This window comes from Trifolium pratense, linkage group LG6 (genome assembly GCF_020283565.1).
Source record: "Trifolium pratense cultivar HEN17-A07 linkage group LG6, ARS_RC_1.1, whole genome shotgun sequence".
In the NCBI taxonomy this organism is placed as follows: Eukaryota; Viridiplantae; Streptophyta; class Magnoliopsida; order Fabales; family Fabaceae; genus Trifolium; species Trifolium pratense.
In genome coordinates this window covers 5304866-5423698 of record NC_060064.1, presented here as the reverse complement: position 1 = coordinate 5423698, position 118833 = coordinate 5304866, and the positions used below count along the sequence as shown (strand labels likewise).

General features: G+C 32.3%; 11 protein-coding genes and 3 long non-coding RNA genes across 26 annotated transcripts; 10 read left to right on the top strand and 4 right to left on the bottom strand.

Annotated features, from left to right (window-relative positions):
- The first annotated feature begins 1526 nt into the window (after positions 1–1526).
- Positions 1527–3028, top strand: LOC123890314 (E3 ubiquitin-protein ligase PUB22). The gene has a single exon (XM_045939896.1). The coding sequence runs from the start codon at positions 1716–1718 to the stop codon at positions 2967–2969; it is 1254 nt and encodes a 417-aa protein (XP_045795852.1). The 5' UTR covers positions 1527–1715; the 3' UTR covers positions 2970–3028.
- A 6946-nt stretch (positions 3029–9974) lies between these two features.
- Positions 9975–29737, top strand: LOC123890313 (trafficking protein particle complex subunit 8). Of its 2 annotated transcripts, XR_006802817.1 has the most exons (28): positions 10015–10499; positions 10575–10669; positions 10809–10908; positions 11657–11761; positions 11936–12098; positions 13557–13677; positions 13867–13929; positions 14028–14108; positions 14198–14292; positions 14401–14551; positions 15543–15629; positions 15745–15864; positions 15947–16075; positions 16161–16258; positions 16360–16483; positions 17207–17314; positions 18655–18796; positions 22463–22573; positions 22690–22814; positions 24690–24875; positions 25173–25283; positions 26047–26211; positions 26297–26455; positions 26691–26924; positions 27097–27264; positions 28199–28317; positions 28420–29453; positions 29524–29737. XR_006802817.1 is itself a non-coding variant. In XM_045939895.1 (27 exons), exons 1-27 carry the CDS (start codon positions 10340–10342, stop codon positions 28964–28966), a joined length of 3867 nt encoding a protein of 1288 aa, XP_045795851.1. In that variant the 5' UTR covers positions 9975–10339; the 3' UTR covers positions 28967–29737. The 2 variants fall into 2 exon arrangements, 1 of the variants encoding a protein (XP_045795851.1); XM_045939895.1 differs by having other exon boundaries at positions 9975–10499; positions 28420–29737.
- Positions 29738–32676: 2939 nt separating this feature from the next.
- On the top strand, positions 32677–35066 carry LOC123890312 (syntaxin-121-like). Its single transcript, XM_045939894.1, has 2 exons — positions 32677–33272; positions 34482–35066. Exons 1-2 carry the CDS (start codon positions 32747–32749, stop codon positions 34838–34840), a joined length of 885 nt encoding a protein of 294 aa, XP_045795850.1. The 5' UTR covers positions 32677–32746; the 3' UTR covers positions 34841–35066.
- A 4126-nt stretch (positions 35067–39192) lies between these two features.
- On the top strand, positions 39193–45305 carry LOC123890311 (putative deoxyribonuclease TATDN1). Of its 5 annotated transcripts, XM_045939893.1 has the most exons (13): positions 39193–39274; positions 39400–39420; positions 39490–39590; positions 39693–39750; positions 40063–40106; positions 40197–40277; positions 40510–40580; positions 40683–40793; positions 41236–41318; positions 41715–41931; positions 42119–42202; positions 42286–42340; positions 42439–43295. In XM_045939893.1, exons 1-12 carry the CDS (start codon positions 39253–39255, stop codon positions 42293–42295), a joined length of 903 nt encoding a protein of 300 aa, XP_045795849.1. In that variant the 5' UTR covers positions 39193–39252; the 3' UTR covers positions 42296–42340; positions 42439–43295. The 5 variants fall into 5 exon arrangements, 3 of the variants coding, with proteins under 3 accessions (XP_045795849.1, XP_045795847.1, XP_045795848.1); XR_006802815.1 differs by lacking the exons at positions 42286–42340; positions 42439–43295 and adding an exon at positions 44852–45305 and having other exon boundaries at positions 41715–41926; XR_006802816.1 differs by having other exon boundaries at positions 41715–41926; positions 42286–43299.
- LOC123890310 (33 kDa ribonucleoprotein, chloroplastic-like) lies at positions 45282–47501 on the bottom strand. The gene is given in 5 exon segments (XM_045939890.1): positions 45282–45617; positions 45619–45678; positions 45782–46090; positions 46768–46869; positions 46966–47501. Coding segments are annotated over 5 exon segments (972 nt in total). The 5' UTR covers positions 47392–47501; the 3' UTR covers positions 45282–45542.
- A 1517-nt stretch (positions 47502–49018) lies between these two features.
- LOC123890309 (nuclear transcription factor Y subunit A-10-like) lies at positions 49019–53021 on the bottom strand. 2 transcript variants are annotated; one of them, XM_045939888.1, is made up of 7 exons: positions 52805–53021; positions 52379–52429; positions 51976–52262; positions 50525–50634; positions 50372–50440; positions 50088–50228; positions 49019–49573 (listed from the first exon to the last, which is right to left on the bottom strand). In XM_045939888.1, the coding sequence occupies exons 3-7, from the start codon at positions 52235–52237 to the stop codon at positions 49166–49168; spliced, it is 990 nt and encodes a 329-aa protein (XP_045795844.1). In that variant the 5' UTR covers positions 52238–52262; positions 52379–52429; positions 52805–53021; the 3' UTR covers positions 49019–49165. The 2 variants fall into 2 exon arrangements, with proteins under 2 accessions (XP_045795844.1, XP_045795845.1); XM_045939889.1 differs by having other exon boundaries at positions 52809–53021.
- A 14078-nt stretch (positions 53022–67099) lies between these two features.
- LOC123890308 lies at positions 67100–68327 on the top strand. Its single transcript, XR_006802814.1, has 3 exons — positions 67100–67348; positions 67642–67994; positions 68095–68327. It is a non-coding gene; the product is annotated as an uncharacterized LOC123890308 (long non-coding RNA).
- A 2483-nt stretch (positions 68328–70810) lies between these two features.
- On the top strand, positions 70811–72433 carry LOC123890307 (uncharacterized protein At3g28850-like). The gene has a single exon (XM_045939885.1). The coding sequence runs from the start codon at positions 70981–70983 to the stop codon at positions 71815–71817; it is 837 nt and encodes a 278-aa protein (XP_045795841.1). The 5' UTR covers positions 70811–70980; the 3' UTR covers positions 71818–72433.
- A 6120-nt stretch (positions 72434–78553) lies between these two features.
- LOC123890306 lies at positions 78554–81649 on the bottom strand. 6 transcript variants are annotated; one of them, XR_006802810.1, is made up of 6 exons: positions 81331–81649; positions 81060–81234; positions 80395–80500; positions 79590–79661; positions 79273–79464; positions 78554–78859 (listed from the first exon to the last, which is right to left on the bottom strand). It is a non-coding gene; the product is annotated as an uncharacterized LOC123890306 (long non-coding RNA). The 6 variants fall into 6 exon arrangements; XR_006802811.1 differs by having other exon boundaries at positions 79273–79448; XR_006802812.1 differs by having other exon boundaries at positions 79544–80500.
- Positions 81650–83111: 1462 nt separating this feature from the next.
- Positions 83112–86384, bottom strand: LOC123889176 (the record flags this gene model as incomplete). The annotated part of the gene is made up of 5 exons (XM_045938398.1): positions 83112–83483; positions 83601–84347; positions 84483–85223; positions 85319–85474; positions 86037–86384. Coding segments are annotated over 5 exons (2307 nt in total), but the record flags the coding sequence as incomplete, so codon positions are not given.
- A 2883-nt stretch (positions 86385–89267) lies between these two features.
- Positions 89268–91186, top strand: LOC123890304. Its single transcript, XR_006802807.1, has 5 exons — positions 89268–89475; positions 89563–89620; positions 89744–89777; positions 90418–90543; positions 90950–91186. It is a non-coding gene; the product is annotated as an uncharacterized LOC123890304 (long non-coding RNA).
- Positions 91187–98395: 7209 nt separating this feature from the next.
- LOC123890303 (ubiquitin carboxyl-terminal hydrolase 8-like) lies at positions 98396–107062 on the top strand. Its single transcript, XM_045939884.1, has 13 exons — positions 98396–98740; positions 98945–99148; positions 101038–101179; positions 101507–101566; positions 101648–101743; positions 102007–102354; positions 102439–102579; positions 102731–102901; positions 103357–103614; positions 103771–103919; positions 105001–105576; positions 105819–106092; positions 106582–107062. Exons 1-13 carry the CDS (start codon positions 98451–98453, stop codon positions 106687–106689), a joined length of 2817 nt encoding a protein of 938 aa, XP_045795840.1. The 5' UTR covers positions 98396–98450; the 3' UTR covers positions 106690–107062.
- Positions 107063–108936: 1874 nt separating this feature from the next.
- LOC123890302 (dihydroneopterin aldolase 1-like) lies at positions 108937–111344 on the top strand. Its single transcript, XM_045939883.1, has 3 exons — positions 108937–109026; positions 109341–109533; positions 110995–111344. The coding sequence occupies exons 2-3, from the start codon at positions 109352–109354 to the stop codon at positions 111194–111196; spliced, it is 384 nt and encodes a 127-aa protein (XP_045795839.1). The 5' UTR covers positions 108937–109026; positions 109341–109351; the 3' UTR covers positions 111197–111344.
- A 2065-nt stretch (positions 111345–113409) lies between these two features.
- On the top strand, positions 113410–118258 carry LOC123890300. Of its 2 annotated transcripts, none has more exons than XM_045939881.1 (12): positions 113410–114093; positions 114341–114447; positions 114565–114719; positions 114818–114933; positions 115128–115236; positions 115344–115383; positions 115481–115570; positions 115670–115769; positions 115884–116023; positions 116288–116390; positions 116608–117485; positions 117698–118258. In XM_045939881.1, the coding sequence occupies exons 3-12, from the start codon at positions 114575–114577 to the stop codon at positions 117945–117947; spliced, it is 1971 nt and encodes a 656-aa protein (XP_045795837.1). In that variant the 5' UTR covers positions 113410–114093; positions 114341–114447; positions 114565–114574; the 3' UTR covers positions 117948–118258. The 2 variants fall into 2 exon arrangements, with proteins under 2 accessions (XP_045795837.1, XP_045795836.1); XM_045939880.1 differs by having other exon boundaries at positions 113857–114093; positions 114409–114447.
- Positions 118259–118833: the final 575 nt, after the last annotated feature.

Below are 118833 nucleotides of genomic sequence, written 5' to 3'. Positions count from 1 at the left end.
ACATAAAATGTTATACTTCAAATTATCATTTTTCTTAATAAGTGTAAAAATATTTTTTTGCTTATAATATGGGACAGAGGGAGTATATATTAAATATGTAATATTCCCAATATTATGTCATTTTTTTTTACAAACCTAATATTATGTCATCAAAATCTTGATTTTTAATTCTCATGTAAAAGTAGTTTAGTTGATAGCTACTAGACACGTTATATGAGGTTTATATGAGGTGTCGAAGTGTTGTCCAAACTTTTAACACTCCATATTTATACTACTAGTATACTAGAAGTTTTTCTTTTAAAAAAATGTAAACTCTTTTTTTGAACAAGTTAAAACCTTTATACTTAAAGACTAGTTAATGAACGTTGAGAATAAGTGCCGGTCCACTTGATTCATACGGATTAATAGAGATGGAATGTGACTTTTTTTTACAATAGATGGAATGTGACTTTTAAACAACCAGTTGTTTGATTTTTATGTAGAGAATTTTGGTAAATTACGAAGTTTCAATTCTTTAAAGTAATATGGTTCAAAAAAAAATTCTTTAAAGTAATATTTTTACTTTTTTATATTGATATTTTTACTTTTGAATATAATATTGAAATGAGAAGGGATCAAGTTACGATAATTCTAAGTAAATTTACTTTTATTGTCAAACAAAAAAAAGTACGTAAAACTACACTTTTTAATAATTCACTATATATAAACATTCAATATTTTCAATCTAACTGTTGAATATTCTCATGTTATATTAAATATCAAACATACAAGTCTCATAAGTACAATTTAATTAATAGTTATATGAATGCTAATTTGTAGGTGTCTAAATTCAAATTAAGATTTTTTATTATTTCTCCACACTTAATTAAAATGCATGCATGTGATTAGTCACTAGGGTATTGACATAACAGACAAAACAAGAAGCAAAATTTTATATAAATTAGATTTTATTTTTTTTTACTTTTACCACTATTTATTCTGATTTAAGGGTAGTTCTAACATCAAGTGGTTCTACCTTCCTCCCATCGCAATTGTGGGAATATATGAATCTTAGTATGTCATAATAATATTGTTGGTATCTAATTTCTTCTGCTCGACTCAATTCTTAAGGACACATGTTAACAAGACCCTTACAAAAATACACAAACAAAACACTTGCATGTATATTTTGTCAAAAAAAAAAAACACTTGCATGTATACATGAATTAAGTTACTAAGCTATTATCGACATAGAAGCTGTCAAACAACATATCCCCCATGTGCCTATTATAATATTAATACTCTATGTTTGTATATTTTTCATTTTTGTCTAGTTGGCGTTGACGACTAAGTAAATTAAAGTTGTTACTAGTTGAGCCATTCCATTCCACATAAATGTAGAATAGTCATAGCACACACTCTCTCTCTCTCTCTCTTGAATGGAGGCTCTATTACTTTTTTCCGTGTTTTGACTAATCCCAAATTCTCAACATATTCCACATTTAACACACGCTTCTTTGTATAAATAAGACCAACCCCTCTCTCATTTCTTCATTGCAAAACTCACAAACCCATCACAAACAATCTCCAAAATCATATCATCAATATACCATCTTACTACTTCATATTCATATTTCACCTCCAAATATTTCACTTGCTTGCAACTGCAAAGACTAATCAGATCAGTAACCACTTGAGTCAAGTACTTAATTAGTTTCATTCATTTACAAGAAAAAATGGATCATGACGAGATCGAGATCGATGTTCCTTCATTCTTTGTTTGTCCTATATCATTAGAAATCATGAAGGATCCGGTAACCGTTTCAACCGGTATAACTTACGACAGAGAAAGTATCGAAAAATGGTTGATTTCAAAGAAAAACAAAACATGTCCTGTTACAAAACAAGAGTTATCAGATTACACTGATCTTACACCAAATCATACACTTAGAAGATTGATCCAAGCATGGTGCACATTAAATGCTTCACAAGGAGTTGAAAGAATTCCAACACCAAAACCACCAACCAACAAAACCCAAATCACAAAACTAATCAAAGAAGCTTCTCATTCATCTCTCACCATTCAGATTAATTGTCTTAAAAGACTTAAATCCATTGCTTCTGGAAGTGAAACAAATAAACGTATCATGGAAGATGCAGGTGTTGTTGAGTTTTTAGCTTCTGTTGTAATAAACAATGATCCTGCATCATTATTGTCTGAGATTAATGTTAATCCTGTTGATGAAGCATTAAGTATACTTCATAATCTTCATGTTTCCGAGACTGGATTGAAGAATCTTCTGGCTTTTAGAAACGGCGAATTTATTGAGTCATTAACAAAAGTTATGCAGAAAGGTTTCTTTGAATCAAGAGCTTATGCAGTTTTTTTGTTAAAATCTATGTCACAAGTAGCAGAAGCAGTGCAGTTACTACATCAAAAAACCGAACTGTTTGTTGAACTGGTTCAAGTTTTGAAGGATCAAATATCTCAAAAGGTATCAAAAGCAGCACTTCAGACATTGATTGAACTTTGTCCATGGGGAAGAAACAGAATCAGAGGTGTTGAAGCAGGAACAGTTCCTGTTTTGATAGAACTTTTATTAGAAAATTTCAAAGACAGAAAACCAAATGAAATGATGTTGGTTTTGTTGGAGAATCTTTGTCAATGTGCTGAAGGAAGAGCTGAACTTTTGAAACATGCAGCTGGTCTAGCTGTTGTTTCTAAGAAGATTCTAAGGGTTTCGACGCTCGCGAATGATAGAGCTGTGAGGATTCTGTTGTCTGTTTCTAAATTCTCTGCAACTCCTAATGTTGTTCAAGAAATGCTTAAACTTGGTGTTGTTGCTAAACTTTGTTTGGTTCTTCAAGTTGATTGTGGAAGTAAGACAAAAGAGAAAGCTAGGGAGATACTTAAGATGCATGCTAGGGCTTGGAGGAATTCTCCATGCATACCTAGTAATTTACTTTCTTCATACCCCAATTATGTATGAAATTAGTTTAGTATAATTAATTTTCCTCTAGACCAGATGAATTAAATTTTGATTTTAAATTTTTTGAAACCATGTATAGAATTAGTTGGAAAAGAGAATTAGGAATGACTGATATAGAGGAATCAATTATATTGTTCATAAAAGGTATAACTAGTTTATTTGGATAACAATTTGATTTAACTTTGATGTATGGTTCTTGACAATGACAATTGAGTACACTGTGCAACAAATTATTGACACAGGTTTTGCTTTAATGATTAATTGAATAATTCACACTTTATGCTCATTTTATATCTTTAACTCTAAATCTATGATTAAGTGGTTTAAAGTTCGATCTATGCTCCCCTCACTTTCTAATTAAAAAGTGGAATTTAAGCATATGGTAGGTGCGCCTATGCATTATCCACGCTTCAAGCCCAAGTGGGCTCTTGCGTGAGGGGACGTGTTAGAAATAATATAAAACCATTGATGTAGCTCTATCCTAATAGCTTAAGCTTTTGGGATAATCGGTTATTTGACTATGTTACCACATTGGGTTTCTCTCACACTTCTCTGATCACTCTTTATTCATATATCATAACGATAATGATACTGCTTATATCCTTCTATATGTGGATGCATGGCACCATCTTAGAATTGAGTTTTGAGTCTAACTCATCCTTACAAAACCGACTTGTAAAGTGAGGATTGTCTCTAGTTTATAAACACTAGTCAGGTCATATCGCAACCGATGTGAGACTTCTTAACGATCTTTGGTTATTCATGTACTTTCTATGAATGGGTTGTGCGATATGTTGTGCATTTGAAATAATAGAGAGTTGTGGGATTGACGGGATGGATCGTTTCGTTTTTAGTTGGTTTGGTGGTCTAATACTAGAGCCGGGTATACGAACCAAGGTCCGCGGACTGATCCATTTAACCCGCAGCCCGCACGGACTTAAGACCAACTTTTTTTGGCCCGCTTACATTTTTGCCCGTGTGGGTTGGACCGTTAAAACCGCGGGTTATGCGGGTTAAATCCGCGGGTTCGCGGGTTAGCCCGTGGCCCGCCTTCTTTTTTTTTATATAATTAATTACAAAATTTAGCAGATATAAATAACTTGGTCCATGTCCAAATTCAACTTTTTTAACCACAAAAAAAAAAAAAAAACTTAGTCTAAACCCTAATTATAAAAAGCAACAACACACTCCAATTTTAATCAAGTAGACCACAACACAAAACATCAGGATTCAGACATGTTCTTCTACTTATAATCTTTTGTTCTTTTTCACTATCTTTTACTTTGTCTTAGCTGTATATACATTTGTTAGTATTTAAAAGATACATGTCCAAATGAGTAGTTATTTTTTTCGGGGGTATTTTCCGCTATTATGTTTTGAATAATTTGGTTACCTTGATGTGATTTAGTTAAGTTTAATCTGTTAATCTTTTTATGCTTTTTTGGGTACACGTAGAAAGTTTTTCTCACTAAAATGGACGGTACAAAAATGACGATAAGAATCAGTTGAATTTGATTTTAGTTGCATTATTTACAAAGATAAGATAGATAAACTCAATGATATCACAAACTTTATTTATTTTTATTTGTTGGTTACAATTTATATGTTATAAGATAAAATTATTAATAATATATTCTTTTAAGCTTTCATTATATTAATATTTTACTAATTTAATTTATTTTTTGAAAAAACTGATTTTTTATTTTTTTTGGTAATAGTTCGCGGGTTAACCGTTTAACCCGCGGGCTTATGCGGACCGGACTCGGGCTTAATATTATAACTCGTTTATATTTGCCGACGGGTTTGTTCGCCCCGTTTAATATGCGGGTTTATGCGAGCGGGTTAAACGGGGCGTGCTAACCCACATACCCAGCTCTATCTAATACCATGTAGCTCCCTTCTCGATTGATAATAGTTTGAATTATTTTTTTGTTGACAATAGTTTGAATTTCGTGTGGTGCTTATTTTCTTCTGCATAAATAAATACTCCAAGTTGATTGTGGAAGTAAGACAAAAGAGAAAGCTAGAGAGATATACTTAAGTTGATTGTGGTGCTTATTTTTTGTTGATGTAGTAATGATTTCAACGTTATTGGTACTCAGAAGATCTAGCGGCATTCTTATTTTGACGTAAAAGGGATAGTCTTAGGTTAGCTAGGAATGATTAAGTTTTTTTTTTTTTTGACAATAGCTAGGAATGATTAAGTTGTTATACGCATAGGCGACTCCAAGATTGTTAGGGAGTCTGGGCAAATTTTTGGAGGGAATTTTATCAACCCAAATTTTGAATATAGAAATATTTAAACTCTGTTTTTTAATATTTAATTTTGGAAGAAATTTTTAAACAAGAAATAACATGCAAGAGTATAGTCATGTTTCCAATATAATTAAGGCTCAACTAAATAAGAGACTACAATGAAAACTGAATCCACATCGACATATATAATTATATTAAACTACTTATTTATACAATCAAAAGAGTTTAACAAATTTTAAAATTCAAAACACCATCATCAAACAAAGATTATAGATTGAGAAGGTTTTAGGTTGTTAAAAATTAGAATTAATTGCATATTTGATCTGTTATGTTTATTTTAGGTTTCAATTTGGTCCCTTATTTTTTAAAAGTTTCAAGTTGGTCATTTTCCTCAAATTTAGTTTAAATCGTCGACTTTTCTAATAAATTTGCGTACGTAGACCACTTAGGAGAGTACTATGTGAATGTTTTAGAAAAATTAACTCTAATAATAATAATAATAATAATAATAATAATAATAATAATAATAATAATAATAATAATATAATAATAATAATAATAATAATAATACGATATTTAACCAGAAAGTTCTTCATGCAAAAATATTGACCAAAATAAAATAAAATAAATAAATAAATAGATAAATGAATCAATCAGGCGTCTGAAAAATACTACCAATGGCGTTGAAGCTTGAAAGCAATAATGAGCCCAATAATGAGCCCATGATGAAAGAATCAAATTAAATCACTAGTAGATTATTATTAGTATTAAAAATCAAGTCATTGGACGCAAGTGGTTAATGAGCTTCACCAAAAAGGTCGGATTTCGAGAGAATCCGGGTTTGATTCCTGGGTGGAACAATTTTTTTGCCAAACTTTACTTACCTCGCGGCCGAACTCTAGACTACTATGACTCATTTCCCCTGAGAACCAGAGAGTTATAAAAAAAAGTATTATAAATGTGCACATGAACATGCCAATTTGCCACCCCTCAACGACTCAATCCATTAAAACTTCACCGTCTACAACAACCATTTTACATAATGAATAACAATCTCCTCTAAAAATAAGATACTAATTGAGTTAAAATGTTGGTCTTGATTATAAATGCGTTGAATATTAGACATGTATAAGAGACATGATTCATATATTCGGTATCTCATATTAATTATGAATGTATTGAATATTAAACATGTATAAGAGACGTGATTCATATATTCGATATCTCAAAGTTTTGATCAGGTTTGGTGGTTACAAATATATGACTAATTTGCTGTTGCTTCTCAAGTTTACTGGACCCTTTATCAAAACTATGGTTGGACTTAGTGGAAGAGCTAGACTCGACCATGATGTAGAATTCTTGTATCGAAAGGTATCTACGTGTGTTTTCATTGATTATAATGGTAGTGCGTAAAAGATGTAGAAGACTTGCACTTGAGAAGAGAAATTGTTGGATTCAAGTGTATAATGCGATTAGTCATGTATCAACAATAATTAAGTTAAATATAATATTAAACAAAAAAAATAAAATTTTGTCTTAAAATCTAAACTATCTTTTTAAAAACAAATGATTCCGCGGTGCTGATTACACGTGACCTGTCTACACTACACCCACATTTGACCGCGCGTAAATGGAAGGATTTGAAGAGTTTATGTTTCTGCATAATACACAAGTCCTCTAATTTTGGAGGATTTAGATAGATTTTTCAAATTTGTTTCTTGGTGTTATACTCAATTATAAGTACTCTATATTATTATTTTCTACAAAATGACTTTCTCAAATAAAAGGTGGATGATTTCTATCTTTTACTCTCTCTGTTTCTGAACTTTCCAACCATACTAGCTTTTGTTTTGTAGCTCCGTATTTTCCCGCCTTTATTCATCTTGTGCAGAGAGCGGTTATTATTAATAATATATTTGTTGTTAAATAAAAAACTAGTTTAGATAGCAGGAATAATGAGATGTTAGATTTGTTTCTTTGTTATATAGGATTAATTTTTTCAATTTTATATAAATAAATGAATTTTTTCAAAAAATAAATAAATGAATTAATTAATTAAATTAAAATACACGTTTACTCTAAGATCATGTGTTGCACAAATATTTTGTCGGTAATACTCTTTTCAAATAATTTCAGTTTGTCAAAACTTTCAAACTTTGAATACACCTCCCACTTCACCCCCGCCCCCACTCAAAATAAAATACAGTAAGTAATTGTGGGGGTAGCTAAAAGCTCTAATCTATAAAACGTGTGGTTGTGAGTAATATTAAATCCCATTTTGGCAGCTATTACTATTCCGTTCATTGAAGGTCAAAATGTGTTTTCTGTGGACATAAAAAAACACATTTGAATATAATTTTCTGACCAAGATTAAGAGATGAGACCTTTCTGAGTATATAGAGTTGGACATTGATCACTGACCTGATGCAACTTGGGGTTAGGTCCAACTATCTACTTCTGGATTTTAAAGGATGGTGTTGAGGACCATCAAACATTTAATTAATAATTTTTAAAAAAATGTTTGTATGTATCCTTCTGCTGACCACTTGTATAAGTCTCATCTCAATAACATAAACTAATTATCTGTTTAATAAGTCTTATAAAGATTTTTTTTTGATGGGGTAAGACTCATAAAGATGGGTAGTAAACAAAAACTCTTAAAAAATGTTGACGCCATACAAAACTGTGGGGTGCTTATAAATTACTAGTATAGAGTAATGTGGAATTTTAAGGCTTCAAATGTAGACATTTGAAGTTAATTCCGTATATATAGTATATTTAATTCGGTATATACAGTATATTTAATAGAGTCAAGTTAACATATGTCCTAATGGCACATGTTAATGATACTTTAAATAGTATTTATGTCTTCAAATCAATTGTTGACTTTTAACATATATTCTTGGAATACATGTTAGCATGACTCTTTTAAAATTTTCATATGTTTTAAATCAAAATGAGGGAAGTGAAAACTATTCACACAAAAAACTTTTAACGGGTGTACTATGAGTTTTTAGAATAAATTTTGGATAATAGTAATTTAGTTTAATCTGGTATATTAAAGAGTGATGGATCTAGAACCTTAAGTTAGGGGTGCAGACGTTTATCGTATTTAATAATTTATATATGAGATATCAAGTTTAGTGTAGTATCTTTTCCTTTTTATTATATTCATAATTTTCGATTTATATATTTTGGAGAATCCTCCTAACGATCTTCAAATACTATTTTTTTCATTTCTTCCCCCTTTTGGGGCTTTGCCCCCTTTTTGTAAAAAAAAATACTTAATATATTTGGTATCACAATAAATTTGTCACAATCACGACATACTTATTATGATATGTACGAACCATGCAATTATAATTTTCTTCATTTTCCATGACATTTTTGACAATAAAAATTACTATTTGAAAGTTAAAATTTAGAAAAAAATTAAATATCAAACGGTTAGTGATCATAGTTATAATCTCTTAAAGATGGAAAAAAATGACAAAAATTAATAAAGAAAACAGATAATAATAGTGTTAGAAAAAATATGAATTATTTTATAATATATATTAATTTTGCAATAATATTACTATATTAGTAGTAACTTTTACTTTGTCCTAGTGGTGGGTAAATTCAAGAAGCTCACCAGTCTTTCCATTTTATATACCAACACCATTACCACAATCATACTCGTATCATAATTTCATGCATATGTTCCATACCGATCGGTGGAACCAATACCCAATGTGAAATGTCTTCACTTACAATGTTACCAGTTTTTACGTTAGGTCACCAACCGACGTGAAAAGTCATTTTTACCCGAAGTTAAAATCCATTTTTGTACTAGTGCGAGCATTTTCACAATTTTGATTGAAAATTTGTTTAACTTTTATAAAAGTCTTGATTCAATATTTGTTCATGTATATAATTATACCATGTTTCATATTCGAAGGAATGAGCTCGGTTGCTTATCCTCTACACTTCTTTTTTTTTTCTTTCTCCGTGCCCCTTTCGCATGCCCTTCACGACCTCAATTGCTCAAACGTGAGAGCGGTCCTCCGCTTTTTCGGATTTTAGGGCCGACATGTTTCATTGTCATGACGAGGTCTCTGGAGTGTGCTTCTATCGTCCGAGCAAGAGAAGGCTTGCAGATGAGCTATCAAGCCGAGCATTTCTCCCGAAAGTCAATAAAAAATTACCGCTCTTTCATCTCCTTCTTTTAATCTTATTTGTTTAATTAATTAGGTACTCCCAACCCATCAACCACTACACACCCTAGCATAACCTTTCCCACGGACAATCTTGAACATATAACTACTACAAAACATTGCATACATCAAGTTATGTACACATCACCAACACATAGACAACCATGTAGAAAACACAAACTCCTAATCAAAACACTACATGCTGAAGTTAGAAAGTGCTCTTCCCTTGCAACGTCTCCCTGGCCAATTCATGTTCCAACTCACACCACCTATCACTTCTAATACTTTAAATCATGATTAAAAGATTAATCAAAATGAAATACTTGTTATTTTTATAGACGAAATTGTAAAGTCATTGAAAACTCACACACATAAAGTGGAGTGATCGAGGTTCGAACCTCAATTCTAACGTCTTACATTAACAATTTCGACATTTATGTCGGTTGAGCTAGGATTTGTGGACAAAATCATTAATAATTTGAACATACAGATAGTAGGAGGAATTGAGAAACAATTTAAAAAAATTAAATATGATCCTAGAGTTGTTTTAGATATTTTGTTAAATGGTGTTAGGGGGGCGTAAATAGGATGATGAGGGGATGTACTTAGCACTTTTCATTTCTTCTTCTTCTTCTTCTCATCTTTGTGTGAGAAAGACTCGAAAAAAAAAAAAAATTGACGCAAAAAAAAAAAAATTAATAGGACAAGCATCAGAATTTTCAATCTGTTTCATGAATTAATCTCTGGAACTCAAAGACGACGTCGTCGTAGAAGGCAAAGTGAACCGGTTCCATCTTTCTGGCAACTGGTTCCCAAATCTCACTCAACCCTCCTTCTTACGACAGAGATCCGATCTCAGATCATTCTCCCACACCACACAATCGCTTTAGCTACGAACAACAACAACCACCACCGACGATGGATCCGGCGAGGACGCCACTCGGACAAATGCTACTTGAAGAAATCACGCCGGTTGTTATGGTCCTTTCTACTCCTTCCGTCGAAGAAACTTGCTTAAAAAACGGATTCTCCTTTCTTCAGATGCTTACTCCGTTTTGCTCTTTCAACAACATCGACGGTAATTCTCTACTCGTTTTCGTCAATTAAGGTTTATGAATCGCGATTTATGACTTGCATTGTTCATTTCTTGCAGTTCCAGTGAGAACCGCTAGTGATCAGCCTTATCGGATTCATAAGTTCAAATTGCGTCTCTTCTATGGTTCTAATGTTAGGAAGCCTGATTTGAAGGTAAATTAAACTCAATATTTGAGCTGTTTATTGCAAATAATTCGATTATCGTTTGAGCTTATATTGTATAAATGTGGTTATCTTTTAGGATTAATTGTAGTAATGTGGTTCTATTTTTGTATCTATACGTTTTTACTAGGTAGCTGAAGAGCAATTGATGCAAGTTATCACAGAATCGGGGGAGAAAGTTTTTTCGGAGTTGTGCTCTGATGCACCAAAAATTAATCAGGAACATGCGAGTAAGTCGAGTTCATTGTTTAGAATCTGTTTTCGGTTATGCTTTATTTCAGTCTATGAAGCATGGATACATATGCATACACATTCCCAAAGAACAGTTACGGCACTAACACATAAAGACCAATAATAATTTTAGAATTTATATTTTAGAAGTGATTATGTAATATATAATTACAAGTATCAGTGTGGTGTTGGTGTCAAGCAGTAGACACACGTTTAATCTGAAGCGTCGGTTCTACATAGGTTTCAGTTGAATAAAAATTGATGTTTGTGGTTTATATGTATTTATATTTGTGTATTGTGTATGATTTAAGCTGCAACCACAGATGAAGACATGCATATTATAAATTTGTGAGTAACTTAGGGTTGTAAATTTGTAATATATATTTTAGAAATTTTTCATGTACATGCTTTTACATTGCTAAATAACTTCTTTAGTTTTATTATTACATGCATACAAGTATAAGTATGCATATTATATAAATAAATAAGATTTCTTAAATTGCTTGGGCTTGGAATTGATATGAACATGAGCACATATCTTTAGTTTGATTATACCTGGGGTGTGATAATATATTTTAACTTTTAAGAACTTAAATGAACAAGCTTGAGCACATGCTAGTGCTCTGTTAGGTTTCACTTGCTTTTGGTCCTTGAATCAGCTCTGAACTTGTGTTAGTGTGATGAAAAGGCAGTTGATGTTCTGTCATTGTTTGATGTTTGGTTTGATTGACGGAAATACCTTTGTAGGCTCTGAAGACAGAAATACACCATCCTGGTTTCAGTTTTTCAATAAAGAGCTTGTCCGCATGGCTTCCTTTTCAGACCACGAAGCTTTTGACCATCCCGTGGCTTGTAAGATTTTCGGATTAGTTATAGTTCGTTTTCTTTGTTATTCCTTAAAATTTTCTCGTACAACTCTTTTAGTGTTTGTATTTCTGATACTTTTGATTTTGGCATTTTCATCTATTTTCCTTCAGAATGCATCTTTTAAGATATAATTGTCTTTCTCCTGAAAATAACTTCCAGGTCTTTTAGCTGTTTCTTCAAAAGATGAACATCCAGTTAGCAGATTTATTGACCTTTTTAATACCAACAAGCTTCCTTCCCTTCTAAAAGATGGTGCGATGGATCCAAAGATTTTAAAGCATTACTTGTTAGTGCATGACAATCAAGATGGCTCCGCAGACAGGTATGAATGTTCTGCCATTCTTGTTTAGAGAAACTATCTATCCCAAGAAAGATATTACCATTTTGAACTTAATTACTTCATGCCTTTCCGTGAGATATATCTCATGCATGTTTGGACGGGACTCATGGGAGATCTATGTTTTGGTGGTTAGTGAAGATTACTTAGGTTAGGCATGGCAGGCTTTTAGGAAAAGACCTTTTGTTTGAAATGAATAGGTATATTTCATGAGGTGGACTAGGGAGCACTTTTTCCCGTTGATGTATAAATTTATATGAAGTTTCAACAACTTAAGATAATTATGGAAAGGTTTGTTGTTAGTCTTTCTTCCATATTCTTATGCATTCTCCTAAGCATGAGAGATTCCTTTTAGATAAACTGATGTAGAAATAAAAATCTACCTCTGAAGTTTTTTGTATGGACGTTGTTATTAATAGGATACAAATGACTTGTTGCAAGTTCACATGCTTCATATTGCTATCTTTTCATATGTGTGTTCTCGACTATGTGCTACTCTTGCTGTGCAAGGCAGCCAACTTTTTTTGGAACAATTTGTTTGGTGTTCTCCGAGAACAATGGATGTGTCCTAGTCATGAAATAAACTACTTTTACGGGAAAAAGTAACTATATTGACATGGAAAACTAAAACTTGGAATGCATTTAGTTTGATAGTTTACTTTTTTCATTTTTAACTAGGGGGTGTTTGTTTCAAGTCTAGAAATAATATTCCTGGGAATATATGTGTAGAAATAGATATACCCATGGTTGGTACAAAGTTGACATGAAATTAGTCCTGGGTATGAAGGTTCCTTGGAATAAAATAACTTCCAATAACTTCTCTTATTCCCAATGAAATGGGTGCGAAAGAAAAGTTCTCATGAAAATGAGAATACATTTTAAATAATTGTTTGTAACTTCTCTTTTTCCCATGTTTATCAATAATTCCTAGGAATGCAGTTAACATAAACCAAACATAATTTTTTTAAAATACCTGGGAATTTTATTCCCATTATTATTTCCTGGGAATATTATTCCTGGGAATAAAATTAACAACCTTGAAACAAACGCCCCCTAGAAGTTATCCGTGCTTGAGAAGGCACTGGTCTTAACACTCTTGCTTGTCTATTTTTTCCTTACTACACCAATATTCCGTCTATTTTGTAAATCTACACAAGTTTCAATTGAAGGGAAGGTCATGATGTGCACATTGTATGGGAATTAACTTTAAAACAGGTCTTCAATCTTAGCACTGTTTGTCAAAATAATTTCAAACTTGAAAACCAGTCTCATTCTCTGAGAATGAAGACTGAAAATGAATTTTTTTTCTGAAAAAATGATTTAGAGAATGGAAACATGGCAGTTGTTTCCTAGAACCCAATGCAACCTTGGGCATTATTTTTTTTTTTTACATGGAGATTATTAGTTTTCTGTAGTGTTAAGTTCCCCCTCCTTCTTTGGCAGAGCAAGTAAAATATTGACAGAAATGAGGAATACATTTGGTGCAAGTGACTGTGTCCTGCTTTCTATAAATTCTTCCCCAGATGCTCCAATCAAGCATCAAGATAATCCTTGGGCTTCACAAGTAAGTTTGTTTGGAGTTCTTGTAATTTGTTATTTTCTATTTCCTTTTTAAATGGAAAATCAATTATTTGCTTCATCTTTGGGGTCCCATGCTTATTTTGGTTACCTTTTGGAACCTGTATTCATGGAAATAATTTGTTTCATTTGTATGAAAATATGCAATTTATGCTACTCCTGAAATTTGTGACAGATATGTGATGCCTCACCTGATCAAGATCTTGGTTGCTTTCTTAACATCGATGATATCAATGAGGTATTTTGTCAACAACGGTTAGATACTTAGATTCAATATATAGAATTTATGCTTAAATTATAGATGTATTTTTTCTACTCATTTTTCTTGCACTGCAGATCAAAGATTTAATGCAAGATTTATCATCTAAACACATCATTCCTAACATGGAGCAAAAAATCCGTGTGCTCAATCAACAGGTTATTTTTGTTAGTCTGAATTTGTTGTGTGTGTGTGTGTGTGTGTATTCTGATTTCCTTTTGCATTGTTTCTTTAATGTTGTGTTTAGGTTTCTGCAACACGTAAAGGTTTTAAAAACCAAATAAAGAATTTATGGTGGAGAAAAGGGAAAGAAGATGGTGTAGATTCTCTCAATGGTCCTATGTATGTCACCCATAAATTCCTACTTATGATGGAAAGTACATGTATGCTATGTATGTATCATTCAGATATCTTGATTTTTCTAATATCTTTTTGGTTTCATTGTTGAAGGTATAACTTTAACTCAATTGAATCCCAGATTCGAGTTTTGGGTGACTATGCTTTCATGTTACGAGACTATGAACTTGCCTTGTCAAACTATCGCCTAATTTCGACAGATTACAAGATTGATAAAGCCTGGAAGCGTTATGCTGGTGTGCAGGTAATTTTTACCTTCCATTTCCATGTGGAGAGAGGCTCTTCATATTTATTCATGGTTGTTGCATTGGTTTTAGTTAGATTAGGATTTTCTGTAAAGTAGTGGAATGATGTTAAATCGGATAATTTATTTCCACGAGATAAGAAATAACTTGCTTTTTTGTACCAAAAAAAGGAAAAAAAGAAATAACTTGCCTCTATGGAGCTATTTGGGAAAACTGGTTTTGTTAGAAGATATATTAAAACATCTTAAGAACATTTTTCATATTATCCTAAAATTTCTTATATTATCAATTTCATAGGATTATTTCCTGGGAGGAGGGGGGGGGGGGGGGTAGAGTTTGGGTGTTGGTTAGTTAGAGGGTATATCCTGCACAATAGTTGAAATAAGGTGGCAATCCCTATGATGAAGAACTTAGAACCGCAAGAAATGGATTTGTGAAGCAAAAAGCATGATGGGTTAAGGAACGACTAAACAAATGCAAGTTATGAGAGGGAAAAAGGTAGAATCTTGGGAGTGAGTAAGAGGACAGGGGAAAATGAAGCTTTGTAGATCACGAATCATCAATTGATGGTAAAGAGTGGCCAAGCACGTCCAGATTTAAAAGGGTAACATAGGGAAACGACCTGTGAAGGGTGTACAAAAACTTCACGCACCCCACGCTCTCCATTAGAACCGTTGACTGTGCATATATGCCAGCTGATGTTTCACTGATGATGAAGATTTGCTGTTAACATGGGTTGTCAAACATGCTCTTCAGCATTGCAGTTTTATTCCATTACTTCCTAATTGACACTTACCATATCATCCCCTACTGAAGAGAAAAGAAAAGTAATTTTAAGAAGAAAACCTTTGTTCGAGTAACTTCTGTTTTCCTAGCAGTGCAGTGCATTGCTTTATTTTTGTTTTTATTTTCGAAAGCCAAATTTATACACTTTCTGATAATGAAATACTGTGAATATGCATCACTACTGGGCTCCCTTATTTTTTTCAGGAAATGATGGGACTTACGTACTTCATGTTGGATCAATCAAGAAAAGAAGCTGAGTATTGCATGGAAAATGCTTTTAACACATATTTAGTACGTATGGTTTATTTTGGATCACGAGAAAGATGTGTTTTTCTAGAAGATGCTCTGTTATTGCTACATTCCTTTGTCATTTGTTTTAACTAATAAATAAACTTGATGTGTCCAGAAACTTGGATTTGTGGGTCAGCAAAATGCTACACGATGTGGTCTGTGGTGGATAGAAATGTTGAAAGCACGAGATCTTTTTAAGGAGGCAGCTACAGTTTACTTTCGTATTTGTGGTGAGGTATTGCTTTTTTTAAACAGTAAAATAAAATAATACCAATTTGGATTATTATGTTCTGTTTTTGACTAATTCCTTATCGTAGGATATCCTACATTCTGCTGTGATGCTTGAACAAGCATCGTACTGTTATTTGTTGTCTAAACCCTCCATGTCACGCAAATATGGATTTCATCTAGTTCTTTCTGGGGAGCAGTATAAAAAGTGTGACCAGGTATTGGCTGTCAATATTTTCCCCCTACTTATTAATGTCTTGCCTTTTCTTATTAATTTTATGACCTTGATGTTGTTTTGTTCAGATCAAGCATGCAATTCGAACATACAGAAGCGCTCTTTCAGTTTTTAGAGGAACTACTTGGAGTTATATTAATGATCATGTTCATTTCCATATAGGACAGTAAGTTAGTCTTGGTTCAACAATAATATATTGTGATTTTTATATCAAAAAGCATGACATTTACATTCTTTGAAGCTTGCTAATTAAGGTGATTTTTTTAGGTGGTATGCTTCTCTTGGGATGTATGATGTAGCTGTCAAACATATGACAGAAATTTTGGCCTGTAGTCACCAGTCCAAGACGACACAAGAATTATTCCTAGGCGACTTCCTTCAAGTTGTGGAGGTGACCCTCTACTTGATTTTCAAATTTCTTATGTTTAGAACCTGATTGTTTGTGTCAAATGTTTCTCTTAGAAATGAGTATTGGGTCTAACTCAACCTTACAAAACCGGCTTTTAAGGTGAGGATTGCCTCTAGTTTATATAAACGCTACACAGGCCATATCTCTTAGCAATGTGGGACTAAATCCACCCCTTCACACCCAACACAATGAAGGTGTTGGAGGCTGCAATGAAGGCAACTCATCTGCCGCAATTAGGCAGATGGGGGCGGACCGCAATGAAGGCGGAATATCCAACACACCCCCTCACGCTCAGGCCCAATGGGCCTGAAGCGTGGACGATGCGGGAAGCCCAACAATAGATCTAGGATAAGCTCTGATACCATCTTAGAAATGAGTATTGGGTCTAACTCAACCTTACAAAACCGGCTTTTAAGGTGAGGATTGCCTCTAGTTTATATAAACGCTACACAGGCCATATCTCTTAGCAATGTGGGACTAAATCCACCCCTTCACACCCAACACAATGAAGGTGTTGGAGGCTGCAATGAAGGCAACTCATCTGCCGCAATTAGGCAGATGGGGGCGGACCGCAATGAAGGCGGAATATCCAACAGTTTCTGAACTAGCATTAACTTGATTTGTTTTAATTCTTGAAATAGTCTTACGTGTTATCTATGTTGATGCTGAGTTGGACAGTATATAATTATTGACACCTGTCTACAGAAAACAGGGCACACATTTGAGGTAACAAAACTTCAATTGCCCGTGATCAACATCTCTTCACTCAAGGTCATCTTTGAAGATCATCGAACTTTTGGATCACCTTCAGCTGTAAGTTTTTCTCAATTCAATGTTTCTCCAATTTTATTGGTATTTTGGATTTAATCATCAAAATGTTTTCCTCTTCCTATTTCGTTAACCTCTGATGATGTTTAGCAGACTGGTTATTTGCTAGGTAGGGACAGGGGGAAGCTTATGCTTTTATGGTAAATCTGTATAGGTTTTGTTGGCACTTAATATTATAGGATATTAGAGAAGGTTTTTCTTAATTTGCTTGAACGAAACACACACTCAGAAGACTGATGTCTGCACTTTGGTTACATCAGGATTATAAATATAATAGATTCTGAATAATTAGCTAATTCTATTACCTAAGATACGATGGATTTATTCTACATTTATACGATGAACTTTTGTTTTTCGACGGAATTATAGGATGAACTTGTATACTTGGAAAGTTGAATAATTACTAAGAGATGTTATTTCCTACATTGGCATATTAATACATCATCTGATATGAATTTTCTTCCTCTTCCCAATCACTTCAAGCCCGTTACTCTCTTTTTGAGAGGTCTGTCACCCTGGCTGTAAATATCTTATGAGCTATATATGATACATGTAAGCACCTTGAATTCATGTTGGTATTTGAGGATCACCCTTCCAGTGTAATGGGAAACTGGCAAAATATAATATTGGATGTAATTGAATGGATCATGACTCTGATACCATACTACTATAGAAGAGAATTGAGAGAAAGGTAATCTAACAGCAAGAAAGAAGATGAAATTATAATCAGTAATACTCATATTTTGAGAAAGGTTCTGTCATTCTATGTTTTCTTTTACAATGATTAATACTCATTTTAAGTAGTACAATTGCAGTTATCATTCGATTTTCAAACCCAAGCTACTGCATAGTAATTTTATTCTTCCGAACTATACTATTCTATGCCATGTGGTTTGTAGAAAACCCTTTTGTGGCACACATCAATTCATTCACAGGAGATGATGGTAGGTCTCACATATTAGAGAAAGAGATAACAAACATTTCTCAACTGTTTTTGTATATTGATACCACTAACAAACTGAGATAGATGGCACTAACGCTGACTAACTGATACAATGAGTTTAACCAACAGTTGAAATAACCATTACACATATCATGTAACAGTATATAAATCCCCAGTAAGGTGATTACTGGCATATAATAGAAATTGCGCTTTTCTTTTTGTGGTTTGCAACAGAAATTCGGGGGTTTCTTCTTATTTTATTATTTGTGTTAGAACTTTCAAATGTCCATTAGAAGCATTTTTCCAATGGATTTGTTGCATAGAAGTTTAAAATTAGTTAATGCCTGTAGTTTGATTATGATAGCTTGTAGTGTCACTTCAGGTTAACACTAAAGAAGGCTTGTGGCATTCTTTGGAGGAAGACATGATACCATCATTTACTGCTGCCAAGACTAATTGGTTGGAGTTGCAATCAAAGCTTATCTCAAAAAAGAACACTCAATCAAATGTTTGTGTTGCAGGAGGTATGTCATAGAATTTCGTATAAGTTCATTATATATGATTTTGTTTCACTTTAATATCTGGCCAATACTATATTTGATAATAATAATGTTGACTTTTTCGTGACTTTTTACATTGTAGTAACAGTGTTTTTGTTTCCTTAAAGGGATAATGGCATTGGTTTGATTCAAAGTTCTAGTAATTTGTAAATGCTTGCCCATAGATGTTATTCAGTTATTACTATAAAAATGCTATTGGTTTTTTTATAATGAAAGACGTATTAGCATTTTGTGATTTTAATTGATTTGAGTTATCATCTCATAATGCAATTTGAACGAGTGATCTTTGTCTGTTTTGAAGTTAGTGTTTAATATTTCATTTTATGTTTAGCTGAGCTATATATTCTCTTTGCACCTGTGACAGACTTATGACTTGGTATCCAGTGAGTTCCACTAACAAGTCTTGCATATCTCAATTATATTATGAAGACACATGGTTGATTGTAGTATGACTCAAATTTTGGGTGGTAAAAGTCTAACAAGTAAACATAGTGTGCATAAATGAGAATGTATTTTTTAGAATTTTGGGTTGGGCCTAACTCATCCTTACAAAACCGGCTTGTAAGGTGAAGATTGCCCTCACTTATAAACATTTCTTGATGTAGGAGGATTTCTTCTGTATATTATTATTTTAGTTAGATTTAGTTTTATTATATTTTAGGTTGATTTCTTATTTTTATATTTCACCTAGGTTAGTTATTTTTTTATATTTTAGGTAGATTTGTAATTTTTATTTAGCTAGGTTTGTTGTTTTTATTTTTACAATCTTTTAGGAGATTTGTTAATTTTATTTTTCACTCCTATTTAAACTAAATTATTGTAGCCTTGAAGGCAGCCTTTTGATTTAATAAAATTCAGAGATTTTTCTCAAATTTGTTGGATTCCAAATTACTCTTTCGGTGGACTCCGAAACCCTATTTTGACAAGTTTGTGTTTGCGGCTTGTCTTTATCCATTAGGTTTAGCGTTTTGCTAACCTAGCGCTTCCGTACTGCGTCAGTTGGTATCAGAGCAGGTTTCTCCTGTTCTTTTCCTAACGTGATCAGATGGGAGATCAACCGGTGACGAAAGCAGAGTTTTATGGTGCCATGACGGCTTTAACCGCGGCCATCACCGCTCTGACAACACAGGTGACAACGTTATCTAACAACAACCGAAACTACAATAACAATAGAAACAATAACAACAGAAACGGCGACAACAACCGCAACAACCCATCTACTGACGACTCTAGTTCTGAGGATGAGGAAGTTGTGTCCGAAGAGGGAGGTGAAGAGACTCCAAATAGGATAAAAAAAATTGTCTTGTGCAAGTCTGGCGATCCACAACTTGATGTCGACCTACCTATGGCGGCTCTGTCTAAGCCAGATTAATTGTGCGAAATCCGACAACAACCTCACTGCCACTAGAACCTCGAGACACTAGGATGCAGGCGACGACTTCCATCTCAGCAAAACCGCCGCATCACAGCCGTCACATTGAACTCAAAGGTTTGCTTGTAGATCGGGTTCAATTCGGGTTTTACCTTAAATCTTATGGTTTAGGCACTAGCTCAAGCATGTTAACTGAGTTGAGTCAAATACCCTTTTGTGATAAATTTCCAATTCGGTGTCTTGTGCAAGTCTGGCGATCCACAACTTGATGTCGACCTACTTATGGCGGCTCTGTCTAAGCCAGATTAATTGTGCGAAATCCGACAACAACCTCACTGCCACTAGAACCTCGAGACACTAGGATGCAGGCGACGACTTCCATCTCAGCAAAACCGCCGCATCACAGCCGTCACATTGAACTCAAAGGTTTGCTTGTAGATCGGGTTCAATTCGGGTTTTACCTTAAATCTTATGGTTTAGGCACTAGCTCAAGCATGTTAACTGAGTTGAGTCAAATACCCTTTTGTGATAAATTTCCAATTCGGTGTGCCATCTTTGAGCAATGGAACCCCGGTGGTCTTTTGGATGTGTTGACACGAGACAGGTCCTCTCACTTCATTCAATGGGATCCAGGAGGGTGGTCTCTTGTTCATTGGAGGAGTCAACCTGCAAAGGAAGCTCTTTATCAAAACGAGAACTCGGGGTCGAGTTCTTTTGAGGTAGAGGAGACTGATGTAGGAGGATTTCTTCTGTATATTATTATTTTAGTTAGATTTAGTTTTATTATATTTTAGGTTGATTTCTTATTTTTATATTTCACCTAGGTTAGTTATTTTTTTATATTTTAGGTAGATTTGTAATTTTTATTTAGCTAGGTTTGTTGTTTTTATTTTTACAATCTTTTAGGAGATTTGTTAATTTTATTTTTCACTCCTATTTAAACTAAATTATTGTAGCCTTGAAGGCAACCTTTTGATTTAATAAAATTCAGAGATTTTTCTCAAATTTGGTGGATTCCAAATTACTCTTTCGGTGGACTCCGAAACCCTATTTTGACAAGTTTGTGTTTGCGGCTTGTCTTTATCCATTAGGTTTAGCGTTTTGCTAACCTAGCGCTTCCGTACTGCGTCATTTCTTCAGGCCATCTCACTCAGATCCAATGTGGAACTCTTAACACACCCCCTCACGCCGAACACTATTGGGCTTGGTGCATGGATATAAACGGTGGGTGGCCCAATAGCAGAAAACTGATAGCAGGTGACCCAAAGGATCGTGGAGGAGACTCTGATACCATTTTAGAATTTTGGGTTGGGCCTAACTCATCCTTACAAAGCCGGTTTTGTAAAGTTGAGTTAAGCCCAACCCAAATTTCTAAGAGTATTCATGGATGAGTGGTTGCACAACAAGACAAAGATATAATAAAAAATACAATAAGATAGAAAAATGGGGTAGCATGCATCTTGGAGATGGTACGGTCTCTCCTTCTAGGTGGTTTAGACACATGTGTAGAGAAGAAACTATAAAACATTAGTAAGGAGGGTCGGCCATATAGTGGATACTGGATAGTCCAATAGTTAGAGAGAGATCATGGAGAATTATAAGCTAAACTATACTGAGAGACATTTAGAGGTAAAAGATCATCTTTGGACTTAATACTTTATAGGATGGTATGTCATCATTAGTCCATGCAATCAACTCCACCTAGTGTGAAAAGAATTGTAGTTGTATGACTAAGACACATGATAGTTTTTTTTGCAACTTTAGGATCTGCATTAGATCATCAGGAGTGTATTTATGGAGTGGAAATGATACTCATACTATAAAATTTTTGGCATGCACTTATGGTAATTATATATTAAAAACTTAAATAATTCACATTTAATATTCTATTACTCAACTTCTGTATGGTAGAAGAGGGATGGACTGGAGCAGAATCATCAATGCAATTCATTTAGGAAATTAAATTGCATGTGTCAGTTTATGTTTCAACCTATTTTCACTCTAAAATATTTAGGAACTCTAATCTCTATTGGACTTTCTTGTGCAAGTTTTGTTGGTATTTGTGTAAAGTGAGAATATGAAACTGAATTGGGCAAATAGAATTTTGACCTGACCAGGAATACATTCATTATAGTATCATTACAGTTTACTTTACAAACTAGTTTGGTTTAATGAATAAATACAAATAAACTTACTTTTTTTTCCTTCTTCCTGTTATGCATTACTCGTGGATTGTCTATCCGTTGCACCATATGCAGAAGCTGTGAAGGTTAATATTGAATTCATAAACCCTCTGCAAATTACAATTCCCGTATCTGGTGTTACACTTGTATGCAAATATTCTACTAGTACTGATGAACTTACATCAAGTAAGCTACAAGTTTCTGCTTATGCCTTTTACCCTTTTTTATTGCTTTCTTCATTTTTTTTATTAATTAATATTAGTGGCCTTCTGGTTGGTAATAGTTTGTCATGGATACTACAGATGCAAATGAATTGAGTGTGAAAACTGATAATGAAGTTGACCACTTCCGGGATACGAGCTCACACAATTCCTCCTTTTTAGTATCCGAGGTTGATTTCTCACTAGGAGGTGGTGAAACTACCATGGTGAGTTTGTTCTATAGCTGAATTTCAGTACAAGAGGTCTTGTATTGACTAAAAGTATACAAATTGAGTTGCATAACTTGCATTGTATTTCTCTGTGAAATTCTGTTACTATATTTCTTGATTGAAAAGATTACAAGGTGTGTGTGTGTGTGTGTGTGTGTGTGTGTGTCTATATATATATATTCATTGTTAACCTACACCCCTTGTAAGAAACTCTGAGCTGTGAAAACAGTCTCAATCACTTGCTGCTATCTGGCAGTGAATATTCAAGAATAGTAAAAATAGAAAATATCTTACTAAAAGGCAAAACAGTTAAAACTAAACTTTACTACTCTAATAGTGGGTAATGAAGAACATCTATCCCAACATTCTTAACTTGCTCTGTGTTAGTTCACAAAATATCACATTTCTATCAATTTTATGCATGTCTTCAATTATATTGAAACTTGAGTAGAATGACGCTGGGCTTTGAGTCCTGAAAGTGTCAAAAAATCACATTTCTATCAAATTGAAAATGGAGCTCCTGAATATGATTTCTCTTTCGTTCAAATCTTCTCCCTTATGGATAAGGCAGGCTAAGATGTAAATTTGGGGGGAAAAAAATTGTTGATTTTTGTGTCTGGTAAAAATTGGGTTAGACATTTGTTTTAGTTATTATTATTATTTGTGTTAGACTTAGCTCATCCTCAAACACTAGCTGAGGAGGTGAGGATTCCTCTTGCTTTAGGAGGACTACTTTGGTCATATCTTTAGTCGATGTGGAACCTCAACACATCCATCTCTCTTATGCCTAGGATTGAATATAAAGTGTAAACTTTGCATGACTGGATCTATGCGGGTAGCTCAAAGATAGATTTAGATTAGACTTAAATACCATATTAGTATTTGAGCCAAGCCATATTTAATCCCAGAAGCTAGCTCAAGGAAAGGAAGGGGGTTTACCCATATTGTATAAGAATTACTTTGACGTATCTTGAACGTGTTTAAGAGGAGAGGGAATTTTTGAAAGAGGGAAAATTCTCTCGAAAATTTTCTATATCATGTAATTTCTGAAGTCTCAAGTTTTGAGCCTTCTATTTATGCAATCATGAATCAATTCACTGAACTGGGAGAGCTGCCTTACGAAGTGAAGCTTGTTCAATACATATGAAAGCTGTCGTAACCAACTACCAAACCGTGGCTACTGAAGCTTATACAATACATACAAAGAGGGAGTGTTTGCACTCCTCTATAATAATTTTCCCACAAAACCAGGGAGGGGAACGAATCTGGGAAGGAGTAAGGAAGTATCCTGTGTTTGTCCCTGAAAGTGCAGAAGTTAAGTTTGAACAATGGTTTGGCGAGGAAAGTATTCTGGATATTATTAAATGATTCTAATTACAATCTCTAATCTGAATATATAGTCTCATCCTATTAAATGTTAGTCAAGAAATACAAGATATGATTCTCCTAAAAATTACGTATTTACAACATAAATATTCTTATACAATTTTTTCAAATATACGTTTTGCTTGCACACAAACAAAAACTCACACTTGTTCATTACTTTTTGTTCTATTGTGATTGACACTTGGAAAGACAAGATATGTCTAGGATTGTAATGAGTGCAATAAAGAAAAACTTGGTGTTGGTCCTATTATGTAAAAGATGATAGAATCTAATCTTGGGTGGTGTGAGCATGAGCATGTGAGATAATAATAACAGTAGAAGCTCGAGTGACAAGATTAGATTGAGGGTAGTCTAATGTATAGATTTACAACAAGACATTATATTTTCTTTTAATCCATGTTTTTTAACACTCCTTGTGAGAAAAGGCTTTTGTTGTCGACTTGTCGTAATTTTAATTTGTTGTTTTTGCAAAATTGATTTTGCCAGGTTCAACTATCAGTGACTCCCAAGGAAGTAGGTACTCTTGAAATTCTTGGTGTTCGATGGAAACTATCAGGTGCGATAGTTGGCTTTCACAACTTTGAGTTGAGCCACCCGAAGAAGAATATTGTAAAAGGAAGAAGAAAAGCAAAGCAGTCGCCCAATGAGAAATTTAAATTTATGGTGATCAAGGTGTGTTCTACTTTGCTCTTCTTTTTCATTTTTCCATCTCTCCTTACTCTTATGTTCTTGGAAAAATATTTTGAAGTATTATTCAATTGTGTAAAGAGTACAACTGTACAGGCACTTATCTGTGAGTATATATACTTACATACCTCTAACTGTACAACTGGTTTTGATCAACGAGCCTAATACATAAATTCCCCATAATTGTCTACTTTAAGCATAATAAGTTTCTACAACAATAATTACATATTTACAACATATTCTCTTTTGTCTATACTGAAGCAACTTTTTTTTAAATCCCAGAGTATACCCAAGATTCAGGGTACTATCCAATCTTTACCTGGAAAGGCATATGCTGGAGATTTACGGCAACTTATGCTGGAGTTGAGGAATCCATCAGAGTTTCCTGTTAAGGTATGGTATCTGGAGTTAAGTTGCGTTTTTTTCTTCTATGTGGTGCATGCTTGCACGTCGTTTGCATTTCAACTTGTGTATAGATGCCAGGTAGTCAAAATAGTTTTTACCAACAAAAAAGTCTACAAACATAAGCTAGGGGAAGAAGATGGATACTCCTGGCAGATTTTGGGAAACCAGTAACATGAACATTATCAGTCAGTAAACCACTTTCAACCTTGAGGATGATGTTGCAATTGAAGGGGATAATATGTTGTTGGGGGTAAAAGGACAGAATGAAATGTTGGTTATGTATTCTTGGCCCCTCAAATCTGATTTTAGTGGAAAGTTTTTTTTTTTTTTTCCATTTGCAGTGAAAATTATCTGAAACAAACACACGCTAAAGTTGTTAGGGTTAGTTAGGTAGTCAGTTAAAGGGGGTATGAATTAGATAAATAGGAGAAATTGGGATAGATTCATTCTGTGAATTGGATGGATTATGAAAAAAGAAATCATTTGTGAAGGGGGGATGTGTGGATAATTCTCCCTTTTTTATCAATCATTTCTGTAAAATTATTAATTTTTTCTGTCATTTGTTCCTATCAAAACACCATTTCTCCTCTCGGGGATAACAGTTGTCGTGGGGTTAGTTTTATACAGCAGGTGCATTGTGTGATTGAAAGATAGATGCAGTCTGCTATCCAACATCCTTGTATTGGGTTGAACTTGCTTTCTTCCTGCTCTTTCTTTCATGCTAACACTTGTTTGTTTGCTGTTTTGGCAGAATCTGAAGATGAAGATAAGTCACCCTAGATTCCTGATTGTTGGGAATCAAGAAAATGTGAAATTAGAGTTTCCTGGTTGCTTAACAAAAAAGTCAGATTCAGTGCAAAGTGGTGCACATGCTAATCCTAATATGATGTCTGAAACAGTCTTTTCGTTTCCGGCGGTCAGTTTTGAATCTTTCTGAGGAAGTTGTATATTACTATTCTGGCATCTGCTGACATGTTCACATGAATTACACTTTGTTTCAGGACACTTCAGTTCAAGGTGAAACACCCTTATCATGGCCTCTTTGGTTTAGGGCTGCTGTTCCTGGTGACATTTCTCTTTATATGAGCATTTATTATGAGATTGAAGATATATCTAGTGTCATTAGATATCGCACTCTTCGCTTGCATTACAATGTGCAGGTTAGTATAACATGTACTGAAAGTGAAACTTTTTGGGCTTCACTGGCGTTATTTCCCCTCTTTATACTGTTATTTTTAACTATATGGTACTATAAAAAAATTGAATCATTTTGTTTATCGATTTTTTGTCACATTATGAATATAAAAAATGTCTGTTAAATTAAATGACTTATTTTGATCTTTACTGGGGTCATAGACCTTGTTAATTCTCAAGTGCCAAATCTGATGGTTGCAGGTATTACCATCATTAGATGTCTCATTTCAAATCAGTCCTTCTCGATTAAGAATACAAGATTTTCTTGTTAGATTGGATATTGTTAACAAGACAAGCTCAGAAAGTTTCCAAGTTTATCAGTTGTCATCTATTGGGCATCACTGGGAAATATCATTACTTCAACCTCCTGAGGCTATTTTCCCTTCGCAAACGCTGATGGCTGGTCAAGCCATATCATGTTTCTTCACATTGAAGGTTGATGCTATAGTTTATTTTGTGAAAAGTCTTTATTTGATCCATGTAGCCTGGTCTTTATTTGTATTTTTTTCATGATGTGCTGGTACCTAAAATTTGGTATCAAGTTTGTGTGTCTGCTTTGCATTCATATGATAATTTGGTGGGCTAAATTAATGTATTGTTTACTCAGAATTCAAGGAGATTATCGACGTTGGAACACAACATATCTACCTTGCCTCTCGGAAGTGATGTGTTATTGGTTCCTCAATGCAGTGAGGATTTAGTTTACAATACAAACAATGTACCTTTGGTCAATTTCCACTATTTTGAAAGATTGCAGCAGAAAGTGTTACACGAGGTAGACATTTGTTTTGTTTTGATAATGTCCACATCTGTTTCTTCTGAATTTTATATCATCATTTATAGTATGTATGGTTGAGTAGGTGAAAATAGAACTGGTTGAAATTTGTAAACGAATTTTACCGAGACCAGAATGTGAATGAAATTTTATTTTTCACCTCATACTGTTTTATCATTTTCTTATTGTATCTCTTCTTTTTGGTATTTTCACACCATCAAAAGAAAACCATTCTTTTGAAATCAGTAATTTATGAATTTTATACTTTATGAGTATATAAATGTTTGAATATGATACTGAATCTCATCCTATAAGCTATAACTAATGATGAATTGTGTGATTTGTTTTAGGATTCTAAAACTACTTGGAAATGAAATATACGATTTAACTTTAGCATATTGCTCATTATCAATTTCTCTGTTGAACTTTAGCATCATATGAACTTGATCCTTAAAGATTTCAATGCTTTCGTTACTATATTTCCTTTTAGTAAGCTTTCGTTTGTCTTTAATTCTTATTTTGCATACTAGTATACTACGTTTCTTTTAGAAAATTTCTTACTAATTATAATGAGCAAGAACATATATAACCAAAATTGAAGTTTCCATTGGACCAAAATTGTATCGAAGTTCTGATTTACAGTATGTATTTTGTATCTAAATTGATTTATTATTGCATTATTACTTGTTTCCATTTTTGTCGGTTAGCTAACTAGTCAGCTATATTATGAGAAGATTTAATTTTTGAATGTTTAAAGGATATGACACAATTTATTAAATTTCCACAACACCAACTGGCATAATTTTTAAGTTTAAGGAATTTCAAAGTTTGAAAGACAAATTTGTTTTCCTGTGTCATGGTAGAACATATGGTATTCGCTAAAATACTTTATTGATTTTCTTTTCTATTACTGACATGCATTTAATGTTTGTAGGATCTAGGTGACTTAAATACCGTTGATTTGGTGTTGATCTCTCGGCCTCTCAACAGTAGCATCAGCCCTGGTTTATCCGATCCTCCTCATGTTATGTCTCACCATACATGTCACTTAAGGCATGGTTCATGTTCTTATTTTGATAGATTTTATATATTTGTGTTTGTTATCACATGACTTTATGTGGGGTTTATGTTGATCTTTTTCTTTCTTTTTTATAGTACTGCTAGCACGGGCCCCATTTCATGGCTAGTGGATGGACCTCAAACCTTGCATCATGACTTCTCTGCATCCTTCTGCGAAATAAATCTAAAGATGCATCTTTACAATTCATCTGATGCCACTGCTTTTGTGCGCATTGACACCACAGATTTTGATGGTAGTGGTGGACATATGAACAGTGTGAACGCGATTCAATCAGCAACTCCTGATAACCAAGCAGGATGGCATGATGTCACACCAGTGACTGAAATCAAGGTAACTCCCAATGCTCTCGAAGCCCAACCAGGAAAGGTAGTATTATTGGAAAGTGTTTCCCCATACATTTGGTCTGGATCAAGCTCGACCAATATCCACCTTGAGCCCATGTCCTCAGCAGAAATTCCTCTTCAGATCTGTGTCTTCTCTCCAGGGACATATGACCTGTCAAATTATGTTTTGAGTTGGAAACTTCCATCCCAAGTTCTGGGAGACAGTGATGAAACCAAGCAGCATTCGGGCAAGTGCCAGGGCTATAAATACTATTTGACTGTGCTTCAGTCCACTTGAGAAGTTGGTAAATGTTTTCATGCTATAATTTTCATTTTGATTGTAACTGTGGGCTGTATATATATACGTTCCATGAATTATTAAATGCCAACAGGAACATGGAATTATGTAAAAGTTTGATAGAAAAAGTTGTAGAGCACAGGTTTTTTGTCCAAACAATAATGACAGTGAAAATACACAATTCATTGAACTGGCCAGCGGTTTTGGACTGGCCAAGTTTGAGAGAGAGGAAGTTATGAGCAAGTTACTTCTGTATGGGCTCAACCAAGGATGGAATTTGAAAGCTGAGCACTGGTGATTGAATCATTTTTTTAACTCATAAGTGGAATACGCGATTGTGCAGTGTAGGAATTGGTTACATGGGCCGAATTCAAAATTGCCATCGGTTTTATCTGATTTTTCATACATGGTGGATAGCAGTTCAGAGTGTTATAGACTTTTACAGACTGTTGCAGCGTTGAAAGACAGGAAGGGATACAGTGTAAAAGTGGGTATAATCTGATTACACAGTGCAATTTTTGTTACAATAATTTTAACTTATTTTGTGATTATGACAGGGTTATCTTTAAGCTGAACTCAAGTGTCAACACAGTTGCACTATTGTGTGCTCAAAATATGCGACAAATTTACAATGGTTGTAGGGCTTGTTAGTTGTTGCTTAAAAAAGGGTGAAGATGTTAAGCACTCGAGTTTACAGAGACTCGGTTACTTTGTTCATTGGATGTATAGTATGTGTTTTGGCTTTAAGATATTCTCTTTTAATGTTTTTCATTTTCTGATGATATCTTACCACTTCCATTAGTTTTTATACATTGTTTGTGCAACTTGAAAACATTTAAAAATTACATCCAACTAAATCTGCATTTATCATTGCAAAGGTGACCAAAATATGTTGAAGAACGGCCATGTTAATTTGATATAATTTGAAAAGTCCCTTTTGTTACATGTACGCAATCTATTGCTTTTTTATAAATACCGAATGCATTTTTGTTATAGATAATCTTTTTGTTTACTATTCTTTTATAATATTTTTTCTTTCTTATTTTGATTTAATTTTTAAAATTTTATTTCAAGGAACTGTATGAAGCTACTTTGTCTTCTGCTGGTACACACTTTAAACCGCAGAAAACAACACTTCTCAACCATAGATTCCGATCAAGAATAGTAAACTAGTAATTAAGCACTAATGATAAAAAAATAAGTACTAAGTGTAAAGTACAAGCTATCATCTCACGTACGTAGCTACTAGCTAGTATTTCTTCCATCTGTTTCGCGGGTGCTTCCTCAGTACTGTTTTTCCTTAGGTTAGAAGACTACCCTACGTATTGTAATTTATTAAAATTTGTACGAATTTTAAGGACTATATTTTGACACTTTATATTATGTCTACACAATCGTCCAAATTCAATTAGATTTTAGCACGATGTCATTTTATTAAATATTTTGTTAAAAACTATGTCAACAAACTTCATTGTGTGATGATTTAATTGGATGTTTAAACCGTCAATACATGGTCTTTAAACTGCTTTTTAAGGATTCGACTCTTCTACTTGTTTTGGAATGTAAAACCAGTCGTTGATAAAATATATGTTCAATGTTATGCACGCTCACAACAAATTATAAGTAGTTAAAATATTAATAATTCACTCGTAAGTCATTTTAATTGGTAAATACTGAAATTATAGGTTTGATATATGAGGTATCTCAGATTTGACCATGAAATCCACTTCAAATTCTCTCAGACTATTATTGTAAATCCACTTTAGTTAATAATAATTTTTTATTTTTTTATTAACAATTATAAATAAATGAAATTTTCAATTTACTAACTACTCACTGTACTTAAGTTAAATCTCAAGCTGAGTAGCTATTAACTAGTCTTCCAACTAATTTTTTTGTCTATAACTTTTAGGTAAAATCTCAAAGGGAGTAGCTATAAACCAATCTTTCAACAAACTTTTTTTGTCTATAACTTAAATATCACCAACCATTAAAATTTATTGTAATTTATGTTCATTATTTATAAAGATAAAATGAAATTTTCACTATCACTTTTGCTAACTTTCAAATTTCGTCCAAAGTACTCATTTGTTCTTGTGACGTCAATATTTTCATTTTATAATATTCTATTTTCAATTGATTTTTATTTTATTTTTGTCAAGTAACCTAGTGGCTAGAATTTCACTTTTTCATGTGAATAAATGAGGGTATCAAGGTTGAATTTCCGTTCCAACCAATTCAGCTATCTCGCGGAGGCTGATTTTTAATTTTTTTAAGTCAATTATTAATACTAATATTTTTGTGTCAAAAAAAAAATTAATACTAATATTTTCATTTCATAACTTTTTTAAAATGAAAAATTACTCTAGTGATAAAATCATACATTTTTTCAAGTCAATTATTTATATTAATATTTTTAATACAATAACAAACTATTATTTTGTAATTTCTATTTTATTATATTTCATTTTTGATAATTTAAATTATATTTGATAAGGATTAATGAATAAATTATATTTTTTATAATATGTGAAAATCGCTTATTTAAATAAAATAAAAACCTACTAACTAGCCCTTATACTTGTTCCATTTATTCCACTCGCTGACTTTAACCTTCACACGTTCGCTTTCTCAGTAGCAAAAGCGTTTCTCTTTGCCCCTTAAGTAGAAGGAAAAGAAAGGTATTTTTTGTTTAATTGCTCCCGCTTCCTTGTGTGCTTGTCAAGCCAACTTAGCTTTTTGGGAGGTTAAACTGCGGTTGAAGCGAACATTTTGAAATGACAACACACTCAAGTTGGCCTTTACCAGTCAACACATGTGGACAATGACTCATATATCACGTTACCATATGTGACAAGATAAGCTGATTTGACATGTGAGTCATTATCCACATGTGCATTGACTTGTGGGGACTAGCATTTTGCAAAAAGGCTCGAGTTAGGAGGTCAAAATCACAAATTCATAAAAAATTAGGAATACAAAAATGTAATTTAGCCTGACTAATATTATCTAATCTATTTAATACACATAATTAACGGTTTCATGATTATGGATATTTCATGAGCATTCCATAATTATATGTATGTATGTATTTATATACTATGAAAATATTGAGCTTAATGGAAGACAAAATAATAAATTATCACAACCTACATACACACATAAATTGAAGATTTGTACATATTTTTGTTTTTATTTTTTAACCCTCTGATAATTGAAAGTTCGGTCGGATGTAAGTAAAGTTTGTCTAAAAATTATTTCAACAAGGGATCAGACTCGAATTCTCCTGAACAATTCATCCTAGAAGAAACTCATTATCCACTTAAGTTCAATGTCTTAATTTACACCACAAATATTTGTTTAACAATTTTGACATTTAACTATTGAGATAAGATTTTTTTGACTATTAAGAAAAAAAAAATTTGTCGGGTAGTATAGTGGCCAAAATATTTACCCTAGGTGGATAAGTTGAGTGTGCAAAATTCAAACCTCAACCCCTATATATAAAAGAATGTGATATCTCTGCCAACTGATATGTACTCACGTGGATACTATTGAAATAAGATTTATTCATTGTAAAAAAAATTAAAAAAAATTAGAGTATCAAATATTAAAAATTTAAACACGTTTCCAAATATTTGTAAAAAATAAAAAACACGTTTCGAGAAATTTGGAATATCTTTCTTTTTTTACAAGTTTTCAACGAAAAATCAGCAGAACTGAGCCTATAAAACGCAAATCACCACTCTCTCCTTTTTAATTTCACCATTCATCACAAACATGAACGATTTACTCTCCGTCGACAACAACCACCGCCACGTCATCGAGATGGCGGGAAACTCCACCGCAACACCACAAACTCTCGAAAAATTCTATGAAGAAGTAGAAGCCGTGAAGAAGCAACTGAAGGAATTGGATCAACTTCACATAAACCTTCGAAACTCACACGAAAAGAGCAAAAAACTTCACAGCGCAAAAACGGTGAAAGAGCTTCGTTCAAAAATGGATTCCGACGTTATTCTGTCTCTCAAGAAAGCGAAACTAATCAAGTCTCGGTTGGAGTCACTTGACCGGTCCAATGAAGCGAGTCGGTCTTTGCCTGATTGTGGACCCGGTTCCTCTTCGGATCGAACCAGGGTAGTGGTGGTTAGTGGTTTGAGGAAGAATCTGAAAGATTCTATGGAGAGTTTTAATGGACTTAGGGAACAGATATCGTCGGAGTATAGAGAGACGGTGCAACGGAGATACTTTACTGTCACCGGAGAGAAAGCTGATGATAAAACTGTTGACCTCCTCATCTCTACTGGTATGCATGATACGTATATATTTCTGTTTAATTTTTCTTAATTTCTGTTATTAATGGCATTTTTTAATGTATGCTGCTTTTTTAACCCTAAAAATAAGTTTGGCTCATTAATTAAAACTATATAATATAATGTTAACCAAGGCATTGAGTTCAACTATTTAATTTTCAAGTGATATTAATAAGTTTTCTTTATGATGAATCGTTCTGGAAGAACCAGATTTCAATTTCTTGTGAGAATAATCATTGGTCAGACTTTATTTGACTGAATTCTAGATTATCGGAGCCCCTTCATCCGAGAAACAAAGGGTTAACAAAAAAGCTATATTTATTTTTTGGGACAGATTTTTTTAATTTATTTTGAATTTGAATAAAATTTCACTTTTGAATTCATAATAATCAAAAGCTAGCTATGATTTGCACAATTGAAGATGCTCTCATAATTTTTAATATTTTGGTGAAGTGCATGACTAATGCGACGAACTACTCACTCTGGCCCAAAATATAAGATTTAGTTGACCACTTCACGTACGTTAATGCAGAATTTTGATACTCATATCTTTAATTGTCTATTTGTAAAAATTATAAAAACTTGATATTAAATATCCAAAAAATACGGTCAAAACAAGATAAATAAATAATATATTTAATCAAAGTAGGTCTTATATATTGGGACGAAGAAAATATTTATTTATCACATGTGAAATACCTTTATTTATATCACTTGCAAACTCTGGCTAAGATTTATGCTTCTTTCCAACTTGTTAGGATTTGTCATCATGTGTACCCGTACATGCATAAGCCTCAATGTACGAAATGTTTTTGTTGAAATTTTCACCTGTAAAATGCCTTGCACATAGCCGATTTGTAGATCTTAGTAAATTGGTTATAAAATTGTTCAAATATAATAATCAGCTAGATTGCTAATTATGTTAATGGTTTTATTTGGCACACATTATACTTTTTCAACACCTTAACGCCTCTAACTTGGGTCACAAGCATGCGTTACTAAGCTCGTCTATGTTAATGGTTTTATGAATCTGTGAAAAATTGTACACGATAAGATTTTTGTTTTTTGTCGGAACTTAAACCACGGTCCTTTTACTCGTATTTAACTCTTAACTAGTTCAAACCAGTTTGTACACACTTATTAATCATCAATTTTTCACTTTACTATATATAATTATTATATATATTATGATGGTGGATCAGGTGAGAGTGAAACATTTTTACAGAAAGCAATCAAAGAACAAGGGAGAGCAACAGTGATGGAAACAATACAAGAGATTGAGGAGAGACATGGTGCTGTGAAAGAGATAGAGAGAAATCTAAATGAGCTACATCAAGTGTTTTTGGACATGGCAGTTTTGGTTGAAGCTCAAGGTGAAGAGTTGAATGACATTGAGAGCCAAATGAAGCGAGCAAATTCGTATGTTAGGGGAGGGGTCCAACAATTACATGTTGCTAGGAGGCATCAAAAGAATTCTCGAAAATGGACATGTTTCGCCATTTTACTTCTCCTCATAATCGCTTTGGTTATAATTCTCCCTATTGTTTTGAAAAATAATTAGCTCACATTAATACTTTAGATCAAAACTACTTATGAATGTTTTGAGAGTTTATGTGAAAGCAAACAATTACTTATTCTAATATGGTGGCTATTGTTAAGATTGATGATTATGAATTGATCTCATCATTCAAAACTTGGTAGTCAAGTCAAAGCAATACAAGCCGCCATCTTCACTATAGTACTAGAATCAGAAAATGCATTTCATATTCATTTATGTTGTTTTTTTATATTATAGGTTTTTGGTCCCGTGTTGTGTTTTTTGTCTTCCTTGTTAAAGTTCAGAGAGAAACACAAAGTGACGGCTAGGGTTTCAATAATATTATAATAGCATTACTTAACAAAATAAGGATTACAAAATAATTTATAATAATTCCTAATGGACTACTAAACTACTAACATATAAAGCCCAATACTTAAAGCCCTAATAATATTATTATCTAACACTTCCCCTCAAACTCACGATGCATTATCAGATAATCATCGAGAGTTTGTCAAACAAAAAACGAAAATCAAACTACTCTAACTAAATATTTTATTTCTAATACTACCCCTCAAGCTAAAGCGTACTAAGCTTTGAGCTTGTTACAAATCAACCCGAAAATAAACTAAATTAACTAATAGCTTCAAATTCAACTTCTTCAGATTTCAGACTTCGAATTGTGAGTATTCCTTCACCGGATTCAATGTGAGTATTCCCTCACCGGATTCAATGTGAGTATTCCCTCACCGGATTCAATGTGAGTATTCCCTCACCGGATTCAATGTGAGTATTCCCTCACCGGATTCAAATTTCAAATTGTGAGTATTCCCTCACCGGATTCAATGTGAGTATTCCCTCACCGGATTCAAATTTCAGATTGCGAGCTTTCGCTCACCAGACAGACAGATTGTGAGTACTATCTTAACTCACCAGACAGAACCAAACAAAACCAACCATAACAAAACAAAACCAATTCGGTCAGAACCAAATCAAATCAAACGGAACTGAACCACAAAAACAAAAGATCCAAAATCAGTCCAGAAAAACAGAACCAAGACATGGACAAAAGACCAAAATCAACTGCCGTAACAATTTGCTTGCTAAAAAAAAATCATGACCATCGAAAAACAACACACCCTTTCATAGTCTGCCAAAGAGACAAAAGCAACAATACGACCTTGCAAATTTCAATGGACCAATATACCAACATATTATTACCACCGCCTATGGACTTTGGAAGCTCCTATCACATGTGTTTGAAGAAGAAATACTTTTGAATCCCTATAGCTAGTTGAAGGTGGAGTTGTTCATCTTGGTGACGGAAAGCTTGTAAGGTTCAAGGTATGGGTGAGTTTCTTTTAACACAATGCGAGGTATTTTCTTGAACTTTGATGCATAGATAGTAGGTAGATACTTGTTAGATATTTCTACTATTATTGGTTATGCATCTGTTACTAGTGGTGATTCTCATGTTTTGGTTAAGTTGTGGATCTTCGGGTGGGTACTTGTTAGTGACATGAGTTTAGTTGGACTAGTGAAACAAGGTTTACTAGGTGATGTAACTAAACTGGAATTGTTGGAGCCTAACAATGGCCTGAGGTGGTTTCACATATGTTTGAAGTTGTTCAAGTGACACATGGGCATCGGTTGACATGGATGCAAGGTGTGTGATGGTAGCGTGCGGACATTGGTTGGCATTGATGCAAGGTACACGGTTATCTCGATGGCTGATGAACTTCCAGAGAAAGCCAACATGGAAGTTGCACCATAAATTGTCAGTGAGGTTTCGAGATGAATTTCTTGGGATGACTTGGTTCCAAGTGAAGAAAAATCTTGGGATGATTTAGTTTCAAGTGAAGAAAATTCTTGGGATGATTTAGTTCCAAGTGGAGTATACTCTTTATTGTGGAGTATGATAATTTAATTTGTCGGTATAGACAATGAGAATTATGATTGTCGGTGTAGACAATGAAGATTGAAGACCATTACAATCAAGGTGGAGATTGTTGGGATTGATTGCAATGTAAGTCCCACATTGCTAATGAAGAAAAAGAAGGAGGTTAAAAAATAGCTATTGAAAGTCCCACATCGCTTAGAATTGTGAAGCAAGGAGGAAATCAAAGCTATATAATGGACCTAAGTTCTTTGTTTATAATTGCACCAAGCAGTAACACTTGTAAACACTTTAAGTTTATATTTGTGTCTTTTTTGCTTTTCTCTTATGCTCTTGTTTAAGAGTATTTGAGATGTAGTTCAAATATTTACTTTGGAGAGTGTGGGTGTATTGGGGCATGGGGTGATTGAGAGTGAAGTCTATGTGTTGTAACAATTTTCACATAGTGTTTATTCTCTGGTTGTCGGTTTTGACAACGGCCGTGGTTTTTTCTCCGGTTTTGGAGTTTCCACGTTATATTCTTGTGTTGTTGATTGCGTTCTTTTATTTTCTCTATGCCGGTTTTTCCCAACAATTGGTATCAGAGCTCTTGGTTTGATTCAGGAGGAGGGAGTTCCGCTGTGAAGTTTAGGCTAGAGAAAATTGATGTTTGGCTTGTGGAAAATCAAGTCAAGGATGTGGTGATGCAATCTGGGTTACACAAGGTCAACCTGGAGAGGCGGTGGTAATAATACTCAACATCAGCCTGGAGAGGCGGTGGTAATAATACTCGACATCAGTCTGGAGAGGCGGGTGCTAAGAATACTCGGGTTACGTCTGAAACAACAACTTATTATGAGGATGCGAAGGTGCTAGTGGAAGTTGAGAATCGGTGGAGTGTTGAGTATTATTACCACCGCCTCTCCAGGCTGGCCTTGTGTAACCCAGATTGCATCACCACATCCTTGACTTGATTTTCCACAAGCCAAACATCAATTTTCTCTAGCCTAAACTTCACAGCGGAACTCCCTCCTCCTGAATCAAACCAAGAGCTCTGATACCATGTTAAAGTTCAGAGAGAAACACAAAGTGACGGCTAGGGTTTCAATAATATTATAATAGCATTACTTAACAAAATAAGGATTACAAAATAATTTATAATAATTCCTAATGGACTACTAAACTACTAACATATAAAACCCAATACTTAAAGCCCTAATAATATTATTATCTAACATTTCTTACCACTATTTGGTGTACATTTGATTTGAAGACGTCACAAGAATATTTGTTCAAAGGTTTTAGATGCTTAGTTTCTAGAATTAGCTGACGGGGCACAATTCAAGTTTTAATTATCTCCAAGAGCATATTCAATGGTGATATCATTTTGGGTATCTTACCTTACTAACAAGTGGTCCCTATAATGTCATATAATATTTATGCAACTCATACATATTTTACTCCAATGGTGATACCATTTTTCGAGTATCATACATAAATGACAAACGGTAATGTTTTGACATATATGGAAGCTATTAAATTGAATTTATATACCAAAAATAAAAATAAAAATAACATTAAATTGATGATACGTACCTTATTTAAGGTACCAGTATCATCAATTTTGATACCCTCTGTGTCACGTCATAGAACTCCAATAATAAAAAAGTTAAGGCACCGTATTATTAGTCTATGAAACTCTCTTAGATATCCTTATTAGAGATGTTCTAAATGGTTTGTTTCTTATGATATGGAAAGTTCTCATGTTTATTTATATAGGTAGGTATATCTGAAAACTAATTTTCAGCATAATTAATAATAATATTTGAAAAGGAAGGTTTAGAATGTTCTAAATACCTACTAAAGTTGTCCACGAGCTAGTCTTGCAATCTTAAAGAACCAAATTTAAATTCTTTTAAAGATAATTGTAAAATGACTATTATAGTACGTCACTTAAAAAAATAATACTGTAATTTTTCAATGCGACTAATTTTTATTGTTTGTTGATCGAGTTAATTACCTACATTTTTTCAACAAATTTTGGGGAATGATTTTGGGAAATCAATTTTAATTTTCAAATAATAATAAATATTAATGTAATTGGTTAAAACTTAAGAAATACTTTTCAAATGGTAAATAAATGTATCTAAATTTTTAAAGAACTTGGCTATCATGAATGAAAATTACTTTCTGATGTTATTTGAACATCTAAAATTTGACACCATATTTTAACATCACATAAAAATATATGATACATACATTCATTCAGATTGCCAAATAACTAAAATGTTGTGAAATTAACATTTGACTGAAAAAAAATGTTATCAAAATATAGTTCTACGAAGAATTAAAACATCTGAATCTTATAATAACATGTGTGAGTAATGTTTGTGACGGTGTTGGTAGCAATATACATTTTGTTGGGCCAAGGGTTAGTTGGTGGTGTGGGTAGTAAATTGTTAGGGTGCATACAGCAATATCGAAAGTTTAGCACATCTTCTTCTATATCGGTCCTTAATTTTGTTTCTTCTGCAGTGAGTTGAGACAACGAAGCAGAGACATGGCATCAATTCGGATGATAGGTAAGTTAACTGTAACACACACTGTATTCATTCAGATTATTCACTATTAAGCTTCAATTCAATCTCTGTAGTAACTCTAACTCTTAAATAATTGATTGATAATTCTCTTTTTTCAACAAATGCAGATATTGCTGTCAACTTCACAGGTCAGACATTTTATCAAACACTTTGTGTGCATCATTAATAATCATCATATTAATTCAAAATCATTGCAGATGGCATGTTTAAGGGAATTTACAATGGCAAACAATCTCACCTTGCTGATATTCCAACCGTTTTGAACAGAGCTTGGGCTGCTGGTGTTCACCGAATCATCGTATATAATATGTTACATTACCACTTTTGATTGATTTCTGCTTTAATCATTCATTAATTAAGTAAATTTAAGCATAGATAATTAACTTTGTGTGTGTTTCAGGTAACTGGTGGATCCCTTCAGGAATCAAGGGAAGCTCTTGCCATTGCTGAAACAGATGGTTTGTCATTTTATCATTTTTTTTTTTGGCTTTTCCACTTATGGCATGTTTGGATTGACTTATTTGAGCTTATATACTGGCATAAGCAATTGTTACACTGTCCATAAGTTATTTTCAGCTTAATTTCATAAGCACTCTAGAATAACTTATATAAATACAGTTTGACTTTATTTTATCGCTTGTTTAGGAATAGTTTATACATTAGCATTTATATGATAATCGCTTATGTTGTATACTTGTATGTGATTAATTTTGTTGTTTATCCATGCATGACCTTAGTTTGATGATAATTTTTTGATTGATTGATCATAGGAAGACTTTTCTGTACTGTTGGTGTGCATCCAACGCGTTGCAAGGTTTATTTTCTTTTCTCATTTGGTTTTTTTAGCTGCAGTGGTTTAGATGGAAGTAAGTGTTTGTAAATTTGATTTGGTGTTTTGATTTAGGAATTTGAGGAGAGTGGGGATCCAGAAAAGCATTTTCAGGATCTTTTGTCATTGGCTAAAGAGGGAATTCAGAAAGGAAAGGTATGCTTAAAATTCTAGCAAGTAACAAAATCGCTAAACATATCTTAATTTTATCTAGATGTGCTTGTGCATGTCAGGTCCGCATAGTTTAAAATCTTGATTTATTCAGTTCTAGACATGTCACAATGTATGTTGCTATTCATGTAGTTGTGCAACTTGTGTTCTATTTCTGAAACAAGCAAGCAATTTTAGAAATCAATTTTCGTTCTTATTTCTCTTATTCATATGCAAGGTGGTTGCAGTTGGAGAATGTGGATTAGACTATGACCGGCTTCATTTTTGCCCGGCAGAGATTCAAAAGAAGTATGCACTGTTTATCTGTTGCTGCATATGTTATTTATTTTTATACTATATAAAAAATTATTAATAGATTATCTTCACTTTTTTCTTCTTTGTGAATGCTAGGTACTTCGAGAAGCAGTTTGAATTGGCATACATCACAAAATTGCCTATGTTTTTGCACATGCGAGCAGCAGCTGCAGATTTCTGTGAAATAGTTGAGAAAAATAAGGACAGGTTTGATTGCTGGATCTCGATATTTTGAAATCGTAAATATTCAAGTAATGCTGCTTTGATGTGCGTCTAGCCAACCTTAGCCATGTTGTTTGCACTTTCAAGTTTGGGAGTTGGGGGGAAAATGATATAAAATATCCAACATACATCGAAACAAGTTGCACTGAGTGAGTCTGTTTGAAGATACTTTTGGTTCTTTTCAGACTCTAACCCATCATTAGAAGGGTTACAAAACCTTGAGGCCTTGGCATCACATATACGATATGATACAAAAATTACTTGCAAATAAGAAATAAGTAGCATTGAGGTCATTTCTGTCTCATTTCTCCCCATGCCTGATATACACACTCATTAATATAAGATTGCATTTGTTTAATTGCTTGTAATTGATGGCATAATCACTTTGGGATTTGAAATTGACTAATCATTTCTATTTCTATGACAGGTTCTCTGGTGGTGTCACCCATTCATTTACTGATAGTATGGATGATTGCAATAAGCTTCTCTCATTTGATAAAATGTACATTGGTAAATCCATTTTTCAAGCATTACTATATTTGCTTACATACTTTAAGGCACCCTGGTAGGTCTAACTTTAGGCTTTGCCTTTCTGAAAATATAACCACCAGTAAACTTTTATTTCGCTGGCTACAAGCTCCTTGAGATAAAAAGATGAACTTACTTTAGGAAAGCTTTGTGTTCATAGTTGTTTTTGGTGTTTTGATATTAAAATAAGGACTTATGGACATATGAATGGTGTGTTCGTCGTGTGTATGGACTAACTGTATTTTCTTAGAGGATCTGGGTGCTTTTGATTATATATTCCCTTGTTAGTTGAGTTGTATAAATGTTTTCTTCTGATGTGGGATTATTATGATTGAATATTAACACTCCAGTTCAATCCCATGTATGGTACTCTGCAAGGCATAAACGGGTGCTCTCTGAAGACAACTGAGAACCTTGATGTTGTCAAGGGTATTCCTGTTGAGAGAATGATGATAGAGACAGATTCACCATACTGTGAAATTAAGAATACTCATGCCGGAATTGGTTTTGTTAAATCAAAATGGCCTTCAAAGAAGAAAGAGAAGTATGACCAAGAGTGCATCGTCAAAGGCCGCAACGAACCTTGTTCAGTTAGGTAATTGGTATGGTTTTACTTATCAATGTGGAACTATTGCTTCAAGAAATATCTTGTTGATATTACTGTAGCTAGGAGTATTCAAGTTTGCACAAATTTAAACCCTGAATATGGTTTGTTAATCTTTTGCCTTCATTTTCTTAAAAGACTATCCTTGAAATATGTCTGATTGACTGTAATGTTCCAGGCAAGTTCTTGAGGTGGTTGCTGGCTGTAAAGGCATCAATGACATAGATAACCTCAGTAGAACATTGTACCACAACACTTGCAGGTAACATAACTTTTCTCTGGACTTGTCCATTACTGATGGAAGTGATCACTTGTAGAATCATTGATCCTAAAAACGATAAACAGGAACACATAAGAAGAGGGTACGGCTTTGGTTCAACGGCCCAAAGTTAGCAACCAGGTCCAGTAGTAATCTCTCAATTAGTGTTATATAATATTCCTCCTGTCTTTCTTTTATATTATTTTAATTGCTTATGCTTTTGTCTGTCCACAATGCAGGTCCTTGTCAAAAATTTTATAGAGCTACATGAAAAGTATATGGAAACAGTTAATAATGTCTTTATGAATGACAGAAGGTTCCAAATGGTATGTTGGCAATTGAGTTATTAAGCTATCCCTTTTGAATAGCATACTAAATAAAAATAAAATAGTTTATAAGTTGCTCACTCCCTACGGCCCAATTGGTAATTCAAAATAATGGGCCCAGAATTGATGGGTTTGTAGTTGCTGAATCCATAAGATAATGACTTGGTCATAGTTTGAAACTGGAAAATTTCTTATGATTTTATCACCTCAAATTAAAAGTATTTTTAGGAAATGTCTTGTCTGAACCAATCAATATTTTCAGGCAGTTGCAGCTCCATTCAAGGAATTCTGCAACCAAACTTATGCTGGCAGTTCCATTGCAGAAATATTGTGCTCATTCTTTGATAATATCCTTAAAAAGGGTGGGGGTGAGAATATGAGTGATGAAGCCATTGAAGAAACACTTGATAAGGTAACTTTTGACCCTTTATGTGTATTTCTTCAGATTTTTCCATCAGTATTGTGTTGCCGAAGTCGTGTAATTTTTATAGGCAGTCAACATGCTTGCTTATATCAATGACAAAAACATGGTTCAATTTGGACAATTGTACAGGTCAGATTTTAAACTAATATTTCTTACATGGTGTAGTTTTGATATTATTTTGTGCTGAAGAATTTTATATTTACAGTCAACAACTTGTCCAAAGATTGCTTTTTGACACAAGTTCGAATATAGATCGGGAGGAGTTTACTATAAAAAAGTTGAATCTGCATTATTCCGAGTTGACATTTAAGATGGCGGGAATGGTTTGTTAACCTATTTTTGAGTCCAACATATTGAAGTGTCCTAGGGATAGGGATATAGAATTTCAAGAATATCTTAATGAGAATTTAGATGTAAATTCTCATTAAGATATTCTTGAAATTAATTCCAGAATTTACATCTAAATTCTCATTAAGATATTCTTGAAATTCTATATCCCTGTCCCTAGGACACTTCAATATGTTGGACTCAAAAATAGGTTAACAGACCATTCCCGCCATCTTAAATGTCAACTCGGAATAATGCAGATTCAACTTTTTTATAGTAAACTCCTCCCGATCTATATTCGAACTTGTGTCAAAAAGCAATCTTTGGACAAGTTGTTGACTGTAAATATAAAATTCTTCAGCACAAAATAATATCAAAACTACACCATGTAAGAAATATTAGTTTAAAATCTGACCTGTACAATTGTCCAAATTGAACCATGTTTTTGTCATTGATATAAGCAAGCATGTTGACTGCCTATAAAAATTACACGACTTCGGCAACACAATACTGATGGAAAAATCTGAAGAAATACACATAAAGGGTCAAAAGTTACCTTATCAAGTGTTTCTTCAATGGCTTCATCACTCATATTCTCACCCCCACCCTTTTTAAGGATATTATCAAAGAATGAGCACAATATTTCTGCAATGGAACTGCCAGCATAAGTTTGGTTGCAGAATTCCTTGAATGGAGCTGCAACTGCCTGAAAATATTGATTGGTTCAGACAAGATATTTCCTAAAAATACTTTTAATTTGAGGTGATAAAATCATAAGAAATTTTCCAGTTTCAAACTATGACCAAGTCATTATCTTATGGATTCAGCAACTACAAACCCATCAATTCTGGGCCCATTATTTTGAATTACCAATTGGGCCGTAGGGAGTGAGCAACTTATAAACTATTTTATTTTTATTTAGTATGCTATTCAAAAGGGATAGCTTAATAACTCAATTGCCAACATACCATTTGGAACCTTCTGTCATTCATAAAGACATTATTAACTGTTTCCATATACTTTTCATGTAGCTCTATAAAATTTTTGACAAGGACCTGCATTGTGGACAGACAAAAGCATAAGCAATTAAAATAATATAAAAGAAAGACAGGAGGAATATTATATAACACTAATTGAGAGATTACTACTGGACCTGGTTGCTAACTTTGGGCAGTTGAACCAAAGCCGTACCCTCTTCTTTGATAAGCTGCTCCAATATTTTTTTTGATTGGTGGATTGCATATCGGGCTAGTTCTAAATTACTAGTATATATTCTTCAGATAAAACTACTAGCATGTATATATATATATATATATATATATATATATATATATATATATATATATATATATATATATATATATATATATATATATATATATATATTTTTTTTTTTTTGAACAGCTACTAGCATGTATATATAATGAAATGAATTGAATGACATGCTGCTTACGTAATATGCTGGTGTTAGATTGGCATAAAAATTGACCATTTTGGTGTACTATCGTGTGTGTATGCGTGTGCTGCTTATCTATCATATAATATGGAGCTTCAACGAAAACATTGCTTTTGCAGGGTGTTTTTCCCACATGACTTGGATTCTGCAGCTGATGCTCTTCTAGCTGGCGATAATTCTTCATAAACAGATTACAGACATGTTGATGACTTCGCTCATCTCTTTGCTTTTGTTCAAAGCTGATCAGCTGCTCCATCCCCCGATTTCTTGAGAGAGATTATGCAGTGTCCTTGAAGTGAAAGTGAAAATGGTTGTCCTGCGAGTGACAGATTTTTGTATTCTAAACATATGATATAAAAAACTATGATACTCCTAACTTTGGTTCCAATAGGCAGTTATGGTTTTGTTTACCATGCCATGTTTGGGAGTAAAACAAAAGAGGCTTTGATTAATCAGCGTAAATCAGCCCCTGTAATATTAATGGCTATGTCAGATTGTATCTTGGTCATTTGTTCAGCAATTTTGCGCACAACAGACATTAAGAGCCAATTGCACATGAAATCAATTAGTGCATTGTTATAGAACTTGTTGATTGATAATGAATAAGAGTGGTAAATTATTAGCCCATCAAACTTTGGAAGCTTGTTCTTCACAATTACAAACCATATAATTGACATTAGCCTCTTATAGATACATCTCACAACTACCTGAAAGTGTGACTAGTTTGACAGATAGTATATGTGACTTGGAGAAGGGAAAAGCTAAATGATGTGCATTTTGCAGGCAAAACTTTTGATTAATCACATTTCCTCACGTGCTGGCACTAGAAACCAATTCCAAGCTATCAACGTTGTTTTTCATATTTTCCTCAATTACTGGAGGCACGAGATGACGATGATGTTCTATCTGATGCCCGATTCAATCGCAAGGGCCGACCTTGAACCTCCTGAAAACATTGCATTACATTTGCAAGGAATATGGTTACATAGACTGAGATATCAGATGACCAACTTGAAATTGCATAACTAATCTACCAAAATAGTTCTTACCACACCGTTCATAGCTTTCAAAGCAGCTTTTAAATTCTCAGCAGTTTCAAAAGTGACAAATCCGAAACCTCGAGATCTTCCATTATCCTTCTCATAGATGACTTTGGCACCCAATATGCCTGGCTGTTCAGCAAAGGCATCTCTAAGATCCTGAGAGTTCAGTCCCCAGCCAAGGTTTCCAGCATAGATCTTGTGAGGGCTGTCTACAAAGCCTTTGTAGTTGTCTCTATTTTTTTGTACCAATACCAACCTTTCACCTCCTTTTGGCACTTCTGGAAAATTTACCTTAGCACTCCTACCACCAACTTGCTGTAAATCATTACAATAAAAAATGTCAGCATTCAACTTTGCATAAAACCAACTATAAATGGTCCTGATAAATTGATTATTTAGATTCGAAAACTCAGCTATGATAAAGGCTTTGACTAGAGTATAGCTCTATTTCCTAGATCACAGGACTAAGGTTTTAAATAAAGGTCTGCGGCCGTGATCTAGGTCACGACACAACAGTTTTTTATGTTGCTGAAACTACAACACGGTTATGATTGAGGTTTCATCGGCCACATTTGACAGCGAATCTCTGCAATATTAAGGATCGTGACACGAACATAACCATGACCTTTATTTAAAAATAAAAAAAAAGTGATATCGGCTGAATGAATAGTTCACCATCCAAAATGATCAAAGGCATTACAAACTATAATTGGAACCTCAACTACTTTTATAACAAACATTGTTTTTCCAAGTTACATTAGTAAATACTTGTGTTCTATAAATATTAAAAATAAATAGTAGCAAAATAAAAGAATAGCAGAACAGGTCCCCCATGAGCATAACTCAATTGGTATGGACGTTGCAATATGTAGGGGCCGAGGTTTGAACTCCTCACTTATTCACCTTAAGGGGTGAAATTCTGGTTACTAGAGTACTTGACCATAATAAACAAAAAGAATAACAGAATGCAGCATAAAATGTAGAAGACTTACAGAGCCATCAAACATTTGAATTGCTACTTTAGCTTCTTCAACACTTTTCATTGTAACAAATGCAAATCCTCTGCTCCTGTTTGTAACTCGATCATACACAATCTATATAATTCAATCAAACAAAACACACAGAAACAAATATTAGATTGCATTAAAATCCACACAAAAAATTGAATCTATCAATCAAACAGGTAAAACCTCAACAGACACGACAGTGCCAGCTTCTGCAAAGATTTCAGTCAATTGTGAAGAAGTAATTGTAAATGGCAAATTTCCAACATAGAGTCTTCCAGCATCATCTGAGGTTGATACTTTCTGTTCTTCTTCCTCTTGTTGTGGTTTATCAGAGGTTTCTTGTTCTGTTTCTGGTTCTTCTTGTTGTGAAATTGTGGTATCTTGAGAAGTTTGGAATTCAACTTCGGCAGCGAATGGGGGATGAAGAGATTGAAGTGGGAGAGGAGAAAGATTGAAACTTTGAGAGTTGAGGATGAGATTGAAGTGTTTATGGGAAATGGGTCTTTGATGGAAGTTTGTGGTGGTGAGTGAAATGGAAGAGTGAATAAATGAGAGATTGTAGATTCTATTGAAGATAGAAGATGAAGCAGAAGCTATAGTAGCCGCCATTGAGCTTAGAAGTGAATTGGGAGAGTATAATTTTCCTATAACTGTTGAAGTTAAGCATTCATTACTTAGTTGGATTGGAGTTTTCCATTTGATAGGTGACAAGGATAAGGTTTGCTTGTCTCGCACCGGATGGTCTGAAAATGTATTTATATGGTTGTTGAATTAGGCCAACTCCCAATTCTAACCGTAACTTCTAAATCTAATGTTTATTTCTTTTTACAAAAATCAGACTCAGATTTTTTCGAACAATTTGTCGCACATTCACATTTGTATTTGATACTCAAAATTTTTTGTCAAGAAAGCACAAAATTTATGATATACCACATAAACTTATCATATTGATGTATCATTCATGATGTCAATCTTTTTTACTTGCTATACTACTTTTTTTTTTTTTTTGAAGAATACTATACCACATTTTGTCTACTCTAAAATGGGAAAATTATCTGTATGTATTGGATAAGATTCGTATCGAATAATGATGTTCATGAAATACTATCAGATGTGTCACAGAACTTTCGAAATTTATTTCTTAAAAATATTTTCACTAAATACGTTTAAGATAAATCATGAATATGTCTAGCATGGTTGATAAGACTTTAATGGGATAAGATATGGATGGGAGTGTCACATTTTTTAAATTCATTTTTTTAACAAAATACTTTTTGGTTGTTGATTAGTACTGCATAGAGTTTAGACATATTTTGAGTATTTTTTTTAAAGACGTTTGTGTTGTTTAGTGTGGTATAGATATTAAGATATATAATACTTTAGATTTATGCATTTTTTTTATGATCACGATATTCTTTTGAAATTGTGATCTTAACAAAAAAAAATGCATAAACTTTACTTAAAAATATTATATATCTTAATGTCAGGTACTATTACTATTAGTACCTCAAATGGCACACCCATGCTTGACATAAATGTATATTTTAGATAATATATATCTTTAGAATCTATGTTCCACTTATGCAGAATCTCCTATTATAAAATAAAATAGTCAGTTGGATATTATGTGATGTAATATACTATTTTATGAGAATCCGTATTAAATTTTATATTACTATGGAAATAAATTTTGTTGGTGCTTTTTAATTTCCAAATGCATAAAATAATAAAATTTTGACATTGCTAAAGAGGATAAACAGTGAAGTGAAATACAAACAAGTGCTTTTATTTTTCCAACAAAGATCCAAATACCAAAGTTATATGTTACATTCCTCCCCAAAGTCAGAAAATACATAATAAAACACCACATTTAGAGATTACTAAAATCACACATAACTAGAACTTAGTGCCTTTATTTTCACACCGAAAAAGACACATAATCACCTTCAGTATCAGGAATACATACCAAGTCTGTCCTATGCAGAAAGCCAAAGACAGTTACTTTAGGTACATTGAGCCAAGGATGAATTGCCAAAGGAATAATGCTAGCAACACACTCTTTAACAAACACACTCCAACACACTCTCTTTTATTGGTTGAAATTCACATGGGCCCCATAAAAAAATGTGGACCCATATAACTTTTATGGGACCCATATAAATTTTAACCAATATAAGAGAGTGTGTTAGAGTGTGTTTATTATTGGAGTGTGTTGCTAGCACTCCTCTTGCCAAAGATATGAGCCAAGGATGGATTGCCAAAGATTGAGCCAAGGATGGATTGCCTTAAGACCAGACGTCAGGACGATCCTATAATCGTCTGGTCTTATCAAGGACGGAGTTTGGTACAATATTGCACCAAACCCACTCGATTCTTTTCAGAATCAAGCTTTAAGGTTACAGCAGTTGCCAGCTGCTGTAACCCATTTGGTGGGCATGATAATGCGATGCCCACGATCGATCATGTTTGCCGACGAGTGGACATTAGATACAAGATTATTGATGTTGAAGCCATCAAGATTTCCGCTTGAATAGAAACTAGTCACCTCGGACCCAGAAATATTCGGACTGCTTCCGTTAGTTTCTTTTGAGGAATTTAAAGCTCCAACATCAGATTCAAGGAGTTCAGAACTCTGAGAGCCGCTGCACTGCAATTGTTGACCGCCAAATTTATGCACTTTACTTCCCGCTTTATCATCTCCACTAGCAGATTTCTTTGTGTTCAAGAAGCGACCACCGCATCCTCTTGGTCGCCGCAATGCATGGAGATGGCGTGACTCATGCATGTAGGGCTGTAAGACAAAAACAAAACTCAGATAGCTTAACAAAAAGCAAAAAGGATGCAAAACTATTTCACAAGTAGTCAAAGTTTGTAATTAGTAATGAAAGTTATCTTTTGAGTCATCAAAGGAAAGTGCATGTTGATGTTTGTTATTAACAATATTCTTAGTTATCTTCTTCAATCTTAATCATAGAATAAAATATAATATCATTTAAGCTTGCATCTTTCAATACATAATGCCTTAGAATTTTATAATTAATTAAGTAAATTGCAACTTATAATAAACTTTATCTCATGATTCTTCATCATATTATTTCTGCTTGAAAAATATAAAATAATAAAAATGCATTGCTGCAGCATATAGCTAACAAAGAGAGTGTTATCCACTCAACTTTCTTCCTTTCAAATATCTTCGTAAGGAAGGTCTCAAGTTCGAGTTTTGTAAACGAAGAAAAAAACATCATAAACCCAAGTTAAAGTGGCATTCAAAATCAGGACCAAAAAACTTCAACGAATAATTGTACCTTACGGCGTTTAATCAATTTCTGGCCAAGTACAGCTTTGGCGCGGGACTGCCGACGTCTAATGATTCCATGGTACTGCTTAGCATTTACATAAATCGGTCCATCATCAGATGTCATGTTAAGTGGCAGCATTACACGCCCCTATATTGTTACATCATGAAATACACACAAATTAGCAAGTAGTGAAAAATTTATAGTAGATCAACAAATGATAAGTGTGAAACCGTGTTGAAAGCATAACATAGTTTATATCGATTAAGAATCTCGCGAAGTAAAAGACACACCGGAATTTGTGGTCCATAAGTTGAGATGAGTCCATAAAATTGATCTGCATAAGGATATTTTGTACAGATCTACAAGGGGAAACAAACCAAGAATAAGTAAAACATGTCTACAAATAAAATACTAAATCATCAAAGAAGTGTTTAAAATCTTACCATAGGTTGATTAAATCCTAGCTCGAAACGAGGTGGAGTATCAGGGAGTGATGACTGCAGTGATATGGCTGTATGAGGCTTTTGTGCATCACCTGACATTTTAAAATCATCTGAAGAAGAAACATTTGAAAGTTGGTATGTCAAGTGCAGCAAAAACTGTTACTACAAATAATTGAAGTTTATAGTAATTAAATTTTGTCCCTATAGTTTAAAACCATTTGAAAGAGTTCCTATAGTTTCCAAACAATGCAAAATGGTCCCTATAAATTGGACTTGTTTTGTTTCTTGTTTAGAGAAATTTCTGGAATTATAGGAGTTATAATAGGACAATAGTGAAGTTTATAGGAATCTAATAGGACCATTTTGCATTGTTTGGAAAATCATAAAATATTTTTCAAATGGTTTTAAACTAGGAATCCAGTTAGGACAACATAACCAGAATGCAAGGTTTTTTATTTTTTATCATCAACTACCTCACACAATATGGCCACTCAAAAAAAGTATGGAAAAATGGTGCAAAGGTACCAATTTTTTGTGATATCTAGGTGTTATAGACTTAGATTCTGTTTGGATAAACAATGCTTATTGCATAAGTGCTTATCATATAAGTGTTTATGTATAAGCTAATTCAATAAATAAATAAAGATATTTGTGTGTTTGGCTCCGTGGTGGAAAAAATAATTTAGAAAGAACAGATTTTGTAAAATTGATTTTGATTAAAAGTAAGTTGTTTGAATACATTAACGTAAATTGAGTTAAACAATACATACAAAGCTAAAACTCAATAGTAGATGCAAAAATGCAAAATTTCAATTTCAAGTTAGAATCAATTATGGAGGCAAATTAATTCTACTCTAGAACATTCAAATATGTCAAAATGAAATCTGCACCTCTAGAATCAAATTTGCCTCCTCCAAAAATAGAATATAACATACACTAAATTAAGTTAAATTGTTTTCATATAAGTTATAAACTGTTATCATAAGCTATCATTGAGAGTTTATAGAAATAAGGTGAAAATGCATCCAAAAGGAAATAAGCTGAAAACAACTAATGGAAAAATAATAAGCTCTCTCAAACAATCTAACTCACAAGTGTTTATGCCAATAAATAAACTTTTAAGTCAATCCAACCACACTCTAATAGTCACAACTTTACCAACAATTGATATCAATTAACCAAGACATTAGGCTAAAGTGGTTAATGAGCTCTCCCTAGAACAAATCGTTGTGGAAAACAGGAGTTCGATTTCTAGTGGGAACAATTCTTGGCCAGATGTTACTAACCTCGTGGCCAAACTCTGGATTATCAGGGACCCTTTCCCTCGGGAACCAGAGAATTAATACAAAACAAACAATTGATATCAATTACTCCTATTGTAGTGTAAATACAAGACACCAATAACAAAACTCAAATAGAAATATACATAAAAAATCAATCAAACTACATACCTGGAAAGATGGTAAAGTGATTAGTTAGCCCTTTCCCCAACATAGATTGCTTACTTGCAGCAAGTTGGTCAACAGCAGAGATAGGTGGCTCCAATGAAAAGGATTTTATTTGGCCACCAGACTCTCCATAGACTGATTGAGATCCAAAACCACTCCACCATGGTACTGTTGATGAATTATTAGTACCACCAGATGACAATTGCCCCACAAAATTGTGTGCAATTCCTTCATGTTCTTTCAGATAAACAGTTTGCATAGCCATTCTCCAAATTATCCAAAGATTATTTCTAAATCAAATAAACAAAAACAACTTCCTTTATTCAAAAATGGAAGAACAATTACCAACATAATATTCATTTTTTTTCTTAAAAAGGAATAAAATAGTACTATGTTTATGTTCTACCTCAGAAGATTTCTCTATTCAGTCTTCAGCATAAAGGTCTTGAAACAGAAGCTGGAAACAAAAACAGAAATTAATGAACAAATTGTCAATTAAGCAATAATACTAATATTAATAATAAATGTTTAAGATAAGTAGAAAAAGACAAAAATAAGGTGGGAAAACCAATCAAAGAAAGATACAACTCAACAACAATTCCAACAGAAAAGTACAACAGCAACAACCGTAAATACAAAAATATACAACCAACCCATATACATATAGTATATACCATAATACCACAACCATAACCAAAAAAATTAAGCTATAGAAACAAGCAAGAAAAAAAACTAATCTTTTTTTTCAAAAAAAAATAATCTTTTTTCAAAATAACACTAAAATCAAGACACCCTTTAACTCCAAGAAGAAGAAGAAAGAAAGAGAGAGTACCAACATGTGAGATTGAGTTGTAGAAGCAGAAATAGTAAAACCCCATTAGATTGGAGCCATGTCGGTATAATATGAAGCAAAAGCAGGCACAAAGAGGAGAGAGAAAGTGGAAGTGAAAAAGAAGGAGAGAGAGAGAGAGAGAGAGAGAGAGATGAATGAGTACAAAGAATTTTTTGTAATGGAAAATGATTCACCAATGAGGTTGAGTTTTCATGCATTATCAAAAAGACCTTCCACCTTCATTTAGTACTATATATGTGTCCTGTTTATTATTTTTTTATTGTTTTTAAATGGATTATAGAATCACTCCTCTTTCTCTCCATCATCACATTGATCTAACATGTAGTAGTAGTAGTTCAAATTAGTCCAAAATTTGCCACTAATTATTTTCTACCACTTTGCTGATCTACCTATCTTTTACACAATTTTTAGAACAAATTATCATTAAAGAGTATGGCTTAGGAGTTCCACATTGGGTATATCAACGTGTTTGGTATTTAAGTTATGAGATTTTTTTATCTATCGGACGAGTTTTTTAGGTTGGGCTCTACATGTGCTTAAATCCTACCAATTTTATTGAGAGTTGAGCCACAGAAAGGGCAACATATATGTTGTATTACGGTGTTCTACCGAATATTGATAGGTAAATGAAGCCTTCGGAGAGAAAAATCAAAGTGTTCAATGTGGTATTTAAACCACGAGGCTCTCCTACCTATGAAACTAGTCTTTTGGGTTGGATTTTCATCATGTGCTTAAATCTTAACGGTATGAATGTGTGAAACATTGTTACTTATTGGGGTTGTTTGCAGCTAAAAGAATGACGCATTCATATATTTAGTATATTTTCAGCCGTTTGATGGATTAAGATTGGATTATTCATATTTTAAGTTTGACATTTTTTATTTTAAAACAAGTTAAAAATTATATTGAAATTTGGATCGTTCGATCTTAATCCAATATTTTAATGTATCAAGATTATAAAAATGTTGATAAATATATCTTTTTTAATAAGTTTGGTACTTCTATGTGTATTTTGTTGGTCAGATTATTCACATACGTATCTTCTGTTAATCAAATTGGTCAATACAATTATAAATGGAATACATGTTCAATAACTTTTTGTAACTTTAATATATTTAAGGATTATAGTGACAATTAATGTTTTACAAGTTTAAGGAACAAAACGATGTTTTACTCAAATTTTTTAACATTGTTAAATCAAAACTTGAATGAGGAAAGAAAATGTTGAAGATAGTGGCCAAACTAGGAAAATAATTTTTAAAAAACAAACCACTCATCTATTTGTGGTAGTGCACCTTAAATGTTTTCTAATTTTATATTCTCACTAATGCAAGTGGAACATGTTCCTCTTGATAAGTTTTAGATATTTGAGACGTGGTCCTGAGTTTGCAAAGTTACATGCTTAGCTAGATCTAATTATACTATGGACTAGAGTTTGGCTTATGAAAGCAATAAAAATGAATCTTCTTATATTATAATTCTATACTATTATTTTATTGTTCTCTTTATGAACGTTTGTAATTGTGATAGAGTTTTACTTTTGAAGTATCTAGGAAAAAAATGATAAACAATTTCCACATAGTGAAATAATGAGAATTTTAGTATAGAATGATATGCATGGAGGGAGGTGTGTACAACAATTCATTAGAATCTTTTATTTTTAATAAATAACTAAAAGGTCTTTGAGAGAAAGGGAGGAGAGCAAAATAGAGAGAAAATCTTACACATTTATTTGAAAATATTTTGTAGAGAATAGTAAATGAATGTGTAAGATTAATATATTTTAAATTTTGAAAGTATTATAATAACATAAGTTGAATTTGAAGAATTCAATAGATGACGCGGGTCTCTTTTAGTTTAACCAAAGATCTGGATTTGATCCCTGACTTAGCATGCAACATCGTTAAAACTTTTAGGAAGAATTTAATACATATATATTTAGGTCTCATATAATTAATTTACTGCCCTTGGTAAACTTTTTCAAGAGAAAGTGATAATTTATCAGATTGTGAAAAGTTAAGTAAAAGAAAAGTTGTCACTTTCACTTGAAAGTTATTTTTAGATAAAATTACCAAAGCATATCCATCTTTTAGAAGCAAATCCATTTTTAGAGTTATTTTAGTCCTTTACTAATTTGGAATTAATACATACTCCATATAGTATATGTTTTGTTCTCTATTAGCACACATTCCAATGCTACAATTTTAGTAACATGTCTCTTGGTGCTCCCATTAGAAACTACACCAAAGAATAACAATCACACATACAGTTGTTGCATGATCAAATATGCAAATCTAAATGCCTTCACGCTTCAAGTTTGGGTTGTTTTCAAAGCCGGCCATATATATATATTTTTTAGATGCTACTATAGAATAAAATTTATATAGAATATAGTATGAGAATAAATGATTTATAGTATACTTTGAATTGGCTCTAGGAGCCTTTTAATTTTTTGGTGATGTGTATCTATATAGATTCTGTTCCCTTAGACCATTGAGCTACATTTTCATTTAGCCGGCAAAATTGTTTTTAATTACGTGACAAAAAATTGTTACCTAATTAAGATACTCTAAGTAACTTTTTTTTATTTATAGCAAGCTAGCAATCCTTTGTGGCACCATGTGGCTCCTTTACAATATATCACCTTTTGTTACTTTTCCCTCTTTCTTTTTTTATAAGAACCATTGTTACCTAACAATTATAACATTGTATTAATGCAAAACCATGTATAATCATTGACCACTAACCAAAAGGAGAGACTTTTTAAAAAATTAAAAAGAGAGAAAGAAAGGAAGAAATGAAAAGTGGAAACATTCATGTGAGAGAAAGATAGGAAAGGAAGGACCACATACAAATATCCTTGCTTTAGGATGATTTTAACCGAACACTTAACACTCATCAACTTTGGTCTCAATTTGAAGGGATTAGATTTTCCACGGTTATTGTGTTCAAGCAATATTTAAATATGGATGGCTGAGATAATTTTTTTATTAAATCTTATATTTAAATTATTTTAATCACAGTATCCGATCATAAATCAAAAATTCAGATTGTTTATGAAGTGTAACTGTGTAAAACAGCTACAACAGATAATTCATATCCCAATTTGAAAATTGGAACAATACATATATACACGCTGTGATTTTTTAAAAAAAATGATTGTTTACACATAATTTGACATCCAACGCTGCATATGATCCGAATATGGTTTAAATTTTTTAATTGGTATATTATTTCATTTTAAATGGAAAACAAACTAGATCAGAAATTAATGTAATTTGACATGTGATTTTGTGTGTCAAAAAATAACACAACTGTATGTGTTTATTGATTTATGATCCATCTTTAAAATATCTCAATGATTTTCATGCTAATTTTATGTGTTGCAAATTCTCAAACTATATTATAGTCAATAGAAATACTCCTATATATAGATCTTTATGCTTCTTTCACTATGTTGTCATGCATATTTCTTATTTGTCTTTTTGTTGTCGCTGGAAATTTAAACATGAAACATAAATAATCGATGAAGTTGAAAATTAAGAATAATTTAAAGAGAATCATAGCCCCCGTGCATATTAGTACTACTGTATGGTCACGGTATATATTCTTCTCCCTAACCCTCTATAACATAATTTTTCCAAGAAATTTAGCATCTTTGAATATATATAGTACTTGATTTTATTATTATTTTCCTTCTTTTCATGGAATATATAATCATATTTGAAGTATCTCACATACTAAATGTTAATCTTTATATATATAAAAATTTACTCCTAATTAAGCAACATGGGTAGAGAAAAAAAAATTAGTATATTTGGAAAATTCTTCACAATTTTTACCCACATATATGATTTATTGTTAGGGTGCTTTTGAAGATACTCAGTCATATTTTTTCTGAATGCTCTTTTGTTTAACGCATTTACAATTTATTTTCTGCTGCTCTTGGACCAGAAAATGATAAATTAGCCTTAACAATGGTTACAACATAGAGAGGCTACGACCATATTTTGAAAGCCATCAAGTTATGGTAAAAACTGACTACGGTTGTTGAGTTAATTTGATGGTAAACCACTGAGTCACTCTTGACACACGGTTTGTGTGGAAGCTGTGACAAGTAGATGTCATCAAAGTGTATGAGAGCTCATGCAAACGATTAGGAATAATTTTAGGCACGTTCTCAACATTTTTAATGTGATTGCCATTGTTTAGATTATTCGTATCATTTGCATTGTTCGTGGTTGGGTACATCCAAAACATCTGCTGCAAGTCTCCATAATCTTGTTTCCATCATGATAGGGGTTCGTACACCGGATCCTCCATCCACTTGTGTGTATGAATTTATAATAATCTTTATCATTTTGTCTATCTATAAAAAAAAATATATAATTTTTATGTTCTTTCTTACATTTTTTTACTAAAAAAAATTATTTTATTTGTTAGGCCTCATTTTAATATTAGCTTTAGACCTCACATTATGTTGGGCATGAAAGAATTTTAAGTAGATCATGTTATAGATATGAAGTTATAACATAATTGTAAATGAGAATATAAATTGTAACCGTGTACTTGGAATGAGAGCAGATAGATGAATTTTCCATTGATTGAAACTGAGAAAAGGTTGAGACGGTGTTTCTACCTCTCACTGATGAGCCATTATGCGTGTTATGTTTTTCAGTGTATCTAAATTAATGAGATGACTAGAATATATACTTACCAGTGGAGGTAGGGACCTCTCGAGAGGCTAACTAGAAAGAACGGTCCAACTCATCACGGTCCGTTCAACATTAAGCCTTATAATAATATTTATTTATAGGCAAATGCTAAATAGTGCCCCCGGGGCACTCTTTAAGCCCTTAAATAGTAAGCTTTTTATAGAATTTTTATCGGAATGCGTAAAGTCAACGCATTGGAAATTGTAGTATTTAACTTTTTGAATAAAAAGTTTCTTTAAATGGAATGCTTAAAGAGTGCTCCGGGGGCACTCATTAGCAAGACCCTTATTTATAAAATAAATAAAACATGACAAGTTAATATACTTGATTTTATACACATTTAATTATATTTTAATAAATCAATTAAAGTGAATCCAAAATATTCAACAGGGTCGGCCCTGATCATAATGGAATTGTGTTAGGAAATAATAGAAGAAAAATAAACAGGAGTACAATCAACAACACAATAATATAACGTGTAAACTCCAAAATCGAAGAAAAACCACACTTTACTCTCAAATACTCTTAAACAAAAGCATAAGAGAAAAACAAAGACACAAATATAAACTTAAATGTTTTATGTGCTACTGTTTTGTATGTTGAAACTCGGGGTCTCTATATATAGTATTGAATTCCCCCACATTTCTCTTCTCTAAGAAATGTGTGATTTCTCCAATATAATTTTCTTAACTTTTTTTTTCTTCATTAGCAATGTAAAACTTATATTGCAATCATCTCCAACAAATTGTAGCTCTCAACTTAGGGTTATAATTTTGTCAGCAATTATTAACACTATTTAGTACATTTAATTTTGCAGGAATAAGATAAGATTTGGTTTCATGACGTTCAAAGTGAACTTTTGTGTTGAATAAAATGAAGCAAATATGTATGAATGGCCGTTGTGACTTTGTGACCCAAATGCTCAATGGCCTTCCAAGTGGCAAATGGAAATCTAAGCCATGTAAAGGCAAAAGATTAAGAAGGGGTGGGGGCGTTTGTATTTTGGTGATTAAATTTGCATTCCACATCGAATATACCATATAAATATATATGGAAAGACAGCTATCGTTGCACTTGCTAAAAGTTTAGTAGATATTGTTACCAAGAACATATTTCTTAAAAGTTATTAATAGTATATTTTCAAAAAAAAAAGTTATTAATAGTATCGGTTGATATTTTAAGTGTGAGTTGAGTCTCATATTTGATGAAAAAATATATTGAACACTTTATAAGTAAATTGACTCGTAAATCTAATACCTTAAAATTTTGGATTAATATGTCTAACTCACTTATATAGTTATTCAAGACCCAATGTGACGTTCATAAAAAATGACCTAATGTGATAATTCTCATATCCTCTCTCATGACCCAGAGTGTGTCAGAAATAAACAAAAAGATGTATATAAAACAACCATCCCAAAAGACCTCAAGTCTCAACACCTAAAATGCACGAGTGTCACCTTTGATTTAATCGAAAACCACGATAATGTTGGAAGTTTAGAGGAACGGAAAAACCGCTAGACTAATATATATCATAATCACAAGAGAGAAAGATATTATTTCCATCAAAAAAATTTAATTATTAAGTTTATAAGTCAACTCTCTTATATATCTGTAAAAAAAAATCAACTCTCTTATATATTTAACATTATATTTATTCATATTTAACGTGAAACTTAACTGTCACACTTGAAATTCAAATGATAAAATGTGATGTTTACGGTATCTAATAAATTTTGCTAATGCGTCAAAAAAAAATTGCTTTCATGTAATCACATATCCCTTTCTTAAAAAATCTGGAACTCTTTATTACTACTACTATCACATTCTTTTGCAATAAAAAATTAGAAAAAACTACAGCTAAGTAAAGGAGTATAGATATACGACAAGGGAACTTTTATTTGCTTTTTGAGTTAAAAATAAAATAAAAACAAAAGGGGAGAAAGAGACTCCATTATTCATTTTCTTCATTCCTAAAACTAATTAAAGTTTGTGAAGTGAAGTGGGTATGCTGATCATGTGTTAATTTGTCCTCACGTCTCACTTTTTTTTTGTTTTGACAGATTTGTCTTCACGTCTTGTCCGTACACACACAAAAATATATATATATATATATATATATATATATATATATATATATATATATATATATATATATATATATATATTCATGAGGTACTCCTCTCCTCTAGTCTTGAATATAAGCAACAAAACAAAAATGCACATCATTTAAGAAAGTGAAGTAAATAATTAGATAAAGTATGTCATTTTTAATTTTACCCTTACTTTTTGTTTTAAATTAAATTACTTTATTATGGGTAAAAGTGAAATCAAGGGTAAAATTGGAATATTGATAATAAACATAATAATTATAGTAGCTTTTACTTATATTTGAGACTTCCAAATTTTTTGTTTTGTTACTTATATATGACCGGAGAGAGTATATTTTTACTTTAAAGTTATAGACATTTTATTTACGATAACTTTCATGAGGTATATATAGAGATTTGCTAAAACATGCCTAGTCGTGCATTAACAATATACACTAGGGTATATTTAACTACTCCTACTTTTTATGTGTAAACATATTATTATTTGTTTATCATCTTCTTATTCAAGTTATGAAGTTAATTGTAGTACATAGACTCTCAACACAAGTTCTAACAATATTTAGGTTCGATTTATAGTTTAGAACTTTATACTAATATTCGACGAGATTCAGATATCCCGATGGAATTCAGATATATCTTCGTCTCACCATATATATCCCACATGAATTTAAGTTACATTTTAATTTTTCTTTATTAAAAAATAAACTTTAAAGTTCAAAACTATTTTGCTTTAACAATATGATTTTCTTAAACAAATAAAAAAAATAGAAAAAATGGTTTATTTAAGACTCGATTTACAAATAAACATAAACCTATTAATGTAATTTATAAGTTTAATAAAAAACTTATAATTTAAAAAGGGTAGGATGTAATTTCAATACATGCGAGAGGAATTTGAGAACGAATTCAAGATATATATATATATATATATATATATATATATATATATATATATATCACTATCTCTATTATCCGTCCTACCATCATCTTTTAAAATTGAAGAACATTTCTAGTTAGACGCAAATCAAATCAACTCAAGTTTTACCTATTAATATCGCGCGGAGTGAGTGAGTATGAATGATATTTTCATCTATTCCTCACCATCTCTCCTTATTAAATTATTAATTGAACGTACAAATTAACACTTATGTTAGAAAGATTCATATTGTTGAATGAAGATTCATTGGAAGTCATGATCATCTTCAAGCCACTCAAACATAAAGTAATGTTTGCATATATATATGCGTCCAAAATTAACATATTTTTTGACGTCATTTATGAAAAGGTGGTGGATGGTGGACAATAGGGTGGAGGCACGTTGGCTTCTGCAGGCTTAAACCCATATTACTTTTAATTTTATTTTTATAAGAAAAATACACACAGCTTAATTTATCTCATCTTAAAATATTTTAAATGTCTGTTGAAATATATATTTATATTTAATAATGTGTTCTGGGAAGATAAACATAAAAATTTAATAGCTAGAGGTTATCACAATTTTTTTTTTTAATTTTGTTTTTACTACGTACACATTAGGAAATATTACATTGATGTGTGTATATATCTTAATATTAGAATCAAACGATTAACTAATTAAGATATTGAGTCAGGTAGCTAATGAATTTTTTTTTACAATGGATTGCTCGAAAGAATTTAGGTTTAATTTTTTGTGAAAACAATTTTTAATTATATTTTATTTATTTTGCGGTCAAACTCTAGTTTACTAAATCTTCTTTCCTTAAAAATCAGATGGTTAATGCAAAAGAAATTACGAGATTACTTCATAAAAAGAACAAAGAATTAAGAGATTAATTAGGTATGATTCAAAAAAGAAATTGCATATATTTCATTATCATGTAAAAAACAAGTAATTTCCTTGCCATATGTTACTAGAGATTCTCCTCTTCTTTTTTAATGAGAGATAGAGATTCTCATTTAGAATATGAGGATTTTAAAATTGAAAGTCGGCGTTAGAATCTTCCCAGCAATAAATAATTTATGGTTTATATTATTTCTATGGTGGCACTCAGAATAAGTGGGGAAATACTATCATAACGTTCGTGAACTCTAAATGTACAGTACACTAATCATCATTGGTGCTTATTTGTGGGTTAGGCAAACTATATACTATTAGTGGATTTTTATATTTTTTTTAAATTGAATGTCTTTATTTATAATTGAAGAAATTAAATCGTCGAATTTTAAGGTATTTAAATGGGTGACAAATGTTTTTTTTTTTTTTTTTAATATTTTTTTTTTTAAGTATTTAAATGGATGACAAGTGGCTGTTTCTTTGTTAGTGGGCCTGAGTGGTAGAACTTTTTCTGTTTTTCTTTGTCTTGAGAAGAAGGTCTTGTACCCCATGTACTAGCTATTATTTGTCTTAAAAATAAAGTTCGGAACCTAGATTTCGAACTTTTTTTAGTTTTAAAAAAAGTCCATTTTCAAACGGAAAAATGAAATTTTAAGAGGAATAAGAGAATGATAGGGTTGGAGGAAAACAAAAACCTTCTTGATTATGTCACATCACTTGAAACTTGAGCCCAACAAAAATATTGGGCATCACAATGAACCTGTTACCAACAACCAGACCTAGCAACGACAATAACCGGTAGTATTGTATATATATATTGTAATCTTACATGCTAGATTTTCTTGTGTTATATTTGCACAATGTTAATTAGTTCTTAATAGCATGCATTTAATAATATAATTAAAGTATAGATATTGAGCTTAGGATCATCTAATGGAAGCATTTCATGACTAACTCAGATCGGGAAATATCAAGAGGAGAGCTTGCGATTGATGTGTCGTATTTTGGATGACATATATGACCTATGTCGTCAAGAAACATCTTGTCATGTTTTAACTGACCACTTTATGGTTTCTCATACACAAGTTTTGTCGGGATTCACTCCACCCATAAGTTATTGGTCTTTTTTATAAGAGACAACCGAGTCAACAAATATTGATGTATCTGAAATATATCATGAACCAAATACGTCAACTTTTGTTGACTCAGATGTCTCTTATAAAAAGCTGGAGATAGTATTATCTTATTCATTTCTTCAATTGATTTAAAAAACTTTCTAATCTAATTGTTGGTTTCTTCTATAAAAATTGAAACTTAAATGCAATATATATATATATATATATATATATATATATATATATATATATATATATATATATATATATATATATATATATATATATATATATATATATATATCCTCAAATATTTGTTACAACTTGGAAATGAAATAATGTATATATAGTGTGTTATTTTGATTTGCAGTGTCATGTTAATTTCTTACCATGTTTCACAGTTGCAGTAGGGTTCATACGCTTTGAAAATGAAGATGTTCGATGAAAACAAACATGAGTTGACATGCATTGAATTTAGTTTTAATATTGGGTTTATTTCCACTGTGGCCGATAGCTGAGTGAACATAATTGTATTAGATTCAACCCACACAAAAATTGTATTAGATTCAGATTCAGATGCAATAAATAAATTACGTTTACAAACTACAAAGGAATCATTTAAATTTAATCATTAGTTTCTTGTACTATAGTCCAAAATTTTAATTTGAACACAAGTAGTTGCAAACAAATCATATATATATATATATATATATATATATATATATATATATATATATATATATATATATATATATATATATAGGATAATAAGTTTGTTTGAACGTTGATATGTGACGCAAGGAATTGGATTGAATTCTCTGCTCAAAGTAGTCTGATCTAAATCGTTGGTTGCAGTTTTTTTAGTGTATAAAATTGACCGTGTGATTTCGATTGTTTGTGAAGATCATTCATACTTTAATGTAAAAGGTGTAACATGTGTTTAACCACAAATGTGTTTCAACTTTCAACAATATGTTTGGTGGCTAAATGATGCACTTTTTGGTAATGAACATATAATTATTGGTTGCAATCTTATCTTTACTGCTAGCTTTTTCTTCATTAGTTTTGCTTACAACAATTGTTTTATCTTTCTCATATGACACTTTATGTACGTGATAACTGAATTTGATTGCGGATAGAATGATAAAAATGTAACTTCGATTTTTTAAAAGGGATGAATGAAATTCAAGAGAAGGATTTTGTAATGGTTATATACTAATTAACTACTTAATACTTTGATTATAAAACTACTATATGTGAATATTGTCGTGGCGAACACGATAATAAATTGTTAATCTTTTAATACAACATTACATTTTTAAGAAGCCTTGGTTCAAATTCGAAATATCACTACAAGAAAACCTGAAATTCTTGACCAATTTTTTTGAGGGTTTTAGCCCTCAATAATGTATTGAAGGTTTATTGAAGGCTAAAAGCCCTCAATAATGCACAAAATTGGTCTACAAATTGATTTTTTAAAAAAAAAACAAATAAAAGCATCATTATTGAGGCTAATGGCCGCCAATAATGCACACCGGGAGAAGCGAAGTCAGAAAAGTTGTAAAAAGTTGGTTTGCACCGTAAAAAAAAATAGTTTAATGGTTATCTTCATATCACATCAAAACAAATTTTTACGGAGATTATTATTTGTTGTCTTGCGAAATACAAAACACACTGAGGTATTGTGTTATACAGTATGGTAAAAGAATGAAAAGTCGGTGCTTGATACAAAATCAAACAAATCTCCACAATATTTTTTTTCTTCCAAACATTTGTCTATAATTATAACATATACAAAATCTAACGCATATCAGACACTGAATAAAATAAATACATTTGAATAAATTCAACTCAGACAACTCATATACGTATTAAGCATATACAAACAAATATCAGACATGTATCAGACTCAAACATGTGTCAGGCATCACCGATGTAACAATTAGAAACCACAAATGTCATTTACCACATAGCAATTAGGATAACACACATTCATAATGCAATTTAATGTCACATAATTGCAATGTCACCTAGACAAAGCTAAATGCATGTGGTACCAATTCATCATAATCTTGGATAACTTAACCTAAATATTTTAGATCATCGTCTCTAAAACATTCTAGATCATCGTCTCTAGGATACTCATCAATAGACACAACTTATGAATGCATGAAATGTGCATATACCAAACATATAGTTTTATCTCAACTATAACATTAACATAATATGGATAACATAATCCAAATATTCTAAATAATCGTCTTTAGAAGACATCTACTCATGACAAATCATCATTTATCATCATCAATAAATCAACATCATAATTCAACGTCATAAATCAATAATATTATGATTCATCATCACATACACTAATCTTCGATAAGATTTATTTATTCATCAATAACTCATCAACATAATCATAATACATCATCATTAAAATTGACTTTTTAAGTTATTGAATAACGAATGTATCTAGTCTATAAAATAGATCAAATACATATATAATTTAATATTTAGTCAAAAGAAGAAAAAAAACTTATATTAAATGAATAAAGAACAGTACTTGACCAAAATAAAAATGGATAAAGATTAAACCATCCCCCATTAAATTGTCTTGACCAAAACTATTATTTCCTTTTTCTATTATTTTCTTTTCAATTTATTTCATTTACTTCGGTTACATATCCTACCTATATATACCTATCTTATTTTATGTTGAGAAGAGTGTAATAGAAATGAGTAATAGTTTTGATAACAATAACAATCAAATCAATATGATAGATCTAATGCCACATGCATATCTTAGTGGTGGTGATCTAATTGTTCATCAAGGCAATTTTGGTGGGTTTGATAGCAATATTGATGGCGGCATGGTGGTACCACCACATGCGATACTTAGTGCTGATATAGATGTGGTGTTTTCCCAAGAAAATTTGGGATATATTGTTAATAATATAGATAACAATATATGGATACCACCAAGTGTAAGTTATAGTGGTAGTGTTGATTTGTTACTTCTTCAAGGCAATCTTGAAGGTCATGGAAACTTTGAAGGTTTTGCTAACAACTCAGGTAGCAATATATGGACACTACCATATGGAAATTCCGATGGTGGTGTTAATATGTTGCTTCCTCAAAGTAATTATGGAGGTCAACTCAACTTTGAAAGTTTTGATTACGGTGCAGGTAGCAACATGTGGATGCCACCACATGTAAATCCTAGTACTGGTGTTGATTTGTGGTTTCCTCCGAGTAATTTTGGAGGTCAAGACAATTTTGGAAGCCCCAATTATAATATAGGCAGCAACATATGGATACCACCGCATGCAAATCATAATGCTGATGTGTATATGTTGCATCCTGAACACAATTATGAAGGCCAAGAAATTTTTGAAGATTTTGATCATAATACAAGCAGCAACATGTGGATACCGCCACATGCAAATTCTACTGGTGGTGGTGTTGATATGTTACTCCCTCAAGAAAATTTTGGAGGTCAAGAAATCTTGGAAGATTTTGACAATATAGGTAGTGGTATGTGGATACCTTCTATTAGTGATGGCGATATGTTGATTCGTCATTATTATGATTAACCTATATTTATTTATCTTTTCTAAGCAATCCTCTAGTTTTAAATGTAATAAAACATATATTATAATAAAGACAAGTTATTATTAAAAAAAAATTATTTATAGTAAAGAAGTTTTAATACACTCTCCTCGTCTTTTTTTTTATGCCCCCCCCCCCCCCCCCCCCCCCCACCCACACCCCACAAAAGAAATGTCAATAATACTCGTATATCAACCATATTGTCAATAGTGGGATGACAAAGACCAAACTCACAACAAATACAAATCAACATAATCTGAAATCGGGCATTTGATATCTATTTCTAAAACTAATCGCGTTTTTAGTTTAACATGATTGCGTAAATAATTCTCTATTTGGTAAAATTAAGCTATAAAGTAGCTCATAAGCTAGTTTTTAGTTGATAACTGAAAAGCTAAAAGAATGAAATTAAAGTGTTTAGTAAATTTAACTTTTGTAATTATAAAATGATATAAAAGTACATGGTTATTTTACGTGAGTGGTAATTATTTTTGTGAGTAATTTTTTTATTAAAAAATAAAAATAATAAGGTTAAAATTTGAATAAAAGGTAAAAAGCTATAAACTCAAACGCTACTTGAAATAACATCTGAAAAAAAGCTATAAACTAGTAAAAAAAATTGTCACCAAACACATTTAATTTTATAAAACAAACTTATAAACTACCATAATAACCTAGCGTTTTGCGTGGACTGTATTGTAGTATATATATAAGCCAACCCCAAAAAAACAAGACGCGTCTTTGTTGTCCAGAAATTTATTTGGTGAAGTTTTACTTAACCTTACATTTATTTTAATGTTTGATTCAAAGGTTTCAAGTTTTTTCCCTTAACTTTTGTACTTATTTTTCAAGGACTATGCTTTGAAATGGTACTATTTGTTCCGATTTTGGAGCAAGAAATATGGCAAAACTTACTCCTCAGAGAAAGATACACTCCATAGGTACAAATTGTTTATGCAATGTGCTCTGAAATGTGGTGAAAGGTATGTAGTACACTTTAATAAGGAGGACCCCGACAAAAGATTGATGTGTTTTCTCGATTCACATAGTGCCGATGATCTCACCAATGATCGTTCTCACTTCCATTCCCTGTCAACATTACTATTGTAAGAGACAATCATGAAACAAATCCACATTCTTTTGTGATCAAGGAACCATGGGTAAGTTTTACTTAACCTTACTTTTATTTTAAGGTTAGAGTCTAAAAAACAAGTTTGGGTTTAGAGTCACAAGTTTGGGTTTTATTGCCATGTCTAAAAAAACCTTTAAAGCATAAAGACCAACTTGAAATCTTTAAAAACATAAGTGACCATTTCCCAAATTGTCTTCTTGCTTACAATTAATAGTTTGGAATCAATTGCTTACAATTAATAATTCCATATATGTTGCTTTGCAATTGTCTTACACGTAATCATTTGTTTATTTATATCTCAATTTTGAACTTATTTTCAAGGACTCTGATGCGGAATTGTTTCGGTTGTTCAAACTTTGGAGCAAGAATTATGGTAAAGTATACTTATACTCTTAGAAATGAGTATTGGGTCTAACTCATCCTTACAAAACCAGCTTGTAAAGTGAGGATTGCCTCTAGTATATAAACACTTAGTCAAACTATCTCTCAATCGATGTGAGACTCTTAACATATACTACTATAATCAACAACCTGGCTTGTCGTCCGATGAAACTACAACGAATAATCCTGGCAATGAATATTTTCCTGACCATCCGCTTTCAGAATCAACATTTTCCAGAGACGATGATCAAACAAATCCAATTTCTTTCAAGATGATGGAGGCGTCCAATGTGGTAAGTTTTACATACCATATTGCTCTTGCATTTTGTTTTATATGCAATCATTTACTTATACATCATAACATTGAAACGTGTCTTTCATTTTTGTTTCAAGGTGTTAAACTTCTTTGAAGTTTTCGAACATTGGAACCTGGAATATCACAAAACATACTCCTCAAATCAATGTAAACTTGATACTTCTTCTATTTGTTCAAACTTTGGCACAAAGAATATCTCAAGGCATGCTCCTTGGAGGAAGATTCAGGGTTTTCATAGTAGAGCTCATAAACGAGACTTCACTTATGGTATTTGGGCAGTTAATACGATATCACGTCTCAGAAATGACGATCCAACATGTAGATACCGCCACATGCAAATTCTATTGGTGGTGGTGTTGATATGTTACTCCCTCAAGAAAGTTTTGGAGGTCAAGAAAGAAACCTTTGAAGATTTTGATAACATGTTTTCAATTGAATTGCAAAAATTTCATCGCGTATATATAACACGATTGTGTATATATAATCCTACTTAAAAAAAAAAAGAAAAAAAAAAAAAAAGAGCATTGCTATTTGTTACGATGTGATTGAAAAACACGAAAAGGTAAAACTGGGTCTAAAATGCATTCCATCATGTGTATATGCGATTAACCGCATAGTTTGAACTTAAATAAAAGTCCTACAATACAAATCTCCAGTCATTTCATGTTCATGCTATTTTAGTATCCTCCACTGGTAACTGTGAACCACTTCCATATTCTCATATAAGGATAGAAATATCATAAAGGGAACCCTGTACAAAAATAAAACAACCACGGCTGAAATTCTGTTGCAGGTTCCAAGCCTTAAAACCTATCTGTTGTCTTGCCATTACACTTGTAGACTTTGGATTTCTTTTCCATCAAGTGTAATGTGAGGTGAATCTTGCTCATAAAATCTTTGTATTAATGAGATCATTGTTGATTTTCCATTACTAGAATCGGTCCTTTCATGCCTTTGCAGATATGAAAAATAAACTAGTCCTTTTATTGCTAGACTTTTAGATTCTTTATGAGTTTGCCTAATATGAAAGTTGGGTTTGATACTTCTAATGTAGTAAAATTACTAAGGTTTTGCCTGGATTCATTCCACCTGTAAGTCATTAAATTATCGTATTCATTTCTTCAATTGATTCTGCAGCTGATTCAAAAATCTTTCTAATCTAATTGTTGGTTTCTTCTATATAATAATTGGAACTTAAATGCAAAATATTGTTATACATCCTCAATTTATGACAACTTGGAAAGTAATGCTTGATTTTATCTCTCTTTTTTTCCTTGTTCAAATACATATAGTGTGTTCAAATTTATGACACGTTCACATCACACCACCTAAGGCAATCACCACACAATGAAGATCACACGTCGAAAATCTCTCAACGGTTTCCATCCAAGAAAGGGTCCACTATATAAGGACCTAAGCACTTAGGGGAAAGATACATGTCATTCTCCTATCTCTCGCTAACTTAAATCATAAGTCATAACTATCTTCAGCGTATGAGTGTTTGCAGCTACATTATTCTCCGCTGAAGAGCTCCGCCACTAAGCTCTATCGCACTTTTAACACTTTGGACGTCATTCTAGATCCACATTCACATTGGATGAGTATAATTTTTTTTTAATACATATAAACGGTGTATAGTTATTAATCTCTCGAAGAAATGTGTATGTTATTGTTGGTTCAAGTGTTAGTGAGTAGTCTCACATAAACTACATTAGTGATCCTGGAGGATTAGCTCATTGTTGTTTCCGACACTTCCAGGGTACTCCCCACCTATCATGATGTATTGTTGCATATAATAAACGAGACACGAGGACTAGACTAAGACTTTGAAGCAGGAAGCATGGAAAAGTTGGCAAGCACTTGTAGCATGCTCTGCTGTAATGATTAACACAAATATGTGGTCTAATATGAGTATCAATATGAGAGTAGCATTCAAGTGTTGGTTCATTTGCATTCAGAATTTAATAACTACCTATTTCTGAAGAGTGAAGATCATACATACATGAATGTAAAGAGGGTATAGCATGTGCTTAGACACAAATGTGTTTTCAACTTTCAACAATATGTTTGGTGGCCAAATGATGCACTTTTTGGGAATGGGCATATAACATAATACAATTATTGGTTGCAATCTTTAGTGCTAGTTACAACAATTTTTTTTATCTTTTACACTTTATGTGCGTGACAACTGCATTTGATTGCGGATAGAAGGATTAAAAGGTAACTTTAATTTGTTTGAATGGGATGAGAAATCAAGAGAAAGGGTTTTGGAATCATGAAGTATACAAGTGTGTTGGTATTCTTGTGTTGGCAACAAAAGGCATAGCATGTTCCACATTTATCCCAAAGTGATGACATTTGACCAATGAGGACGAGACATTTGCCTAATCATCAAGGACACCCCACTTAATTATATCAGAATCAACTATCAAAGTCATGTGCCAATTAATTGAGATTAATTATAAGAATATGGCATAGTTAATTAGTTTAGTTCCCCCATCAAATTGGTAAATCATGGACATGTTGCTCACTTCATACCAAAATACACTATCCGTTAATTTACACTGTTACATTTATCAATCATATAGTACTTCAGCTAGACTACACTTTAGCATGATGATTGAGGCACCACCAAATGGTAGGTAAAGTGTCAGTCCTCTAGTATGATAAAAGAAGATGGATAGTCATAGTGGGTATACCCTTGCCCCCACATCATGCAGTGATCATTCAAAAAGACTTTTGATAAAGCAACTAAACATAACAAAAGCCTTTCATTTTCTACTTTATATAGTCATACTAGAAAATAAGAGAGAACTTATCTCCAACCCAATTCTCTTAATCCTTCCACTCACAATGCTCCATACAAGTCATTCTCAAAATCTCACCCTCTTTCTTTTGTTCACTCTTTAAGTGGAACATAGCATGTAGTGTATCAACCATCAAGTTTTTTTTGAAGATATATCATGAAAGGAATGAGAAGAAATTTTCTTAGAAAAATGAAAATCATCCCAACCAAAACCAACTCAAAACAAGGCCTTGTTATTCAACTCAACAACCAAGATATGTTTTGCATCCAAAAATGTCCAACATCTCCGTTCTTAGATGACAACAAAGGAAATGATCTGAGATTGACCTCGGTCCAGTCTGGAACAGGAATCAACCTTTCTGATCAACTAGAATTTAAAAGCCTTGATCGAAGTGAGAACGATGATGATGATGAAAACGATCATTTTGAAGAACAAGAATTCAATTTCAAATTAGCTACAACAAAACAAGTGACATGCATCAAAGATTATCCGTCTCTTAACGATTTTGAAGAAAAATGTCCACCGGGAGGAAGCAATTCAATAATTCTTTACACTACGAGTTTGAGAGGAATAAGGAAAACATTTCAAGATTGCAACACAATCCATTTCTTGTTGAGAAGTTTTAGAATAATGTACCATGAAAGAGATGTGTCTCTACATTTGAAATATAGAGAGGAGATGTGGAACATATTGGGAGAGAAAGTGATTCCTCCAAAGCTTTTTATCAAAGGAAGATACATTGGAGGAGCTGATGAAGTGATTGGATTGCATGAAATGGGTTGGCTTGGGAAGATTTTAGAAGGAACACCAACTGTTTCTAGTCATTGTCTTTGCATTGGTTGTGGTAACATGGGATTTACTATTTGTTCAACTTGTTGTGGAAGTTGCAAAGTCTTCATCAACAATGGTGACAACAACAATAATGAATGTTTCCTTAGATGTCATGACTGCAATGAGAATGGTCTTGTCAAATGTCCCATTTGCTGCTGCTAGAATTTGATCTTAATAAAAAGGTTCCGACTTTTTTTCATCTGATATCGTTTTTATGCTGTTTAGAAGTATACTTTCAGACAAAAAAAAATCAAGAGATTTTTTTCGTATGTAAGTATACTTTTGAATTTTAATTTTTAGAAATGGTAGGGTGGATAAAGTTCGGTCGTACTAATATAGGGTATGTTTTGTTTTTTTAGTTGATATATTTTAATTAATTATTGTAAAAATATCACCAGATTTTCATTTTTATATCTTGTTTTCAAGAAATTTACAAAGGGTATATGGTGAAAATAAAATAAAAAATTGTTGGATTCATCAATTCCTTTGTAAGTTTTATGAAAAGAGAAAGTAAAAATGTAAATAAAGAGATGTTTTTATAATTATTAATTCAAGTGTGTCAACTAAAAATTAAAACATGTCAACCTGGTTTTTATATCTTTTGTAACATATATTTAATATTCCTTGGACATGGTTCGTATGTAACATCATAGAGTGCCTTATCTATCTGATATTGTCCTGATTTGGACATTGTATGAAACCCGTTTTAAGATATAAAAGCTAGTACATGATGATGTTGTGTTTGTAGGGACTAATTAATTAAAAAATTACTTGGTTATTATTGGTTCTGCAAAGCAACTCTCTTTTGGTCGATAGTTTTGCATTCATTGAATGGAAAACATTGCATCAAAACATCTTGTAGAATAAACTTTTTGGTTCGATTCTATAAAAAAAAAATAAAAAAAAATAAAAACTTTTTGGTTCGATACCCGTTTTCTTCACTTGTGTGTGTAAGTGTATATAATACAATAATAATTTTGTCATTTCGTCTATGTATAAAAATAAAAATAAAAAACTTTTAAATTTTTCATGGAAAAGTAAGCTTTTAATTTATTTTATTTATTTTTTGTGAACAAAAAGAAGGTAAAACACCAAAAGAACAAAACTACTCTAACATTCATCGGCATACAAAGTTTTTCTAACAAATTTTTTCTCTATTATTATTTTTTAAAAAATAAAATAGGATGGATCTACGAGACTACGACATCCTAAATAGATTAGAAAACAGATATAAGATTAGAGGACATAAAATATGACCCTGTTAAATAAAAAAACTATCGACCAAGTAATTAATTGTTAAAGTATATAAAAATATCTCTTTTTTTATTATTAAATATTATCATTTTTTTTTGAAAAATAAATATTTAAATATTATCATGTTAGTCTTTAGTGTTATATATATTGACAAAATACCAAAGACTATGAAATAAATTTTAATATACTAGTATAGTTCATATACTTTGAAATTATTTCTTATTTTTATATACTTTAATATTTTCAAATAGAAAATACTTAATATAGCTAGGGATGTAAATGGATATTCACGGAGGTGGATAGTACGATATTCGTTTTCACTCCGTTGGATAAATATGATATCTGTGTCCGCTCCATATCCGTGCGGGTTTCCGCCAAGCGGGTAATCCACAGATTTTGAGATATCCGTGGATATTTACAGATATTCATGCATGAAATGGTAAATTAGGATTTTTTTTTTATCGTAAATGAAAAGTTGTAAGAAGATGATGAAATTTTTTACTTCAAAAAATGAAAAAATAATCTGAAAAGTTTTCTCTGTTGAATATGAGAAAACATGAGAAGAATTTTTTTTTTTAATAAGATAAAAATACTAGAGTTTATATTTAAGTAGGGATATTTAAGTAATTTTACTAATTTATTAGCGGGTATGGATATCTGCGGGCACTGGTAGTATCAAACCCGCATCCGTATCCATTAAATACGGATAATTTAAAATATCCATTTATTTTATCCGGATATCCATTAAATTATCCGCTCCGTGCCCGTGACAGATTTTATCCGCAGATATCTGCGGGTAGGGATATTTTTGCCTTCCCTAAATATAGCTGCAAAACAAATCACAACAACATCACGAAGCAAGTTAAATTGCACTACATAGTTAAAAGTTTGACCAAAATTATATTCATAACTCTCATATTTTCCGAATAGAATGAGATTTTATTGATACACTATAATTTGTGAGGTATTCATGATCAAAAGTCCTGGCAAGAAATAGCATTGTTGTTCTCAATTATATAAAACCGTTTTAGTAGTTTCATAACATTCACCTGGTAATTAACCAATTAACCAAGTAACTTACATTCACTTAAAATTTTGAAAATATTGTACTACTATAAAACGGTTAAATAAAACAGTGATGCTATGTAGTACGAAGTGGTCATAGATGAGATTGGACGACAGTAGGAGAATCATAACCATACAAGGGTAATAGTGATAATAAAGAAGATAAATGATGGCTAAAAAAGTAATAACAACTCGATAATAGTATAATTTTTGTATTTCTTCTAATTTAGTTTCGTAACATCTAGCATTTCCCTAAATAAAAATCATTCCCCCAAAAACAAAAAACAAAGTATGTAACACAAAAAAAAAGTAATTTCTATTGAGTTTTCAATCTAGAGTCTTACCCTTTAAATTATTGATCTCCTCGTTTTCTTCCTCCTCTCATCATTCTCATCTTCTTTCTCTTCGTCTTTTTCTTCACTTTCAAACGTCGCTCCAACCACTTCACTTTCGGAAACAAGCATATATTTTTCATCGTCAATACACACAAGTTCTCCACTCATGCAAAGCTTCTTTAGATGAATACGAAAAATAGTCTCATGTGCAAACGGTAAATCTCCATCATATTCCTTTCTAATGAACTCCGAGATTGCTTCCTCGGTCAAACCACTTTTATCATTCAACTCCTTCATCGCTCTATTTATCATCTACATACGCGCACCAAAAAAATTAAATAAAAAAAAAAACTTGTGAATAAAATAAATCAAGAAATATATAGAAAAAGTTACCAAGTGATAAGGAGGATGAGTAGGGGTATGGAAGGATTTGAAAACATGTTTAAGATGATTGTGAATGACAGAGGAGACATGTGGAGAATTGATGGTAGAGGGAGAGTTCAATTCTGCAAAACGTAACATAAGTGATTCTTTCAGCTTTTCCATTACCGCTTTTATTTCTTGTACATTGTTTATAGAAAATTAAGCAATTCTGAATTCATCTCTTAGGTTTTTTATTTTTTTAATATAGAAACTTTTTATTTAAGGATAATAAAGCAACTCTTAGATTTTGTTATTTTTTATCTTCCGATCAATTTGGTTTTAAAATTGAATCAAATCCAATATTTCAAATATTGCAAATACGGTATAACTAACCATAAATGCTAGTAATTGTCCAGTCGGGGTAAAAAACAAACTTAATGCGTAATTGCTACAAAATTAATTATGTCAAAACAATACATGTTAAAATATAATGGTTTTTTTTTTTACCAATTCATAGTTGCTTGGTAATTGACGTTGAATTTAGTAGAATAAATTATGATTCGATCTTCCGCAACTACGATCAGGAGAGTGCTGAAATTACTTGATGGCATAACTAATCTCCGAACCGGATTAAACTAGAGGATTTTTTTTTTTTGGTTAATAACACATTAACACTATCCCGTACAAATCTTTTGCTTATAAAAATAAAATATAAAAGTTTTTTTTTCTTGTTTTATTTTTTTAAATATGAGTTTAAAGACTACGCACCGTCAATGTAAATTAATTTTACACTGACAACCAATAAGAATGAAATATTCTTTCACATCATATTAAGAAAGTGGAGTTTAGTGGGGGTGATGTGGCGGAAAACATTGTTGGTATTGATTGACAATGTAAAATTATTTGACACTGTCACTGCATTTTTTTTTCTTTAAATATACCTCAATAAAAAACTTTTTTTTTATTTTTTTTCATAAATTTCTCTCCATTACAAAAGTCTCATGTTAGACTTCGGACACCAAGTGTCGCCTATTTCAATTAGGGTTCGAACATAATCCAAGTTTGTAAGTTCTCCAAAACTGCAGAGAAGGTCTCGGAGACAGCCCTTGTGCTTATGTTGGTTTTTTTTGGTATAAAAGAGAGTAAAAAGCCAAAAATAAAATAAAAAAACTACACTAGGGGTAGTCTTAGAGATATCATCAAATGAATATATTACTGTTAGAACATTTTGTGTTGGGGGACTGCTGCAAATATTCGAACAAGAAGATGATGAAGACAGACATGATGATGGTGCACATAAATTTCAAAGTGTGTGTGTGGATACACTAAGCTTTAGGTTCGATTCGCTCCTATCAGTTTATGTAAACCGGATGCAAATGGGTTCACCGACGAATCCCCTTCGGGATACTTTGGAAACCTTGACATGGATTGCACTTGCACACATATATATCAAACGTATCGATCAATGATATTTTACAGAATAAAGTTCCCTCAAATACTCTCGTGCACTAGAGAAATGAAGAAATGATTTAGGAATATTTTTGGCAGAATTCTAACTCATGGAAACATGATATATGTTGTGTGTTTTTTACCTCCTAAGTGTCTCTATTTATAGAAAAACTTATGTCAAATGATGAAGGAACACAATCTTTGAAAGACTTTCAAAATGTAAATCTTAATTTCAAATTAACCATTGCAACCTTTCAAATATATTTTGGAAAATCTCCAACAATCACTGGGGGTGTTCTCCATAACATGAAAATTCAGACTCCTATTACCCTCCTGCTATGTGTGGCTGATTTTTACATGACAATCCTTTGAATGAGCCGCACTAGTGTCGGATATTTCCTGCTAAACTAGCAGTTACTGGTAACCATGTCCTCGAGAATCTTAGAATCACATTTTTGCATGAAGAGCATCACAAGCTCCAATCTTCTTTGTATACCCTTTGATCCATCTCCCATTATAATCACGATGGAAGTCGCCAAAACCGCAAGCGCAATCTACTAAAACCTTCTTGAAAAATAAATTTGTTCCTCCAAGTTCATAAATACCAACAGGCCGTTATGAAAATAGTCCGCCTAATGTTGTTGAAAACCCAATCCTGCAATCAAAAGAAAGTAACACCAAAATAAAAACAGTTCTTGACTTTAAAAACTAGTTCAACAAATAAAAACAGTTTTCTTTAGTTGGTTTTTTTAAGTTCCTGACTTCTTTTTTGACGCATAAGTTCTTGACTTTGAAAACGCAATCTCTTGCTTATATTGGTTTTTAAGTTTTCTTAATTGGTTTTTTTTCTTTTCCTTCTTGACTTTAAAAACTAGTTCAACAAATAAAGACTTCAAAAACTAGTTCAACAAATAAAAACAGTTTATTACCTCATTACACCCAAAATTAATGATCGGACCCCAAAAGACCAACATAAGGAGATATTTGAAGTGAAATAGGAGATATTTTTTGATGGTCACATGACTAAGAAATTACATTTTGGTCACTCTCACAACAAATATTACATCATTTAATAATTTGAAAAGTAAAATTATTTAATTATTTTTTTCAAATGCTTATTTTATCTTCTTGTGACAGTGACCAAAATATAATTTTTTTGTCACGTAACCATTCAAAAATATCTCAGGGACACCTTGAGAGCATGAAAGAAAGTTGAAGAATGGATAGTAGACTCATCTAATATGAAAAACTCAAAAACAACATTAGAAGAAGGGATTTTGATTAAAATTTATTACTTCTTTTTATAATACTCTATAGAAAAAAAATATTCTCCTCTTATTTGTCGGTGAAACTTTTTTTTTTTTTGTTTACGTCGGTGAAACTTTTAGTGATTAGATTATTTGAAAGGAAAAAAAATCTCTCAAAAACAAATGAAAGATTCCCTTGTCCTTCTTTCCCTTCCTCCCATTCCAAAGTCACCCCCTCCAATTTTCTTTTCTTTGAAGGCTCTGATTAATGGTATTCATTATTTAATCAAATTCATAGAAAATCCAAAAATCAATAAGAAAAAGCATTTCAAATAAATTGAAAATTGCACAAACCAATTGTTTTGTATACACCTTAGCTTTACATATAGGTCCAAACTCAAAACCCAGTTTACATTCGATTCAGCCCAATGTTTTGGATAAACTATAATGTTAGTACTAGAATTACATTAACCACCAATGATGTATAAAGCATATAACATCATGCAAAGATTGAAATGCATTTTTTGTGAACCTCACCATCAACATAGTTCATTCACCAAGTATTCTCTCAATCTCCATAATATTTAAGTACTGAAACCTCTTTTGGGCTCTTGTGGTCTCTCTTGACACTTTACCTAAGTTAAATTATATACATTAAAATAACGTGAAATCCAAATGGCACTAAGTTTGTTTGACTCAAAATACTTCAAACTAACTCAAAAATGAAATGATCATCATATTGGCAAGTAATAATTCAAGTATCAAAGGCCTAAAAACATCACATAAAATGAGTTATTACACTACTAGAAAAATTAAATTTAGAGAGGGAAGAAATCCGTCACTAATAACTTGAATTCCGTCACAAACCATTTTAGTGACGGATTTAGCGACGACTCAAAATCCATAAACAATTTCAACGTCGCAAACCATTAGTGAGAAAATTTGTATTCCGTCATAAATTGCGACGGATTTATATCGTCGTAAATTATAATATCCGTCACTAACGAATAACCTTAAGGACCCATTTGTCTTCAAAATTCCGCCACTAATTAGTGACGGATTTTCAAATTCCCTCACTAATTAGTGACATATCTCAATTCCCTCACTAATTTATGACATTTTTCAAATTCCCTCACTAATTTATGACGTTATAAAACAAATTAAATAAATTAAAAATACATTGAATAAAAAATTAATATGGAAACATTTTTTAATTCAATCCATGGGGATCACATATTTCACCAAAATACAAAGAAATCTTCACCGGTGTTACCATTGTTCTTGAAACTAAAGTTTACAATCAAATTTTCAATATAATTATAACGGCTATATATATACATCAAGTGACTCTCATATCAAGCAATCACACATTAATTGCTTCCTAAATAAACGTGGTTCTTCTCTCGAGCCGAACGTGGTTCCTCCATGACAAAAAGTGACTCTCCATTTGATGCACAAATTAACTTCTCATAGTCTTCAATTGTCTACCATCTATATAAATGTAAGAATAACACATGACTATGACTATTGGTCACATGTTAATTCAAAATAGTTATTCAATTCTTAATTTGCACACATGACTATGACTATAGATCACATGTTAATTCTAAAAGGGTAAAAACAAAGGAAAAATGCAATTGATGAAATTTAAATGAACCTACCATCACCAGATTGTAAAATAAAACTCACAAACCTAAATAGTGAACATACTATAGTTGAATGATAATAAAAATTGAACACTGACAGCAACAATACTAAGAAAACTACCACGACCTTACCATTCAGCCCACACTACAACAAAATGGATAAAATCCAGAATAGACAGAGCCAATGTTGACTAATTGAATTTTTCAATGCAACATAACAAATCAACACATTAGTTAGGACTGAATAGGTAAACTTACTTCAGCTCTATGGTGTTTCCCTGATATATGGGGCACAAACAACAATCTTCATTGGTGAGTTTCCATCATCAAACTAATGCAACCATTGTAAATTGTTTGGGTGCATCAATATTTTAGGAAAACAACTTCTGTATTGTAAGTCTTCATTTCCATGATACTGGCAGCTTCTATTTTTACTACATCAAAGCTCAACTTTAGAGAGTACCAAGATCAGTTACACAAAAATGTAAAAATGTAGATACAAAATTAGAAAGAACATCACAATACATACATAACACAATAAGATATTTGTAATAGGTGTGTGGCATTGTCTTTACCGATAAGTGAGTGGCCATGAATGCTTGCACACACTGCAATAAACTTCTACTGTAAACTTCTACAATCAAATCCTACACAAGTGAACAAACAAAGAAACAAACACGTCAAAATCTGGGTCTGATTCAGACACATCCACATAATAAGTACAGTGCAGAGTGTGAAGAAAATTGGATAGCTTTAACAAGTGATACGAGGTCAAGAAAACTGTATAAAGAATTCATTTGGTCAAAGGTAACTTATTTTGCTTTGTACATATAGTTCACTCAAAATACAATTGTTTCCTACTAGTATCTCACTTTACATGAATCAATCACAAACACAGGACATGACACAAATTTTCACATAAAGGACTATTGGGCCAAAGTTATCATATTTAGGGTACCTTATGTCTTACCATATAATATAAGATGGACAAAGTGAGAATTGATTAGTCGTTTCTTTATAGTTAGAGATTAACACGTCTTTATAATATAGTGTATATGAAGTTCTGTTCTGATCTCTTACTATTGTGGCTATATGAATTTTAGCTCATTTTAAGTATATGAAACTGAAAAAGATTTTAATTAAAGAATTGAAGCTTATCTGACTTATTTTTTGACCAAAAGCTTACATGACTTTTGAAGGGTAGTTTCCAAGCTGCTTCTAACCATAAAGGGTTTTGAAAAATAAAATTACCAAACAACAAGATTTACATTCAGTTATATTAGTCTCAATACTATATTATAATTCTAGGATAGTTTTACAGAATTCATCTGATTAAGAAATTGAACACAAAAATGAAATTAATTAGCAAGTGAGGATTACTAGAAATTCGAAAAGGCAGGATCTGAAGACAAAAGGCGAGGGAGACCAAAAACTCTCAGCAAATCTGCTCCGATAGTCGGCATGTCTGGTAAGTTAAAGCTATCAACTGCAATAAAAAATTAGAATCACATAAGTAACTGCACAAATCAAAAAATTGGAGAACCAAATTTGAAAACGAAACTCCCATGCAATGTAAGAACAGATTCACATGACAAAATCAACGAAGATCATAAGAAAATAAATAAAAGTTTCAACCGAGTAAGTAGCCTTGATATATATTTCAACCGACTTCAGAGATTTTTAATTCTAATCCACTTTATTAATGCTCACAGGCTGCATTGAATATGATCCGAACCGAACCTTATATGATTAAAACAACCAATTCATATCCTACGATTTCCGAACTTGTTTTCTCCACCTCTAAATCAATTTCACCTCATCGAAAAGTGAAACCAAACATACACTTATATAACTTAAAAGCTAATCCAAACATACACTTTTATTGCACTAAAATCAATTCAACACTTATATAGAATCAATTTTAACTCATCCAAAAGTGAAACCAAACATACACTTTTATAACTTAAAAGCTAATCTAAACAACACCACAATCAAAATCTAAATTCCATGTAAGTTTTTTGAGAAAGAGCTAGAAAATTATCCACCTTACTGTCCTTACAGTGCTGATGAGCTATCCCTTCCTGACTCAATTTCCATCATCTTCACAACTTCTTCAAGCTACCAATGCTGATGGTTTCTATGAGAAGATTGCTCAGTATTAGACACCAAAATAATTCCACCACTCTTATGAGAAGAAATAATCCTTTCATTAGTCAAACCCTAAAAAAACAGAATCAAATCAATAGCATGAATAAAGAAGAAATTGACATAGGAATCAAATAGTAGAGATTAAAAAAGGGGAAGTTAATTGATTACTCTGAATTGGATTCCTTGTTTGAAACTTTTGTGAAATTGCGCATGTGATTTCTCGTCTTCTACATTTTCAGGTGTGAATTTAACACCGCAAGTAGAACACGAGCGAGCGTAACAGGAAATTGCAATCCAATCCAATCCAATCCAAATGTAACTGGCGAAGTTGAGATGCGAGAGAGAAGACAAGACGAAATGGCGGCGAGAGAATGAGAATTTGGAAAGCGAATTTGGAGAGCGAAAGCAAAAAAATCGTGTGAGGTTGAAACTAGGGATTTAGAGGAAGAGTGAAATTGGGAGAAGGAAAATTAGATTTGGCATTTTCTTCTTGTCATTTATATTAAGAAAACACCTTTAAAATATTTGAAAATTAATAGAGGGATTTGTGATGGAATTTGTGATGGAATTTAAAGAGGGATTTTTTCCCTATCCAAATCCCTCACTAACGATTATTTGTTTGGTTTTGTGAGGGAATTTACGACGGATTAATAGCGAGGGATTTGTTCCATATCCAAATTCCTCACTAACAATTATTTGTTAGGTTTAGTTAGGGAATTTATGATGGATTTTTAGCGACAGATTTATTCCATCACAAATATCGTCGCTAAACTTTAACTAGTTGAATTTATTAAAAAATATAAGATTCCGTCACTATTTCCGTCACAAATAGAGAGGGATATGTTTCCCTCACAAAATTTCCGTCACTAAATTGTGTTTTTGTAGTAGTGTTAGCTGCGAAAAGTTGAATTTGGGTGAACATTGGTAGCCGCAATCTCATTTGAAAACCTTCAGAAATTGAGTATCTCGTGTCACCTTTCCCGACATAGTTATTGGTCAGTAGTGTCTTAATCTACAACAATGTTGGCTACGTCATGCAAAACCATAGCTTGGTTGTTATTGTATCGATCTCATCATCACCAATGACGTAAAACTAGATTTAGATCCATTGATTGGCATAAAGTTAATTGCGGCCATCATAACTCTGAACTAATGACTAAAATTTGGCACTCTCAACCAATGTGGAGTTTCATATAAAATACGAACCAATGTGTAATTTTCGATCCTTACATTTTTGGATTTACTATAGCACCTTTATTACGCGTTGAATCATGCGATACACAATGACAAACAAAAAACAAGAAAGTTATCTTATTTAGCTCTCCCTCCATTGTTGTCTTCATATAATACATCTTAGTGCCATTTGAATTTTTTATTCATTAATAACGAATGGTTGATTGGTATTGTCCAACCTTGAGGGTGTTTAGCATCACTACTAGCCTACCCTAGCCACTTGTATGCTTGAGTTTTGCCACTAGACTCTTTGAAACAAAACAAAAAAAGGAAATCTAATGGATGTTGGAATGAAAAAATTTAAAAGATGGAATCTCTTTAAAGCTGATGAAATTCAATATAGAATAAGTATGAAGGATATAGATTTATCTCAATTGAGCTACACAAGAATCTGAGGTAAATAATAAGCATGCAAAAGAAAGCCTAATCTATCATCTAGCTAGAATATTCCAGTGACTTTATGAACCATAGAAAATAAACATAGTTGTAATGTAAACATGCATAAAAAGTCTGAATAAAGTTATATACAGCATGCACTAGTTCACTAGTAGAATCTTTATGCCAAAAGTTTGCAGTAATTTGCACTAACTTGAAAAGGAAATTACAGAATCAATTACATCATTACATGATATACCCTTCCCAAGACTATGATTATAGGCCTAAGTGCCTAACATCTAAAACTTGAGCTTCTATGTAAACTTACATAATGTAAGACTAGTTATCTTAATTATGTGCACTTGCTTTAATCTAAATTACATTCTAAACAACCAATACTATGTAGAAATCTCATTTATCGCGAGAGCAAGTGTCTCCGCCGCAGCCATGGTTGCTTCCATCTCAGAAGTTGTTGATAAACAAGACGGCAACAATTGAGTGTAGTGAAACTCAATTTGTAGTCTCTGATGAGGCGAAAATGTGCCATTATTTGTTCCTATATCAGCTTGCAACTGTCTGATAGGAATTGCAGCTAAGAAATTTTTGATGTACTCTTTGCATGCTTCCTTCCCTCTACACACAACATCTTCCTCTTCTTGCTCTTCAATAGAATCACTTTCATTACCGTTAACTTGTTCAGCCGGCTTGTTATTCTGCGCTAATATTTGCTCAATAGTTAGCGGCTTGATATTACTTTTTGTTTTATCATTCGACTTACCGCTGCTAACTTGTTTGGCCGGCTTGTTATTCTGCGCTAATATTTTCTCAACAGTTTGCGGCTTGGTATTATTCTTTGTTTTATCATTCGATGATGATTGAACAAAATTTTGTGTTTTGTGGATCACTGTGTTGCTGTCAAATTTAAGGATATATGCTTGATTGCATCCTTCATAAAGCCTCTCCCCCAATGTGTCGATGATATAGTAACAGTCTGATTCAACTTTGAGAACGAAGAAATGGTCATTCCAACTCACAATAAAAACATGAGGTTTGTCGTTGCTAAGCCACTCATGTTCCAAACCACTGATCTCGTCCCAAATGTTGTCGAAAGACATAGAGCCACGCAGAAACTCGAATCTCTCTTCGTCCATTCCTTCCGGATGAAAGAAACCAATGAAGGATTTGTCAGGAACAATAGAAAGCGGACGTATTTTTGCTTCAAGAACTGTTTCGAGATCAAAATGCCCGTCAGGGAACTGATTTCTATAGGTCTCATTCTCGCGCAGCTTCCTCCACTTTGAGGACCCTTCTCGAATCAGACTATCCAATTGGGACTTAAGGGGCATGAGATTATGATAGTTCTGGAACCAATCAGCAATTACCGCAACTAGGGCTGTGCATGCGCTCTCACCTGCCACGCATGCACTCCGTTGGTCGATTGAGGCAAAGAAAACTTGCGTATCAAGCTTCATGTGACCATCACGGCTTGTGATCTCTTTCTGCTCCCAACTCCCAACAATAAACATATCATCTCCAAATTCAGAGAATAGTGATCCATTTTCGCCAGTTTTGAGAAACTGGCAAACAATATAAAATTAACTAATCAATAACAATGAGCAAAACATAAGTTTACTTGACTAATGAGGGCTAGCCTAAAACTGTTATAGAAGTAAATCTACTGCAAATAGTATCAAGCAAGAAATAGTTCTTACCTTCGAAGAGTAAGATTCCTCAGAGCTAGAGCTAAGTTGCCGACGATCAAAATCAATGTCGTCACCACCATCTTCAGCATATTCCTTTTTTAACAATGGCTCTCCCCTAACACCTTTATTAGATCTGAAACCCAACTTCCTTTTCTTCCATGAAAGTATGCCACGCTTTGCACTTTGTGATAAATAAGATCCAGAAGAAGATACACTTGATTTCCCCATCTCCGAACGTATATCAGGCATGCGATAGCTGTAGTAAACCCAATCATCGTCATCACAATTCACTCTTGTGTTGGAATAATATGGTGATCCTCTCACATTTGCAAAGGCCAATGTTCCATAACTGAACGAATTCCCATCACTTGAATCCCCATTCCCCTCGTCCGAATCTCCTACGAAGTTATGAAGTGAGTTGGAATCTAAAGAGTAATTAGGAGTAGCATCTCCACTAGTCCTAGAGCACTTGCCATCACTACTACTTCCCTTTCCATAACTACTACTTCCCTTGCCATAACTACTACTTCCCTCTTCTCCTCGGAACGTCTTTTGTGATTTCCTCGGGGATAAAAAATCTTTGAACGTCTTTACTTTCCTAAGACCAGCTTTAATTGCAGAAAGATCGCCTTTCTCCGTCAATGTACTATCTCTTGACTCAGCCTGCGGTGACGACACAGGAACTATTGATCTCTGAATTGACTGTGTTTTTTCTTGAGCACCTCTAATTTCCACCAAACTAATTGATATCTGCATACAATTGAATTGAAACATACTGTTAAAACAAGAACCAAGCCAAAAATCGAAATCCTAACCCCAAATATTAATCTTTCCAATGTACTTACATTAAGTGAAGGAGAATTCTGTGCGGAAACTCCAGGTATTGTGAATGGAATGTTCAAATCAATACCAATTTGATCAGTTGAATTTGCAAATTCAGCAATATTCAACAAAGCTGTTCCAATAACAATACCCTTTTTCTTTGGTTTTTCATTCAATCCCTAAAAAACAATCACAAATTCAACTTAGAAAAATAACAATAAGAATGAACATTGAACACAACAATTAAATCCATTAATTAAATATTTAATAAACAATGGCTAAAAAGTCAACTACTGTACAAAACATAAAAGGGAAAAATCCAATTTTTTTAATGTAAAAAACTGAAACTCCATTTTTGTCAAACAATACAATAAGTCAACAACAATGTCATCACATATCTGTAACACAGTCACAAAAACCAAACTCCACCTCTTCAAATTAAATGACCTTAAATTCATCTTTGAAGAGAAACATGAGTAGGTGAAATAAAAACACACAACAAATTCCCAAAAACAAATATTAGGAAACATAAAAACAAAATCTGATGAAACTGAAAAAGACCTTGACAACCCAACACACAAAATCATCCAAATCAAAAACAAAAAAAAAAAACCTAACTTTACTTAAATCAAAGAAACTATTTTTATAATAATATATATACTTTTCAATACAAATAATATTATTAAATTGTTTAAAAAAAGTGCATGAAAAAAAATAAAAAGGGAAGAGAAAGTAACATACATTAAAGAGATTGAAAGCGATTTCCCAAGGATGAAACACATTGTCTTTGTTATAACAATTCAGATTACAAAGTTTCTGAAATTGTTCATCAAAATTAACAATGAAACCTTCTTCAACCACGTCATAATAAATAACAGCATCTTTAGTGAAATTTGTAACATCTCGTCGGAATGAAATGAGTGTTGACTTAGAACCTTTCCATTTAATCTGAACCATCAATCTTGAAAAAGATTGACGTAACATATGATCACATCCAGTCACTTTTTTCACCATAAGACTGACGTGATAGTTTTTTGTTACAAATGGCGGCCATGGTCGCCACTTCATCATCTTCACCACCGCCGTTAATAGAATATTATATTATTATATTAATAATAATAATAAGAATATTCTTTTCTTGATTTTGATTATGATGTGAATGAATGTGATAGTATTACTATTAGTATATAGTATACTAATAATAATAATAATATTGGTCACGTTGTAAAAATAAAGAGTGTGTTATGTTATGTGTATAATGAATGATGAAAGAAAAGAATATGAGAGAGGAGAGAAAAGAGAGAAAGAGAATTTGTTGCGGTGGAATAGAAGAATATGCCGTTATTTTAGGTTGTTATGTTTCAGAGAAGAAGAACGATGATACGGTTTGAGTGAGGTGTTGGGTTCTTATAAGGTAGTTAACTATGGTTGGGTTACTATGGGAACATGGTTTGGTATAAAGGATAAAGGTTAGTAAAATCATTTTTTATATCTAATATTAATAATAATTAATATTATTGTGGTTTTAATAATTAATAATTACTAATATTTTAGAAATTAATTAATATTATTTTGGTTTTTTCTTGAAGGGGTTATTATTTTTGGTCAAGAGAAAAAACATTGGGATAAGAATGCATTAATATTATTAGTAGAACAATTGTCTAAAAAGATTTATTAAAACATTGGGATAAGCATGAATTAATATTAGTATAACAATTGTCTAAAAAGATTTATTAAAAAGTTGTTTCCATCAAAGCTAATATATTATCTCCACAATAGTTAGCTAATAAAATAAAAGAAAATTATGTTTTCGTGAGCATAGTTTAATTTATAAGAATATTGTATTGTATGTAAAATATAGGGACTAAAGTTCGAATTGTATTAATATTATTAGTAGAACAATTGTCTAAAAAGATTAATTTATTAAAACATTGCAATAAGCATGAATTAATATTAGTATAGCAATTGTCTAAATGCTTCAAAAAAAAAAAACAATTGTCTAAAAAGATTTATTAAAAAGTTGTTTCCATCAAAGTTAATATATTATCTGCACAATACTATCTACGTAACATTTTATAAGCAAAAATTTACTTTATGGGTTCATTGTATATTTAATGTATTTGGTCCATAATATAAATCAAATACATTAAATATACAATGAACCTAAAAAATGCATTTTTGCTTATAAAGTGTTATGGAGAGAGTAGTTAGCTAATAAAATAAAAGAAAATTATGTTCATGTGAGCATAGTTCAATTTATAAGAACATTGTATTGTATGTAAAATATAGAGATTGGAGTTCGAACTTTAGTACTCCTACTATTTTACTTTAAAATGTACGTAATTATAGTCATTAGACTACTTGATTAAAATAAAACGATATATTAAAAAAATGTTTCCATTAAGATTTTTACTCCTACTATTAGCTAGTTCCTCTTTTTTTAAGAGTTTTTTTAGAATAGTAACACCAAATTAATGAAGTGTATTTTGCACATTATCTTTCTATTATATCTTCATCTTAATCCAACGATAATTTATTTTTTTTCACATATTTGCTCTTTCCAATAAATTTAATATGTTATGTACAAAAAATTTAAGATGTTATGTACCAAAAACAATTAAAAAAAAAAACAAACTTTAGTTTTCTAAATATATAGCATTAATTAGTTTTATTGAAAAAGATAAGAGTAATTGACAAAAGGTATTTTGTCAAAAAAAAAATGACAAAAGGTATATTTGACAAATTGTACCCTTAAAATACAAAAATGACAATTAAATAGGAACGCTAAATGCGACGTCAAATAACTCTTAAAAAAACAGAGGAGTAATATATTATCAGCACAATAGTTAGCTACTAAAATAAAAGAAAATGATGAATTGTAAAAATAAAATAAAAATAAATAAAAGAAAATGATGTGAGAATTTTTTTTTTTAATAGACGAAATAGTAAGTCATTGAAAACTCATATATAAAATGGAAGGACGGGGTTTGAACTCTGGTTATGACTTTTGACCTAACAATTTTGATATTTCTATTAGTTGAGATAGGAATTGTGGAAAAAAAATTGTGTTTTAAAGATTATTTGAAAAGCTAGGGAAGTCATTTATAAAACTATTTCTTTAAAGAAGCTACTAAAAACAGCTTGGGTAAGTCCCCGTTGGCTTAGCTTTGGTAGGAATATCTGATTTTATATGTAGGGGCGGGATTTCAATCCCGGACACCCCATTTATTCACTTTATGAGAAAAATTTCTAGCTATCAGGCTACTTAACAAAAAAAAAAGAGCTTGGTTAAGCATTTTTTTTTTAAATTATTTTAAAAAATATAATAAATAGATTAAATTTTTTAAAAGGGATAGAATTTTTGTAAAAAATAAAAAGTGTTTTTTTAGGACTTTTTCATAAAAAAATAATAATAAATGTGTTTTTTTTCACCACCAGTATCTGACTAATCACAATTGTGTAGGATCAAACCGTAGTCATTTCTACCAAGTTCAGCGTCAATCACCACTAAAACAATTGGTAAAATAAATGTTGTTTTAGGATTAGAAAATGTGTGTCAAAATCAAACCAGGTGATTAATAAGCTTAAGTTCATTTAAAACAAAATTCATATTATTATGTTATGCCCCTTATTCGAAAACACTACTAGAAATTTGATCATTTGGGACGGATTTTTGGGACGGAATGAATTTTGTCTAAAGCAAAATTGCACTTTCAGACAGATTTTGGACAAATTTCAAATTTGGCTGAAAAGTTGGGACGAATTTCAGACGAAACGCATATTGTTGATTATTTTATAATTTTTTCACGATTTCCGTCCCAAATCTGTGTGAAATATTGGGACGGCTTTGGGACGGGTCCATAATTTTATGCATTGTTACTGTTTCTAACCAGTTCCGTCCGAAATTCGTGTGAAATATTGAGATAGATTTGGGAGATCTATTATAAAAATTAAAATGTACTCCATCATAACCCTAATTTACTTTTCTGTGTATATACCTTCCGCCGTTTCATTTTTTGCCTTCACTTTTGCTTGGCTTCTTCTCTGTAACACATGCCTCTGTTTGAGATGGTGCTTCGAGCGTGACGTGCTGGTGACAAAGAACCGAAACCCTTCTAGTTCAATTTCGCCCATGTCCCTCAAGAAGATACCTCTCCCGTCGTTACTTTCTCCCATCGAGGTGAGATCCCTCCACCGTGACCAACATCATCGTGGTAAAATTCTTCCCTGTTATGAGTTAACATTCTTTCTCCTTTCATTGCTGCAGAAAACATAGAGCCACTATCAAGATAGATTCACTTGTTGTCACATCTCTTCAACTTGTGGTGAGTTGGATCTGATCCAATTCCCCCAAATATGGAACCCTAATTCAGTAATTTGTATTTAACCAAATCTTTGGCTCACATGATACAAGAGTATATCTCTGATTTGTTTTATTTCAATTGCAGAAATGAAACTAAAAAGTTAAAAGTTTGCTTTCAGGTATGAATATCAAAGTTTATTGTTGTTAAAATTTAAGGCAGCGTGTAATTTGATAGATACTAATATCACTGAATCTGGCTTGTTTAGTGTGGCAGACATTCCTGGGTGTGATTAATGCAGATGCTTCTTTAAGTTTGATGTATTTTATAGGGTGGTATCTGGTCTTGGTTTTGAGCATGATAGTAGTGTTGTTTTCAATTGGCAAATCCAAGTTATGTAGGCTGGTTTTGAGCATGCTATAGTAGTGTTCTTGTGGATCTTGAAATAATTCAATTGATACATAAAATAGATATTATGGCTTTGTTTAAATATCATGTCTTAAATTAAGTTTGATGTATGTTTAGGGAAGAATGATGCATGCTTTGATTATAATAGAATGATGTATTTTTAAGCTCAGATTATCATGATAACATTTTAAATTAATTAGAAGATTACCAACTAATTATTTGCTATAGTGGCATCTTAAATTACTTATGCAGTCAGCATGGTTTGAGAGTTGAGACATATATCCTTCTCTAATCTCTTTGTTGTTTCCCCTGTTTTCATTGAACTTTTCATTCTATTAATATTTGATAAGAAATTTCTTTTTGGACTTGTTTAAGTTAGCATTTACTAATGTCTTTTTGAAATGGTTTCATAGTGCTGTGTAAACAAGTATAACTAGAAGAATATGAAAGAGTTGCTTCTCTACTTGATGAGGAGAGGAAGAGTATGCTACTTCTAGTTGATGAGAAGGTCAAACCTATGTTGTTTCAAGTTGGCAAATGTAAGTTATGCAGGCTAGTTATCTTGGGTAGTTAGTTTAGGCTCTTGCTCATATTTCTACTAAACAAGACTTTAATCAATTTATGCTAATATTGTGTTCACTTGTTGCATTCAAACCAAATGTTTAGGGACTTTGATACATCATGCATCTTTTTTTTTAATGGCAATGCATCATGCATCTATTTTTAGACTATCTTGCAGTAGATAAGAATTTACTATGAAAGAAGAAGTTAGTTAGACATTAAAGCTTGTTGAAAGGAACTAAAACTATAAGAGCTTATTAGATTGATCTATATTGGTCAATCTTAATTTCTGATGGGTTTTGTTTGATGAAATTTATGTAGTTGTATTCTAGTAAATTATGTAATGTGTGCTTTACTAATATATAATTTTAAAATGGTTTTTAGGGATATGCAAACTGAAGTATGACAATGTGCAAAGGCTACTTGAACAAGTTTTGATGTGGATGAGAAACAAGCCCTTGCATTTTATCATATCTAAATGTATTTTAGTGACAATATTTGTAGAGCTCATTATTTACTTGAGCTGAACATAGTTGTACATTAACGTGATTTTGTAACATTTGAATGAAATAATTTATGTGTCTTGGTTTATTTCAAAATGTAATTAGAATAAACTTCTTTTGTAATATATATCAAAAATAAGATAAAATCTACAATAATTTATTTTTTAGAATATATTGAATCCGTCCCAAATTTGTCCCAAATTAAGTCAATGTGGACACAAATTGGTATTTGCTTGCTTGTATGAAATCCGTCTGAAATCTGTCTAAAAGTGGTTGGGACGGATTTTGGGACGGAATTTTTAATTAGCAACGAGGGTTTTTCACACGGGCCACATTCCGTCCGAAATCCGTGTGAAAGCAATTTTCCGTCCGAATTCTGTGTGAAAGCTGTTTGAATTCCGTCTCAAAATCCGTCCCAAAATGACATTTTTCTAGTAGTGAAAACCAAAGAGTTAGCGAATGAAATACAAAATTAAATCTATACTATTTTTTTTATTTACAATGTTGTCAATGAGAATTGAATCTAGAATCTTATGCATATTACTCAAACTTCTTCATTATTAGATAATTTCATCCATACTAGTTACTACTACTACCTTATGTTTTGTTTGTTTTTGGATTTTTTTTAAGGGTCGTGCGAAATAGAATCGTTGGATATTTGTTAATCATACAAAAAAAACATCAAAGATAAAAAGTGTAAGAAAGTTAACTTTTTACATTTTTAAGGTATTAAATTTACTCCCTCGGTATTATTTATAAGCAAAAATTACTTTTAAAATTTATTGAAAAATCAATGTATTTAGCATATATCTAAGCCTAAATACATCAATTGTTTAATAAATTTTAAAAAAAAATTACTTATAAATAAGGCCAGAGAGAGTACAAATTTTAAGAAGAAATCTCCTTATTAATATCCTTTTACATTTTTAATGTATTAAATGTACTCCCCACGACGTTATTTATAAACAAAAATTATTTTTTAGATTCATTGAAAAACCAATGTATTTAACGTATATCTAAGTCTAGATACATCAATTGTTCAATGAATTTAAAAAGTAACTTTTGCTTATAAATAAGGTCAGAGGAAGTACAAAATTTTAAGAAAAAATCTCCTTATTAAATATATTTAACTAATGTCTGGGTACTGTTTAGGATCTCCTTTTTTTATTTCGTTACTTTTTCTTCTCAATTTTTCATTTTTAAAATTTAATTTTTCCCAATTTTATTTAATTTTTTATTTTTTTGTTAAGTAGTCAAGTGACTAGAAATTTCAGATTTTAGATGGATAAGTGAAATGTCCGAGATTTGAGCATGATCCAACATATAAAATGTGATGTCTCTACCAATTAAGTTAAGTTTCCGACTACATTTTTCTTCTTAATTTTTTGATAGAAAACAAATTCTTTACTTTTATTCTTTTACTTCAAAAATAAAAAAAATGGATTATATATGAGCCAGTAGTAAAGTATCGGATTTATTCATTTCCGTGTAAGCGAAGAGATAAACATCGTTTTTTGTATTCGTCAAAAAAAACATCGTTTTTTGTTATTTTCTCCCCCAATTATCTGTTCTATCGATCCATGCATTTAACTCAGTCACTTTAGGAAGGAAACAAATACTCTATCCTGTATTTTTAGTTCCATTGTTTTATTTTGGTCAAAAAATAAAAAGTTACATTTGCATATATTGCATTCAAATTTAATGGAAAGTATTTATTTTCCGGAAGAAAAAAATGGAAACTATCTCTGATTTTTTTTAATAAACCACATCCTTGATTTTTATTTTTGACCGGAAATCTTTGATTTATTAGTGTTAAAAAAAAGACATAAATGTATGAGTCCATTTACTCCGCAAAATATAAATATACGATACACGGCACTATAAGACAGAACAAACAAAATGTCTTATACAAAGAACAAATAAAATGTTTTTTTTGGTATTTTAGACAACTTGCGCAGAAGATAAAAAATTATCTCTTGATTCAATGGGGACACAAATCCTTGTTTTTGTCGGGTCTCTTGACCTCAGTTTGTCGAATCTCGGAAACAAGTACAGTACAATTAAAGTTGTCATGTTCATTCTCTTCTTTTTGTCTAGTGGGGGACAAAAAAATTTATTTTTGTCCAGCCCGTTACCCTAATTTATCGAGTCTCGGAAACAATTTTAAAATCAAACATCTATATGGATTAAACACACCTTATAGTAGTGGTTTTCTTGTGAAAAAAATATATATATATATAGTAGTGCCTAAAAGGTCGTTGTTTCCCCTTTTTATCTTGTTATTTTACAAAAAAAAAAAGTTATTTAATTGATGAGAAATCAATCATGCGTAGAGCACGGACGGACATAAGGGGGGCAAGTAGGGGCTGAGCCCCCCCCCTCTTGTCATATTTTTTTTTTTTCATATACTTTTTCTTGATACATATATGTACACATAAATTGATATTTGAGAAATGTGTTAAAAGATTAGTAACGACCGTTTGGTGCAAAACATACACCCACAACATAATAATTGTAACAATTTCTATAAAATATTTTGATAATATATATTATACACTACTAAAGTCCAAATTCAATTAAGTTAGTTCTGATTGTTTGTTACAAGTAAGAGATAAGGTTGAGAAACAAGATAGAAAATGAATTTCAAACTAATTATGTGATTACTTACACCGAGAGAAGAATTGCCAAAAAATTTAATACAAATTCAGTTGTTGATCAATTTTATGATATAGAGCAATGTCGTGTATAATTTAGATAAACAATGTGATGTATTTTTTATTTTTTTTTATTGAGTATATTTAAGTATTATTATAATTATGATTTATTTAATATTTATTATTTAATTATTTCGGCCCCGTTTTATAGATTCCTGATCCGTCCCTAGCGTAGAGTAAAGTTTTAGTCGATAAAAGAAAATAAATTATGCATAGGGTAAAATTTTAATTAAAAATACACCAACGCCTAGTAACTTATCAAGGTTGGACAATACCAATCAACCACGTGTTAATAATGAATAAAAAATTTAAAAGGTGTTGCTAAGATGTATGTAATATTATGTGAAGACAACAATTGAGGGACAGTTGAATAAGATAACTTTTTAGATTTTTGTTTGGCATTAGGTATAGTATGATTAACCATGTAATAAAGGTGCTATAGTAAATGCAAAAATGTAATACCAAAACTTACGCATTGGTTCGTATTTCATGTGAAACTCCACATTGGTTGAGAGTATCAAACTTTCCGCGTTAGTTTAGAGTCATGATGTCCGCAATTAACTTTAGGTCAATCATTCGATCTGAATCTAGTTTTGCGTCATTGATGATGATGGGTTTCATACAGTAACAACCAAACTATGATTTTGAATGACGTAGCCAACATTGTCGCAGATTAAGACATTACCGACAGGGAAAAAAAAGGAGAGTGTACATTGATGATTAGTTCAATAACTATGTCGAGAAAGGTGACACGCGATACCCAATTTATGAAGGTTTTCAAAATAATATTGTGGCTACCAATGTTCAGCCAAATTCAATTTTTCCGAAGCAATATTTATTTACGAGTCTTAGTATTCCACCACATGAGGTAAAGTTGCAACCTCCTAACGACCTGCACCTACATGATAACTTTAACCCCTTATAAAAAGGAGTCAACCCCCTATACAAAAAGCCACACATTCTCGTTCCGTTAAAACCTCAAAAACTCTTTAAGTGGAAGCGCTATCGCAACTGCCTCCACCTGCACATAACTACAATAATAACAATTCGCTAGACAACCATAACTTTACCAAGGGAAGAAATCACAACCTGCTTATAAAGATTTTTTTATAATGTTCTCAAATAGACTAAAAATTTGCAAATAAATATTTTACGGGATGTATGAATGAATATATGTATAATAAAATGTCTACTTTTGAGTATTTGGAGGTTCGAAAAACAGGTGACAACTAAGAACCTTCTCGATGAAGTTTCTATGTCATTTTCCGGGACCTTAGAATAATCTTCAAGGGATGATCATTGAGCTTGATAATTGTATGGTGATTCTCAGTGGGATTTAAATTGAGATTTTTAGTGATCGGTATTCCTCTCACTCATATATTGATAATTAGATATGTATGGGGTTGAAGTTTACGAATAGATATTTGTGATGAAAGATTATTTATGTACGCACGGATAACTGAAACTCACGTATTGCTTCATATTCCATGCACAAATCCACATGGGTTGAGGGTGCGAGATTGCCAACTTTAAATCTAAGTCAACATTCATGAAGACCATAATTAATTTTATGCCAGTCATTGGATCTGATTATAGTTTTGCATCAAAATGATAGGATCTATACAAGATAATAAGTAAGATGTGATTTTGAATGACATAGCCAACATTGTTATAGATCGAGATGTGGTCGACAAGGAAAAAATGATACGATATATTGTCAAAAAAAACCAATAATTATGTTGGGAAAAGCGACATAAGATCCTCAATCTGTGAAGGTTTCCAAAATGAGATGGTTACTATCAATGTTCACTCCAATTCAATTTACCCGAAACATTTTTTATTTGGTTATTACCAACAAAATATATTTTGATTCGTCTCATAATGGTGCATTTGGATTCTTTACTATGTGTCGGTGGTTGTGAAATCGAGGAAACATCTAATCATTTATTTTTTGTTGCGATTTTTCTCAAGTCTTTTGGAGTAAAGTGCTCAATTGGTCAGGTATTAGCGGTCCTTTGTCGAATGATGCAGATGAGTATGTGATGCATTTTGTAATGTTTATGCTTTTTGCAAAGATGTTAGATTAAACTTACAAATGATTTGGTTGGTTTGTTGGTGACAACTTTGAAAAGAATGATTATGGTTCCAAAATGTTCCATTTTTTTTACTAGACTAATACAAGATACTTGTTAAAAGGCACAATTAGGCCCCGTTTCACCCTACTTATTTTCTACTTTTATAATTCTCTTTAAAAGAAATAATTAAGTAGAAAATTCTATTTGACCCTATTTCTCCTTAAAAGAATTAAAAAAATAAAGTAATGAAGTAGAAAATAAGGAGAAATTGGGTCAAACACAATTTTTACTTCTTTACTACTTTTAAGGAGAAGAAAAAAAGTAGGGTCAAACAGACCCTTACTTATGTAAAAAAAAGGCACAATTACATTTTAACTAACATAAAGTAAAAATTGTAAAAAGAAAAAAAAATCTCATTTCCTTAAATTGATTTAATTCATATTCACAATTACTTATTTATATATTTACTTACTAGCGGGTAGACAGGGCGCGTTTTGCGCTTGTATGTGTCTATTACGTAAATTTATGTAAAAATAATTTTAAAAAAAGTATGTCTTATGTTATGATGAATTTGTTTGTTAATAAAAGATTTTTTGCTGCTAACAAAAATAAAAAAACATGTTTTATGTTATGGTGAGTTTGTTAATAAAAGATTATTGCTGCTAAAAAAATCAAAGATATTATTGGTATTATGAAAAGTCCACACCAAATTTTTTTGTACATCTTTATGTATAGGGATAGATTGTGAGTTTGTTAATAAAATATTTTTTGCTTCTAAAAAAACATGCCTTATGTTATGGTGAATTTGTTAATAAAAAATATTTGCTGTTAAAAAAAATTAAGGATATTGTTGGTATTATGAAAAGTCCACACAAAACTTTTTTATATCATCTTTATAAAGTATAGAGGAGGGATCCGTTGACCCCAGGAGTAAGTCTTCATTGACTTACTCCGCTTAATAACTCGATATCGACATTATATTTATTCAATCCAACCGTTGAATTCAAAGATCTTATTGAGTAGATCAACTTCACAAATTTTTATAAAAATTCAAAAAATGTAGTTATGTATTCAAACTATTGAAATTCAACGGTTTTTTAAAAAGTTTGTCGTACGTTCAATTGAAGTTATCAGTAAAAGTATCAAACGGTTTTGATTTTTTTATAAAAATTTGTGGAGTTGATCTACTCAATGAGATCTTTGAATTCAACGGTTGGATTGACGAAATATAATGCTGATATCGAGTTATTAAGTGGAGTAAGTCAATGGAGACTTACTCTTTGAGTCAACGGATCACTCCTCATAAGTATAAATTTATATTCATTAGTATAATTTTTTTTATTTTACAATTAGTTGGAGATCGAACCCATAACCTATAAAGTACTACCCAAATTCTTCACCACTAGACCAAATCTAGTAGCTTTTATTAATATAATTTTATCAAATACTCCATCCGTCCCAAAATAATTAGGCTAAATTGCAGTTTTGGCCCCCCACGTTTCATAATTGTGCGATTTTGGCCCCCCACGTTTCAAATGTGCGATTTTGGCCCCCCACGTTTCATAATTGTGCGATTTTGGCCCCCCACGTTTCAAATGTGCGATTTTGGTCCCCCACGTTTGCCCCCTTTTGCATTTTTTGGTCCGCGTTGACTATTTTGACCAAAAAATTTATGACATGGAATATTTTTTACACATGTCTTAATTGTATTGGTAAACCAAAATTTATTATTATTTTTTTTTTAAAAAAAAAGGATAGGTCACGTGACTTTTTCAAAAACATTATTCTCCACCACAAATATTATGTTGATGCACTTGCTTCTACCAAATTCTCATTAATTGGTTTCAAGAATTGATTATGCTATATTGAAAAACCAGAATCTAAAAACTTGGTCTCATTAATTGGTTTAACAAAAAAATCATAATTCAAAATATTTCAAATTCAAAATATTCATTCATTATACAAAAGGACATCGCCGGAAAAAAAAAATTAACCCCCAAAAAAAAAAATCACGTGACCTTTCCTTGATTATTTTTTTAAAAAAAATAATAATAAATTTTGGTTGGCCAATACAATTAAGACACATGTAAAAAATATTCCATGTCATCAATTTTTTGGTCAAAATAGTCAACGGGGACCAAGAAATGCAAAAAGGGGCAAACGTGGGGACAAAAATCGCACATTTGAAACGTGGGGGGCCAAAATCGCACAATTATGAAACGTGGGGGCCAAAATCGCACATTTGAAACGTGGGGGGCCAAAATCGCACAATTATGAAACGTGGGGGTTCAAAACTGCAATTTAGCCAAATAATTAATATCTTTAGTTATGCATTTTTTTTTTCAAGCATTTAGTTATGCATTATTAATAATGTTTGCATGTATATATTAGTAGAAAAATAAGGTCAAAAGAGAGAGATCATATGCATATTATACTAAGTCAAAAAAATGTCATTTATTTTGTGACGGATGAAATAGTCTAGTGGGTAAAAAATTTCACCTATAAGTGGACAAGTGGAAAATAAAATAATGAGCAATTAAGAGTTGTTGTGCGTTTTAAAACGGTGTGTGTTTTGACCCAAGAAGGAAGCGTTATGACCCGATTAACGGAAAAGCTCCGTTTGTCTTCCTTGTTCATCAAACCGACCCGTTTTCTCTCTCTTCTTTCTCTCTCTACTCTCCATCATCTCTGCAACTCCCTTACTCGTTTCATCTTCTCCCAAACCCTACCTTTCTTCTCCATGGACAACAATCTCTTCTCCGATAACGTCGATTACTTCGACGATGACTTCGATTCCTCTTACTCTCTTCGTCCTAACCGTCGCTTACTTCAACAAGATTACCGCGATTTCTCCGTTGAGAAGGTTTACTTGCTTCCCTATAGGTACCGTACCGGCTATCATTACTCTGAAATTAAATTCTATGCTTCAATTTTATTTTATTTATTTTTTAGTTTTTTTTTTGCTGTGCGATTTTCTCGCTATTGCTTTGAAATTTGAAAAAACGTGGCGTGATTAGGTTTTGTTTGTTTTTTACTTGCATTAGAATTGGATTGAATTTTTTTCCTGTTTTGGTTTTTGGAGTGAAGGTGGTGGATTGATGCAGAAGGTGAAGGTGATCGTGCGGAAGGTGTTTTGTATACAGTTTGTTCGAATTTTGATTCTGAGTCTGAAATTTTGCTTAATCTGAAGAAGGAAGAGGATCGTGAGAAGATTAAGAGTTTGGAGGTAGGTGTTTCAGGTCGTCATTATGCTTTGGTTCCTGAAGGACTTTGGTTGCGTGCTCTCAAACGGTTAGTGACGATTTTTTCTTTTTCAACAGGTTCTGAGGTTTGTAACTTTTAGGTACTGTTATATTGATATTGAAATTAAGCAAAAATTTTAGGTATTCTTAGGAGTTTATGATGCATTGAGTTTATGACCTTTGGTTATTTTTTCTTGTGTTACAAATTGTGCCCTAGAGATGATAAAGAGTTTATAAATAATTGTCGATGGTTGTAGAGTAATAAAGAAGTTCATTGTGTGTTTTGAGGTGCCAACCTCTTTGTGAGCGTCTATCTGGGTTGCATTTAAGTGATGTACCTGGTGTCAATAGGGGTGCCTTTTTTATGGCATTTGTATTTTGAATGAAATTTATGCAACCAGATGATTTATGTATCATCATTATGAGATAATTAATTGTTTACAATTCGATATTAAGTGGTTCTATTCTTTTACATGGTTATGCATAGATGGATGATCAAGTGTAGACTTAAATTTGAGATAATAATTCTAATTCTTTTATAAGCTGAGTTTGTCAAACAAAATACTGATGGTGCATGCAAAGAAAACCATATGTATGGCTGCAGTGGAGTAATTTGTGGCAGTCAAGGAGAGTGGATAGGAGGGCTTTGCTAAGTGTGTAAGGAATGTGTAGCGCTTTTGTGGCTGAGTTGTGGGGAGCGCTAGAAGGATTGAGGTATGCTCGTTGACTGGGATTTAGTAAGGTGGAGATGAATTTAGATTCTCAAGCTGTGGTGCAAGTGATTAAAAAGAAGAGGCTGAATAGTTTGATGGGGAGTACTGTGGTGAGACAGATTTGGCGATTACTAGAGATGGTTTGGGAAGTTGAAGTTACACATATTTATAGAGAGGTGAACAAGGGTGCTGATGCTTTGGCTAATATTGGCTGTTCTCTTGATCATGGGATCCTGACATATGATGTTTGTCCGGATCAACTTAGTGAGCTATATGGTGAAGATTGTCTGGGGATATCTACCCCTTAGAATGATCTTTGTGTAATCTTTTTTTCTTTTTTGGGCTTAGGCCCTCATCATCATTATAAAAAATAAATAAATGTTGTTTTAGGAGATAGGAAAAATCATGCCTTGATTTTTAGGAGCAGTCTACTTGGTTTGCACGCCCTTGTTTAACACCACTTTGTTCTGTGCACGATCAAAGAAGAACTAGATCCTAGGCTTGACGTTGCGAGGTAGAACTGCACCAGGTTGTCTTCCAACTGCTGTATTGCCCGTGAATGCTGTGCTCCTATTGCAGCTGCGGATCTGGGAAGCAGTCTTCCATCAAGAAGGTCCAAATATGTGTCCCCATGCTGTGCCTTAACCATTAAATTTTCCTTTGAGATCCTGCAAACACAACCAGTGTGTCCAACACTAGTAATAGGAGCCACTTTTGGAGTTGAAATGTTAGGCGGATACTGCTTGACCTTCATCTGCTCTTGCTTATTTGAATCATCTTTGTCCTTTTCAATCTCTCTTGGCTTAGTATTGACCGTCATAGTCATGGGTCATGGTGTCGTCATGGTTAATTTAGTTTAGTTTTTTATTTTTTTATATTGATTTTGGGGGTTATTTGTGAAAGTAGTTTAAGACAACTCTTTAAAATTTATAAAATTTTCTCGAATGGGCGATTATGTAAAAATAGATTTTATTTTGATAATATTTAGATATAAGAGGTATCTATACCCAACAAATTTGAAGTGTGCCAGAGTTGTTACCTTATAGAAAATTGTCATTGATTTATTGTTCTGTGTCCTACTGGTATAAATGATTTTAACACAGTAGAAATTACAAAGATCTTATGCAAGATTCAGTTTCATTTCATGTTAGAAAATAAATGATGGTCTTACCATCACATATAATTCACAGGAGTGAAAATTTGATTAATCTTACTCTTCTTGTAGGTATAATGATTTTAATAATGCAGTGAAGGATTTTGGGAGAATCTTCTATGCAGAAGAGGGTTTGCCAGATTTGTTCCCCTTGCAACTTAGGATAGTTGTTTCATGGGAAACCAGTTCACTTGTAGCAAAGATAAGCCAAGAGGTCCAATTACACTTTTGTTTGTTTTCTTTTCCGGATAGTGTTTGGCCAGGGTTAATAATTTTTCTTGAAAAATGCTTGTGAGCTACTTTCTGTTTAAGGGTCATGCTAACAAGTGCCCTAAGGGCACTAGTTAAGCATGCAAAATATAGAAATTTTGCATTGGAAATGCCAATTTTTAAACTTCAAAAAGGTTGAATGCTTCACTTTTTAAGTCAAAATTTCTATATTTTCTTCCGTAACAAGTGCCCTAAGGGCATTCTTTAGCATATTCCGCTGTTTAATTTAAATTAGCTTTATATTAATTGATACTAAATTGCATGATTACAGGAAAATGTGTCTGACTTCTACAAGAAAGCTTGTGACATTTTCAATTCTGCATATAACTCAGTGAGTCAACTAACTATTAAATGATTATATGTTATCTATATTCCTTTGGTTATGCATGATTCTATGTTATGGATGATGCAGCTGTATATTTGGGACTTCTCTGGGCAGACAACCCAGCTTTTAGTAAATGACAATGCTAGGATGCCAAATGATTCTCTTGGTCAACTTGGAAAAGAGGTAGTTGCTGTTTCAACTTTTTCATCTTTGTTTTCTTTTTATATAACTTTGTTAAAGACATTTCAAGTTTATGGTGCTCCACAGGGAACTAGATGCTTGACAAGTTATGGTGGAATATTGAAATTATTCCATAAACCTTATAATTTTAAATTTTAAGAAATATGATTTTAAGATCTATTGTTAGTTCTGAAGATTGAATGCTTGAAATCAGTTATTTGGTCCTTTAATAACTTTGTGGCTGTTGCATCTCCATGTCTATGCAGGTTCTTCTGGAGTTACAAGTTCACGGACTTTCAGATTCAATGAGGGGTAGTCAGAGCAATGGGATGATTTCAGATAGCTCTCAGATGGAATGTTCTTCTGACGGTGACCCTGTTACGATGAATGGAAGCACTGAGAATGTTATCCCTTATGTAACAGCAAACAACTATTTTCAAGACAGTAGCTATAGAGCAGTTCGATCTTTGGGATTGACAGGATTACATAATCTTGGTAATACCTGTTTTATGAATAGTGCCATTCAGTGTTTGGCTCACACCCCAAAGCTTGTTGATTTTTTCCTTGGAGATTACCGTAAAGAGATAAATTATGAAAATCCCTTGGGAATGAATGTATGTGATTTTTTTCTTCATGTTATTGTGTCATTTCTAAGTATGATTTTTAAAAAAAATTAGTTCACACACTCAATTTTTTAGGGAGAACTTGCTTTAGCTTTTGGAGATTTACTTAGAACGCTGTGGGTTCCTGGAGCATCACCTGTGGTACCAAGAATGTTCAAGATGAAACTAGCTAACTTTGCTCCTCAGTTTAGTGGTTATATGCAGCATGATTCTCAAGTTAATACCTTCAACTTGCCACTTCTTTTGATTTTTTTGAAACATATAACAATTGCTATTTCCCTGTCCATCTCTTTTCATTGATGAATTTTCCGTTACTGTGGCATGAGATGAAATAATCTTATAAAATCTTGAAGTTTTTGGCTTGCAGGAACTGCTTGCTTTTTTGTTGGATGGACTGCACGAAGACCTTAATCGTGTAAAACGCAAGCCATATCATGAAGTTAAGGATGCAGATGGTCGTCCTGATGGAGAAGTGGCAGAAGAGTATTGGCGAAATCACCTTGCTCGCAATGACTCAATAGTAGTTGATTTGTGCCAAGTAAGGCTTTTGAGTTTTTTTTCTTATTATCTATAAGAAGTCTGTACTCATGTTTTTTTTTAACATATCACTTAGGATTCTGTGCTCCCTAATCTTTTTGTATCAGTGATGCATAGAAGATTTTGATGGAAATAATCAAATAGACATTCCAGAATGAGATTATTTTTTTCTGTTATGCCAGATTACTATTAAAGAAAGAAGGGATTGGTGTATTGAAGTACTAGTAGTTATTGTTATGTTGAGTTGGCTACTAGCTGCCATTGAGCTCACTTTTTATTGAATGGTATTATGGTAGACAACCACATTGCATGTGATGTTTAAAGCACGTTTTTAGTGTTTTTGTTGAAGGAAAAGGCAATATTGTAATTAGGAAGCAAAAAACAATTCTATATTTCCTCTTGTTCCAACACTTCTCACGTTTGTAAGTAATTTTTTTTTTTCATTCCGTTGTGCAGGGTCAGTTCCGGTCGACATTGATTTGCCCTTTTTGCAAGAAGGTTTCTATCACCTTTGACCCTTTTATGTACCTATCTCTGCCATTACCTTCTACAACGATACGGACCATGACTGTGACAATCATGAGTACTGATGGGATCACATTGCCTTCTGCAATTACTGTAACAGTGCCTGAATGTGGAACACTTAAGCATCTTATTGGGGCCTTAACTGCTGTTTGTTCTCTGAGAGATGATGAAACCCTCTTGGTGGCTGAGGTATTTTGCAGCAGTTATGCATTTATAGAATTATTGTCAGTTATCCCCAATTAATTGAATTATGTGAAATCTGTTAACATCGATTCATTAGGGTAATGCAAACACCTTTATGTGCTTGTTTTAATTTTAAGTCAGATTTCATGGAATTATATACAGATATACAAGAGTAAGATTTTTCGGGAATATGATGCATCTGACCCATTAGCTGATATTAGAGATCAAGACACACTTGTCGCTTACCGAGTGCAGAAGTATACTGAAGATAGCATCTTGATTTTTTTCACTCATGATCGTTTGGTGGAAAGGTAAGCTTTTCTATGCCTTAGTCGTACTCTGCAGACTGTAGTAGCTTCACTTTGTTTCTACAATACCTTTCTCTATATATTTGTCACTAATAATTATTGCATGCCCCTTGACCTGAAGTACCCAGTCTCCGCAGACATCATGTTTTGATAGCATTTTTTGATGATCTCTATTATTGGGAGCACATACTCCTAGATTATCTATTGATTTTATATTTTTCGCTACCCCAATATTTAAACCTAAGAAGTTGTTTGGTAGTTGGGAGGGGTCTGAGGGGAAATAGCAGAGGAAAGGGTCGGAGAAGAGAGGATACCCCTACCTTGCACGGGATTTATTTAAGGAGACTCAAAAATGAATTGGGAGTGGACTTTAAAATATTCCAGCATCCTTTTTCTTTTTAATAATACTTGAAACAAAGTATTTGTCATAATCCGTATCCTTATCTCTCCAAAAAATCTCCGGAACATGGTAAGAGATTCTCCTCCTTACCCCGAAGTCCTCCCTTCCTATTCTAACTCCCATAAAAGCCTAAAGAAACATTAGATTCTACTTACTCACGTGCAACATCATTAAATTTTGCGATTAATCTATGTTGTAGTCTAAGGATATGTTAGGAACCCATAATTTGTATTGAATAGAAAGAATACTTCTATTAAAAAAATATGAAAGAATGAGAGAAAACTCTCCTCCAAGGGTTTCCCCTTATACAGTAGAGCCATTACTCTGTTCACAAAATGTCAACAAAATCTGAATACTCCTCTCTATCCTTGTTTCTCCTATTTATGTGATATACTTTCTAACTAGTCAATTAACTAACTAACTACTGTAATGGTTTATTCAAGTCAGGTTAAAATGTAAGTAATTGTTTGGGTCTTCTACAATAGTTGGTTGCCATTTTTGAACTTCATATGCAGACCAATTTTGGTGTTACTTTTCAATTGTGTGTATTTGGTAAATGAGCCTAATTTTGGAATTGATCTGTTGTTGGTTGTTTCTCAATTTGCTGATCTTATGTTCTTTATTGGTGCACTAAATTTATTGTATCATGTATTACAACTACATTTATTGTGTCATGTATTACAGTTACGGGAAGGAAAGGTTTGAAAATAGATTGTTTGGCATTCCAGTTGCAACAAGGCTGTCTGGTATTTCTTGTGGACGCGATGTTCATAGGGGGTTTCTGAATTTAATCAATCCATTTCTGATGCAAAACACGGAAGAAACAATAGATGAATATGATAAGGAGGACAGTGTTGTTGATGATGATACTAAAAAACCAAATGAAGTTGATGAATCAGGCGAAACTAATAACTCTGAAGCAATAGAAAGTGACGCAGTCTCGAACAGCGGAGCCGAGGATGACACATATTTGGGGACTGACTTTGAATTCTATCTAATGCTTTCTGGGAGAGTAAGTGACATTAAGATAACATCGAATGATGAACCATTACCTGTCGCAATGTTGTCCAGAAAGCATCTGTATCTACTTGTCGAATGGCCTGATGAGGTGCTTAAAAAGTATGACACAAACCTGCTTGGTTCATTGCCTGAGGTTTCCAAGCCCCAATTCTTCACCAAGAGAACACAAGAATCAGTATCTATTTACAAGTGCCTGGAAGCCTTCTTGAGAGAGGAACCTCTTGGGCCTGAAGACATGTGGTTAGTAGATATATAATAATATCAATTCTGTTTTTTTATCTATGGATGTTTTCATTTTCCGAGAAGATTTTATCTTCTATATAATTTATCATGTTTTATATGTTTATTGTGAAATTCTAGTGGTAAAGGCTCTGATTGTTGTTGCTTTATATGTTAATCAAGAGTACTGTCACTTATGTTCTAAAAAGTCAGGCATATATTAGTCTTTCTGATGCTTGATATTTCAATTTGATTTTCACAAGGTACTGTCCTACCTGCAAAAAACCTCAGCAAGCAACTAAAAAGTTGGACCTTTGGAGATTGCCTGAAATCCTTGTTGTTCATTTGAAGAGGTTCTCGTACAACCGATACTTCAAGAACAAGCTGGAAACTTTCGTTGACTTCCCAATTAATGATCTGGATTTGTCAACTTATGTCGCTCACAGGAGTTATCCATCTCCTAACTGCTATATGTTGTATGCCATTATTTGTCACTATGGCGGATTAGGAGGAGGTCACTATACAGCGTTTGTCCGTGTAAGTACTTCACAGTTGTCTCTTACTTTAGTAAACTATTCTAATTAATTTTTCTCTCCATTTTTTATTTAGGCACTATTGTTTACCCAAAAAGTATTCCACTAGCTTATTTCATATATTTAAATAATTTCTTTGGAGGAAGCAAGAGTTTCGGCAGACTTGAACACACCCAGAGAGATGACTTCCTGTTTTTCTTTAGAAGTTTGTTTCAGATGATGTTAGAGACTTGGAGCACACTGGATTTCCATATAATTTTATAATTAGGATTTAGTACTTACTATATTAAGTTACTCACGATAGTACTAGCTTTTTTTTTTTTTTAAAGAAAATCTGAAATATATATATATATATATATATATATATATATATATATATATACATATTGTCTTTTGCACTAATTGATTCACCATTATGTTTCAACGGTTAATTTATTCTTATGCATAATTTCATTCTAATTATGCTTATCCAACTGTATTTATTTCCTTGCAGTATGGCCATGACAAATGGTATGAGTTTGATGATAACAGGGTTTCCCCTGCTGATGAGGAGATGATAAAGACTTCTGCTGCTTATGTTCTTTTCTACAAGAAAGTTTAGATGAAGACGAAAACCTTAGTTTCAGTTGTGTAATTATTCATACCGACACATGGAAAGCTCAAGGTTTTTAGATCATGTGCCTATGCAGTTGCGTCTGACTTCCTCAAATTGTTGTTAAGCGTTTCCCGATTGATTTTATCAAGATTAGTGAAGAGAAAATAGAAGGATTCAATATTGTACAGCTTTTAGAAGCTAAGGGTAAGAAGGTAGATCTTAAATTTTTTGAAGTCGGAGGACAGATGTATACATCTGTTGGGCGACATGTACATATGCATCCTGGAATTATTTAACCAATTTTTTGGATCAGAAGTGTCTTGGGTTTTTTCAAGCCAACTATACATGGAAAGTTGCACATTTTTTTGCCTTTGTTTCATCTCATGCTTCTTGGTGATCTTGGATCAATTTTTTACAGTGCCTTAGAGTTGTTTTCCTGACTCATTCAGCGCAACGCTATATATATTTTCCTATCGTCCGTTAAGGAATGTGTATACCTTTTCAGTTTCAATTTTGTACCAGAATGTGTAAACATATATCTAACCGAACGTTATGCTTCAATATCTAACTGATAATTGTAGCATTTGATGGCGTTAACCGAGTAACATCTGCTAAGTTTCATTGAAGATTTTAAGACGGCTTAGAATATAGTATACTAATGTTATAGAAGTAGAAATAAGAGCACAGTCTAAATCAACTAAGAAACATCTTTTACCAAATCCTATTTTCAATTGAGAAATAGTTGGACACAACTCTAAATATAAATTATCTGGTATATACACATAAAAATTATTTAATTTTTTATTTTGCTACTTTTTCTTATAAATGGAGTGCCTAAATAATGTGCCAACAAAACAAACCCACAAATATCCTTTTAGGCTGGACTCACGTGTGTGAGAAATACTAATATTATATGGGGATAAACCCAATAAGTATCTCTTAGTCATATTCACATTAAATTAAAAAAAATTAAAGAGATAAAAGATTAAAGTAATATTAACTCATGTGGTTATTTTTATTTAATTTTAATATTTTTAATTTATGTATGTATTTAAATTTTGTATCTAAATACTTGTGTCTAGAGACTAGATCATTTGCATCTTTACTTATTTGCATCTTTACTTAGCGGCTGGAAGCCACTTAAGTTGAGATGATAACAAAGAGGCACATTTGGTTGGACACAACCCCAAATAAAAATATTTAGTTAGTTTACATGAGTAAATGCACATACAAAATGATCTAAATACAAAATCAAATACAAAATCAAGACAAATTTAAAAGAAAATAAAATTACAATATATGATGTGACTAAATACTTTTTATTTAATTTTGTTAGTTTACATGAGTGTGTCCAAATATTATTTATTCAGAGTTATATGCATGAAAGATATTCCCCAATTAGAGGTGGGAACAGGCCAGGCCGGCCTACATGGCCTTAAGGCCTAGCCTACATAGGCTCAGGCCAGGCCAGCCTATTTCTTTAAATAGAGCAGGCCAATGCTTTTTTATAAGCCTATTTAGCTAAAAAGGCCAGGCCGCAGGCCATTAAAAAAGCCTTTGAGGCCTACTAGGCCGGCCTATTTAAGTTAACATGAATAATATTTTTATTATGATTATTATTTATATATAAAAATTTATACTATGATTAAATTATAAATCTATTAACTTTTTAAGTAATTTAAGTTTATTAATCTACATTAGTTTTTAACATATATAAATGTATTATTATAAACTAGAATTGAAATATGATGACATATATAGTCATATTCTCTAAAATATCAAATGGAACATTATTTTATTAGTTCATAAGTATATTTCAAAATAAATATAATTATTTATTTAAATATGTTCATATGAAATAGGCTTTTAAACAGGCTAACAGGCCACATCAGACTTTCAAAAGGCCAGACTCAGGCCTAGAATTTAAGCCTATGATAGGCCACAGGCCAGGCTCAGACCTTCGATTTTTTGACAGGCCAGGCTCAGGCTTGGCAAAGCCTAGCTCGGCCTAGCCTATTCCCACCTCTATCCCCAATAAGTGATAACCATATCTTCTATGAATCAATAATAACAAGCATAATGATATAATAATTAGCACGTTTTTATTTTTCTAATAACATAATTAGCATGATTGATGATATGTGATTTGATGATAAAATAGTTAGCATGATTGATGAAATGTGATTTGACTCATCTGAGGACAAAATAGTAGATATTAATCTTGTTTTTTTATATTCCTTATCTTATAAAAAAAATAAAAATGATAATAATCCCTCGCTTCCAACCAAATATATAATCTCTCCTCCACTGCTACTTCTTCTTCATCAAAACTGAGTGAGTCAGGTAACTACTACTTTCTCTCTTTGTCTTCTACAACAACATTATCCCTTTCTCAATTTCACTTTACAATCTCCACACAATGTTCAATTTCTCTTTCAATTTGTTTTGGTTCATAAATTTCATTTCTCTAATTAGTTTTTTTTTTTTTTTTAATTCTTCAATTTTTAACTCTAGTACCAATCAGTGTTAGATAATAAAGTAATTGGCTTTGAATTGGTTAATTTGGTGAGTTAAGATAGTGCTCACAATGTGTTTGTGGAAAGTTCTCATTGAAGATAGTGCTCATAATAATAATAATCATTGAATATTGATTGTAGGTAGCAAAGAAATGGAAGGTAGAGACAAATTGATTGTGAAGGGATTAAGTTTCTATGGTTATCACGGAGTATTAAAGGAAGAAAGGACGCTTGGTCAGAAGTTCTTTGTAGATGTTGACGCTTGGTTGGATCTCAAACCAGCTGGAATATCTGATAATTTGTCTCACTCTTTTAGCTACGTTGAAATATATCGGTACAAATTCACCACTTTATTATTCTTTTTTTAGATCAATTCACAAACACTACTAAAACTTACACGCTTTTGCGTTCAAACTCCGATGAAGGTGTCTGACTTAACAGTACGGACATTTGTTAGTTGAGCTAGTATTTGTGAACCAAGACCGTGGGTTCAATACCTGACTTGGGCATGCAATAACATTAAAACTCTTTTGTGGAGTTTGCCGCCCATTTGGGTCCCACAAGACTCGAGATTAGTCTCTGCAGTTGCGCGCAGAGGATATCTAGTATACGCCAAATTGGTAGTTAGTTTTATTGTTAACATAATTCACTTAACATCACAATCAAAACTATCATAATCCACTTATGACTTAACATGAAGTTGGTGACTATATTAATAAAGCCAATGTTAACATGCTCAAGAAGGTAAATTGGACAAGGAGGGGGAAGGAATTAAAAGCATGACAGCAAAGTAAAGCACTAATCCAGTAAGAAAATGTATAGTCTTAAAAAGTTTCAGACATATATCTTATTGTAAGCATCCAATGCTAGGAAAGTTTCTATTGAAGGTTACATTATAAAATGATGATAATTTCAAAAGAAAGATGGGGTATTGGGAGAAGGTTCCTTGTGTTTTGGTGTTATTCCTAGTCATGCCATACAAATACATAATTCTATTTAACAAAACTCCAATAAATGAAGTAGTGGACACTGTATCAGTTGTTCAATTCCCATTATTTTACAAACTAGTTATTGAATAATGGAATATGTACCAAAAATTGCATAGAATATGTGACTAGAATTAATTCAGCTCAGCTAGTAATAAAAATGAAATTCTTCAACCGTAGTTGGATACTGCTAAAAGGCTATTATATATATCAAACTTATCAAAAACAGAAGGAATGCAAAAATAATTTACTAGGCATTCAAATTAGGAACCTTCAAATTAAGCACAAATTATTTTAGTTGTATCCGACTAAGTTTGATATATAACTAGCCTTTTAGTAGTATCCAACTAATAAAAATTGCCTATTGTGTCTAACATCGGTACACCACTATTATTTTGAATTGTATTTCTGAATAATTTGTGCTTAATTTGGTTTAACATTGTCAACATACTTTGGGCCTATTTGGATTGATTTATTTGATTTTATATACTTTGGTGAAACTATTCAAGAGAGCTTATGGAAATAGCTTACGATATGTCTATAATTAAGCTTATTTCAATAAACTCTCAAAGATAGCTTATGAAAACAACTTATAGCTTATTTGAAAACTGTTTGACTTTATTTTATCTTTGTTATAAAAATAGTTTATACATACACACTCATATGACAACACTTTATGATCACCAAACATAGTCTTTGTTCTCAAAAGAAGTCTAATTCTTTGTGGAAAACATGTTTGCAGAACTTTTCAATGTTAAACTAAACATACACACTTGGTTGATGAAATTTAATTAAATTTGATGATGCAGTATAGCTAAGGAAGTTATTGAAGGACCACCTCAAAATCTTCTGGAGTCAGTGGCGCAAAAAATTGCAATCGCTACTTTGACAAGTCACAAAGAGATATCTGCTGTTCGTGTGAAAGTTGGAAAGCCTCATGTGGCGATTCCGGGTCCGCTTGAGTACTTAGGCGTTGAGATTGTGAGATGCAGAAGCGATTTGACAGAATAAAACTTTCTTATTTAATACTGCAGGTTTTTTTATGTATTCCAATTTGTTTGATACAATAATAACATTTCTCTGATCCGAGCTTACCATCAGTTTTATCTCTATCTCTTACAAGTTTTGCTAATAAAATTAAAAGATGAAACTATAAGCAGATAATTAGGACACCAAGGAACACAATAATGCAGTGAGATACTGTTATTTTTGAACGGCCGAAGAGCATCAGAGTTAAGTTTTTATGATTATCATTGCTTAAGAAATTGTTCATCTGTAATTCTTTCTTTCCTTCTTCAGTGTCATAGTCCTCAAAGTTTGTAATGAAAAGCACGTTCTTATTTAGCCTCAGTTTTTAATGTTTTTCCATTTCATAAGTTTGAACTCAAAACAAGTTTTGTATGTACCAACGTGAGTACTAGCTTTGATTATGTCGAATGTTCGGCTGTCAAAACAAGTTATGGTATTCTTTACCTGAAGTTAAACAGAACTGAGGAAACCCCACTGATCAGATGAGACCACAAGCTTACTCACTGACCATTTCTTCTCAGATTAGCATCCAAGAAACATTCTTGCTCTATTATCAACATTCAAAAAGCCATATGCAATCACCAATAAATCTTCATCCTTGTCTCTGGTATAGCCTGAAGCAAATATCCTCTTTGCTTTTCTTGTTTAGCGATTTCAGTCTCTTTTGGTAGAGACTATTTTAGTTTCTGGAAATGTAAGACACTGTCACATTAGTCCTTGATTCAGACAAAAATCCAATCAAATCCTCTACTCTTCAATACAACCAATTTTTTTGTTGGTTTGTAACCACTGTCAGATTTTGGACTCATCAATGATAATCCAAAATCAAATTTTATCCTCATTTTCCATGAATTCAACGCACTGCTACCTTTTTTCACATTGTTCTTATCATGCAAATGATTGTGCAATGAACCATTCTTCATGTACTCGTAGACACAAACTAGTCCAATCAAGTGTGTGGCGTAGACGCGTCAAGAAGGCTAGTTCAGACTCAATGCAATCTCCTTCTCTTGAAATTTTATAATCTTCGAACCTATTTCACCTCTCTTAATTGCTATCTCATGACCACCGGTTAATTTTCCTCTATACACAACACCAAAGCTTCCGGTACCAATCTTGTTTTTAGTAGTGAAAAATTGTTGGTAGCTGCTTAAGCTCAGCAAGAGTAAACTCCTCTGCTATAAGCTCAATCTTCTGGGGCATCATTATTCTCAAACCATGACGAATCGCAGATTTCATCGAAGATGGACTATTATTTCAACTGTTGCTACTACCTCTAGTGATAGTTGGTTGCATTACATATAATTGTGATCTTTCTTTTTACAAAAACAAACACCTTTCCATAAGCAATACTGTAAACTATTGTGCAATAAATTTGACCATGAGAAAGAGAAATAAAGAAAAGATAGAGATTTATGAAAATTCAAAAGGCCAAAATGGGGATTAACAAAAAAATGTGGGGTTAGAGGTCCCACTTAAGGGTATAAGATAAAGCTTTTTACAAGTGAGGTACCTACACAGTGCACACAGCTAACAGAGCAATACTTGTGTGTGGACATAATTATAAATTAAAATTATCAAGACATTAAGACTTTTAATTGCACAATTTCAATCACCATTTTAATTTATTTTTTTTACCAATTCATGATTTTGACTATCTAATTGTCACGACATTAAATTGAATGATGAAAATCATATTCGACCAATTTTAGTGGTCAAAACAATTTAAGTTTGTAACCATTAAACCACAACTAACAATATGTGACACAATACTTGAGTCGCTTAACTATTTGATCTTGAATTCAACCCCAGTTTATTTAAGGGATAGTTGCGCACAGAAAATATCTTAATTTACCAAAAAAAAAAAATTGACCACATATACATAATTTGTGACCATCCAATTTAGGTTACTTTAGGTGTGGTCAATAAACTAGGATGGTTTCCAACAATTTTTTTTGTCGAACATTTTAGTGACTAGAATTATACCTTTTAAGGTGAATAAGTTTGAAAATTGGGAATATCATAATTCAAACCATGATCCTTGCATATTAGATGCAATGTCCCTAACAAATGTCTTACACTCACCGGAAGAAAAAAAAAAAATCAAACAATTAACTAATAAAGGGCTCCACCAAAGTTAACATCATTTGATGAGAACATTGCCTATGGAGGAAAGAACAAAACAAAGTGTACTCATGAATGAATGAATGAATGATTACTATCTATGAAAAGAAAAAAAACACATGTTCATGCATTGTTCATGACCTTTGTCTAAACTGAGAAAGAAACAGAGAAAACACCATCAACATTCATTTCATCTTTTCTCATACATTACATTACCTAATAATATACCACATCTTTTTGCTTTTTCCTAACTACCTACCTAACATAACTTACCCTTTATTACCATTTCATCATATCATATGATTCATATGCATTAATATGAACGTATCCCTACCACATTATTAATACTCACTTACCTGTATATATATTGCATATTCTGGTATGCATAATGCATGGTCCATTGGTCCCACTAGATTAAAAGCTTTGACCCCTTCCTAGTTGTAGACACACACACGTATCCTTCCATTTCCATACCCTTTATTTATTTTTGACTAAATAGTACTAGTGTGCTTATTTAATTATTTTAATAATATCAAACTATAATAATATTATGAATAGTTTGATTTTGGTATTTCCAATATTGATCATTGTATCCTCCTCCACATCATGTGACTGTATCTCTTCTTTCAACACTTTATTAGATCTGCCTTCTTGGTTTGCTGCAACTTTCTTTCTTTTAATATTTATTACTTCTTGACTTCTTGTAAATCACTCCTCAGCTGCTCTTTTCAAAGTTCAAACCTTCATTCATTTATGTAAGTACCCTTTTCAGGAAAATTCTATATACTATTTAATTTTATTTGGATTGTATATAAGGATATATATATATTATTGTAACTACTAACGGTTCTGTTAAATTCTGCCACCTGTCATTAGTAAGTATTTTTTTCTTCATGTAGTATCACAAGCTATTTTAAAACTGTGATATGAATATGAATATATGAATTTCATGAGTTTGGTTTTGGTCATGTGGTTTCATTAAATTTAATGTCCTCTAATTAGGTGTCCTCTCTCTGTCCAAGTTCTGTTCACAAGTGGCTGAATTTTTTTGAAATTTATGGTGTGAGCAGAAACCTTTTGAGGCCAATTAAGTAGCTGACAAGTGACAGGTACTATTTTTCTTCTATGATTTTGGAAAATATATTATATATTCAAATCATATAAATGATTGTATATGGTATGGTTTTTACTTTCTGATGTAATACTCTTCATCCTTCTTTTTTTAGAGACACAAAGATGGAGAACAGGAAAAATATTGTGCAGTATAGGAAAAGGTTGGATAAGACTCTTACCTCATTTGATCTTACAAATGATCAGAAACTTAAATCGCTTGTCGAAAGTCAATTCTGTCGTTCTTCGCAATCAAAGATGGAATTGGAAGGTAATTAAATTATAGCATTCTTTAATTTTCTTTTAGCTTGTTTTGAAAGAAATATATGTTTCTGTTAGTACTTGAGTTTATCGCCTTTTTTTTTGCAGGATACGAGGAGAAACTAGAAATTAAGACTGCTGAGTTATCAAACTGTCTTGATATGATGAGAAGTGTTTCTGCAGATGAAAACGGAGGATCTAGTACATCGCACGCCGATTGGAAAGTAGGCTATATACTCTATAGTTTTAGACCATTTGCTTCATTGGTTTAACATTCTTTAAGAATTCAATGGACTAATGCAATCTTGTATAAGAATTATGTTCTGATGTATAATTTTGCTTTCTGCAGTATATATATGAATTTTTCAATTAAACTTTCAAAGCACTTTTTATAATTTATCTTCTTTCAAATCAACAGTTAAAACAAGATAATGAGGAGTTTCGTGTTATGTATCGCGAAGGACCAGAGGGAACTCCCTATCATACAATGATGATTGAAGGCTATGTAGATGCACCTGTTGATGTTTGTTAGTCACATTAAATCTGTCTTTTTTTTTAGCATCACCCTTATATTTTTTAACAAAAAAGACCATATTATAGATTTTGACATGTTCTTTAATTTTGTTGATTGCAGCTTTATGCCTCACATGGGAGTCACCCCTTTATGAGAAATGGTGAGAATCATTATGTGCTTTCAATTTTCTACATATCTGTCTCACAATAACATGACATTGAACACTACTGTCATTTATCATAATTTTCATTTCTCAGGTGGCCTCAGTTTACTGTTCCAACTTTCAAAGTTACCGCGTCTGATTGTTTGCAGAAGGTCCAAACTGGAGAACAGATAGCACTAGTAAGGTTTGTCTTGCATGCATCAACTGAAAAAATATCACATTTTAATGTCACATACCAAGTTCACTTTTGAATGCTTATATTTTCCCATATTTTGTAAGAAAGGATGAAGCCTCCATGGCCACTGTCTACAAGGGAAGCTATAGTGCATTATTATGTGTTTGAGTACTTTCAAGATGACTTGATAGTTGTTCTTTTGAAAACGGTATTCACCTCAACCATTTTTTCTTTGTTACTTTTTTTTCTTCCTTTTTTCTAAAGAAGGTTAATTCTGAACTATCTTTATGTTTTAAGAAATTTGTGCTCGATTCTCTTTCAGGTCACTGAGTTAGAGAAAATTAATGAGACTATCGATGGTTTAAAAAATGATGTGATTCCTGAAGCAAAGGGTGCTGTGAGAATTGATGTGTTGGGAGGTATTGTTATGCAAAAGGTGACATCTGAAAGAAGTTATATCCGGTGAGTTTTAAGCGAGTTTTCAAGTAATTAGTAGTAGCTTGAATGAATTTCATATTATTTGTTGATCAGAAAATGTTAGTATATAGCTATGTTAGAATTTTCTCCATCGTCAAATTTGAACCTCCGTTCTTTAACTCCTTCGAATACATAGTTTTGTCATAGATTTTGCAAATAGGCTACTTTCCCTATAGGTAACACTTTTGTACTATAAAAAAATTATGATGAGTATTATGTATTATGATTAATTTTTGTCAAAATTTGTAGGGCAATAGCGAATTTGGATATAAAGATTGATTTTATGCCTCCATCGCTTATAAATTTCATTGCAAGGCAAATCATTGGCAGTGGTTTCAGACTTTTTCAGAAGGTTGCACATTCTGTTCAGAAATGCTTCTTTCAAAAATTATATATCCAAATCATCGACTTATGTTCTTTCTTCCTTATTGCAAAGAATGAGGATAAGTCTTATGTACTAAAACATCCTTTGCATTTGTATCAAAAAAAAAATTAATCCTTTGCATTGTTATTTTGTATGTTGTTTTTTTATCAACTTCTGACATTAACCAGTCTTGATATTGTTATAGGCTGTGGCTTCTAAGATGAACGGCAACAAAGAATTCAGCAAGGCCTTGACAGATTTGTTGTATGTTAGAATTCGCGAAGCTCTATACAGTACCTATGAATCAAATGCTATGGATGAGAAAGAGCTTAAGCAAGTTGCAAGCATTCTTCCTGCTGAAGAACAAGATCGGGCGATCGATATGTCTCGGGAGGACAAAAGCAACCAAAATGCAAATAATGATGCAAGCAGTGAAGATGTTGTAAAAAGTAAGGAGGATGTAACCATAGTGCATGACATTCCAATTGAGGAAGGTGATACATCTATTGCACTAAAGGGAAATATGAATTGTGAGATTGTCGATGCGGATAGTGAAGAGATTGTAGAGGAAAATATTGAAGAGATGGTAGAAATTGAAAAGGATGTAAAGAAAGTAAATGGCATTTCAGATGAGGAAGGTGATACATCTATTGTAGTAAAGGGTAATAAGAATTATGAGATTGTCGACGCAAATAGTGAAGAGATTGTAGAAGCAAATATTGAAGACATTGTACAAATTGAAAAAGATGTCAATAAAGAAAATGGAATTTCAATTGAGCATGATGATACAAAAAATGTACTGAAGAGAAAGAGTAGTGTAAATATCAGCTCAAATGTAAGGCAGGCTTTAGAAACATTAGAAAGGGCTATTTCATCGGTTAGGAAATATGGATTTCATTCGCGCAGATTCTCTTTTAGCTTTGCTAATGAAGCGACCATCAGCAAAGAAAAAGGTGGTGAATTTGATCCACATTCTGCAAAACTTTTTCAACCACCTGTGAAAAATGATGTCAGTGTCGAAGAACCAAGCAACAATATACCACGGGAAAATTCAGACGACCTCTATGAAATTCAAAACTTCAGGTGCGTCTAAGTCAAACCCCGCCTCACAAAACCAGCTTATAAGACGAGGGTTGTTTTCCATTTATAATCAATGTTTAGGCTATATCGCTATCCAACGTGAGATTCTCAATTGGTTATTTAGAGGAACAAAATTTATAAGCCAATTGAATCACAAAATTTAGTTTATTACAATATATTTGCTTGACATTTTTATTTCCTTTTGGTTCATTCAGGCATACAGAAACAGATCCTAATATAAAGGAAGTCAATTTTAAGAAAGTAGTACCGGCTTTCCCAAATCAGAATCTCATTGAAGTAAGCCAGGTTGATTCATATACAAGACAAGATTTGTCTTCAGATGAACCAATAAAATCAAGCAGGCAGAAAAAAATAAACAACCTTATTACTCAAGGTATCTCTTCAAATGTACCAAAACAGTTAAGCAAGAAGAAAAATTATAGATACTGTTGTTTTATGCATTAGCTGAAGAAAATTAGGTAATTACAAGTATTTTGCAAACTTGCAACCCAAGGAAGCCCAAATTAGTACATATTTGATATATCCTAAGAGTGGATCACTGATATAATGGACATATATGTTGGACTAGTGTTGTCCCTTATTTGGGGTTTTCCTGAGCTTTCCATGCATTAATTTCTGGGGGGGTTGTGGGCGGCAGTAGATGAGACACTGAGATAAGAGCCTTTACAGAGAAATCAGAAAAAACATCCCTTCTATCATATTTTGTTATTTTCTTTAAAAAATATAGTAATTTTTTGTTGTTTTATCTTACCTAACTATTGCATTGTGCAGTATAATTTATTCATTTTTCTTCTTCTTTTGACTCGACTAATCTCATGTCATTTCATTCGTAACAATTGAAGAGATACGATAAGGAACATTAACCGATCGTCTAGCAAAGACAACCTAAACATTGTTGTACAAACTCAATAAATATCTACATTCATACCAATTTTTGCTTTTATTTTGATATTTTAAACTGTAATACAAATTATTGGACAAAACAACACACCACATGAGTATCACTAAAGATAAGGTTGTAACCAATAATTATATTATGGAGCAATACTTCCATGGTCACATGACCATATAGTCACACTCACATAACTTTTGATTATTTATGATAAATCTTCACCTACATTCCTTAAATAATAAAAAAAAAATTGTATAATAGTCGGAATTTAGGTGAAGATTTATGTAAATATTGATATTTATGTAAAAATGTTAAATGAAGAATTTGTTAAAAAAGCAAAACTTGTTTATAAAAGTAGAAAGTCCTTACAACACGTTAAACAAAACTATAAAAGTAGATGGTCCTTACAACACATTAAACAAAATTATAAATAAAGAA

Bases quoted from the DNA above. Each gene is read 5' to 3' on its own strand.
- LOC123890314 (XM_045939896.1), top strand. From the start codon at position 1,716: ATGGATCATGACGAGATCGAGATCGATGTTCCTTCATTCTTTGTTTGT.
- LOC123890313 (XM_045939895.1), top strand. From the start codon at position 10,340: ATGGATCCGGCGAGGACGCCACTCGGACAAATGCTACTTGAAGAAATC. The intron at 11,762-11,935 runs GTAAGATTTTCG...AATAACTTCCAG, and splicing joins TTTTGACCATCCCGTGGCTT to GTCTTTTAGCTGTTTCTTCA. The intron at 24,876-25,172 runs GTGTGTTCTACT...TTTAAATCCCAG, and splicing joins TTAAATTTATGGTGATCAAG to AGTATACCCAAGATTCAGGG.
- LOC123890312 (XM_045939894.1), top strand. From the start codon at position 32,747: ATGAACGATTTACTCTCCGTCGACAACAACCACCGCCACGTCATCGAG. The intron at 33,273-34,481 runs GTATGCATGATA...ATGGTGGATCAG, and splicing joins TGACCTCCTCATCTCTACTG to GTGAGAGTGAAACATTTTTA.
- LOC123890311 (XM_045939891.1), top strand. From the start codon at position 39,253: ATGGCATCAATTCGGATGATAG. The intron at 39,591-39,692 runs GTATATAATATG...TGTGTGTTTCAG, and splicing joins CTGGTGTTCACCGAATCATC to GTAACTGGTGGATCCCTTCA. The intron at 41,319-41,714 runs GTAAATCCATTT...GTACTCTGCAAG, and splicing joins ATTTGATAAAATGTACATTG to GCATAAACGGGTGCTCTCTG.
- LOC123890309 (XM_045939888.1), bottom strand. From the start codon at position 52,237: ATGGCTATGCAAACTGTTTATCTGAAAGAACATGAAGGAATTGCACAC. The intron at 50,635-51,975 runs GTATGTAGTTTG...TTTCTTCTTCAG, and splicing joins TCACTTTACCATCTTTCCAG to ATGATTTTAAAATGTCAGGT. The intron at 50,229-50,371 runs GTGTGTCTTTTA...GTAACAATATAG, and splicing joins CTTATGGACCACAAATTCCG to GGGCGTGTAATGCTGCCACT.
- LOC123890307 (XM_045939885.1), top strand. From the start codon at position 70,981: ATGAAAGGAATGAGAAGAAATTTTCTTAGAAAAATGAAAATCATCCCA.
- LOC123890303 (XM_045939884.1), top strand. From the start codon at position 98,451: ATGACCCGATTAACGGAAAAGCTCCGTTTGTCTTCCTTGTTCATCAAA. The intron at 98,741-98,944 runs GTACCGTACCGG...TTTGGAGTGAAG, and splicing joins GTTTACTTGCTTCCCTATAG to GTGGTGGATTGATGCAGAAG. The intron at 101,567-101,647 runs GTGAGTCAACTA...TGGATGATGCAG, and splicing joins TCAATTCTGCATATAACTCA to CTGTATATTTGGGACTTCTC.
- LOC123890302 (XM_045939883.1), top strand. From the start codon at position 109,352: ATGGAAGGTAGAGACAAATTGATTGTGAAGGGATTAAGTTTCTATGGT. The intron at 109,534-110,994 runs GTACAAATTCAC...TTGATGATGCAG, and splicing joins AGCTACGTTGAAATATATCG to TATAGCTAAGGAAGTTATTG.
- LOC123890300 (XM_045939881.1), top strand. From the start codon at position 114,575: ATGGAGAACAGGAAAAATATTGTGCAGTATAGGAAAAGGTTGGATAAG. The intron at 114,934-115,127 runs GTAGGCTATATA...TCAAATCAACAG, and splicing joins CATCGCACGCCGATTGGAAA to TTAAAACAAGATAATGAGGA. The intron at 115,770-115,883 runs GTATTCACCTCA...ATTCTCTTTCAG, and splicing joins TAGTTGTTCTTTTGAAAACG to GTCACTGAGTTAGAGAAAAT.